The 144179-nt window shown below is 41.3% G+C and overlaps 5 protein-coding genes across 5 annotated transcripts; 2 read left to right on the forward strand and 3 right to left on the reverse strand.

Moving 5' to 3' along the window:
- The first annotated feature begins 1915 nt into the window (after positions 1 to 1915).
- Positions 1916 to 56275, forward strand: LOC124277083 (von Willebrand factor D and EGF domain-containing protein-like). Its single transcript, XM_046712734.1, has 21 exons — positions 1916 to 1999; positions 16646 to 16739; positions 16999 to 17190; positions 21420 to 21563; positions 22410 to 22424; positions 23065 to 23315; positions 24090 to 24176; positions 24522 to 24648; positions 25172 to 25389; positions 27757 to 27842; positions 32332 to 32395; positions 47251 to 47448; positions 47695 to 47942; positions 48319 to 48592; positions 48972 to 49127; positions 50572 to 50755; positions 52289 to 52476; positions 53024 to 53278; positions 53492 to 53606; positions 54223 to 54354; positions 55698 to 56275. Exons 2-21 carry the CDS (start codon positions 16676 to 16678, stop codon positions 55733 to 55735), a joined length of 3036 nt encoding a protein of 1011 aa, XP_046568690.1. The 5' UTR covers positions 1916 to 1999; positions 16646 to 16675; the 3' UTR covers positions 55736 to 56275.
- Positions 56276 to 67873: 11598 nt separating this feature from the next.
- LOC124277074 (ion channel TACAN-like) lies at positions 67874 to 82805 on the forward strand. Its single transcript, XM_046712723.1, is given in 13 exon segments — positions 67874 to 68004; positions 70444 to 70562; positions 71420 to 71504; positions 71506 to 71537; positions 72539 to 72598; positions 73126 to 73221; positions 74346 to 74435; positions 75164 to 75229; positions 75575 to 75636; positions 76118 to 76210; positions 77151 to 77215; positions 78328 to 78396; positions 82403 to 82805. Coding segments are annotated over 13 exon segments (1062 nt in total). The 5' UTR covers positions 67874 to 67932; the 3' UTR covers positions 82556 to 82805.
- Positions 82806 to 90307: 7502 nt separating this feature from the next.
- On the reverse strand, positions 90308 to 103585 carry LOC124277089 (sphingomyelin phosphodiesterase-like). Its single transcript, XM_046712742.1, is given in 13 exon segments — positions 90308 to 90736; positions 91952 to 92046; positions 92810 to 92899; positions 93847 to 94039; positions 94736 to 94809; positions 95532 to 95700; positions 96251 to 96361; positions 96561 to 96639; positions 96642 to 96729; positions 98725 to 98831; positions 99522 to 99645; positions 100398 to 100562; positions 103116 to 103585. Coding segments are annotated over 13 exon segments (1779 nt in total). The 5' UTR covers positions 103470 to 103585; the 3' UTR covers positions 90308 to 90606.
- Positions 103586 to 105606: 2021 nt separating this feature from the next.
- On the reverse strand, positions 105607 to 125516 carry LOC124277088 (sphingomyelin phosphodiesterase-like). Its single transcript, XM_046712741.1, has 13 exons — positions 125042 to 125516; positions 122479 to 122643; positions 121613 to 121736; positions 121334 to 121440; positions 119422 to 119591; positions 117273 to 117383; positions 115367 to 115535; positions 114851 to 114924; positions 110816 to 111008; positions 110194 to 110283; positions 109589 to 109683; positions 106864 to 108375; positions 105607 to 106561 (listed from the first exon to the last, which is right to left on the reverse strand). The coding sequence occupies exons 1-12, from the start codon at positions 125411 to 125413 to the stop codon at positions 108261 to 108263; spliced, it is 1785 nt and encodes a 594-aa protein (XP_046568697.1). The 5' UTR covers positions 125414 to 125516; the 3' UTR covers positions 105607 to 106561; positions 106864 to 108260.
- Positions 125517 to 127250: 1734 nt separating this feature from the next.
- Positions 127251 to 143273, reverse strand: LOC124277090 (sphingomyelin phosphodiesterase-like). Its single transcript, XM_046712743.1, is given in 16 exon segments — positions 127251 to 127502; positions 128236 to 128330; positions 129846 to 129938; positions 133048 to 133240; positions 133980 to 134026; positions 134028 to 134063; positions 135654 to 135800; positions 135802 to 135822; positions 136047 to 136072; positions 136116 to 136201; positions 137141 to 137310; positions 138325 to 138431; positions 138993 to 139116; positions 140196 to 140360; positions 141571 to 141822; positions 143145 to 143273. Coding segments are annotated over 16 exon segments (1752 nt in total). The 5' UTR covers positions 143220 to 143273; the 3' UTR covers positions 127251 to 127387.
- Positions 143274 to 144179: the final 906 nt, after the last annotated feature.

Raw genomic sequence — 144179 nt, forward strand, 5'->3', positions numbered from 1 at the left:
CAACTAGGGTCCATGCAGGTAGCAAAGGTACTGTAAGTCCCCATGGTCCCTAGTATGGTGATCTACCTCAGTTGTTGGCGATCTATAGCCTATTTTTATATTGTGCTGCCCCCTATAAGTGAAATGTTTTAGATTTAATTACCAGTTTTAATTTCGAATCTGTGATAATCTAGTTATTTTACTGTCCTTCGTTGACAGGTTTTTACAGTTTACCATTAGTTACTATGTAAACAAATAATTGTTCTCGTCACGATATGGCTAAAATATTGCCGATGTGACGTTAAATTGTAACTCACTCACTCACTCACTCCAATACATCAGACATCAGTTTTATAATTAAGTATAACACTCAGTGTTTAGATTTTTCATAGTCATGTAACACTATATGCACTGTATACATAAAAGAGGCGTAGCACAAAACAAGGTATACAAGCTTTACGCTAGTGTTCATAATACTTTGTACCAATATTAGAAGTCAGTAAAACCACTATTCATACCCGCAATAAACTCCTACTCATGTTTATCTTTTAATTCTTATTATGACCTTACACATACCTGGGCTTGCTTTATGTAATGAAGCGAAAAGTGGTAAAATCAGAAACAAAGAATAGTATTGACAAGCATAAAGACGATGAACATTTACATAAACATTATCAGTGTTCCTGATAAATTTGCATACGTTTACATAGTCTCATCATAAGCACCTACTTAACGCCGACTTTGCATCGTTTGAAATCTTCCAAAAAGGGTTTAGGTTTGTACATTTTAGCCAGCAGTCAATCAAACGTGCGTTGCAGTAATGCCATTAGACGGTAAACACGAAGTTGAGCGCTCAACATACTAACTTATGCGCCCAAGATACAACTTGTGCGCTCAAGATACTAATTTGTGCGCTCAAGATGTTAACTTGTGCGCTCAAGATGTTAACTTGTGCGCTCGATATTAACTTGTGCGCTCAAGATACTAACTTGTGCGCTCAAGATGTTAACTTGTGCGCTCAAGATATCTAACTTGAGAGCTCAATATATTAACTTGTGCACGCAACATACTAATTAACTAGTGCGCTCAAGATTAATTTTATTTCATCAGGTCCCTTCAGCGATTCCGTAGTAAACAGTACCTTTAAACAATATGAAATATTTTGCCAAATTTAGTTAGAACAGTTGCCTAAAGCAAGTGGCTATATTTACACTAGTGTGTGGTGAGTCTAAACTTACATGTGAATTGCTACTTGTGCTTTGCTCGCTGGTCCGTTTAACATGTTAATATTACCGTGCAGTTCTAGCAACCGTACTGTGGAGTCCCGCCCGAAGGAAAACGTATATTAGCATCATTATTAGTAAACGAGGAGCAAAACAAATGTTGCCAAATCCACTATTCTGACTGACAGAGACGTGTTAAACTCGCTCTCAATGACTCCCCGATTTCTAAGGCTGTGGCCTACATTTTTCGTTATCTGTCAAAAGTATGGTTTTGTTTGTTTGTTGTTTAACGCCGCACTCAGCAATATTCCAGCTATATGGTGGCGGTCTGTAAATAATCGAGTCTGGACCAGACAACCCAGTGATCCACAGCATGAACATGCTTCTTACAAGCATGGTTTGCTGAAGACACATTCTAACCTGGATCTTCATGGATTCTGTAAAAAGTTCATGTTTGAACTTTGAAAGGACTTCGTGGTGTCTAGGACGGACGACGAGCAGCCAATCAGATGAACACTTCATGGTCGCTGTGACATACACAATATCATTTCCTCGCACTTACAGGCAGCAGTTGTGTAAATTAAAGGTCACAGGAAGCGAGATCTTTTAACTATGACTTCCGTACAAAGGTCAGACTCGCTATTAGCTTCAATATGCAAGGCTATACGAACTTCGGGGATTCCCCCTTCTCTGCTTGATGTGTGTGTGTTTGTGTATGACGTAGTTAGGCTGTCCCTATAAAGTGAGACATCGAAGTTGGATTCATATGTGTGGGATGTACAGGCATTTACAGCCAGGTAAGGTATAATCGAGATCTTCTTCCGATCCTACAAGGATTTGAACTTTATGCGTCATTGTTCGTATTCCTGGTGATGTATGGAAGGTTTAGCAGCGTTTTGATACGTCATTCTGATTTGCATATGACTGAAAATGTTACGTCAAAAGGTAGTGTTATTAGCCCCGTGCTTTTCAATATTATGATAAATGACCTCTTTGAGAGGCATTCTAGAAGTTGCAAGTAATAGGAATGACAAGTCTTTATGGATGATCAACTTCTTTATTGCATGATTATTGTTTATTATTTTCAATCATGAAAACGGTATCAGTATCAAAACCGAAACGTCGCTATAATCAATAAAGCAGTTGATTATCTATAACCTCATGCTTGAAAACGGTATCAGTATCTATACCGAAACGTCGCTATAATCAATAAAGCAGTTGATTATCTATAACCTCATGCTTGAAAACGGTATCAGTATCTATACCGAAACGTCGCTATAATCAATAAAGCAGTTGATTATCTATAACCTCATGCTTGAAAACGGTATCAGTATCTATACCGAAACGTCGCTATAATCAATAAAGCAGTTGATCATCCATAACCTCATGCTTGAAAACGGTATCAGTATCTATACCGAAACGTCGCTATCATGCAACAAAGACGTTGATCATCCAAAAAGACTTGTCATTCCCATGATAAATTACATTTCCAAAAATTATCGTAGATCCAATCTTTATTCAATACTCAAAGGCCACAGACCTATAATACAATATATGGTAGTGGTATATAGAAGACATGTATACATGTATACGGTATTATTATGTTTGATACAATTGTGACGTTCAGACGATGCTCGATGGCGATTATTCTTTTGTGAGTTTCATAGCATGATATATAAACATAGCAACATTCTGAATCATACCATGGTTGTTGCAGTTTCATAAGGAGTAAAATTTATGTATGGATGGATGGACATAATAAAAATTTTAAGGTACTTTTACGTAGTTTATCATATAATGGACATACGAGCAAAAAATGATATTCGTTTTCTAAGACATGATAGTGCATGATTTACATAACCTATCTTCTCTTTTTATCTTCATAAATCTACCTTTTTAAATCCACATATCATGTGATGAGCAGCGATGTGTCAATACAGGCACTCTCGTCGTGGTAGTAGCCGTTGGTCTAGTAGGAGTTGTCAACGGTTGCGTACACTGGGCAAAAGGAGCAATCGGTTGTAGATGGCATTGTCATCTTGCACAGAATAATTTGTGTTTAGATTGCTTTTCTTATTAGAAGGGTGCATAAAACTAAAGTACTGTCGGAAATAGAAAAAAACAACTGTTGTTTTGCATTATATCTACAATTTATGTACTTGATATGTGAAAGCGTGAAATATCTGTTAAACTAGGTTCGGCCTAACTACGGTTCCAGTGGTAGGGAGATAGGAAACGTACAAAAGAGACTTTACTGAGGAGAGATTAGTGCAGAAATGAGCAATGAGTCCAAAGCGACTTATTTGGAACAGACCATGGCTTTATGCAAATTAGTGTGCGATGATATTGTATCACAAAGGACACTTTTTAAATGTCCATTTTGAAATTAGACTTAGCTTCATTATAAACGATAACTGACGTAAAACATAATAACATTCATGCTGAAACCATTAAGGATGTAGCTACCATAGAGTCTCACTATCACTATAAAAAGAAACAGGTAGGAAGGGTCGTCTCAAAAGCAAAACCAGGACGGGTGTAGCAGACGATGGTATCCAGTCCTGTCGATCTTCGGGTGGTCAAGTCACCTATATATTTTGAGACATTTAATACGATGCTTTTCTATGGGTATCAGGTATCACACTCTTTCACATATCTCAACATAAACTTTATGAAAGAAAGACACGTCAGATGTTAATCAATAGATGAGACATATTCAACACACACGAAAAAACACAAAATATCTTTGAGATGACCCTTGTGCCAGCGCATGCATTTCATACCAGGTGAGTCGACGGTCCGTCGTCATACCTGGCTGAGCGACCCAACTGCCATCTATAGTCTGATCTGTTGTTTTCAGCAGCTATTCGTATTTTTTCTAAGTTTTGCCCGATTTTACGAATAAACATGCTTTTCTGGATATCCTCTAACGCATCCCACTGAATGTCCAGTTAGGCCAAAATGAGTTATTTCGACATGTCCTATTTGCAGTGGTGTAAATTTTAGGGATATAGATCAACAGCCTAAAACCAGTTTTTTTTCTATTTCCGACAGTACTTTAGATGACATACCGTGGGTTTTGTTTCGTTATTATACCAAGCAGTTTCGAGGAGTCGTCAAACACTTGTCTCGGCGTCCTGGGCATGTACGCCAGGTCATTCACCCCAACGTGGACGATGATGAACTGGAAACAATATTAAATTAAAGCTCACTTCAGAAATGACTCGATTTGGGCAATCAAAACATAAAATACGTTTTTTAGCATGCAATATCCACTATGATGGGTATATTATATTAAGTAAATTATATTGTGTTTGAGTAATCCTCATTCTGTGCAAAATCCTACATTCTTCAACTGTTTCCTACCTTAAAGTTCTCCATGTCCCACAAGAGATCGGGAATGTCAGCCACCTTGGCTCCGAATAGAGACCTTGTCACGATCCCTTCCTTCTGCTTACAACGTCGACATACTTCAACAACGAGTCGCCAACAAGTAATGCAGACATTTTCAGATCAGATACTTTGAAAATAGGCTGCTAATGATGATAATGATTATAAGTTTTACGTCGGCTTCTGGCTGTAGCCAATGTCGCCGATGGGATAGGTGGGAGCTAGTATAATAATTAATATGGTTTTAAAAAGGGATAAACCACCATACTCAAAAAAATGCAAATGATGGGGCGTTAACCTAGATGGAATTTAAAATAGAAAACGTTTAAGAAACATGGAAGGAAAATAAATGAAAAGCCGATGTTATGAAGGGAAAGGAGTAAAGAAACCCAGCAGTATTTGTTAATAAATGAGAGCTAGAGTTAAAACTAAATAATAGATGTAAATCGGGGCCATGAATGGGGTGGGGTGGGGATAGGGGAGGGGAGATTGCTAAGGGGTATAGCATAGTGGGACATATGAATGAGTGCAGGTAAGCTGCATAATTTAAATAAGGGGATTATGAAAGAAAGAAAAAGGGGTTAAATTGGTGGGGTGGGGGTGGGGTGGAGGTAAGGGGAGAGCGAAGAAGGCAATGAGACAGGGGCCGTGTAGGCAGCGTGGGAAATGATTTTTTGCCCTGTAGAATAATGGAACAGCCCAATTATCAATGAAGAAGGGGTGTGTCGTTTGGAGTAAGGTAGTAGTAGTTATTTGCTTTATTTAATGTTGCACGCACAACTAATTAAGGTATTTCGGCGACGGAGTAGTACACTTATTAGGATATGAGGGGAACAAAAAATATAAATTTTGAAACAGTGGTGTTACTACCCCCCAAAAAAACAAAAACTGAGTATTAAGAGAAATTGGAATGGGATGCCGAATTAAAAAGGTAAAAAAATAATATGAAATAGGTAAAGAGTATTAGAGATTTTGAATTTGATATAGATGTGGTGTAGTAAATGGTTATTTACAAAAATTATCAAATACATTTTATCTAGGTCCCGTCACATATCGGAGTCCATGGCAACGAAATGGACATCCTTGTCATTTGTGTGTATTTGTGAAACCAGTAAACGACTGTAAAACGTATCAATGTTTCATGATATATCCATGTCTCCATGTAAAGACGGAGAATTCTCAGAATGAATAAACCAACCAACACTTGTCATTTTTTAAACTTCTGTAGGCAGAGTGGGAAGACACCATAGAACAGGTCTGTTCATTAACCAAGTAACTGGTCAAGTTCATTTTAGCAGGGATAGAACAGGTCAGATCCGTGGATTCGAACTTCACTTCCTGATCACTGGTCCCTATCATGTTGTTTTAACCTGTAGGCAGTTTGGAACTGTAGGCAGTATGGGAATACACCGCCTAAATTGATGTGGCTCTCCCGGCAATAATTACGGTTGCATGAACATGGAATGTGACTCTCCCGGCTTTGCTGTCAAAACATCCTTAGAGGTTCAAACACGTTACCGTATTTAACAAAACAAGATATGTTTCCTCATAATTTCATTCAGATCACAACAGGTTTTGTTTCTATGATTAGCACAATATAATTACTAATAGGTATATCACATATAATGATAATATCACATGATAATAATAAATCTTAATATGTAAAACATAATAATAATAATGGTTTAGTTTGTTGCCATGTGTACAAACAGATAAAATGGCGTAAGATCACAAAACATTCTTTTTACACTCAACCTCTGTGAGAGAAAGCTCACGCTGAAATGGCCTTTGCTATCTCGTAAACGTTAGGGTGGCACTTCTGGACAAGTCTCTTTACCTTATTGTGCCATCCTTCTAGGTTATTGTTAGAATAATCAGTTAGATTAATCTTAATCTGGGATTGTCTTTTACCGGTATTGCGATATTGAACGTGTTCATCTTAAATTCCTTAAATTAGCCACCGGTCTGAGATATAACACCCCGAACTTTATGGTTTATGGAGAACTTGGAAGACAACCTATTCCGCTCCAAATCTCTAAACAATTAATTACTTATTGGTGCAAATTGATATTTTCCCATCCAAACAACAAAATAGCAGCTTTCATTCTAGATTATATAATGGATGATGCTCCCTGGCTAAATCACGTGAAACATATATTTTGTAAATGCGGCTTACCAGATGTATTTCTAAACCCCTTTCATTATACTCAATCCTGGATCATATCAAAATCTGAATCGCAGTTAACTTAAGATGAATTCCATTACATGTTCATATTTTAGACAACAACGCATCACTCACCTAGATGATAGCTCTTCTTCCTTCCCTAATCTCTCTACATATTAAAAAATTGATGTCAAATACTAAAATTTCAACAATCAACCATCTATCTAAATTTATCAAATGTATATGTTCTAGTTTTCAGTAATCATTGGGTCTATTCCCTGTCACGTTCTTACTTTGTATATTCTGCATTCCATTTTATGTACTCATGTACCACCGGAGGTGGTTCCATTTTGAGTAATAAACTCTGAGTGAAGAAGCTAAACACCGCGATTGTGAGGAGAAAAGATTATTAGTTTCTTGTGAAAACAATATTATACAATGTGGTTTAGAATCATAAATAGGGACAGTCTTTTACCGGTATGGCTAAGCACCACGCTTGTGAGTAAGAAAGATTATTCGTTTCTTGTGAAAACAATATTATACATGGGGACGCTCTGTTAGCGGTTACGGTAAACCATTAATTAATTAATCTATTGGAAATGTGGCTTTACCGGCTACAGGCATGTAATTGAAAGGTGGCCTTCCCGGCAATAGTCATTTTTTAAATGTGGCTTTCCCGGCCTGTCACCGCCGTGGCTGTGGGTTGAAGGCTGCGAGTGAGCTGGCTGGGGTGGGTGGCCTTGACCTTGTACTGGAGAGGTTGGACTGCTTTGTTTACAATTTACTGGAGGCTGATTGGCTGAGGGAGGGCACGGACCTCGTAGCAGATATAAAGCGCTATGGATAAATGAAATTGAGTCCCCGGTCTAAAATTCTCTTCCCACAGAGGTTACTTGCCATATCTTCCTACGTAACCTCTGTTCTAATACGGCCATATTTCCCGGTTCTCGTAAAATCCCCTAGCGACAAAGATCGCAACACGAATTATCTCCCTTCTTACTATTCTATCCCTGTTACATCGACTTAGATTCAACTTGACTAACACAAGCAAATGTGGGCGACAAATATCCCCAATCTGCCGGGGACTTGTGTTGACGTTACACACAAGACGTTTAATGGCTAGCTTGTCCGTTGTCGACGAGGGCGATGGAGACGCCACTGATCCGCCATAACATGACTGAGTTCTGTCTAGAAGAAACGTTTGCGCATCGCCCAGGGGAAGAGGTTTAGTTTTCTCGAAGCATACTGAAATTACCGAGGCCTTGCGAATGATCACTTTTGAAACAACGTCGCTGATTGCACAACTAAATCTGATTGCCTCCAATCACGAGTCTTGAACGCTCACACCATGAAAGGGCCGTATTAGAACAGAGGTTACGTAGGAAGATATGACAGGAGTAACCTCTGTGGGAAGAGAATGCAGGTCTAAATGAGTAGGCTTATATTGGTGATAGTATGAGAGTAAGGATAAGTGAAATTTAGAAGCCTGATCTAGATATATGAGCTAGTTGACAGTGGTGTTGTAGAAATATGTTTGGGAAGTTCTAAATTTTATGAAGTAGGTTAGAGTTTTGTAGGAAGGTGGCTTTGGCTTGAAAGATAATGGGCGGATTGTGGGAGTTGAGGAGTACATGTATATTATTGTGGTATTTTGTGGGAATGTTGTTGTGAAGTTGCTTAATATTTGTTTGTTGTAGGTGGCAATGTGTGAATATGTGGTTTATGTCCTCTTGTGTATTGCAGTGTGTGCATAAGCCATCTGGGTATCTAATTTGTTTGTAAAGTGTGTAGTTTAAGTTTGTGATGCCTGTAAATAGTCTGTTTATAGCCGTGTCAATATTTTTGATGTTTGATCGAGTATGTGGGGATTTTTTCTTATTGGAGATTTTAGAATAGATGTGACCCTGGTTGATTTGTTTGTGCTGATGTTGTGTTGAAAGCTTGTATTAAGTATGTTTGTTTTGATGAGTTGTTTGATTTCTGATTTGGATGTGTGAAAGTTGATGTTTGGTGATATGTGGGATGTGGCGAGTTTGGCTGCGATGTCAGCAGTGTCATATCCTGGGATGTTTGAGTGGCTGGGTATCGATATGAATGTGATGTTTTTGTTTAAGCGATTGAGTGAGTCGGTTTGAATTACTATATTGTGGATAAGGTCTGGGCGAGATTTGGAGTGCATGTTGTGTAGTTGTTTGATGGAGTTGAGTGAGTCGGTTAGGATAAGGAAGTTTGTTTGGGGGGAGAGAGGGTACAGAGTACAGAGGATGGCTGTTAGTTCTGCAGTGTTAATTGTGGTGTGGTTGTTGTAGTGGAAGTTGGTTGTAATGGGGGGGGGGGGGTGTTATAGTGTGTTGTATAGTGTTTAGCTGTTGTTCATGTAGCAGACTGTGTAGGTGGATGAGGGATGAAGCTTTAGATGGGTTGGATTTGAACTTTTTGAGTGTTGATTTTTTAATATTGTTGTATTTGTTTGAGATTAGCGTAAATATAGGGTTGTGTTGGGCCCCAGACCAGTAGGTGAGTGTGGTTTAGTTTATTCTTTGTGTGATTGAAGAGCTGCCTGTGAGTAGAAGTAATGTGTTAAGAGAGGTACCACTCCTCACGCCGAGGGCTAATTTGAGGGCTTTAGATTGCACTGAACTGAGTTTTTGTAGGTTACCGGGGCAGAGGTTGTGGAGGACCAGGGCGGCATAGTACAGTCTCGACAGTATAAGAGTTTTTTATATGTTGATAAGTGTATGTTTGTCGGCACCCCAGTTTGTGCCGCTGATGGCTTGCATTAAGTTTAAATCCTTTTGACATGAATTGACCAAGTTATTAATGTGGGGTGTCCATGCCATATGGTGGTCAAAGGTTACTCCTAAGAATTTAGCTTCTTTTTTTAATTCAATTTCTTGGTTATTTAGGTGTAGTTTGGGGGTATAATTTTGCATATACTGTGTTTTGAATAATAATGCCCAGGGTTTTTTTTACATTTATCTGGAACCCCCATTTTTGGGCCCAGTTTGGATGAAATGTATCATTTTTTAAATTTTATTGGATGCTTGTTTAACTGAAGTGGAGGAGGTCCAAAAAGAAATATCATCTGCAAATTTGGCAGTTGTGATTTCTGGCCATTTATCTGGGAAAATGTCATTAATCATAAATTGAATAAAATTGGGGATAATATGCTCCCCTGGGGGGGTTCCATTTTCTAGAGGATAAGGATCCGAAATGGTGTTGTGAGATTTAATTGTTATTTGTCTGTCGTTTAGAAAAGAGTGAATGAAATTTAGAATTTGACCGTGTATGGCATGTTTTTTGAAGTTTTTGTAGTAGGCCGTTGTGCCAAACCATGTCGAAAGCTTTGCTGAAATCGATGAAAATGGCCATGGTGTATTGTTTCTGTGCCTGTGCTACTTTAATATCTTGTTCCAAATGTAAAATGTGGTCTAAAGTTTGTCGGTTTGGAGTAAAGCCGCTCTGGTCCTCTTTAATTAGTTTATTGGTTTGTATGAGGTGTTTGAGCCTGTTATTTATAATAGTTTCGAGAGTTTTGCAGAGTTTGGAGGTGAGAGATACTGGACGGTATGAGTCAGGCTCGCTATTGGGTTTCCCTGGCTTGAGGATTGGTACCACCCTGGCTGTTTTCCATGTGGTGGGTATAGTTCCTAAGCTCCAGATATGGTTGAAGAGAGTACGTGTGAGGTTGTGCATGTTAGGTGGGAGTTTGTTTAGTATAGTGTATGTAATGGTATCTGGACCTGGGGCTGAGGCTGTTTGTTTGTTTTAAGTGCAGATTTGAGTTCATGTATGTTTATGATTTTGTTGTTTATGGATTGTTCTATGTGAGATGTGTGTGTGTGGTGTGTGTGTGTGTGTGGTGTGTGTGTGTGTGTGTGTGTGTGTGTGTGTGTGTGTGTGTGTGTGTGTGTGTGTGTGTGTGTGTGTGTGTGTGTGTGTGTGTGTGTGTGTGTGTGTGTGTGAAGTTGGGGGTGGGGATGTGGTGATGGTGATTTTGATGGGGCAGTGGCCGCTTCCCCAGGTGTCGTTGTGAATCTCTCAGATACAAGCTTGTGTGAGTTTGGGTGTGGTGAGTGTGATGTCACTGGCTGTAAGTGAATGGAGGTGAGAGAGGGGGCAACGGGTGGGTTGGTTGTCATTTAAGGATGTGAGGTTGTGTTGGTCTAGCCAGTCGGCGAGGCGGGTTGCACTGATATCGGTGTAAGGTCTTGTGCCCCACAGTGAGTGGTGTGCAGATATGTGTAAATCATGTCATGAATAGCTTCAGCCTGTCATCTGTATCTGTACTAGTATTCACTGATGTTTATACTTTGGAAAATGTACGGAGAACATCCTGTACGCTGTATAACACGAAGAGGAAATAAATATACGCATTAAAAAATGTCTCATTTTAGCATTTTGTCAGTGATTACGTGCCCATCTGTGAAAAACATTATAAAGAAACGGTGGACTATTCAACAACACTGAAGGCTCCTGACAGGTAATTAAGGGCCCTTTCCCTCATCGGGGTATGTGGATTGATCACAACACCTAGTTGATTGCAATTAGACAAGGGTCAATTAAGCAAGCTGGATACATGTGTAATTAACAGGTGTATTCATTTCATTAGCCCGCGAAGTGCAAGACTGAACACCGGGCTTCACTTTGAGCTACGTGTTTCATTCGAATACTACGTTTTGAGACTCTATAAAGAGGTGTTAGGTTTAAGTTGTATTTGACAGTCCGGACCAAGTCGGACCGATCAGAGGCTAAACACTTTTGCTTGAGGCTATATTGGGAATGGAGAGAGAAAAAAGGGCTTCACTTTAAGGGACCAGTTATCTTTACAAGTGATAGCACTACAATGTGGCATTTAGGTAGATAGAATGCTAATCTATGGATTTCAACACATTTCAAGATACATGTGTGCGGGATACATGTGTTGTTTTCGACAGCCCGGGCCAAGTCGGGCCGAACAGAGACTTAACACTTTTGACAGACAGATTTATTTCTGTAATTGTAGGCCAAAGGCCCATAATACAAAAATGCAGGTACATTGGTACATCATGTTGTACATGCTTAAGTATATTAGTACAGTGTATATAATGGATAAAACGTTGTGATATCGGATTTGCTTCTTACTTTCTTTGTATTACAGAGGAGACGTCCAAGACAAATTAATGTGTTTATGTTGTTGCAGGAAATTAGCCTAGTAAGGTTATCAAAACTGCTGTTAACAAGTGTACATGAAGGAAGGCATTCTTGTTTAATATCTTCATATTTCTCACATATTGAAATATTGATACAAAAAATGCAATCACAATGGTAACATCATATTGTACATGCTTAAGTATTAATACTGTGAATATAATGAAAACAAAACATTGTAATATCAGATTTGCTGCTTACTTTTGATTGAGGCTATGTTGAAAATGGAGAGAAACTGTAGTAGCGTCAGGATGTAGTTATTGCTCTAACAAGAACCACAAAGCCACTGGGGTGTGAATGTAATAAACAAAACCTTGAGCCAGGTTGGTATGACCTGAGCTGCATTCAACGCATAGGTGACACTGCCGGTGTTTACATCATCTTATATACATGGAAAACACTCCAGATCACCATGATCTCGATCCTAGAGAATATGGACAAAACCACAACATGCGCGATGACAACCACAACATGCGCGATGACAACCACATAAGATACTGACTAAGAGACAAGATGAAATTAACCTTTAAATACCGTATACGCTTGGATGGACAGAGAACAATAGAACCTACATACTAGCCTAAGCAAGGAACATGCTTTAGAAGGGTTTGCAGGGAGAAAAGCATGCAGTGCAAATGAGTATTGCTGAAATAGATTACATTAAGATAGATTAGATTGATGTTTAGAAGGGCTAAGGGTATGGTATACAATGTTGAATATAGAATTATTGATAAAATGATTAGACTTACGTTACTTAATGAGATTGTATATCTCATCAAAATATGACACACAACTTTAAAAGATTCACATGTTTATTATATTTACAACTATATACAATGCAAAGTTGAATCTGCAAAAAACGAGGGCTTCATTTTAGCTGGCCAGTTTTCTTTACATGTGGCATTTTGTAACATTACAAAGTGATGTTTAGGTAGATATAACTAAATTCTACAGTTATAAATACAATTCAAGATACATGTGTGAGGTTAAAGTTGTTTTCGACAACCCGGACGGAGTCGGGCCGAACAGACTTAACACTTTTGATTGAGGCTATTTTGAGAATCGAGAGAGAAAAGGGCTTCGCTTTTGAGGTCCAGTTATATTTTCCTGTGGCGTTTTGTAACATCACAAAGGTATATGCAGGTAGATGGAATCCTAATATATGGGTTTAAACACAAATCAGGATACATTGTTTCAGGTGTGTTGCAGTGAGTACATAAGCCATCGGGGTGTCTATTTTGTTTGTATAGGGTGTAGTTGAGGTTGGTGATGCCTGTAAATAATCTCGTAATGTACGTATCAATGTGTTTGATGTTTGAGTATGTAGGAATTGTTCTTATTGGGGATTTTATAATTGAGGTGACCCAGGTTGATTTGTTTGTGCTGATGTTGTGTTGAAAGCTTGTATTCAGTATGTTTGTTTTGATGAGTTGTTTGATTTCTGATTTGGATGTGTGAAAGTTGATGTTTGGTGATATGTGAGAGGTTGCGAGTTTGGCTGCTGTGTCTGCAGTGTCGTTTCCTGGAATGTTTGAGTGGCTGGGTATCCATATGAATGTGATGTTTTTGTTTAAGCGCTTAAGTGAATCGGTTTGAAGTATGATATTGTGGATAAGGTCTGCATGGGCGTGATTTGGAGTGCATGTTGTGGAGTTGTTTGGTGGAGTTGAGTGAGTCGGATAGAATTTGATTGTGAGAGAGAGGGTATTAAGAGAGGAAGAGAGAGTATTAAGTGCAGTGCAGTGAGGATGGCTGTTAGTTCTGCAGTGTTTATTGTGGTGTGGTTGGTGTAGTGAAGGTTGGTAGAAATGGGGGGTTGTTGAACAGGAATGCCTAAGCCATTGGGTTGATTGATGCATCTGTGTAAAAATGGGTGTGGGTTGGGTAGTTTGTGTTTGTGATGTTTGTTATGGTAGCTGTGTGAGCTGTTTTAGGTAGTTGCTGTAAGGTGGTGTCTGTAATGGGTGGGGGTTTGTCGTGAATGTAGCTTGTAATGGGATAATGGGAGGTGTGTGTTGTGTGTTGTTTAGCTGTTGTGCATGTAGCAGATTGTTGAGGTGGGTGGGGCATGAAGCTTTAGATGTGTTAAGTTTGAATTTTTTTAGGGTGGATTTTTTGTGTTGTTATATTTGTGGGTTATGAGTTTGAATATTGGGTTGTGTTGGGCCCCAGCCCAATACGTGAGTGTGGTTTGATTTATTCTTTGTGTGATTGAAGAGGTTCCTGTAAGTAGAAGTAATGTATTGAGGGAGGTACCACTCCTCGTATCTAGGGCGAGTTTGAGGGCTTTGTATTGAACTGAATTGAGTTTTTGTAGATTACAGGGGGAGAGGGAATGGAGGACCGGAGCAGCGTAGTCCAGTCTCGACAGTATAAGAGTTTTATAAATGTTGATTAGTGTGTGTTTGTGCCGCTGATGGTTCTCATTGGGTTTAGATCTTTTAGGCATGAGTCGACCAGATTATGAATGTGGGGTGTCCATGTCATGTGGTGGTCAAAAGTTACTCCTAAGAATTTGGCTTCCTTTTTTAATTCAATTTCTTGCATGGTTATTTAGGTGCAGTTTGGGGGTATAATTTTGCATTCGCTGTGTTTTGAATAGTATGCCCACGTTTTTTTAATGTGGAACCCCCATTTTGGGGCCCAGTTTTGAATATAATTTAGCATTCTTTGGGATTTAGTGGTAGCTTGTTTTACAGAGGATAAGGGTCCGAAATAGTGTTGTGAGATTTGATAGTTATCTGTCTATTATTTAGGAATGAGTGAATGAAAATTAGAACTCTTCCGTGTGTGGCATTTTTTTAAAAGTTTTTGTATGAGGCCGTTGTGCCAGACCATGTCGAAAGCTCTGCTGAAATCAATGAAAATGTTTTCCAAGTGTTAGGTTCCTGAGTTCCTGAGGTCCAGATATGGTTGAAGAGAGTGAGTGTGAGGTTTTGCAGGTTGGGTGTGAGTTTGTCAAGTATGGTGTATGTAATGGTATCTGGACCTTGGGCTGAGGCTGTTTGTTGTTCGTTTGTTTTTTAGTGCTGATTTGAGTTCATGTATGTTGATGATTTTGTTTATTGGTAGTTCTCTCTTTGGTGGAGCTGATAGTGGCCGAAAAGTGGGCAGCAAATACATTAGCTTTCTCTTTGTTTGTTGCGAGGTCCGGAAAGTTGGGTGAGATGGGGGTTTTTTTAAATGCCCTTAATGGCTTTAAATTTATTCCACAGTATTAAGTGTTGCGATGTTTTAGCCTTAGGGTAGAACGGAATATTTTTTTTTATTTTCTCCAATGGTTTATGTTTGCTGCCTTGATAATTTTCTTAGTTTTATTTCTTGTTTTTTTTAACCAAATATAATTTTGAACGGTCCCTTTTTGATTGGTTAAGGGCCTTTTATCTTGCCTTTCTGGCGTTGATGATTTCTGTGCTCCACCATGGGACTTTTTATTGTGCAGGGCTAAACCGAAAAGTTGGAATGCATTTTTCTGTAATGTCTAGAATGGCGTTTGTGAGGTTGCTGTTGAATGTGTCAATGTCTGGTTTATAGATGGTTGAAGTGTCAATTTGTTTCCAGAGGGTGGTGAATTTATGTCAGTCTGCTTTTTAAATGTTATACCTGTTTTCTGTCTCTGTTTTCTCTGTGTGTGTGCGTGCGTGCGTGCGTGCGTGCGTGCGTGTGTGTGTGTGTGTGTTAGGTGAAGTGATGGTGATTTTGATCGGGCGGTGGTCGTTGTGTACCTCCCAGTTTATCGTTGAACTGGCTCTTTTTATGACATTTTCGGTTTGACTATGCCACATACAATCTTTTTGAAGAACTATTCCCAAATGTTTGTGTCGTTTATGTTAACATACATTTTCCATACATAGTTTATAGCACTGCAATATACCGGAAACAAGAATCACGAGCTTATCAACTTCACAGAATAGGACGCACTGTCCAGGTACTGCATCAATGTCAGGTCATTATTTGACAGTTTGAACTTCAAGGTGTTCAATCGTGTCTCCAAATGACTGTACTTCTTCTTTTAGGGGCCTGTCTTTGCCTCGTTCAGTCCTTGTTCATCTGCCAAGAACTTGGCCATCACGAACAGGTTGGGATGCTCCACGAGATCCATTCTCCCCTTTTCCTCTTGTTCACAATGTACAGTTTCAAATAGGTATCTTCCACCACGAGAAGTCGGAAGATGCTTGTAGTCTAATTGTGCTTTTGCCATAACGGACGTTGTGGAAATGATGATGAAAACTGTCATTTCCAACATTCTTGTAGCATGCATGTTTATGTAACAAACTGAATTAAGAGATTCACTCACTATTTGGTACAGATGCAACATTTCGTTTCCTGAGTGAACACATTTCACATTTTGTAGAATACCAGTGTCTTAATCCATAAAAACAACAATGTTGTCACAACATCAAAGGATTTTTACCTCGACCCAAAGGTAGATTTTACGGGACTACGCCACTGGAGTAGTGTTAACACAGGTACTAAAACTACTATTGTCCTCCCTGATATTGGTAAAAATACTATTCAATTTATTGTGATGTTTACAAAGTCCTTGTTGGCAGTATATTCCCATTTCCCAGTGCTACGCAGAGCGGATTATAGAATCGCATGTTATGATTATAGAATCGCAAGTCCGTTTATCACTTGTTTCTCAACTCACACTAACCTATACATTATTGTATTCAAACTCAATCCAGTCCATTTTCAGATCGTTTTTGCTGAAGAGACGAAGACGGGCATGGCGGCTCCAGGCGTATTCGTGTTACTGTACTTGTGCGGAATTGTCGGGTGCTTCGCCCGTGGTAACCTCTATTGTCATTCACACTCGCACGTACGCGCATGCAAACACACACACGCACGGACTGTATGTATATATGCATGTGTATGTTTCAATCAGTATATTTTCTTCTGAATACTCGAACAATGGTTATGAACCCATCACTAGATCTTTTCATCAGCACAATATTTTCGGAGAAACTGCTTCAAGTGAATAAGTTATTCGACTCATTTTATGTTATGTTGACATAATAACAATGATTCGATAACGTGCGATTGCTCCAGATTCCTGCTTAGATTCGATGAAAGTTCCAAACCTTGAGAAGCGAGACCGTGCTTACGTTATAGCAACAGGTGAGAGAGCCCTCAACGACAGGCTGCTTACTGAAGGCTGGTATGACGCTGGAGATAAAGTACTATTGGACTCACCAGCAGGTTTCCAGCACTGCGGTACTCGTTACCCAATATGGAGAAAAAGTATGTATTTTGTCAGTCTACGATTTGTTAAAGAAATTTTTATCAAATAGCACATTTTCAGAAATGTAGAATGCATGTAGTACAACCAGAAATTATTGAGAATTTAAGATTGTAATTTATTTTTTTCACGAATATTAGCAGAACATAACTCCAGATTCTAAGACAAAAGAACCATGGGCAGCAAATTTTTATCAAAACAGGTGAACAGTTAGTATTTTGTCAAGTCACCAGGCAGCAAAGGCTTCAATGCTGCGGGCATACTACTGATCACACCACCTCTTCTTTCATTTCAGCAATAAGATTTTTCTTATTGACACTTTCCTTCATAAGTCCCCAAACATTTTCTATTGGATTTAGGTCAGGGCTATAGCTTGGCCAATCTAATAATGTCATATTTTGGGTCCGAAACCCAGCCTGTGAATACTTTGAACGATGTTTTGGGTCGTTGTCCTGCTGGAAAATCCAAAACTTTCCATAGAACACGTGAGCAAATGGAAGTAAATGTCCCTCGAGAATATCTGTGTACCGCTCACTGAACATATTCCCTTCAAATACACAGAGGGGCGTTGCCCCTAACACAGATATGCCACCTCACACTTTATATTTCGGACTGTACTTTGGGCGCTGATACAAAGGTTTTTCAGTTTGTTTGGTCCAGAATTTCAGTGTATTAGGAAACAGCCACACAGAACTTTCATCTGAGAAAATCACATTGTCTCAGTTAAAATTTCTATGCTGTAAGCACCAGTTCAACCTTCGCTCCTTTTGTTGAGGTTTCATGATCGGTGATGGAATTCCTCGACTTTTCTGCCAACCCATTGCATGCAGCTCAGTTCTAATTGTCTCCTCACAGACAGCCACAGTTCCTCTATCAATCATATCCAGCCTTTAGTTTTCTAAACTCCTTCGTTTGTTTTTATAAACAAGAATACCTAGCCGCCTCCTCTCACCGACAGTCAATTTGTTTGGCCTACCTGAAACTCATGGTGCCCTACAGATTTTAAGGCTCCTATAATAATGTACAGCTAGCTGGTTGTCTGTCTGTCTGGCTACGTTATGTAATGATAGTTTCGGACCAAACTATGACCCTGGGGCTCCGACCGCAGATGAGCTCTATAGATTTATTTGTGTCTGAATCATCCCCTATCGTATGGTAAAATAAAACCCTGGCGTGAAACCCAATGATGAAAATGGAGCCTTGGCGACTGAGATCATTGCTGAATTTTTTTTAGCAAAATGTCCGCTGCTGTTGCAACCCCACAAGGGAGAAATAAATGAGTTTCACAGTTCAGAAATGTCACAGTTTAGAGTTGTTGTTTTCCAAGGTTGAGTGAAAAAAAAGAGCCACGGGAGGGATTCGGACACTAAAAGTCTTAGTCTGAAGTCCCACACGTTCCCTTGACACCAGCAAGTCTCGCTCTACCGGTCACCCTGCATGAAAGCTAAATATAGCTCAGCTTAGGAGAAGGATGCAATCCGTTTTGAAATAAATTGTGGCTTCTAGAGTGTTTTTCAGCGTCCATCGACTCCTTTATCGTGATCAGCGTTGTTAAAACGACCTATATGCATCGTGTTTGTTATTTATGAGACCTTTATTCAAGGCAAAAAGCCTTGTACAAGTACCTAATGCTGACCCAGTCCAGTAATTTTTTCTCCATTTTATCGCGACGTGCCACTGCCGACGACGATTCGACTGATTTCATTTTGATGGCTTCGACGGGTCTCTTGCCCACGAATTCGTTGTTGATGGCATCCACCACTCATGGCAAACGTACGACCCATTCCGTGTTTCTGTTTGTTTTCTGTGAGAAAGCAGGCGTTCAGCTAAGATGCGATTGAATCTCTCGACTATGGCTTGGCTTCGGTGAGCTCCAGCCAAGCCTCGTCTCACCTGGACTTTGTGTTTGGCCAGCAGTTGCGACACGGCTCCCATGAACTCGCGTCCGGGATCGATTTACAATATGGCAGGTCATGTCAAGCGACTGCATTTGTAAATGCGTTCAAAGGCTTTGGAGACTTCTTTCGAATCTTTCGTTGTCAACGATTCGGCTTCTTTGTAGCGACTGGCACCACCGTCGACAACGGTCAGGGCGTACTTGTAGGTTTTGCACCTCACCCTGTCGTGAGGTAGAAACAGGAGGTTGGCTTGGTGAACACAATTCGGCATTGATATGTCGACTTTTCTTCTCAGGATGTACCAAGGCGCCGGCAGGTAGACTTGCCAGATGGCTTGTTTTTTTTAGCCAGGCTTTGGCTTTCTCTTCCGAGACTTGAGCGTCTTTGGCGAGTTTCGGGATGGCATCCGCGCCTTTCCAGTACCCGTGTGGGCTGTAATAAATTTTCTCCATGTATGTATTGCGTGCGTTTTACTATTTAATACGTGCGTGTCCGTACCCGTAAGTGGTGACTCCGTCGATGGCGATCCATCGTTTCATGTCCATGGGAGACAGTGAAGTCTTGTTGATTGTCAGTCCATATATCCTGTGTCCGTCGCTTTTCAGCATGTTCATCTGGTGTCTGAATGTTTTATTCTTGAACAGGGCTTCCTTGAATCTGCTGTGCTTGTTTTTTCACGACATGTTTTTTCACGCCTTTCACATTTCTGATTTCGTCATCGTCTGCTTTCTTGATGGAATACATCTTGGGTCTCAAGCCGACGTACTCGGTGATCGGTGATCCGTCAGTAGTTTCAGTTTCACGCCGGTCTTTTTCAACAAAGCGTCCCAAGAGAGACCAAGGGAGGAGAAATACCATGCGGGGTCTAAGTTTTTCTGAATATCTCAAACACGTCGGCAAGCAGCAGCACGTCCGTTTTCAAGTACAGGTCGTAGTAGTCGCCCAAATTCGTGCAGCCCAGTTTGTTCCACACGTTGAGGGCGTGCTCGTAATCACCCTGGGAGATGACCGAATCGTTCAAGTTGCTGTAAAATCGGTTGATGGGGGTAATCGTGTCTCGTCGAACTTGGACCAATCGTCCATGTATTCGTTGGGGTATACAGTCTTCCTCAGCAGCAGAGGTCGAGTCTCGGCGTCGGTGTATCAATTGGTGATGTCGAAGTCATCTGGGCCGTTGGCGTTCACTAGACTGTCAAGAGACAACAGCAGGAACTGAATGCTGTCAATGAATTTCAGACCGTCTAAGGAGAACGAGATGTATTTTTCCATGTTGTTGGGGATGCGCATTAGGCTGCCGTCAACCTTCACGATGGTCTGCATGATTAAGTGAGAATCGCAACCACGAAGATTATGAAACACGACTGGGATTTTGATAGTCTTGAGATTGATTTTGAGCTTCAAGTTGCACGCGTTGTGAGCAGCACCTCTGTACTTACCAGTGACGTGGCAGTGATCTCTCACGACATCCCTGTTCAGGGGTTCATCGCACACGTGGCAATTCCTAGCCTTCCTATGAGTTCAAGCCGAGCCGAGACAGACGGCAGCTGGGCGACCCGAGGGGACTGCCGAGACCTGCGGTATCATTTAGCTTCAAGAGGCTCTCGCTTCGCTACTTTATAACAAGTACGGCAATACGTTGGATAGTTAGCCTTTCACCGGAGAGACCCCATGCTCACTAAAAAGTGATTATTTCCTAAACTATTTGACTGATTTTCGTGAAAATTTTGCATGCACATCCGCGAGTAGCGGAACGGGATTAGGGACTTAACAAAGGCTTATTCCGATGCTCAGGATGTTGATCACTGGCTTGTCTAGTCCAGACTCGATTATTTACATACCGCCGCCATATAGCTGGAATTATAACTAAACTCACTCACTCACTCATGTGTTTCTGACGTTTGCCTTTAGGCTACCATCTGTAACCATCACCATTTCAGTTTGATTCATAACTGCTTCCGATATAATTGGAATTGATCTTATAATGTTGGAAATAGTGTTGTTGCCTTCATTCAGCTAGTTAAATATGAAAACAAATTGTAGCGGGCACACATTCGAAGCTGCTAAACTCTTGTCATTCACCAGACACCACCCATACATTTATAGGCTGAGAAGCGAATTTCAACTTGGTCCCATTTGATGAATTTAACGAAACACTGAGCTCTGTTCATATCTGACATTCATAGTACAAATATAACAAATCACGACTCAGAACATGATACATGTTCAAGTGAAGGAATTGATACAACATTGCTTGAAAAAACGTTTTCTTTCTGAGAAGAGAGAACATTTTCAGTGCTTTTACTTGGTCATCCCATATATTGTTCATGTTTCAGAAACGAACGGTGACACATCCATTATGTGCGTTCAGACTCACAGTCAAATCTGTTACAACCAGTTCAGCATAACAACTAAAATGTGTGGCACGAAGGAGATATTCTATTTGAAGACAACAATATCCTCAAGTGCATATTGTTTTGGTAAGATTATACTCTCTACGCAGAGACAAAAACTTGCCAAAATAATATAAGAGGTACAAAAGTACCATAACTCATCAAAATGCCATAATACAGATAGTTTCACTTTGTAACTTTATTGTATATAACCGGGATCGGTTACATCTGTATTTCCTCAGTTTGTGTTGAACAAAGGACATGACAGACTATTGAATGCTAACATGTATCGCCAAGCTAAAGTAATACCATTTTCAAAATGACTCTTTTCTTAAAGGTTTAATTCAAGAATTTAGACACTATCATCTGATGATAGGAAGCCAAATGTAGCACACTCATATGAGATAATGTTATCCTAAACGTTTTTCTGTGGTATCATTCATTTGGTTTCAGTTTCCAGGTCGGATATGCACACGAATATTGTGAAAATAGGGTTACACTGTCTCTGAACAGAAATAATGTTTGACGTTATACAGATAGTTCACTTTGTTTCTTTGGTATGTAAAACCCGGATGGGGTACTTCCGTTTTCCCCGAGCTTGGATTGAACAAAGGATATGACATACCATAAATAGGAAACAAATAAGAAAGCCATTTAAAAAATATTCTTTTCTTAATTCAATGACCTGTCCCCTGCGGCATGTATGCATATACATAATTTACTGCTAACAACGATTAGTATCATCCGATTCTGTCGCATACTGTAGCTTGTCTGTCATTATCCTAAACATTTTTAAGTGGTGTGTTACAAATTCATTCGCGCTCAATTTCCCATTTGGATATGCACAAAATACTTTTGAACTAAGAGATAGATCTAAGATTCTTTAAGGTATATAATGGACAGTCAGTAATATTTTTTTTACCTTGCTTGCAGGTAAACCGGGCATCCGTAAGTACCAACGTTTGAAATTCATATTCATGCAATACGTTTCTATTTATTTACAAGCTTAGATATTTAGCCCTGAGAGATTTTGGCAAATACATTAAGGCATAGATAGAATACAATTTGAAAGCCGATTACATGTCAATATTCCATGTTACCATTATAAGTTTAAACTTAAGTAAATTTAACAAAACTGTAAAGGAACTACTTGGAGGTTCTGAATGAGCAATGCAATGACCAGCTCAGACCTATACTGTGTACCTCATGACAATACAGCCAGCATCTCGGACCAATGTAACTAATCTTGGACAATAAGAAAGTAAGAAAGTTTATGGATAACAACTTCTTTATTATATATGATGCGACGTTTTGGTATGGATTCTTATAACGTTGTCAAGCAAGACACTCTTGCTTGACAACGGTATAAGAATCCATACCGAAACGTCGCATCATATATAATAAAGAAGTTGTTATCCATAAACTTTCTTACTTTCTTATTAGTCACCAACTTCTAAATGCCAATTAAACAGATAATCTTGGACATATGACAAAAGAAAAGGTCTGGCGGAAGGGAAAATAATATGTAATAAACACCAATACAATAACATAATATAGATAATTATGTTATATACCCTGATTGTTACAGCTCCAACATTTAACGTGAAACCAACTGTTACTCCGAAACTCCGTAGCTATGACTACACAAGCAAGCTGGAGTTCCGTTGTGAGTTCAGCAAACACACAGATGACGTCTTCTACACAACCAACTGGGTCGTTAACGGAGAGCTTGTCCTCAGTGAAGAACCCTTGAAGTGGGGCGGTGGAGATGTTATAGAAACACATGCTTTGACTGAGGCTAAGCTGACCAATGTAAACATAACACAAGTTGGATTCGAGGTACATATTTCATTATCTTACCTCACACATAAATGTCGCTTTCTGATTGGTTCAGCGTTCTTTTATAATTTCCAATGTACCCTGCTTACAAGCCAGTAACATTTCAATGTACCGCGCTGTCAATGGCAACTCATTTGGTACTTCGTGGTAGTATTTTTTATCTCGAACTACATTGAATCACGTATGATGTACGGAAATTACCGATGTTTTGCGAATGCAAATCGATGGAAGGGAGATAACTCTAATTCTGTTTTTCTTCGGGCTCAGGGAACATAAACAAACATCGAGGGTACATCAACCCATGCCCCCCTCGTGACCAGTGAAGAACTTATACTGTCATATGCACCTAGTAAAATCAAGTTATTATGGTGAAAGTCTTCAATTGGTAAAACAGTCAATGTTGAAGAGGCTGAAGTGATACTGCTGTAACGATACTTCATCCGATTTCAGCATTTTATTGCTGTGCCAGTAACTAAGCTATCAAATATCTGCTTTAAAGTTTGCCGATTTATCAAGGTTATTGTTCTGCCATTAACTCAACTGTTAATTGTACGTTTTATGATTTTTTTAATGATATGGAAAGTAAATTGCTGTGTTAATGACTGAATTGATAAGGGAAGTTTATAGTTTTTCCAGTGACTGAACCATCCAGTATCTGCTTTTATGTGTAACAACAATTGCAAAAGCCACATGTTAGTTTCATGGAATTATACACATTTTACAGCCATTTTTTCACATTTTGAACTGACTTACCATCTCTGGTTTTCTTCTCAGTTGCGGTGTTCAGTCAGAGCTACCACCGGAAAAGACACAGCAGCCAGTGTTCCTGTCTTGTCAGATTCGAAGTTTATTGGAATTAAGGTAAACGGTCTCGTTGGAACTATTTGTCATTGTTTCCTGTCATCCTTTAGTAACCACAACATAAAATAATTGCACGTTTTTCACACAGTCCCATCTGCACAAGATTGTAGTTCGATACAACATGAACGAAAATATTAATATTTTGATGTGCTTCATTTATGTTTTGATCATATAAATTCTGTTTACACTTATTTTGTATTTTTCTTTGGTGAACGTCTCAGTTCGTAAACGATCTTTGATTTTGGCATGTTCCAGATTGTTCTATTAACGTGAGCTCAAGCAACAAATCGTTTTCAAAATGAAAGTTTTTGGAAAGTATTAAAGTTTGTTTACTGTCACCTACAGATATCAAATACATCACTTGAGCTATCAGAAGGAGAGTTCGCTGACATCTCCCTGCAGTTGACGGTACCATTTGGCTGTGGGTCTGAAGGTCTTGCATGTCAACTCCCCATATTATCAGTTCACCTCGGTATGTTGATACTAGTTTATAGCAGAAATGAAATGAGAAGCAAAACAGATTAGAATGGGTCTCCAGTTAGGAATGTAATATATGTTTAGAAGGGCATCATTAGCTTGTCAGCTTGCTAACAGAGTTAACGTCTTTAGTCATGCGGACAAGGTGTCCGACTTCGGATCAGAAGGTCCGTGGTTCGAATTCCAGCACGAGACTCGCACATGTTATGACCATTAAATATGTTTGTAGTAAGACGGGACTAAATGAATCCGGTGACCAGGCGTTGTGACGTTGTCGTCTTACTGAACCGTGCATTCATGTAGATGACGTCAGATACATTTGAGAGATTGTTTATGATTAGAATATAGTGACATTTAACAGCAAACAAACACATGACAGATGGGAAATTATATACATATCCGTAGAGCTATCTTCATAACCGAGATACTGGCAGGAGCTAAATGTTAGAGGGTAGTGGTAGTATGTTTGTATGTATTCGTTTAGTCAACGCTAAGTGATATCAGTATCCATATTTCAGAGACAACCGCTGATTGTAAACAGGCTAGCTTGGTAAGTTCATCTTGTGGAACAGTTTTTACGGATACAGAATGGGATAAAGCTGCCACAATCAGGGTATTTGGTCAAGTGTCTCAAAGCCTTGGATCAACAAGTACTGTCTTGAAACTGAAGCTGGTAACCCCTGATGTGCTACCTGGCAACGAGTTTTGGGTCAAATATACTGTTGGCGTCATAACGGTAAATCTTGGATTTTCTTATGACATACAGTGGGAATAAATTGATTCGTTTATACATGTGTGTGTTGTAAATGATCACTTCTGGTATATAAGTCATACACGTCATTTTTCAGTCGTTTCTTTTATAGTGTCCCAGGCTAGTGATCCAGCTAGCATGAGGTGTCAGGATCGAGCCAACCTGTGACCAGGTGTAAGAACCTTGGAGTCAACTTTGTGTGCAGACTCTTTCAGTGTTGTCACAACCCCTAGTGTACAGTACACAACCCTGTGCACTTAAAAGAACCCACGAATCCGGTGGTATATGACCTGATGGTGGCCACATGAATACGTGCAAACACCTAGTTGATGTTACAGAAACGTGCAGTAAAACTTGGACAAAGTACTGTGACTATGTGTCCCAGTCCACTCAGTTGTATGATCCCCGGGGAGTTGAGATTGATAATACGATGTGCCGTTGAGATTGACATCCAAAGATCGATAGGGGAAAATTCCAGCGCCTTGAGCATGTACTAGTTGCGTGGAAATGTGCGCTATATAAATATCCAATAATAATAATAATAATACGAATTTGCAATGAATTCACGGAGACTGTCCAACACCTTGTCAGTGGATGCCCTTCCTTGGCACAAACAGCATATCTTAAACGACATGATGGCATGGCTCGTTGCCTTTACTACCGTCTCCGACATGCCTGTGGCTTTGACTTCGAGGTTCATCGATGGTACGACCCTGAACATGTCCAGGGCGTCATGGAAAATGATGCTTTCAAACTTCTCTGGAATAGGCCCATATACAGCCTCAGAAGAATTCCTGCCAACAAACCTGATCTTGTCCTTTTTGATAAAGCCAATGAATTTATGTATTTCATTGGATTTTCTGTCCCTTTTGACACCAATGTAATTGGCAAGATTCAGGAAAAGCATGATAAATATGCGGACCTCGCCTTTGAAATGTCTCGCTTGCATCCCAAGTACACTGTCGCCAGGCTCCCCATTCTCGGTGCCCTTGGTTTGGTACCTCCTGATCTCTTGGCGCAGATCAGGAGAGTGCCCGGGTTCTCTACCGGGAGTACAGCCCTTCTGACCCTCTGGGTAATGCAGAAGGCTGCAGTGTTGGGGAGTCTTCATATTCTCCGGAAAGTTCTTGGTGGATTCGCCTGGGCAGCGTTTCCTGGGAGAAGGTCCATTCGCTGTCTGGGCTGCGTGTAGAGGGGGCAAGGGCCCTGAGCTGATGATGAGCCTTACCAGCCTGACTGTGCCAGGATCACCCAAAACCCTCTCTGCTGCATACTATATTTAATCTGTAAAACATAATAATAATAATAATAATAATAATGTAGATATAAATAACATGCACTATTCATTCCAAAAGCTCTTCGATCACTTAGGGTCATCGTTTTTGCTGCAGCCACTGAACCGTCCATGTTAAGGAAGGGCTTCTTTTCCTTGCTCGGTTGTTTTGTGTCCTTGTGTATATAACGCGAGTTATGTATGGATTACTGCTACTACTGCTATTACTGCTCCTGTTGCTGCTACTGCTACTGCTACTACTACTACTTCTACTACTACTACTTCTACTACTACTACTACTACTACCATCGTCAACGTCGTATTAATGTTTGTATCGCCTGAAACCACCGCCTTAACCATCGAAAATGGCACTTTACAAACACGCTATATAAAAGACATTAGATCTCCGGGTCTATTGAATCCATAAATATGTTCTAAATAATTGTACGTATTTCTCCTAGTAACCGACGTGTATGTTCAGGTTCAGCTGATAAAGAACACAGATCCGATTGCGCGAAAGTACTGTTATGCAACCAATGAACCACACATGCTGACATTTGACGGAAGGTAAACCTGTCGAATGGTTCGTGTGTGACTATTTATACCTGAGTGTGTAACTTCAGTAGCTACAGTAATAAACGAATACCAATCAGGTGTGAAAAATGTTTTATACACCTAAAACCTTCTGTGTGTTCAGAACCTTTCTCAGGAGTAGCTTCCGTACCTGAAAGCTTCGTCTCCAAGCTCTAGAATGGTTTGTGTGCTTAGAGTATGTATTGCGAGTGAGGTATCGCGCGTTATATATGAAATTACTACTACTACTACTACTACTACTACTACTACGACTACTACTACTTCTACTACACTAGTAGTAACAGCAGGAGGCGGGGGAGAATACAAGCAGCTGTGTTATGAATTAACATTTGTAAAGCCAAAGAACTGAGAAGCAAAATAGATTCAGCATTTAATTTGTATTTACTAACATGCAATAAAATACATCAGACTTCCAGTGACTAACGGATCCTTAAATATATTCTAAATAGTGGTACATAAATTTTAATTATACTATGTATGTTCAGGTTCAGATGATAAAGAACACAGAGCTTATTGAAGGGAAGCAGTGCTACGCGACCAATGACCCACACATGCAGACATTTGATGGAAGGTAAATCTTTATAACGGCTCGTGTGAGACTGTATATAAACTCTGTCAAAAAAGAAACGCAACCCCTGTATTTTAGAGATTTTGATCTGAAGTTTTAGGACGACACGGCATTTTTATTATTTAAGACAGAAGTCTGAAATTTGGCAGAATAATAACCCAGATGGGCATGTTTAAAATTGTCATTTCAAAAGTCATCTCACAGACACCAGTTTGTCACCAGGGGGGCGTCTGTCTCAGTATCTCGTATGAGCACCACGCGCTGCAATCACTGCACGGCATCTCCTTGGACAAGAACGGATAAGACGCCGGATTCTTTCCTGGGGAATGGCTCTCCACTCCTCCTGCAGTGCAACGGCGAGCTGTTGCAGCGTCTGTGGCGGCGGCTGACGTTGACGTACGCGTCGATCCAGAGTATCCCACAGGTGTTCAATAGGGTTGAGGTCTGGTGATTTAGAGGGTCATGGCAAGACATTGACGTTGGAATTCTGCAGAAAGTTCATTGTTGCACGTGCAGTATGAGGCCGGGCGTTGTCCCGTTGAAAATCTGTGTCTGTTGGTCAATAATCGGGAGAAGGTGAAGCTCTAACACGTGGTTGATGTAACGTTGGGCTGTCAGGTTCCCTGGAACGATCACCAAGTCAGATTTCTGGTTGTATGAGATGGTTCCCCAAACCATGACGCTTTCTCCGCCAAATCTGTCCACCTGTCGGACGCAGATGGGCGCTAAACGTTTATGACGTCTCCTATACAGACGCTGTCTTCCGTCGTGACGTTGCAAAAGAAAACGTGATTCATCAGAAAACCAGATTCGCCTCCAGTTTTGTAAAGTCCGTATCCTTACGTTGTTGCACCACCTGAGTCGTCGGCGTCGATGTAGGGGGCGTAGTACAGGTCCAACAACTGGTCTACAGGCACGTAAACCCGCTTCTTTCAGACGGTTCCTAATCGTTTGAGCTGACACTCTCCTCAAACCTGGTATTTGTGTGGCAGTCACGGTTGGTAGGGCATGCCGATTACGCAGGTGATGGACCCGGATGTACCGATCTTGAAGGGGGGTCGTGATTCTTGGCCTTCCACTTCTCGGGCGATCGTTGGTCAAATTGAAGTTGTTGTAGCGACTCCAAAGTCGGGATATCGTTGTTTTGTGAACATTTAGGTGCCGTGCAACAGTTCCAAAACTTTCTCCGGCTTGAACACGACCAATGGCGATATTTCGGTCGGCAGCACTCAATCGTGGCATTTTTAACACAGCTTTTCGGCGACAAATGAATGAATATAATACGGAAGCACATGGGCTTTTATACACCCCTACATTAACTGCCATTTTCATGATTTGCATGTGTTTTTTTTTGTGCGAAGTCACCATGAGGGTCATTTCATGCGTTGTGACGGAATAAGCAATAAAATACACTTATGCGTACAAATGCAGTTGTTTGGATGGTAATCTTCATTAATTACGTGTATCATTTCAATACATTCGAATAAAATTTAGTTTGGAAGCAATAACTTCATTCAAACGAATTTTTCATATCTGAGGACAGGGGTTGCGTTTCTTTTTTGACAGAGTTTATATGAGTGTGTAATCTGTCCAACAGTTTTAAAAGGATACCAGTTTGATTTGGCAGTATGATTCTGTTTCAATTTTTGTAGGCGTCAGAAACTCTTGAATAGAAGACAATTAGCCATTTATTCTTCATTCATTCTCCTTTTATTTCGGTTTGTAGGCCATCGACCCATGTACAATTCATGCAAAAAAGAGTACATTTTCGTGGAATAGGATTAACTGTACAAAGTAAATCAATTAAATGGCTAATGTTGTAACATTTGTCTATGAGCAAGAGCTTCTTTGATGTAATTAGAACAATTAACAAGGGTATATCTACAATAACTAGCTAATATATTATGATAATTAGCGACTAAATTTAACTGACTATTTACAGGAACATATCTATCTCTAATTACATTGTAACCATTACACTCAAACAGAAAATGTATAACATTTTCATTCACCCCATCTTCACACATTCTACAATACGTATCGACATTCGAACCTCATATATTACCCCGTAAAGGGAGGGAGCTTAATCTGAGAAGGCAAATATTTCTTCTAAAAGTTACTTGGTTCATGAAATTTACATAATATTCAACATTTAAAAGGGACTTAATTTCTTTAAAGTACATCAAATGAGAATATTGATTTATATTACCAGTAATATGATGTTTATCGCAATCGTTTAGTCAATTCTTAAAGCTATATATAAACTGAGAAATATCACCAATATCCTGACTGTACCAAACAAAACAAAACCAATAGGAACTTAACAAATATTTAACAGAAGTAGCCTACATTACTCTACCAGCTAAATCTATATTCCTCATAAGTAAATAAGGCTGTTTTGGATAACGATCCTCGCACATCCTCAATAATATACACCAATAACTTATACATCTGACATGATAATCAACATACAAAATTAATCTTCCGCAATCTGCTTAAACTCCATTACTAGAAACCTGCTTACCTACACCAAGAACATACTTGCAAAAGTTAGTGTGAAAGATTTCAACCGATTTCCTCTCCTCAAACCCCCAGATTTCAGATCCATATAATAACACAGGTTTAAGCTTACTATGAAACAACTTGAACATTAACTTTACAGGTATTCTTGGATAATATATAAACAACGACTTCAAAGCAAAGAGGGTCTAACTAGCTTTACCAACAAGGGTATGAATACACTTTGTCCAAGACAATCTAGTAGAAAATAGAACACGAAGATAACTGTAATATGTTGACGTCTTAACTGGAATACCGTTATAAAACCACTTCTCATGTGAACAAAGAAAACCACCATTACGAAATACTAGCACCTCCATCTTATCCATATTTACCCCTAAACCCTAAGAGCTATAATACTTATGTAATAAATCATCTTCCTCTGCAAACCTATAACAGTGTCATCAAATAAATTAAGATCATCTGCATACAACAATAACAATAAATCCATATAATCTGAACCAATAAAGATACCCCTGAGACCTGAAGTTTGTTACATACCTTGAAATTCCGTTATAACATCGCAAAAAGAAATGGAGTTAGAACACAACCTTGCCGGACACCACTCACTGATTCGAAGTAATCGCTGATCGACGAATGACTGAGACGAACAGAAGCCAAAATCATAGAATACATATTTCTTAAAACTGAATATAATCTACCCCGAATACCTTGTTTAAAAAGCGAATACCACAATAATGGCATTTATGAAGTCTCATACGGTACACTACACTTAACGAACTCAAAGTGAGTGAGTGAGTTTAGTTTTACGCCACACTCAGCAATATTCCAGCTACATGGCGGCGGTCTGTAAATAACCGAGTCTGGACCCTACAATCCAGTGACCAACAGCATGAGCATCCATCTACGCATTTGGGATACGATGATATGCGTCAACCACGTCAGCGAGCCTGACCACCCGATCCCGTTAGTCGCCTCTTCCGACAAGCATGGGTTACTGAAGATCAATTTAACCCGGATCTAACCCAAGGGTGCACCAGTAGTTAGTTATAACCGTATTTCTTTACATGCATCACGACTAAACATACAGTAAATGACCGGGAGAAGGGGAAACACTTCACTGTATCAGTCAGTTCGTTCTACGCGTGGTCGGTATGAACGTAGTTTATTGTATTTTCAAAAGGAAATCTGTTTGATTTGGCAGTATCATTTTGCTAGGTACAAAACCCTCGTTTCCATTTTTTTAAATCCTTTAAGTGTAAGGCATTAGAGCGAGCTATGATCTTTTCTTTGGTGATAACCTGTGCTGACGAACCAAGCGTCATATTGTTTCCTTCCAAGGAAGTTCCGACTTAACATCACTGAAAAAAGTCAAAGAAACAGTCAAAGAAAGATATTTATCCTGCCTCACGTAATCTCTGATTGGTCAACGTGACTTTGAACAAATTACACCGCCCACCTGGTGGATAATTTTGCGAGGGCCAATCAATGCCTTATACCCCGCGTCCACGTCAGTCGGTTCATGTCACGTGATATATTCATAGGTCATTCTTTCTCAATCAATCAGCTGTTTTCTGTCAAACTGTTTTTATTGATGACAGCTTGAAACATTCGGAAAGATAAATGCGTCATCATGTTCGTGGAGGTTAATAATCAGACCCTTGTGATAACTTATAACGTACTCCCTGCGGGTATGAAGGGGCGGTGGGGTAGCCTAGTGGTTAAAGCGTTGACTCGTCACGCCGAAGACTCGGGTTCGAATCCCCACATGGGTACAATGTGTGAAGCCCATTTCTGGTGTCCCCCTCCGTGATATTGCTGGAATATTGCTAAAAGTGGCGTAAAACCAAAATCAGTCAGTCAGTCAGCTGACGCTGACGGAATATGATATGCAGATTCGCCATAAGGCTCATAGTTTTCAAGCATTGGCTGACATCATGTTTACTCTTACATGTTTACTTGTTTACTTCAGGCGATACGAACATCAATACGAAGGTGTCTACACCATGTACAAGCACGAGACCTTTCCAATTGAGGTATGTATATGCGTATTCAACTTGACAGCTATCTCAGAGGTTGAACGTTTTATTTACTATTGTCTCTAAAGTCAAAGCATTATAGAGACAAATCTTTTTCAGGATCCACACGAAATCTCAGCCAAAGTCAGAGTCGACTGATGGTTTCTACTATATCATGTGTTTATGAATAACTATCAAATTGTGATGATACCAGGTCAGGGTTACTCGCCATACCGGTGGCACCTGTAGTAAACACATGCAACGGCTAGTCAATGTTTCTCCTAAAAAACGGGAACGGGATCTCACATGTAAAAATAGGGAATCGCATCGTATATCATGCTTGTAAAAGATGCGTCAAACTTATAAATGTCCTCCACATGTCAACCATAAAACGTTGTGAAAGCTTTACAAAGGCCTTGAATGCTAAAAGTTTCCACGCGCGTAGCAAGCCAATTTTTTTTCGTGTAAGTCCAATAGGTTGCAAAGCTGTATATTTAGATAGTATTGAAGGCTTGCCCACCTTTCATTTTCAAAATCATGTGTAAGCCCGGGCTTTTTTTGTAATGGTAGCTACGCCCCTGGTAGAGTCGTATTAAGCCCTTTGAAATCTTGGTAATAAGAGCATGTTTGATTGAACCTGAAAAGATGTTAAATGTGAACACCACAGAGGGTGGAGTAGTAAGACATGGAGGAAAATCGACCAATGGAAAGTTGAAGTGCCTCTCTTGTCATACTGCCTTGCGAAGATGACCCATAAGAATAACATGTGTAAGGTTGGCGATTAGAAAGTTGAAGATGACCTTAACATTGCTGTCGTCGTAAAAATATAACATGAAATGTCAGAATAATATTAAAATAATAAAACGTGATCCACATCGAAGAAACTGGTAAATGAGTGTAGTTTAGTATTATTACGTCACCATTGCCCTGCTGGTGTGAGAGAAATCTCCATTAACAGCTATAGATCTACGTCTCTCTGTGTTCATATTATGAGTTACCACATCGTGTCGAGGGAAATACGGGGTTTTATCAGTCCCGAGTAAGGTTGTATTCCCCTCGCCTCGCCTCGCAGATCGATGCTCATGCTGTTGATCACTGGACTGTCTGGTCCAGACTCGATTATTTACAGACCGCCGCCATATAGCTGGAATATTGCTGAGTGTGGCGTAAAACTAAACTCACTCACACAGTCAATGGTGTAATCTCAGCAAATATAAGGATGCAGTCAAACGTTCGTCTAATCAAAGCTGAAAATAGTACGCAGTTAAACGCTGGCCTAGCCATATATAGTGAACTTCTTTGAGTGGCATTTAGAAGTTGTTGTGCTGAACAACGGGGAAAGTTATATGGATATACAACTTCTTTATTATAATGTAAGCGAGGTTTTGGTCCGCCAATTTCAAACCCGTTCTGCCATCAAAATATCTATCAAAACCCATCTTTTCCGCCAAGTTTTCTTCTAACAAAAGTTAGATAATAGACAAGTTAACGACTAATTTTCTACAATATATTGTTATACTCCGCCGCCATTTTGACTGTATGTAATAATTGATTTGTATGATATGTACTTGTATACCACCATTGGTGGTCTGTTGAGAATAAAAGTAAAGTAAAGGCTTCAGCAGGACGTGGTCGCATCGGTTTTGATAAGCTGATTGGTGACACGTGTATCCAATTAACTTTTGGTAACATTTTCGTTTCCAGAGGAGGACTTGAAGCTCGTTCAATATATGAAATTATCTACCTGCATTATCATGTTTATAATTTGGTCAACTCATGTTAAAACGATTCAAATCTAATGAGAGCAATAGGTGATATTCACTGGAATGCAGACAAATAAACCCTCCTACACATCTACAAACATTTATCATGTTCACACTGGAGTGAGTCGCTCCCGTCCATCTCTATTCCCTACCAATTATGATAAACTAATCTCCTAAACTCCTCACAAGATAAAGCCCCCAGCGTACCCTGCCTCCCAGCCCTACTTTTGAACATTTAACCCCTTTTCATCTATGTAGTAGACTCCTTATTAGCTTATCAGCAACAGTTTAACTGTTCTGCACAATAAGTCACAATATTCTTTACACCACTTACTTAGTTGAACTTATACGCAATCAACTTCCCAACCTTCTTACGTCCAACTTCTCAACTCCCCATCTAAACTAAATTATTTTCAATATACAGGTGTTTTATGATATAGTGCTTTATTCCCCAAGTAATACTTTTATTACGTTTCTGTTAAACACACCTACCACGTCGGTCGATGACTTGTGGCACTGTCTCAAGTCGATAGTTGGGATATGGGGACAGACAGACATATAAGTATGTAGACAAGCCATGAAACAACAGTGATAAGGTAACAAGGGAAGCCAGTAGTTAATTAATGCTAAATTGGTAAGGTGGGTGGACAAATGGAAACCAGGGATTGTTAATCCAGGCATGAATGATGAGATAACAATGGTGGCATTTAACAAGGGAAATGACAATAAAGAAATGTAAGCCAGAAATTTATCCAGGCCTAATTAGTGATGCAACAATAATGATTATTAAGTAGTATATGCAAGGGGGGTACGAGATCAAGTCTGCACATAAGCTTCTTTTTATTCAGTGAAGCCAAGCTTCTTTTTAACCAGTAAACCCTTTGTAGGACCCTTTCTCCTACTATCCATTTCACCGACCACTTTTCATTTGCGTCCTAAATTTACTGGTCATTATGGTACTACCTGGCTACGTGGCCCTATCGTGTCATGTATGACTTCCTCAGTCACTATGACCGCGAGCCAATACTGGGTGGTCACGTGACACCATCGTGTCGTGGGGCACGATCAATACCTCTGGCTTCCTTGGTCACTGTCACTCGGTTATGTTGATATCAGCGAAGCAGTTTATCGTGAACTTCCTATGAGTTCTCTGGTCTTCGTGATGATTTGTTGTCAGCCTTGTTCTATATACTTTTTTTCTCGTCTTCACTGATGCCAGCGGTCTTCCGAGACTTGGTTCGAATCTCTTGTGTCATTCTGTGATATTTGGCAATTTCTAACATCACCAAACGAAACTCTTCCTCGGAGATTTTGTTATCAGTGAGTGCGGTGGAAATACGTGTTCAACTTTGCATCGGCTAGAACTCTGATCTCGTCATGTTTCAGCGCTTTACGTTGCAGTTTGCGTGACATGTGCTTGAGGGTCAAACCCACCAACCCTATTTCGATACACAGAACCGCAGGCGCGGCCACGATAGTGGTCAACAACCTTAAACTTGTATCCTTGTGTGGAGTTAGTGAGTTGAAAAGCGCACCCTGTGAAATAGATATATCATCAGAATCCGGAAGGTAAGATGCAAGGAAGAGACGTAAGGTACGGTGAGGGTTATGTTGATCAACCATTCGGGCTCCTAAAAGTCTGCGAGCGACACCCACTCGTACACATTGTCTTTCAAGTGTAGGACGTACAAGGTGTCTTCCTCGCCGGGTTGATCGAACCCCTCCATGTCTCCTAGATCGTTAAGCGTGACGTTGGGACGATGACTGGTCATTGCTATATTACTATCACAAGATAGTTGCCAAATGTTTTTCTAATAACTTCTCAGGGGTGCACTTCAACCCTATGATGTATATGTTGTCGGGTAGGAAGATCTTGGTGAGTGATATCGTGTCTTCGTGTTTCCAACTGTTTTTCTGATAACTTCTCAGGGGTGCACTTCAACCCCATGATGTGTATGTTGTCAGGTTGGAAGATCTTGGTGAGTGATATCGTGTCTTCCACGGTCACGGTGACCCCCTGCAGACTGGTGTGGGAGTCGACACCCACCCTCACGTAAACAGTGCAAACGTGATACTGGTGTTGTTTGGTCCACCGGATTTTAATTCCTTTCACGACTTCGACTTTGCGCTGCGATGGCTCACCGAGGTAGGTTTGGATGACCAGCGTGGAATTCGCCGGTAGACTTTCCAGGATGTTGGCCATGCCGTCGTTTTGCACCCCGGGTTTACTCGATAGCATGTGGGCTGCCATACTCGAGAGTTGGCTGATGACTACACTACGCCTCTGCATCGGAACGTAAGCTATGAGCAGGGTTCCGTTGTTCACGACTTTATTGTAGTTGTTTTTGTTCTCCGTGAACACGTAGGGGGAGCCGAGCGTGATGTTGAGAAACAAGTCAACTTGAGAGGGTAAGAACACCCACTTGTCGTCGTCGGTGAAGACGAGGGCATACTGCTTGTTTTGAGCAACAGTCATGCCCTCGACATTTTCTAGGTCTTCAGTTTGCCGCTGAACGATGGGTATACCGACCATCTATTATCACCGATGCGGACTAGGTCGAACCGAGTGTTGAGGGCCGCTCCTGAGGTATCGACGTGGGATTGTACATGGCTCCGAGCGACATGCAACTGAGAGTCAACAAAGTGGTGGGCTACAAAAACAAAATAGTCATCGCCACGGCAGACCAGAATATGGGTATCAACCCGGGTATCAACGTGAGTCACGTCCCACCTCCCATGACCGGTGAAATGGGCATAGTTGTACCACCATCCCCGGAGCCCAGGGTTCGAGCCGCACCCCCACACCCCCTTCCACCACACAAGGTGGCTGAAAACAAGGAACACCTTGATTGTAAAACAGCACTGGTGGTCGGGGGGATCGCGGTCGGCTTGGGTCTCATTTGGTTAAAAATTCCTTAGCAGCTACGTACACCAGCCCGGCCACGGCGACGATGAACGCCCACAGGTTTTGGCCAAGCCACGTGACAGTTTTCGAGAGAGGACTAAGTAACCACGAGACGATGCTACCCAGGATGCCAGGCAGGGCTTCGGAGGCCTTACCCGCGAGTTTAGCTAGGGCTTCCCCGAGTGATTTCAGATGTTTTTTTACCCAGTCTCTGGTGTTGCCACCACTTGGTGGGGTTGGGGGTGTACCTCCACCCCCTCCACCCCCCGTCAGCGATACAACAAGCGTTGATATGATGACTGAGACTGACTGACTGAGTTTTAGTTTTACGCCGCTTTTAGCAATATTCCAGCAATATCACGGTGGGGGACACCAGAAATGGGCTTAACACATTGTGCCCATGTGGGGAATTGAACCCGGGTCTTCGGCGTGACGAGCCAACGCTTTAACCACTAGGCTACCCCACCGCCCCTGGCCGCATGGAACTCTGGGTAGGTTGATATGATGAAGCCCAATGCCACTGAACGCTGGCTATGGTGATCCCTTGCTCTCGGAACAAAATTCGGATCCTGTCAGCCAACGTGGTGTCTTCGTTCAGGACTCAATCAATGGTTTTCCGTACGTTGCTGATCTGCGATCGAAGCTGTTCTCGATTCGAAGAAGCGGATTCCAATCGAGCCCGTCTCTCGTCTTCCAGGTCGCGCAATCGTTTTTCGATGATGTTTTTCATTGTCGTCCACCATCCTGAGTTTTTTTTTTCTCGCAAGCGATGTGGTCGTCGAGTTTGTTCAGTTTCCCCATGTTGTTCACGAGTTCTCCTCGCACGTTTTTCAAGGCTTTGTCTAGACCCCGAAGTTCCCTAACAGGAAATTCGAAGCCCGGCAAGGGTTTGTCCGCATACGTGCCCAACAGTTTTTTTATGCTGTCTGACGTTTGTTTGGCACGTTGGGGCACGTCTCCGGCATTGCTGAGTTCGGCCCTGACGTCTTGCAGATCTTGGACGACCTTTGGGGGAAGCTGTTTGGGATGTGCGCCACAAAAAACTCGAAGGTTTAATTCATCCCGAAGAAAATTAACGCCGTGTTTTCCAACCAGCGTCGACAGAGCGAGCTGTTTTCTTGTGCGCATATTCACGAGATCGATCTTCGGGTCGGCACTCAATCGCAGCGTCCCCCTGTTATCGATAACAAACTTGGAATAGTCTCGGTACGGCAGCTCGACGTAATTTCTATCTCGCCTCAATGCGTCGTAATAATCATTGACGGTTTGTTTGACGAGTTCATCACCCAAGACGTTGCTGGTTAACAAAGTGTCTTCAACGTAATCCCAATCAGCGGGCACACCAGCACCCAAATCATCCATCTGAATGTCATCCGTTACTTTTTTAATAATTATATTAAACTTATATATTTTGTATATATAACAATGTCATACGTGAGGAAGCTAGACCCTTTCTGGAGAGTAAGAGAGCCTCTCGGCATCAGAGCCGTGTGCCAGTTGGTGAGCATCACCAACAATCCTAGCAAGATAGACCAGAACCAAACACTGCTGGTTCGATTCCCCAACCTGGGTGAGAATGACCTCATCGTATGATGAGGCCAGTTAAACCATCGACAACATCTCTCTGGAGTTCGACATGGTTACTAGCCCTGAGCTGGCCTGGCAGGTTCGAAACCAGTACTTCAGGGAAGGTGGCCATCCTGTACGACCGAGTCCTGCGACATCAGACGATAGTACGGGACAAGAGCGACACGGTGTGGAACATCAACCTGAACGTGCCGGCGTGATCGATGAAAGGCATCCTGATCGTCCCCGTGGAGGATTACGAGCCGTTCCGAGGGGACAGCAAAAAGTGTGGAAGTGACCATCGAGATCGGGGTGACCGTGCAGATCGGGGAATACCTAACCACCAAGTACTCGCTGTGGTTGGACATGTGGTCCACGGACGACGACAGGCTACACGGCAGCGGGCGCCGCATCAACAACGGCAGCGAGGGGACAACCATCCAGATCGGCAAGAAGGCTCAACCCGCAGGTAAGTTGAAATTATATCTGTATGTGATTATGAACGTGCAGCTTAATATTGACAATGGGAGATTCGTGCAGGCAATCTATTGATCTACCCTGCGACCCGCACTGTGTCATAGTGTGCGGGCAGATGGGCTGCGGGAAGACCATTTTCGTGCTGAATATGCTTGAGGGGTACTACCGGGATGTGTTCGATAACATCGTTATCATGTGCCCTAAACAGGATGTACACGGAGAGGTCTTGGGTGATGACAGACCCGGACAGACACAAAGTCGACCTGGGAACATGCCTGCAGGACTGGCTGAAGGCTTATCCCAAGAAATTTAGGGGGGAGCCTACGCTGTTCATCCTGGACGACTGCGGCGCTAACAAGGAGATAACAAAAAGAGAGACATGCTATCGTACCTGGCCTTCTCCGGTCCTGAAAGACCTCAGGGAACAGACGCGAAGGGTAGCCTTATTCCACTGCAAGGACAGGGATTCGTTCGAGGAGTGCTTGAGAGAGAATGACGTGATTCCTAGCAAACTAGAACGGGAACGAGTGAAGAGGCAGCTAGCCGAAACGAAGCATGCTAAGCTTGTGCTGAAAACCGACCAACCCGTGGCTTACCAGGTGCTTAGCAGTGCTTAACAATGCTTAACAATGCTTAGCAATGCTTTATTTTTTGGGTGGCAACATGGTGCCGTGAGGTATGATCAGCAACTCCTCCCCGACGAATCCCCTCGACGGCCTATCTTTCAAGTAGTACAAGTTCGGCTCGTCGCTTTGATGTCCACTTTATCTATGCTGTAAGTCTTGACCAACCATGTCGGGTAGGTGGCTCGTTTCCGAGTGTCTCCTTCATGTTCCCCCGGCTGGTAGAGGTACCTCATGAGAGCCCGGTCGGGTATCTGTTTTTCCTTCCAACACAATGGTGCAGCTGACTCAGCCACCACAGATTTCAGTTTGATAGCGTCGGCCGGTTTCTTGTCGGTGAGACGAGTGGTTTCATGGTTGGTAGCCGACGGCACTTGGGGTAGCCGCGCTACCCGTTCCGTCGATCGTTTTTCTGGGTTGACCATCTCTATCACATACTGGTGCCCGAATAAGAGCTCTGCCAAAGTCCGATTGAACCTCTCGACTATGGCTTGTCTGTGATGAGTCCCAGCCACACCACGCCTGACTTGGATGCCGTGCTTGGTTAGCAGTTGTGACATGGCACCCTTGAACTCCCGTCCGGGGTCGACTTGCAGCTCGGTGGGCCATGTCAGCGGACTATGTTTGTATATGCGCTCGAATCCGCGGGCTACCTGGGCCGAATCTTTCACGGTTAAGGGTTCGGCTTCTTTGTAGCGGCTAGCCACGTCAACGACGGTTAGGGCATACTTGTACCTCCTGTCGTGGGGTAGGAACAGGAGGTCGGCCTGGTGGACGCTATTGGGCGTCGACACACCAAACTTTCTTCTAGGTACGTAGCATGGTGCCGGTAGGTAGATCTGCCACAGGGCTTGTTTTCCAGCCACGCTTTGGCCTCGTCCGGTGATACTCTCGCCATTTTGGCAAGCTTATGTATGGTGCTAGCCCCTTTCCAGTACCCACGCGGGCTGTAGTAAATGGTCTCAAGGCGTCGTGACATTGTATACACACATCTATGTTCTTGGTTCAATTTTCTCATGCCCGTATACGCATACGTGTTGATCCCATCGATGGCTATCCAACACTTCATGTTCATCGGCGACAGGGACGTCTTGTTTATCGTCAGTCCATATATCCTGTGTCCGTCGCATCTCAGCGAGTTCACCTGATGCCTGAAGGTGCGGGTCCTGAACAGTGCCTCCTTGAACCTGGCGTGTTTGATGTGTTGTTTCACCACATATTTCTTGACCCCCTTCGCCTTTCGGATCTCACCGTTGTCGGCTTTTAGGATAGAGTACATCTTTGGCCTCAAGCCTATATACTCCGCGATGGGCGTGCCGGCACACTCATCCTTCATCTTACCAAGGACCTTTTTGTTGACTTGGCTGTGCATGGGGTGGTCCTTGGGGTAGTCGCTGGTGTCATACTTGTGCATGTGTTTCTTCATGTCCTTGTACACATCCTCGGTTCGAATCTCCATCAGCAGGGAATCCGTGTCCGTGTACAGCACTTTGCACCTGTCGCCGTACTGCTTCTTCAGCTTGTTGTAGTAAAAGTCGTACATCAGGTGCTTGGAGAGGTCGAGGATGCTCATCCCCACGTAGACAGGCCGGTTGAACTTGATGTGGCTTTTCCTCATGTGCAGGGCCACCAGATCGTCGGTGAATATCTTGCTACGGTTGAATGCCGGGCTGGCTATCAGTTTCCTGAGCCTGTCTTCCTCTTTCAACCAGACTAGTTTCACGGTCACGCGTTTTCGCAAATTCTCCATCGTCTTACCAAACACCGAGTTGTTCATGAGCTTGTATAGGTTCTTCTCGAAGTCACTGGTGGCCAGTTTTCGCAGGTCCGTGTTCATTCTGATGTAGGGCTCCATCCAGGGGCTTTGGTCGAACTTAAGCACTCTGTGAATTATAGCCAGCCTCATGCCCAGCGATAGGTACAGCTGCAGGTTGCGATAGTGAACGATGTCCTTGGTCTTGTTCATCAAGTTCGCGACGAGTTTTTCTACATTGGTCGGCTTATTACCCCCCAGCAAGTTCCGTTGGTAGTCAGACATCCTGTCTCGCTTGACCATTAACCGTTCGGGAGCCAGGGGGTAACCGCTGTGTGCAGCGTGTAATGCTCCTGGATACTCCAAGTCAACTTCGAGTATGTAACCCTTCCCCGAATCTGGTACGATGCTCATGACGTCTATCTCAGGCACCCACTGGAAACCCCCGGTGGGTAGATACTGACTCATGGCCCAGCCATACAGGTTGTTGGCGTCGAGGTAGAGTAGATGATTGGTGGGCTTGCTAGGGTCGTATCCCTTCACATACTCGTTGTTGGCTTTCGCGTAGCGTTTGGAGACCATGGAAATCCCACCTCGTTAGCCTTTCTCGATGAACAGGTGCATGTCGTAATCGGTGAGGAGTTCTAGTTTGACCCGGTCTTCTTCAGCAGCGCATCCCATGATTGACCTGGGCTGGGGTAGTACCACACAGGGTCAAGTTGATACTGCTTGAAACACATCCTCCTGAACGTCTCGAACACGTCAGCCAGCAGGAGTACATCCGGTCTCAAGTACAGGTCGTGGTAGTCACCCAGGTTCCTGCAGCCCAGTTTCTCCCACACGTTCTGGGCATGGTCGTAATCGTCCTGGGTGATGGTCGAGTTGGTCAGGTTGCTGTAAAATCGGTCAATAGGGGGGCAGTCGGGTCTCGTCGAACTTGGCCCAGCTGTCCGTGTACTCGTAGGGGTACACACCCTTCCTCATCAGCAGGGGTCGAGTCTCGGCATCGGTGTATCATTTGGTGATGTGGAAGGTATCGTTGGCCTTTACCAAACTGTCGAGAGCCCACACCACGAACTGAACTGAGTCGATGAACCTCAGGCTGTTCAGGGAGAAGGAGATGTATCTCTCCATGTTGTTGGGGATACACGTCAGGTTGCCGTCGACCCTAGCGATGGCCTGCATGATCAAGTGAGAGTCGTACCCTTTCAAGTTGTGGAAGACCACGGGGATGTTGATTGTTTTGCGGTTGATTCTGAGCTTGAGGATGCATGCGTTGTGGGCTGCGCCTATGTACTCACCGGTGATGTGGCAGTGATCTCTCACCGAATCACCGTTCAGGGGTGAGTCGCACACGTGGCAGTGAGTGCTAATGTCGTGAGCTCGCCGGTCGGCTTGGGCCGCATGGGAGCGGTGGTGTACAGCCTTTGCCTCATGGTTTTCTCTTCCTGTTGCAAACACTTGAGGAACTTTTCAGCCGCGTCGGGGCCTCTGTACACCACGGCAGTGTTCGTTTGCCCATCACATCTGACGACCACGTACCTGAACCCACAGGCCTCGTGCTCCTGCGTTTTATGAGTGTTTTTGTTTGTGGATGGCTTGATAGTGGTGTCAACGTGTTTGACAAGGGCTTCGAAGTCGGCGTAGATGATGTAAGGTACAGGCATTTGGTTCTTGTGGTTGTCGAATTTTAGGGTGTTGTCGCCTTCCTTGGGCATGTCGATTCGTATGGCCGTCTGCCCCACGCCTAGGCAATACTCCCGGTGTGATTCCAGCATGTCGACCCAGGTGAAGCCATGTAGGCACCGTTCACAGAAGTGTTTCTTTTCTCTGTGTGCCAACTGGTCGTACAACAGCCTTTCTGAAGTGTTTTATACACATGTAGTGGTAGTTGTCACCTCACTGGGTCATGAATATATAGATCGCCTTGAGGCCCTCGGTCACCGGGCTGTTCCTGTGCACGATCGGTTTGCTACCTTCATGCCCAAAGACTTTTGATAGCTATGTGGGTTTTCTGTTTTTCGATTTTGGTGATCTGAGATATGGGGGTGGGTTCGTCTATACCGTCCCAGTTGAGTCCGTCATCGGCCGGAAACAATGCGGATCTGATCGCCAACCTCAAACAATTATTCTCCTTGTTTTTGATGTTGACCATAGCTTGTTTTTTCTTGTAGTAGGGGGTAAGTCCAGGTACGTTCCACCTCTGAACGGCATGTACTTAGCTATGTCCAGGTAGACCTTATCGATTTTGTCCACGGCCCACCCGGAACCCCTGTGCGTGTAGCGTTTCAGGTATTCTCGTATTTGCTGAAGCGAGATGTCGATGGACTCATCTACCGTCTCTGATTGAGCCGCGACTCCTTGTTTACCCCTGAAGTAAGGCTTAACGTACTCAGTGGACCCATCCGCCTGTTGTTTATCGAACCACATTTTCACTGTGATTTGGAATTTGAGGCTCCCCAGGTCGGTCAGTTCCTCATTTACTTTGCCAGCAATCAGAGGTTTGACGTCGTCGATGTCTATGTTTTGTCAATCCACCCGAACCGTAGATCGTGCTGATGCAGCAGTTCACCTAGCTCGTCTGCTTGATATTTCACAGTGGGAGGGGGTTGTACGTTGAGTAATCTCAACAGCTGGGGTTTCCTCAATCGAGAGTAACCGACTACACCTCGTTCTCTCATAATCTGTTTAAGCTCTTGAACAGTAGTCATTGCTATACTCAGGTGTATACAATCTCTAAATGGGCCACTGTTTAGGGAAGGGAGGTAACTCCTCCAGCCTTATCTACCAGGTCAAAAAAAATAATAAGGCGCTCATAAATCCTTAGTGGAATTTTGCCTTGAGAAGGTTGAGGGTTGGCACCAGTAGGCCCACTTCAGCGTCGTAATCGGCTATACTTAGGTAGACCATTTTGATTTTGTACCCAACCTGGGGGAAGAGTTCCAGGTGTTCTTGTTTGCTTCGTAATGAGGTGTTGAGGTACTTATCCAGCTCAGGTTGAGTCGTGATTTTTCGCCCACCTGTGAAAGGGGAAGTATATCTGACGTCCCCCCCCCCCCCCCTCAGCCCATACCATTCTCAGTGTGAACCGAAATTGGAAGCGTCCCAGGTCATTCAGTTCCTCTTCGAGTATACCGGTGATCAGAGGTTTGATGCCGGTAATGGGTATGCTTTCAGCTTTGTTCATCCGCCACCTTTTCAGGTAACCTTCCGGGCTTATAGTTGTTCGCACGAACGCAGGCTCTCGGGTGGTACTCATCATTATACCTAGGTGTACACAATTTCTAATTGGGTCTCCATCCTAATGAGGCGCCTACATTCGTTTATATAGTCCTTTTTCTTCTCATAGATAAGCTGGTGCCGGACTACGTTTGCCCCATGGGCTTTACATAAACAGTAGTGACATTTCACTCTGATGCCACATACAGAGCACGTGTAGTTCACGAAACCATTTCTGATGCTCCTCATATGAAAACAGCAGTACCCCTCAGTCCTACATCTCCTACCACAGGTCTCGGTTTTCCCCATAAGCACGTACTGACACCAATACGGGGCTGATCTCATCTTTGGTATACTGATATGGGTACCTAGTTTAATTGTTTTGCGATTAACACAGTCGCTGCTAGGCCCAGCATGATGAAGACCAGTTCCCGGTCCTTTTGCCCTGAGGAGGGTGTGTAGTACTGAGACAGTGTGGGTTTCTCACCGAGGGGTTCAAGCTGTTTGCGGGTCAGCAGGTAGTATTCTTTTGTGGCGTCATCGACGTCATTGAACTTTCGAACGGCATGGTTCTCACGCTTGAGTTGGTCGTTAATGAAATCGAGTCTCTGCATACGTTTCTTCGCATACTCGGTTTGCGCGGACTGCAGTTGCTCCACAGCTATATCGTGTCGTTTTCGTTCCACTTCTACCTCGGCTACGTTCAACTCCCGTAGTTTCGAGAAGAGGTAATTACTACCGGAAAATGCCAGGGCGTTGACTACAGACCCGCCGATCATTATAGCAATCGTAGCCATCCTATATACACCTATATTTACTTCAAAATATTTCCTGGTATGATCCCTTGTATTACAAGGATGTCCTTGGTGGCCATCACCATACCCAGGTTCATGATGAGCATGCCCATTTCTTGCAGGTCGAAATCGAGCTTGATAGTCGGTTGTTTGAGGACCATCTTGGTCAGACGAGCGTATGCTATGGCTAGGCCGGCAACCACGGTGGCGTGGTATGCTTCGTTAACGAACGTTTTCCCCTCAGACATATCCCCTCGGATATCAGTTGTTCAAGCAGTTCGTTGCACTCCATCTTATAATATAGCAAACTATTTTTAATTTTAATGATGTAATACCTGATACACACGAAACACAGTGAGATGAAGGTTAGGTTGCACACGATGAGGATCTCAGAAGTCGACATTACATATACTTCACTGAGATTAACATAACTGAGTAACCGAGGAAGCCATACCCCACGACACGATGGTGTCACGTGACCACCCAGTATTGGCTCGCGGTCATAGTGACCAAGGAAGTCATACATGACACGATAGGGCCACGTAGCCAGGTAGTACCATAATGACCAGTAAATTTAGGACACAAATGAAAAGTGGTCGGTGAAATGGATGGTAGAAGAAAGGGTCCTACAAAGGGTTTACTGGTTAAAAAGAAGCTTGGCTTCACTGAATAAAAAGAAGCTTATGTGCAGACTTGATCTCGTACCCCCATTGCATATACTACTTTATTATCCTTTTTGACAGAGTTTTTAAAAGCACTCATTTATTTCAACGAAAACAAACTCCGTTTCTGGAGTTATTGCTGGATTATTGTTTGGACAATTTAAAGGATTCATTAAATTTGAAAGCATGTGCATTTTGTTTCTATACGACTAAAACAAATGGCGCTAAAGCCATACGCAGGCAAGACGGACTAAGTCATACGCAGGCAAGAAGTCATGTGCAGACAGGGCAGAAATATGAGAAATATCGCTTTCTCGCTCTTTCGCTTTCTCACTTTATCGCTTTCTCGCTTTCTTGCCTTCTCGCTCAAATGCTTTCTCGCTCAAATGCTTTGTCACTCTATCACTTTCTCTCTATCGCTTTCTCGCCCTCTTACATCGCTTTCTCGCCTTCTTATATTGCTTTCTCGCTCTATCGCTTTCTTGCTTAATTGCTTTCTTGCTCTATCGCTTTCTCGTGTGATGATATCGCTTTCTCGTCTCATGCTATCGCTTTCTCATCTCGCGTTATTGCTTTCTCGTCTCGCGTTGTCGCTTTCTCGTCTCATGCTATCGCTTTCTCGTCTTGTGTTATCGCTTTCTCGTCACGTAATATCACTTTCTCGTCTCGTGATATCGCTCTCTCGCTTTCTCGCCCCAGAATTTTAAGGCTAGAAAGCGATGGCCCTAATCAGCCACTATAGGAAAGAGGGTGAAATACGATTCTGTAATATATCAATCACCCGTTTGGCCCTACCGCACATGTACAATGCCTCATATCATTAATAGGTATATGCTAAAAAACAATCATCTGTTCTCCTCATAGTGTATTGTTTGCTGTTGTAATAAAAAAAGAAGATCTAAACCACAAAAAAAACCTTTTTATAATTTTAAATTAAATTATATGTTCTCCATTTAAAGCTTTCAGCAGATATGATTTATGACTGTTCACAGGGCTTCCTCGCTTCTTCTGCATATTATCTACCTATGAAATACGTATCTACCTACGTATTTAACATTATGTTTATAAGGGATGATGTACTCATTAGTCTGTGTTGACTGTGTCGCAATAGGTTCAAATAAAGACAGCAAATTGCGGATACGGTTCCAACAATGCGTGGTGTAATTGTGGAGTTGCTGTACGAGCTGGCAGGACAGTGTTTGAGTTCAACAGGTGCAAGGGACAGTCCAGTATCTGGACAATAGAATACACACTTTGTGAAGACAACGGAGATGTACTTCAGGTCAAGAAGAAGGGAAGCAATTATGAGGTAATTAATGCTTGTTTATTTGTATCTTATGCTATGTCCTTTGTGTCACCTGATGTCATATCCACAGTCGATGACCAGTATGTCATCATGGGCAATTCGTACCAAAAGAATTATATTAATAAAATTCATATTACCCCCTACTTACAACAACCAAAACGCTCAAATACATCCCCTTCCCTCATCCATAAAAACGCCCAATGAATTACTGTCAATTAGAGGCGATGCCACCATCTTTCTCTTCCACAGGTGTATTTGCCGACTGGAGGGAGAGTAAACGTTAATGTGTACAAAATCCACCTCAATGTTTACATCTACCCGTCAGTCCAAGACGAGAATCACAGTCGTGGTCTGTGTGGGACACTGACTGGAAACTGCAAGGACGACTTTGTCCTCAGGAACGGCGCCTACTCCACAGATGACACGGCAACGGGTGACTGCGACACTGCATACAACAACTGGAAGAATCTTCTTACTACATTCTCGAAGTCATGGAAGTGAGACTTTTATTCGATGTATCTGGTGATTATTGTTGTAAGCCACGGTTGGCATTATCTGAGTTGCATCACGGCCACTGTACACAGTTGAATCTGGAACTATACTCCAAGCTTAACAACATGACCATCAAACAACTGCGTCAGGGAACGAATGCACAGTATATTTATCATGTAACACATTGTACTTTATCAAGTATCAATCATCCTGATCATTTTCCTTACAAACATAAGACTCTTGGTGTACTTCACATGAAACCAACTATAGTTATTTGTATACAATAATACACAGTTGATTTTATTGATATATCATGACATTACTGCAAATTGAATATTTCTCCGGAATTCTGTCAACGTTTATGTACATCTTGTGCTGCAGGGTTGATGATAGAGATGACCTGTTTGATCCGGACGTTCATGCGTCGCTGTCAGCCTGGCCCCAGACAAACCTCTATTGTTCCTGTTCCCAGGATCCTAACTCTCAGAGTAGTAGAAGATTAACTGAGGCAGTAAATTGCACAGCAGCCATTCATAAGGTGTGTAACATTCTCCCGGGCTTCAAAGACGTGTATCCGACTTCGTGCACAATTACCAAAAGACGGAGGAGAAGATCTGCAGGTGTCCGTTTGGACTCACCCAAGAGACTACGACGGGTAGGAAAAACATATTTAAACATATGTTTCTTCTATTTGTTATATTATTGTAACTGTAACGAAACAGTCGTTGTCATGACATTTATGGTATTCTTATTATGACTGCGTTGGAAGCCCTGGACCTCGTGCGTTTTGTCTTTGAATATATTTTGGCTACGTTCGATAGTTTTGACACACTTTTGTTATTACTCAAGTCATAAAATTCCAACTGAAAACGTTGTATGTTACATGTTCTCTGCAAAACAACAAATGTTATTGGCAGAGTTTGTAAAATGACCCAAATAAAAGTATTTAAAAATTAGAAATTAGGAAACAAAACGACATCAGAATCAAATTTTGAATTATATTACCAAATCTTGCGACTATATGTTTTGCGCAGCAGGCTGCGAATGTGTGGACAGACGGGTGGACAGAGGTAAAAGCCAGGACATTCTGTGAGAACATATTCCAGGATTCACGATCAGTGCAAACGTGCAAGAACGTAAGTGGCGTTGGCATCGGCGGAAGCATCGACAACTGTGTCCTGGACATTCAGGTACATGTATTACATATAGAAGTACATTATAAGCTTTTCACTGGTCACCAGATGTTCCCTGAGGCCGAAGGTCGAGTGGAACATAATCAAACATCGAGGGTACATCAACCCTTGGGCCCAGAGGGACCAGTGAACAACGTGTTTATCTTACCAAACACCTCAATGTTAATTTTGAATTGTTTGAGGCACGGGTACAAAACTTTTTGTAGCCATCGCTAGATTTTGCAGACGACAAGAAAAACAGATTTAGAGTTACCTCCCTTCCATCGATTTGCATTCGCAAAACATCGGTAATTTCCGTACATCATAGGTGATTCAATGTTATTCGAGTTAAAGAATTACTACCACGAAGTACCACATTTCCATCGTGGTGCATACAAATGCTTGTAAGCGGGGTACATTGAAAATAATAGAAGAGCGCATAGCCAATCAGAAAACGACATTTATGTGTGAGGTAAGATAAATTCGTTATTGCCCAAAGAAGTAGACATTCGTGTGTTGCACATAGGGTTAGGCATCCGCGTGTTGCACATAGAGGTGGGCATTCGTGTGTTGTACATAGAGGTGGGCATTCGCGTGTTGCACATAGAGGTGGACATTCGTGTGTTGCACATAGAGGTGGGCATTCGCGTGTTGCACATAGAGAAGGGCATTCGTGTGTTGCACAGATAGATGGGCATTCGTGTATTGCACATAGAGATGGGCATTCGTGTATTGCACATAGAGGTGGGCATTCGTGTGTTGAGCATAGAGGTGGGCATTCGTGTGTTGCACATAGAGGTGGGCATTCGTGTGTTGCACATAGAGGTGGGCATTCGTGTGTTGCACATAGAGGTGGGCATTCGTGTGTTGCACATAGAGGTTGGCATTCGTGTGTTGCACATAGAGGTTGGCATTCGTGTGTTGCACAGAGAGATGGGCATTCGTGTATTGCACATAGAGAAGGGCATTCGTGTGTTGCACATAGAGGTGGGCATCCATGTGTTGCACATAGAGATGCAAAGGCTGAGGCTGGTTATCGAGGGTAAGAATGATCTCCGCACAGTTGTATTTTTGCAACTTGAGATGTAATGTTATATGAGAGGCGAGACTTAGCTCCCCTTGTATACCTGAGGAAAAGACACCAGAAGATTTTCCAGCTCCCTTGGTGATAATAGAGATCATCTTTATTTCCTCCAAAATTGAAGATACATATGCATGAGTTAGCAGATATTACATTATACAAAGTACAACTGTATGAAAGTTATACAATACAAAAACATTTGAAGATATGTATATATAGGGGATGTGAATCTAGTAACGTGTAGAAAAACCGTTTCCATTCATGAATAGCTTTACTTGTGATTTTCATACATTGAATCCGTAGATCAGTATCAAGATCTCTACGGGGGCTCGTCCAAGAGAAGAGATTAACATTGATATCATGTTTGATTTTCTTTCGAAGTTGACAGGCACCTCGGATTTTTTTCGTTTTTCTATCGACACGGTGAGAGACAAATGTCTGCACGAGGTGTTGGTTGATCCTGAACTCCAGGTAAAGAATGGGACGATGAACGTGTCTGTCTATGATAATGTTGTGGCTGAGGCTTGTCTGAACGACTGCAGTGGCAAAGGAACATGTACAAATGGTAAGCACCTAGAATTATAAATAACATATTTGGAAAATAATTATTGTTTCTTTTGAAATTTCGAAAAATGAAATATTTGGTGTAGTGTTCACAATTTCAGTAACTGAATATTTAACATCAGCAATTCTAGAAAGGACATAATGCTCATGAACATGAATAACTCATCTTTGTTTCACATCCCCATGGTCCCTAGTATGGTGATCTACCTTCAGTTGTTGGCAATCTATAGTCTGTTTTTATCTTGTGTCGTCTTGTATAGTTAAAATGTTTTAAATTTAATGACTAGTTTTTAACTTTACATCTGTGATAAACTAGTTGTTTTACTGTCCTTCGTCGACAGGTTTTCATAATTTACTTATGATTATTATAAATATATAACTTGATATAGTCACGATATGGTTGAAATACTGCCGATGTGACTTAAAATTTTAACTCACTCACTCACTTTGTTTCACAACAGAGATCACACGAAGCTCTTCAATCACTTGATCGATCTTACAAATAATTATTTTCAAGAAACAAAACAAAACCCTAGTAAACCAAACTTCTGGAGAAACATGTCACTGTTCGGGTCACTGAGAGAGAATATAGATTCTTATTCTGAAAAACATGTCTTTGTGCATCTCAGCCATTGTCATTTGCCAGCTAACGTCATGACACAACGTTGTCACAACGTTAGTATTACGTCGTTTTATAACGTTATGTCAGAACGTATAGCTTGTTCAGCTTGAGCTACTCTACATATGCATGACCCGGGAGGTCAAATGGCACAATCGGTAGGTCGAGTTAACTTCATTAAATAGGGGAGTAGGGAATGTTATTAATGTTGCGTTCGTGCGAAACATGCATACATTAAACCACCTGTAGCTTCTTTTTTAACGAAAGGTAGGACATTGCGGACGATTTCTCGACACTGTGATGTCAAACGGCAACGTTGTCTCGGCTGTTCGGACACGTTGACAGTCAAGTGACAAAGGTGCACCCCTTCACAATAATAGACCAAACCAGTTGTGACACGGTCACGCAATGCATTAGTATTCACTTGATCAGGTCAAGCTGAACAAGCTGTAATAACAACGTTGCAAATTTACGTTGAGGAAACGTTAAGCTTTGGGCTCCTCACAACGTTACGACAACATTTCTTATAACTTGGTGTCAAAGTGTTTTCTGTGAAACGTTTCACTTTGAGATTCTTTCTTCACTATTCAGGAACAGCTTCAGAAAACACCCGACCAAAACAACATGCAAATTGACGAATAAACATTGAAGTGAATTTCTGCTTTGTTTCATATGTACTGTTCACTATTGGGAAAACTATTCCCTAGTTAAATAGAATGTTAAGTCAACGTAAACTGCGTTAGCATTAAATGGTATATCCTTGTGGCGACGTAGAAATGACGTATCACAACGTCAGGCCACAACGTTGTGACAAGGTAAATGGGAGTCCACAGAATAACATTGTAACAACGAAAGCATCATGTCGTGACAACGTGAAATTGTTTGCTGAATTTACGTCCACTACAATGTTAACAGGTGACTGTGTATGCCAAACCAACTATGGCGGCTCAGACTGTTCTGTTGACCTTACAACACCCCCACGGCTATCTGAAACAGAAACTGTTGTCGAATGTGACACATCACGTGATGCATGTGACGTTGTGTCCGTGAGAGGCGAGACGTTTGTGGATGGTGTATCAACATGTTTGGTTGACGAGATCAGGGTAAATATGTTCGTATGATAGGTTTATACACGGCATTCGTTTTTAATCTTCTTGAAGGTACTCCAAGCGCTGACGATACACCCTCACCATGAAAAATATACTGTGGCTTTTTAAAAGTTGTGAGTGGTGATTACAAGTTACGATTTCACTGTGACAAAAATTTGTTTTGGAAGTATGTTTAATTCTGTAACTCTATAAGTATATTACTTGCTATAGTCCGTTTGGCTCAAAAGAGGACCGATGAATTGCCAGCTGACTCGAAAACTAATAAACATAAAATACTCAATAAAACGCTGATCATTATCAAAACATCATACCAACTCTGTGATTTTTTTGCAGAATTTTTGTCCTAAAAATATAAAAGTTGTTTAACAATCTATCATTAAAATATTGACACAGTTCACTCTTTGTTACGAGGGAGGAGTGCAGAGACAGGGACAGCCAGGTGTACGAGAAAGGATGGAAACGGCATAGGACATGTTAATGAATGAATAACTTTGTCCGCACTTTTGCTTGTGCTTCTTTAATAACACAACAATCTCTTCAGGCTAGAAAATCAGGACAAGAAAGCGTTGTATCGGCAGTTCGCATGGCAACCGTGGTCAGTATCAGCCATGTTCAGTGCAAAGTCGTTGCCAGTGACAGCACCGGAAGTGAGGACATGGACTATGTGCGTGCCTACCGGATTTCGATTGCCAACAGTGCTGGTAACTATGGTGACAGTGTTGGCCTGATTGTGTTTAATAGTACGTGTATCCGAGCGGATGGTGGCCTGGAAGCAAAGTTCAACTGGACAGTGAAGGTATATCAAAATGAATTAGAATTTAATATAGTTAAGTCAACAAACAAGTAACACTTTGGATGATTAATGAAGGATACCTTTAAACACAGAGAACCTTTTAAAAAAACATTTTAAAAAACACACAGTTAATCTTTTACTCCAGTTATGCATAGCCTGATTTGATTATTTCTGGATTTGAGTAGTATAGTCATGTAGCTTCCTGTTCCACTCCAGGGTCCCTACTGTCTGGACAATGGGGTCTGTGTGCCTCACGGAGCGACACAACCTGGAAACAACTGTCTGGTGTGTGACGTGTCCGGCAACAAGCGCACATGGAAAACAGGATCAGGTAAAATGATGTACCCAGTCACATTAGATGTAAACTGGAGTGAAAACGTCATATATGGTTGATATCTTCATCTCTTTAAAACGGTTAACCCCCGACAAAAAAATCTCATAAGACTTTTTTTTCTAGAAATATGACTGTCCTTCACGTGTCGTCCATGAATGAATGAATGAATGAATGAATGAATGAATGTCTTTATTTCCTCCAGAGTTGAATCCGAAGATCATACAAAGGCAATACCTTATTTACAATAATCTCTTGCATTAAACAAAATGAAACAACATTTGCAGCAAAATGGAAGCACATATTGGACTGCTCATTAATAGATAATTTACAATGTACAATTTGTGTGCAGTAGGGAGATTCTGTTTAGTAAATGTACATCAGATGTTTCTTCAGATTCCATACAAAGTGAGAATTTTAAAGCTTTGCAAAGACATTGGATATTGTAATTGCAATCAATCAACTTTTTAGCAACTGTTTTACAATCTTCGTAGCTTTTGCTCGATCTTACCGCACACTGTAATGGTGGTTATTGAATGGGTATTGTTATTATGGTTACCTGGTGGGAATACTTACTCATCCATTCTGCGAATATGTGTGGCAATGTATGTTTCAGAGTCGAGATGCCAGGGTGAGAAGGGACAGCTTCTTCTTATAACTGTAGCTGCGTCTGTCGGGGGAGTCGTCCTCCTCATCATCATCATCGTTGTTGCTGCAGTCTGTGCATGCAAACGGAGCAAAAGGGAGGGTAAGTGAAAGACTATACCACATAAACCTCTGTAGTGCATGGGATGAAGGAAGTAACAATTTACCTTTTGCTCTCACAATATCAGGTTTACTATGGACTACATAACGTTAAAAACTACTTAAATGAGAAATAGAATCCCATACTCGTGTTTCTTGACACAAGTTTCAAAGGTTGAAACGTTTAGCAATAAATTGACATCAAAAGTCACCCAGGAGAGATTTTCGACCTGCTCGCAAACAGAGAAACCCGTTTTGCTTTCATAATACCAGCCACGCCATGAACTACTGTTAAGCTGCATTAAACTTATCGAAAGACACTGTGTGTTAACCCCAACGTCAGTTAGCTCATATCAGCTGTATGAGTGGGTGTATCCCATCATAGGTCTGTTCATCAGCCCAGGCAAGGTCTGGGTTAGAATTGATCTTCAGTAACCCATGCTTAGTAGAGACTAACGGGATCGGGTGGTCAGGCTCGCTGGCTTGGTTGACACATGTCATCGTATCCCAGTTGCGTAGATCGATGCTCATGCTGTTGGTCACTGGATTGTCTGGTTCAGACTCGATTGTTGACAGACTGCCGCCATATAGCTGTGATATTGCTGAATGCGGAGTACAGCTAAACTCACTTACTTTCTCATCAGCCAAAAAACTTCTTCGTTACCTAGGAGACCAACAAATCAGAAACAGCTTTGTCTTCATGATACAAGCAAAACACTAACAGGAACTCACAAAGTCCGACCGAATTCTGAAATGCATTCAAAGTAGTGGCATGGCTGTGCTGGCACCCGTGAAGAGACACCTCCTCGTGGTGGGTGCTGGGTAACGCTAAGCGCTCTGCAACTCCCCGTTGTGGACCCGGGGGTATATTTGGTCCACCAACCCGTTTGCCGTGGGTGGAGGATGGGAGTCTGGTGGTTGAGGGCACTGGTTCCAGGAACAGTGTTCCTCTGTCCAACACACCACTTCGCCCCTTACTTCACCTAGACGGGTGGTAGAACTGGCCTTGTTATATCAATCGGCTGGTCACGCCATGCCCTGTGCTACGTCTATGTACTATTGTAGTGGCATGGCTGTGCTACCTTTACGTAGTACAGAGCTGTAGCATTACCATATACGAATGTACTACACCTGTGAATGTATGCTGTGTTTGACATAACACATGACGTCTCTGAATTCTTCACAACTTGTATTTTTTCACTATGTTTGCCCTTATAGTAGGACGTTATATATATCATTGAGAAATCAGGTGCTCTTTTCTGAGAATAAGATTGTATTCATAGTGACAACTGAAATAACATCACATTTTACAGTAATTATGTCGACCACCATTTCCTTCTGTTGCAGGGAAGAATTTCTTTCCAATGAGTAAAGTCTCCTCATAAAAATCACAACGAACGAACTACAATGCAACCTGAACTCGACCAATCAGAAATGCCATTCAAGGTTTGGTTTTATGATGGTGTCAGTAATAAACATGCCTTTTGTACATCATTTCACAGAAAGTCAGTAGAGCGTTGTACTTGAAAGCAGATCAATGCTGAGATATTTAAATCTTGAATTGTATTTAAATGTTACAGCATGAAAATATGTTTGCATTATATATTCAAGGTTCCTTCTTGAGTATCTCAAATAATATTTAACATGGAACAACTGTGTGTCTTATCTGTCAAACTTCAATGGAGGGTGAACTTTATATTCTGCTTGTTTATACTGATATGCGTGTAGCACATAACCCATATCTAGAGATCATCTCTGTTAACCTCAAAGGTTAACTATTCTTAGATCAGCGGTGTTAGTTCACCATGCGATTTGTGGCGCGACAATATGTGTAATCTCACCACCACAGACGTCTTGTATGCAACACACCTTTTGTACTTTTGCCCTTTTTATGTTTTATAATAAATAAAAAACTTTGACCGTGATCTTGAAATCTATTGTGCTTGAAAGTGAGACTATCCAGTAGTGGATGGTTTGTTAACGTGTATCTGTCAAAGGTGTTCATTAAGTTTATATGCCTGTTTATAAAACAAGGGCGACTCCCAAATGCCTGAAAACTGCAGACCAATCACTCTTCTGAGCTGTCTAGTCTATCTGTTTACTTCTATTCTAAATATTCGTTTATAAAAATTCGTCGCATAAAATTTCTTGCTTACGCATTTCAGGGAGGATTTAGAAAAGCATATTCCACTTACGATCATAGTTTCATGTTACATGGATAAGCAGAGCTTTTAAAAGCAAAGAGACAGACTTTGTTGATTTTCCAAAAAACTTTTGATACGGTCTGGCGTTTAGAACTTTGACGGAAGCTATTACAATATGATGTAACTGGAAAATGTTTGACGGTCATTTATATAACATGAACACAATAGAAACAGAAAATCAGGTGTTTCAAGGTATAGTATTCACACAAGTTTTCCCCATGTAAAACTGGTGTTAGACTAGGAGAACATTTGTCTCCCCTGCTGTTTGCCATGTTCTTAAATAATTTAGAAAATACCCTTTTGTATGATATTATGTATTTGCGTTCAACTAAAGACAAGTGAATTTTATGATAAACTTATCATTACGTTATTTTTGCTATCGTATGCAGGCTATGCAGTCCTCTTGGCTACAAATATGCAGCATTTGTAAAATATGTTAGTAGTTACTTTTGAAAATGAATCTGCCAGCAAATGTTTCGCGTTTATTGCTAAAATTCATAACCACCAACCATAATCTGGCCAGTGGAAAAAAAATACCAATAACTGAAAGAAATTGCCCACTTTCCAAATCAACTGATTTTGGTGATGAACTTCATTGCTTATTTACCTGTCCAGTTTTGGTAAATGAAAACAGCAGCTAATTCACAAACGTATTGACACTACATCAAACTTCTTTAAAGGTCACATAAACCCTAGGGGGTACAAATACATAAATCACTAACTGGCATCGTTATAAATGAAACCCCGTCATTAAAACTACTCATTTCGACCTTTAATTGACTTAAATCGACCTTTTTGACAACAGTGCACAATTCTCACCCGCGAACGAAATTTCAACCAATCAGAGCGGCGCGTCTCTGTGACGTCATATGAGGAATAGCTTTGAGGGCCGATGCAGAATTCATCTACATTTTAGGGGGTAAATTATCTTGTTTACAGGCTTGTATAAACCTGAAATCGTGATATTTGTTGTGGAAAATGAAAGCTATATGTTCTCACAATCTACTGTCATTTAATTTTGTCTCCTGCTTTGCCTAGTTTCCGAGTTACAACTTGTTTTCATAGACGATTCTGTCAAAATCGCTTGGTGTCGTTAGGCCCTATTTGTATAATGACTGATCTAAATTGATCCCATTTCTGTGTTTTTTTACCTCGATATTTAATCATGTCATGTAAAAGTCTGCTTGTATTCTCAAAACAGTGTCGGCCCATAAGTTTTCACATGCAATACAGCAATTAATACTCCCTTGTTGTAACCCGTGTTAGGTGGTATAAACCTACACATGTTATTTGTCATCATTCACTTGATGGTCAGTTAATGAATTTATAACAGGTATAATTAGTGGTAACACACTTAGATTACCCGACAAAGGTTCCCATTTGGCATTTCTTGTGTCTGGAGTAAATATTCAACATTATAAACATCGATCAAAGGATTAACCGATAACACGCTGATTGATTAATTACTTTTATCTTACACAGCGGAATTGTCAAAAGGTAGTGTTTATGTATGTAGATTTACTAATCTATACTGAATACACTCTGTCGTGTCGGTGTCTGCGTAAAAACAACGTGCTCCGTTCAAAGGATTAACCGGCAATACATTGATTGATTGCCCATTATTGGCTAAGTAAATTACTGTTTTTAAAGAAAGGCGGACATTATGCAATTAGTTGCCAGGTGTGCTATCTTGGGTGACCAATGAGACTATACACCAATACCTGAAAAGATTGATCACTTTTTCGTATATTTTAAACTGTTAAAAGACACATCATTTGGAACAGTTTTGTGGATATTGATGGATACATTCCTCGAACAAAGTAATGGCCTGATATTGTTCCTATAACTTTAATCTGTTTTAATTTTAATATTTGCATTTTGTTTTTATTCATTTATCGTAGCATTCAACAGAATCATTGTTTTCGCCGTGAAGTGTAAAGAGACAGACAACATTCACTAGGGTGTGTGTGCGAATTATGATTCACATTGGCAAACTATAAAATGTCTAGCTATTACAGTTCTGTTATAAATTCACTATAAGTATCAGCAGATCATCTGCTTTTTATTTAGTTTCAAATTGCATACGAGTATGATCACAAACTAATTAGGATTATAAGACCAAATATAAAGACGCACATTGACTAGTATCTACATACTGGTGAGTGGACATTAACCATGTGAATGTAGCAAGAAATTTATCGCGCAGTATTGTAACTTCGACCCCCACCTCGCTTCCGTTATGTTATTTATAAGTTGTGTCATGCAAAATCCGTTTGGTTATGATTCCAATACATATTTAACTACGAGTAGAAAGTAGTTTTGATTTTCTAACTTGATGAAAACAAACTATAATCTCATTAATTCTAACAGACTTTACGATTTTCAAAATTGGCGGCTCCCTGTCGGGAACATCCGCCAGTCTGAGGATAAATGCTATTTAGATTTGTTTTCACCGAGTTACAAAATCAAAACTACTTTCTACTGGTAGTAAAATATTTATTTTATTGATGGCCAATAGGATTTTGCATGACATAGCGTATACCATAACAATTTCTCTCCTGGCAGCGAGGTGGGTGTCAATATAATACTACTTACAATATTATTGTTACTTCGACCACAACCTCACTTCCGAGGAAGAAATCGTTATGTTACAAGTTGTGTCGTGGAAAATCTTTATGGTCATCAATCATATACATATTTTACTACAACTAGTAAGTAGTTTTGATTCTTTAACTTCCGTGAAGCGATCTGAACACAAGTAAGATATCGTTTCAGGCTTCCACAACGCTCACTTCGCACTCACAAACATAACCCATTTAGCACGAACTGCGGGGTCCTGTGGAAATCTGTGCATGGTGACACCGTCGCCCGACCCCTAGGAGCAATTGACGACAAAGCAACGATTCGACATGTCGTCGTTGATGTCGAGAAATCATCAAAATGATGAGCATGCTACACACTTTCTATACAACTAACTGAAAATCGTTCCTCATATGACGTCACTGCAGTGCTCTGGCGACAGAGTAACGTAACCTGTCTGTGGTTTCGTTGGCGGGCGAGAGAGAAGCAGGCGACTTTTTGGCCACTTTTAATCGCTCGGTATTAATTAACCACAAGTTTTTAAAGAATAAATTTGGTGTTCCGCATAAGACTAACCACAAATCTTTCATATGTAATGGTTAAAAGAGTAACAAAAAACAAAGTTTAGTGGTTCTTTAAAATTAACTTACTTTTTAATAGTCGAAAACTATGAACTCTACGAAACATTTCCAAAATGTGAAAAGCTATTATGGTACAGTCGAACACAAACAACATGTTTCATAATATAATATTGTACTCTGATATCTGGTATCTCTGCTCGGAGACGTTTTTAATGCGTACTGCATACCGAAAGAAGGGGGAGATCTGCAGGTGTCTGTTCGTATCACCCAAGAGGTTTCGTCGGGTGATACCCCCTACATAATCAAGTGGTCATTTTACTTTCGATGTATTTTTAACTTAAACAATATTTTGTTGTCATGATATCTATGTTTTTGTCTGTATGACTACTTTTGCAGCTCTGGACTTTATGTTTCTACTCTTTAAATATATTTCAGCTAGAAATAAATCACGAAAACGTTTAGCAGTAATTCACACTTTTGTTATAACTCAAACACGACCCGTGAAGATCCGGGTTAGAATTGATCTTCAGTAACCCATGCTTGTCGTAAGCGGCGACTAACAGCATCGGGCGGTCAGGCTCGCTGACATGGTTGACACATGTCATCGTATTCCAATTGAGTAGATCGATGCTCATGCTGTTGATCACTGGATTGTCTGGTCCAGACTCGATTATTTACAGACCGCCGCCATATAGCTATAATATTGCCTCCTCACTCACTCACTACTCAAACAGAAAAAAGCTCTAACAAGAACGCTGCACATTACAGTTCTATTAGCAAAACCATCAAATGATATTTGGTCAGTTTGTATTATGGCATTGATTCCACTTGGAACTTAGAAGATTAAGCAATATGATAAAATATATGTGTAAAACATTATTGTATTACCAAATCGTGTTACTACATGTTCTGCGCAGGAAGCTGTGAATGTGTGGACAAACGGATGGACAGAAGTAGAAACCAAGACATTCTATAAGAAGTTATTCCAGGAATCGCAATCAGGACAAGCGTGCAAGAACGTAACTGGCGTTGGCGTTAGTGTTGGCGTTGGCGTTGGCAACTGTGTTGGACATTCAGGAATAGCACAGAGAAAGAGACATCCGTCTTATGCACAAAAAGTAGTCATTACGGCATTGAACATTCATGTATTGCACGGAGAAGCAGGCATCCGTCTATTGCGCAGATATTGTAAACGTTAGGGCATTGAACACACAAGTAGACATTCAGGTATGGCACTTAGAAGTTGACATTAGGGCATTGAACATATATACATAGACATTAGGGAACTTAGAACTCGACATGCATGTATTGACCACATAATTATCAGATATTACACATTAAATAGGCACAGGTATTTCACATAGCAGTACACGTTCAGGCGTTGAAATTGAGGTTGTGCAATGAGATATTGCACATAGAATTTGACATTCGTGTATTGCACGCATAGTAAGGCAATGAGGTATTTCAAATACATGTATAAGTAGGCATTCGGGTATTTAACATAGATTTCGACATTATATCAGTGTTGTAACTTTATAAGAAATCAAAGTATGTGAGTTTAAGCAAATCAACTAATTATTGGTTTGTGTGAATATGAACACATTTCCGTCTATATACCGTCAGGGATTCCACCTGTAACATATGGGTGAGTGAGGGTCGTTAGCATTTAACGTCACATAGGCATTATTTCAGCTATATCGTGACTACAAAAGCGAAAACCGTGAACATAAATAAACGCCAACTGCAACAAATACATGTCAGTAAAAAAACAGTATAATGACTAGACTATCACAGAATTTGTCTTAACACTAGTACGTAAGTATAAAAATATATTTCTCTAAACAACAATACAATATAAAAACGGGCTACAGGCTGCCAGCAACTGAAGGCAGATCACCATGTATGGGGACTTACTGTACGCTTCCGACCTGCATGGATCCAAGCTACATCCACATCACCCTGTCAGTCACTGGCGATAGTTGGTGAGTTTAGCCAGAAATTAAAAAGGCGAATATACCACGTTTAAAAGGGCGGTGTGCGTAAACATACTTCGAATGATGTGGAACTTACGTACCTTCTTAGGGGAACACTTATTTTACGTTACTTCAATCACCTGACCGCCTCCATGCTGTAGTGGTTAGAGCGTCCACCCGGAGTGCGGAAGGTCGCGGGTTCGATATTCTCAAGCTCGACGTTAAACCCAATTCCACCACCACCACTTCAATCACCTCGAGGGTAAAGCCACTAACAATCAGGAGGACAAAGTTATCAATATTTCCTGCAATGGCAAAATACTCTTCATGAATATGTCTATTAGTTATGATTATGTCAAATGTTTGGTGTGTATATGGCAAAGTGGAAGGAGAGAATTGAACGGTTTTTAAGTTCTGCTCCGGAAAAAAGCACAACCACCATATTCAATCGACGTCAAACTTGTTGGCAGGGAAACACACAAAAATGTATTTTATTCCGAATTTCAAAACTACCAAAAGTCACCAGTACACCACCAGACCAATCTATGTGCCAAGTTTGGTGAAGAAATATTGAACGGTTTTCAAGTTCTGCTCCGGAAAAGAGCACTACCACCAATTTCAGTCAAAGTCAAACTTGTTGCCATGGAAACGCAAAAATTATTTTATTCAGAAATCCAACACTAACAAGAGGCACCTTTACACCACCAGATCTATCTATGTGCCAAGTTTGGTAAAGAAATAGTGAATGGTTTTGCTCCGAAAAAGCTGAATGTGCAGATGAACGGACGGAGCGCATTTTAATAGCCTGCGCAAAACGCGTTTCGGGGGATAATTATTAATTATGGCACTACATTGCGGATATCATATGAGTGCCCATGTCATACTATGTTTACGACACAAGTGCCTCAATGTTGGTATTTCCCGAGCGGGAACGAGGGATATACCGATACTTAGGCACGAGTGTCGTAAACATAACTTTACTTTTATGACATGGGCACGAATATAATATTCTGTTTATACCGAAGTTGTCAAATTGAGGAAAATATACCCCAGTCTACTTTCAGACATAAGCTGGGCCCCTTTTCTTGAAAGGATCCCAGCCCTAGGATATCCTAACTTTGATCCTTGGTGTGAAGTAGTTGTAACGACTGTTGAGTGATAAGGCTGTCGGAGTGATCTCCCTTGAATGTATGCCGCGTCTCTCACTGAATAAATAGTCATCGCCCACTTGAGCCTCGTCCATCACATGCCGTCAGAAGAAATTAAAGTTGGAAAGATTAAACCCACCTCTGACATTGAAATTCACAATACTTTCACGTGGACTGGAGCAGACGATGCGACAAAGGTAGCAAAGATTTATGAGAAGTTTGAATGTTATTGTAATCCAAGATCGAATGTTACATATGAAAGACATTTATTCAACACCAGAAACCAAGCGCTGGGTGAGAGTATTGACAATAAGAGTGGATTGGGATTTGAAGTCATACTGGAATTACAGAGAACAGATCACTTTTCAAGATGGACTGTTGTTGAAAGGTGATAGCATCATTGTGCTGGAGAACATGAGGAGAGAAATGCTTAGACACTGTCACAGATTCATCAGAGTCACTTGGGAATGGCGAAATGTTTGAGTAGGGCAAGAGAGGTGTTATACTGGGCAAGTATGAGTGCACAGATTAGGGACATGGTTTCACAGTGTGGTATCTGTTGTCGCTACAGAAAGCAGCAACCGAGAGAGCCGATACTACAACATGAAGTTCCTCCGAGACCTTGGCAGAAACTAGGAACAGACATATTTGAACACAACCAGGAACACTACATTGTGTTGGTAGACTACTACAATGTATTCACAATTCTTTGAATTGCAAAAGTTAGCAGACATGAAAGGTTCTACCACCATAAATGTCATGAAGGAACAGTTTGCACGACATAGGATACCTGACACAGGTATCTCAGATAATGGACCACAGTATGCAAACCATGAATTCAAGAGGTTCACAAAAAACCGTGGATTCGAACACAAGACCTCGTCGCCACAGTACCCACAGAGCAATGGGGTTATCAGAAAGAACAGTGCAGACTGTGAAGAAACTGTTCAAGAAAGCAAAACTGGATGGAAGAGATCCATATCTAGCCTTGCTAGATCTTCAGAATACTCCAGTAGATAATGTTGGAACACCAACACAACTACTTATGGGAAGACGCACAAAGACAACACTACCCATTAAGCCATCACTTCTCAACCCAGGGTTCAACCATAAAGGAGTGAGAGAAGAACTAGGACGGAGACAGACAGAACAAAAGAAGTAATCTGACAGAGGTACAAAGCTGCTGTCAGAACTACAGGAAGGAGAGACAGTAAGAATTAGAGAAGGGTGAGGTGAAATTGGGTTTTACGTCGTGCTTGAGAATATTTCGCTCATATGACGACGTGTATGCGTGTGTATGTGTATGTGCGGCTGCTTGTACTAGCCCAGACTGAAGCTGGTTTTATAGTGCTAGCCCACTGAGATACCATGTCGTAGTGAAGCATGAATACCCCACTCAGACACATTATACTGACTCCAAGCCGACCAGTCGTTGTTGTACCCATTAATGCCGAGCGCCAGGCAGGGACCAACAAGTACCATATTTTAAGGTCTTTTGGTATGACGCGGTCGGGGATCGAACCTGCGACCTTCCGCTCTCCGGGCGGACGCTCTCACCACTACAGAGGCTCGAACAACAGACACAGCCCAACCAAACTGCATCAGGCAAGCGACCATCGTCTTCAACCGGTGAGTGCTCGAGTCATCAAGAAACCTGCCAGATATTCAGACTAACTGTAACATGTATCTAACCATTGTGTTACAGTACTGAACAGTGAGAGTTGAATGATAGGTTCAACCAGTGTATTTTTAAGTGACTTTATCATTTGTCTGTGGGACTTTAACAGACAGTGTGATTTTATAGTTTCAGGATTTTATAACATTTAGTGTTGTGTGAAAGAGAACTTTAAGTTTATTAATTGTTGTTATTTGAAATAGCATCTGATAATATTCACATTAACCTGTCTGATATTTTATTCATTGAAATATTTTGAAATTAAGTAATGATAATTCAGAAAGAAATGTTTTCGACTGGAATTAATAGACAGTTTATTATGTATATAAACTTAAGGGTGAAGTAGTTGTAATGACAGTATCATGAGCCAGGTCGTGTTGACCTAGATAAGGCTGTCGGAGTGATCTCCCTTTAATGTATGCCGCGTCTCTCACTGAATAAATAGTCATCGCCCACGTGAGCCTTATCCATCACACTAGGGTCTAGGATAGGTGTCCTACCTTATTCTCGAAAAGTATCCTAGCGCTAGGATATCCTAACTTAGGGCAAATACTAGGATAGGTTCTGACTTGTCCTAAGTCTATCTTAGTGGAAGTCAATATAGTGTGGTTCTTGTTTGTTCACCAATTCTGACGTTGTCAAACAAAATAACTCGCCTAAATTACATTTGAATTTACAACAGCACACAGTTTTGATGTGTTACGAAGAGTTTTTTGAGTTTATATTAAATAATATAATGAATAGACACACTTGTTGCGATGCACATTTTCTTTAGATCTACAAATGAGATTTGTTTAATTCTTACCTATTCCCCGCCTTTTTAGTCACAACATTGCTCTTTCCAGTCGGGGCGGTGGGGTAGCCTAATGGTTAAAGCGTTGGCTCGTCACGCCGAAGACCCGGGTTCGAATCCCCACATGGGCACAATGTGTGAAGCCCATTTCTGGTGTCCCCCGCCGTGATGTTACTGGAATATTGCTAAAAGCGGCGTAAAACCAAACTGAGTCAGTCAGTCTTTCCAGTCACACTGCCGTGAAATGTCAATGTCCAGGCCAACTTGATAAGGGGAAGTAACTCCTGTTTATTTCCCAGGTGAATTTTTCAGATTGTGAGATGATGCATAATATGAGAGAGTTCAAATGATGATTTTCATTAAAAAAACAAATACAATGAAAATATTGTTTGCACATATCTTTAATATCCTTATTGTTTTTTGGCAGACTTTCTGAAACTCTGAAGTAAAAAAGTTTCGAAACTCTGAAGTAAAAAATGTTATCGCCTTGTCAAAATATGAATTTTCAAAAACTTCAAAACTACTATATAATGTGATGAAATATCGAATAATTTCTTCTAGATCTACAAAGTCCATCAAATGCTGAATATTTTTAAAGGTCTCTGTTACACACGCGCAGAAATGTTTGATTATAGACACGAGATCCACGGAGAAAACTGTAAGATGTCTCACCAAGGTTGTCGCAAACGGCGCAACGTTAATTTGGAATGTTTGTTTTTTACCTAGTCTGTCGTACAGACCCTGAAGCAAATATATCCAAGAAAGTCCACGCAAGTTTAGAAAATGTGGCAAGTCTAGATTTCCTCAGCTCAGGGCTCCTTTTCATTATATATTTTTTTTTACTATGAACTTTTTTTCAATAAAATATGTTCATTTCAGAGACTAGTTGTTAGTCTATTTTTTACCCTGTGAAGAAACATGGTAATTTAAATACTCATAGTATGATGAACATTACCTATCCACAAACGTATCACTGAATTCGTTTTAGAAACGTAGTATATCAGCTGGGTTCTTCGCTGACTGATGCCATGGGGTAGCCTAGTGGTTTAAGCGTTCGCTCGCTCGGGTTCGATTCCCCGCATGGGTACTATGTGTGAATATTGTTGGAATATTGCTAAAACTAACCTCACTCACACTTTACACTCAAAGGGGCGGTGGGGTAGTCTAGTGGTTTAAGCGTTCGCTCGTCACGCCGAAGATCCGGGTTCGATTCTCCACATGGGCACAATGTGTGAAGCCCATTTCTGGTGTCCCCCGCCGTGATATTGCTGGAATATTTCTTTGATGGGCATTTTAGAAGTTGAGTTGATGAAGAATAATGACAATTATTATGGATATACAACTTCTTTTATTCTGTGGAGGCGACGTTTCGACATAGATTCTAATGACACAACGACATTAGAATCTATGTCGAAAAACGTCGCCTCCACAGAATAAAAGAAGTTGTATATCCAAAATAATTGTCATTACACTCACACTTCGTTGGAATATTGCCAAAAGCGCGGCGTCACGCCGAAACCCAACTCACTAAAACTCAACTCAAACTCACACCCACACTTCTGGAATATTGACACGGCAACCAAACAGTTTTCTACACCAATAGCATTTCTAATATGCAGTTACCCAGTGGACGGCACACCATATACTGCCTGGGTTCGCATGTGTCGACAATGTTTTTAAAACATTATGATAAGGTTCACACAAAAAAATGTGTTGTCATATCATGTCCGCAACGTGATATGAAAACGTCATGACATGTGAAATATTTTTCGCCATGTTACAGCATGATATGTTTTTCAGTTACATTTTGAAAGTACTACAACAATAGTTTCAGTAGTTCTGAGACATTTACACTTTATTTCTATGATTTGGCACTTGTTTCCAGAATGTTTGGAAAACATGGTGACAATGTTAAATTAGAAACGTTCTTGCAAAACATTTTTGTAACTTTTTAAAAACAAAATTACACGTTATGAAATAGTTTCACCTGTGTGTTCATGAATAAAATTTCAAAACATTTCAACAGTTGGAAACATTTTTAAAACGCTACTAAAACTTTTAGACGATTTTCAAGCACTATTATGAAATCTTATGAACATTTTTTGAAAATGTATCAATTTCTTTGAAACATTTGAGGACCTAAAATTTCTACAGACATTAACAGCTGCATATTCCAAAGCAAAGTGTTTTAACCTTTATCAAACTATGCGTGCTAAGAAACATTCACACGAAGTACGTGTATTAATTCCACAAGTCACATTCCATTATTCAAGTGTGTCGCGTTAATGCTGCATTAAGAGAGCTCCGCGCAAAATCTATCGCTGTGAGGAGCCTTTCTCGTCACCTACTTGATAATGTTTGTGTAACAACTTATATCCTTCTTACCAATAATACGTGACAAACTAGCTACAATTGTGTTCTAAACCTTCTGTACCATATAAAGTATACTACATTCTTTATAGAATAATTTTTATTCTGTGAATGGTATGGTTATATTTGAATTGTCTCAGCTACAAAGAGGTTTTGTTCCCTGATTCTGTATACAGTTGTGAGCAAAATGTGAGGTGGATAAACCTAAGTGCACATTGACGTTTGAGATCAAGTGTTTATTATTCACAGAGAAGTAAGATGTCGAACGCGGCGTTGATGAGCTGCCTCGAAGATTGGAATGACCTCGAGAAAGAATATGAACAGTTAGAGGTATACTGTCGCAGTGATATCTTTCTCATATTAGCTGAAGTTCGAGGCTGGAGAACGTCGTTTAGAACGTACACTTGGCATTCTTGGATTTTGGACATTGTGCATGCTTGAGGAATAACACTTTCTCAGAATATTTATGTATTGGCCATGCACGTTCACAGTGGTTAGATGCCTCACTAAGCAACAGATACACGTAAGAGCACCAGTTATTTACTCACAGTTTGTTTCTAAGTATAAAACTAGAACCGGTGAAATTCTGTCCCCAATATGAATATGGACTTAGGACCCTTCCAGCCGAGCCTATCCTCTTGCCCAACAAATATTTTGACGAACTTTGTGACGATCTGTTGGGTCAGGGATTTTGCCGGATACAGATGGCATTAGGACACTTGCATGTGTGAAACCAACTTTTTGATTGGACATGTAGCATAACCAAGTTTGAATATTCAATATTCTAACTGCTCGTGGACAACACCATGTTTTACCACATTAAGCCAGTATAGCAATAAGTAGCAAATATTACATGGGAATTAAACCATTGATCTTCTGCGAGCAGACCTCTATTCACTAGACCACAGAGACAATCTGAATTTATCTGAAGCACTAAAAGGGCAGACACAAGACACAAAAATAGGGACTCTGAATCATGTCATAGTTATTCCCCTTTTCTCAAATCTGGTCATCTCCCTGCTTTATGTGAATGATCAGACTTATCCATAACCTGTTTTGTGATGCCATCAGTTTTTTATAAGACATTTATCTGTACCTTACAAATTTATACTATGGGACTTTCATGATGACAATGTGGGACTGATCTGAAACCATGATTTGATGTACCAATAAGAATATGTCCTAAACAGGAAAACTGACAGTTGAAAACCATGATTGATCACAAAAGCCAGTGGTTAAATAAGTTACATCAATGTTTGCTAATTCAAGGAAAAATGATCATGACAGTTAAGAAATGTAGTTCTTAATTCCTCTGATTGTTACATTCCATTAATTTCTGGTGATGTGAAATATTTTTTTCAGATTTTTTAAACATTTTGTTCAAAGTTACTTCTCAAATTTGTTGAGAATCGTTCGATATTCATTTAACAATTGTCAGTCTCTGATTTATATCAGTAGCCTTTCCTAATATTATCGTTGCACCAATACAATTGATGTACCTGTATTTTCAAAAGTATGTCTAGTGTTATTGATGAATAATCGATTGTAATCATAAAACCCACCACAAACTCATGTCGGAAATAAGATAACAATCATAGCAATTTGCAAATGAAACAGGCACTGACAAATACAACCATCCAGATGATCGAGGATACTTTCTGTGGAGACGAGCACACAAGCGTGTTGATTACATTGCAGTTTTAAAAGTCAGGAAACTGCATCAGTTGTGATTGTCTTGATTTAACAAACATAACAATAAGAAACATATTTTCTAAACATATGTTATATTTGGGATTACACTTTCTTAGTGAAGTACAGATTCTAGTAGTGAAGTACAGATTCGAAGTACTTTTGTCAAGGTTGAGTCCCAGCCACCGCGGCTTCCAAAATGGAAGTCGGACAACTGGTAGTCTAGAGTCAGGCACCTAATCCCTCTGATAAGTGTTAAGAGTAATTCCCTAGAAAACATGAAATACACAATACCATTTAGAAAGTGGTCAAATGTAACATATGTTAAATTTGGGATTACACTTTCTTAGTAAAGTACAGATGGAAGCCGCGGTGGCTGAGCGGTCTAGGCGTCTGACTTTGTGTGCTGGCGTTAGGTGCCTGACTCTGAGGGTGTGTGTTCAAATCCGGATGGGACTCAACCCAACAAAAGTACTAGAATCTGTACTTTACTAAGAAAGTGTAATCCCAAATATAACATATGTTACATTTGACCACTTTCTCCATGGCATTGTGTATTTCATACTTTCTAAAGCATAATTGTATGTTTATTATGAATATCAATGAGTCTCCAAGTCCATTGATAATTTCTGACACAAGCGAGATCAATCAATTGACCGATTATTTAATCTATCACTCCAGCACTAAGTATAACAATAGTATTTTAAAACTATTTCAACTAGAGCTGTGACAATATATCGTAGTATCGATAATCGTGATATTTTTTCTGACAATAAATATATCAATACTTTTTTTCGTATCGTGATATGTATCATTGACCTTAAAATTGTGAATTTTCACAAGAAATTGACGGGTATGTCAAAATTTACACTGTTACGTGTTATCAAAATACACTTTTTAAAAGAAAATAACTAAAGATAGCATATCGTGATACACATCGTATCGTTCCAAAATATCGCGATTTGCATCGTACCGTGAAATTTCTGTATCATCACACCTCTAATTTCAACACTGTTTTAGTAGTGTAGATGCCCCAGTGGTCATCCCTGTAAATGACCCGCCATGTATCGTGTGTTGCAGACTGACCACAAGACCTATGTGAGGCAGCTGGAGGAGATGACTGCCACACAGAAGAAATGTCTAGCCAGCATTGCTCATCACAGGTACCGCATGAAGCGCATTCAGGAGTCCATGAAGAGGTGAGGTCACAATGTTCGGTCCATGGTAGGCTGCAATGAACATATCAGCTTATGACCACCTCCGTGGTGTAGTGGTTAGAGCATCCGCCGGAGAGCGGAAGGTCGCGGGTTCGATCCCCGACCGCGTCATACCAAATGACGTTAAAATATGGTACTTGTTGGTCCCTGCCTACCGCTCGGCATTAATGGGTACAACAAGGACTGGTCGGCTCGGTGTCAGTATCGTGTGTTGCAGACTGACGTGTCAGTATAATGTGTCTGAGTAGGGTTTTCATGCTTTACTGCGGCACGGTATCTCAGTGGGCTAGCACAATATAACCAGCTTAAGTCTGGGCTAGTACAAGCAGCCGCACTTACACAAACACACGTCGTCGTATGAGCAAAATATTCTCAAGTACGACGTAAAACCCAATTTCACCTCACCTCACATATCAGCTTATAGGCTAATGTCAGTGCCATTAGGGCTTTAGCAAACTGTCACCAATTACCCACAGCATGACTGGGATATGTTCAGTATTCTGTGAGTGAGTGAGTGAATTGGGTTTTACACAACTTTTTTGCAATATGTATCCAATATGTATCAAACATTGTAGCCATGGGAATCAAACCCAGGCCTTTGATGTGACAAGCGAACACTTTAACCACTGATCTACCCTGCCGTATTCTGTGTAATGATAATGTGTAAGTAATGTGAAAGAAATTATTGCAATTTTCTTGCAAATGTCAGTTTTGTCAGATACATTTAGTTGATTCCCTTGAAAAAAAATTCTTATTAAATCTTATATCATAAAAGATGTGTATTGGTACAGCACTGTAATATCATATTTAACTGTTAGGATGGTTACATTTCTTCCTAGAGCTGGGAAAGACTTGTCAGCAGAGGAAATGGAGTCCATGCAGAAGGTCCAAGCATCGGTGCTAGAGAGGAAGAATACCTTCCGGGGAGATGGAGGAAGTACTTCCCCACAAAAACGGGTAAACCGTCAGCAGTACACATTACTGTATGCAGCAGATAATCAAAAGTGCCACAGCTAGTTGTTACTTTTCTTACAGGAGATGTAGGGTTAAGATTGGTCCCCAGCAAACTTTGATTGCGTCAGAGGCTTTTAAATAGAATGGAAGTCAGCCCCAGTTAGTTATTAGATGTTATTTAATGAGTATCAACCTTGTTAACTCAGGAGTTCCAGGTTAAAATCGGTCTTCAGCAATCAGGTGGTCAGGTTTGTTGACCAAATTGATGCATGTCATCTTACTCCAGCTGTACAGATTGATGGTCATGATGTCAATCACTGGTCCAGACACTGTTATGTTCAGGTTATTGTGAGTCATGCACCAAAAAGATGCCACATAACACCCGTATTTGATGTCCCTACACTGGCTACCAATAGAAGTCCGGATCAGCTTGAAGATCTTGTGTTTTGCCTACCACTGTTTGAATGGTACAGCACCGAGCTATCAATCAGAACTGATCTCTCCATACCAGCCATTACGACGTCTAAGGTCTGAAAACCAACACCAACTTTCAGTATCAAACTCAAGACTAAAATCCTATGGCAACCGATCGTTTTAAGTAGCAGCACCTCAGTAATGGAACTCCTTACGTCAGAACATTAAAGAATCCCCCACCCTTGAGACATTCAAAACCAGCCTAAAAACCTTTCTCTTCAGAAAGCTCTATTCCCAGGAACTATTTCCTCTCGTGAACTTCTCATCTGTGACTATTGTATCACCTTCAGCATGCACCTTTGTGGATGGAACCCAGCGTAATATATACGAATATATATATAAATTCATTGGCTTTATAAAAAAGGACAAGATCGGGTTTGTTGGCTGGAATTCTCCTCAGGCTGTATATGGGCCTATTCCAGATTATATTATTATTATTATTATTATCATTACTGTCATATAGTGGGAATATTGCTAACATTTGACTCTGCACATTGATATTGATGCTCATCAGTTTTCTTTGATTCCAGGTTGTATTTGAGCATCATCCTCGGTCAGGTGAATGTGTCACTGCTCAACAAGAATGACAAGTAAGAAACAGGATTTCATATAGAATTTTACCAGTTTTGAAACAGTTCGTGATAGAAAGATGAGGTACTTTTGCACTGTGAGTAACATGGATAAACAGTATTGTATTGTAATGCACAACTCATGATATGATAAATCTATTATATTATATATCAACTCCTTATCGCAATACATACATTGCAGTTTTATGGATGTAAAACCCCCACCCTTCCCCCGAAAGAATTTTCACTGAGAGGCATTTCCCACCGTAACCTTTCGAGTTCATGGTTTATGTGCACAGCCCCTTCTCCAAAGTCCAGGATCCGTCCCTGGATAGCATGGCATTCATAGTGCCTTCTTTTATGTTTCCACATTTACCGTGTTTTCGTTACAGATATATATTTCCTAAATCTCCTCCTTATTGTCCAAAAGAGTACTGAATAACCAAAATGGAAAACTACGTGTACACACCTGTTGCTACAAGTTTACTCTTTCAGTTGTCATTGGCTTGGTTTTCTTCTTGTCTAATATTAATCCTCTTGTGCTACAGATACGAATACAAGCATGAATATGAGAGGTTCAAACTCACCGTCAGCTACGTGATAATGATCCTCGCACTGGTCATGACGTTTGTCACAGAATACAGGTATAGTGTTATGTTCAGTTACCTCCCTTGATTGTAGTGTTATATTGAATTACCTCCCTTGATTGTAGATTATGTGTTCAGTTACCTCCCTTGTTTGTAGTGTTGTGTTGAATTACCTCCCTTGATTGTAGTGTTGTGTTGAATTACCTCCCTTGATTGCCCTTGCACATTCAAAGCCTCTAAGCCTAAAGCTTATGTTTACCACAAAAATGATGTTACAGCCTATGCAAAAAGCTTTCGGTTTACTTGAGCTTAGCATAATTATTTTCACATTAGAATTTGTTCATTTGGAGTATTATTTCTAAGCTTTCTAGTCCAAACAGAATTTTACTAGACACAGACTTCTGACTAGTGGCTGAAGTCACAGACGGCAAATAAGCTTGCTTTTTAGAAATCTAAGCACAGATTTGGAAATAATACCCTGAAGCTTGCATAGTTTAGGTTAGGCTGTAATTTTACCTGAGAGATAAACTTTAACTTGAAGTGGCTAAAGTGACCTTTTGGGCGATTAATGAAGTAAGAGTAGATATATCAGAGTGATGTGCTATTGCTGCTGGTGGATGGTAGCACAACACCCTTTGTTAAATTGCATCTACATTGTGGTTTAACTTTCTGTTATCTGGTCTAACCCATGCTTGTTGTAAGAGGCGACTGTCATCGGTTCCCAATTGCACAGATCCATGCTGATGCTGTTGATCACTGGATTGTCTGGTCCAGACTCGATAACTTACAGACCACCTCCACATAGTTGGAATATTGCTGAGTGCGGCGAAAAACTAAACTCACTCACTCACTCACTGTTATCCGGTCCTTGTGGATAGTTGACTGACAGTTTATGGGATTAATGGACAAAGAGTAGATGTATCTGAGTGACGAGTTGTAGCTGCTGGTGTTTAGTACAGCAACATCTACGTTGTGACTAAACTTGCTGTTGTATGGTCATTGTCAACAGTTGAGTGACAATTTTGGGGATTAATAGGGAAGGAGTAGCTGTATCTGAGTGATGTTTTGATGCTGGTTTCGGATAATACATCAACATTTTGGCTAAGGTGGTGTTCGTTCGGTCTTTGTAGACGTCTTAACTGACATTTTGTCACATGTCTGAGGTGTTGTTGCTGCTGCAGGTGGATAGACGCAGTCCTCAACTTCCTGTTGGTGTGGTACTACTGTACGTTGACCATCAGGGAGAGCATCCTGGTTGTCAACGGATCAAGGTAGGTTGTGAAGTCTGTCATTCATCTTCCTATTTAAAGGGCATGACCTGGGCATGACCTAGCCTCTGCTGTTCCCTCTACAGAAACGTCCGCATTGGTTGTGTTGTCATTGAAGTTCTGTCCTTATAGATGTCAGTACAGTACACTAGCTAGCGGGTGTCATCATGGTGGTAGTTGTCAAATAGTCCTGTTACGATTCACTCGCATATTCGGTGAACCGAACCGTATCCCTTCATGAATTCCATTCATTATTCACGGTCACAACAATCGAATCTACGAATACTTTTAAGAGAGTGTTTTTACTTGGACCTAGTCTGTAGTTTATCTATTTGAGATCCGCAAAATGTAATATATCAAAGCCATTTGGAGTATTTCTGTTGTAACTAGTGTTATTTTGCCAAAGCCCTTTACGGCATTAGGCTATAAAATATTGCTATATTTGCTTTATAGAAAATATCATTTCAGTGTTTCAACTTAAGCAATTACATTGCATGCTCGTTATTTGAATTTCATGATATGAACTATAAAGCATTCATGAATAGAATATTTGTACTCATTACTATATATTCGCCACAAATTGTTGCTATTCCAAGGTTGCAGTTTAATTTTGTCAATGTGCCTTTGTTTGAAATTTGGATGTTATTGAAATGATGAAATCATTATGTTCTATTTTTGAATAAGTGGTAAATGTTAATCCTTGATCCTGATTCATGTTCCTGTTGTTTTAGAATAAAAGGCTGGTGGCTCACTCATCATTTTGTGTCAACTGTCTGTGCAGGAATAAGTTTAATTTGGTAAGAATTTGACAACCTTTGTTATATACTACAACCTCAAAATCCTTTGTAGTGTGCTGCTTCATCACTATACTACACTTACTGTGTTTACAAACAACAATTGGGACGGTGTTGTAGCCTAGTGGTTAAAGCGTTCATTTCCCCACAAGACCCGGGTTTGATTCCCCACATGGGTACAATGTGTGAAGCCCATTACTGGTTTCACCCACCGTGATATTGCTGGAATATTGCTGAAAGCGGCGTAAAAACTCACTCACAATAAAATCACTTTTCTGCCTTTTTCTCAGAAAATAAGGTTCTGCGATTAATCTGCCACTTATGTAATCCCATCAATATTTGTTACAGGCCGACAGGATGGACATATCAACAGTTTAGACGACAGTATATATTTTTCACCTTGTATATAAGTAAGTTTATTTATTATCTGTTTTGATTTTTCAAAATTGACAAATTGTTCACGTGGTTGTCATCGTAGCGCTTACTATTTCCACAAAGATCCGGGTTAGAATTGGTCTTCAGCAACCCATGATTGTCGTAAGAGGTGACTAACGGGATTGGGTGGTCAGACTCGCTAACTTGGTTGACACATGTCATCGTACCCTGAAGACATGGAGACGTGAATATAATTTCAAATGCAAAGGGGTGGTAGGTTAACCTAATGGTTAAAGCGATCGCCCATCCCTCTGAAGAGCCGGTTTTGATTCCCCATATGGGTACAATGTTTGAAGCCAATTTCTAGTGTTCCCCGCCATGATATTGCTGGAATATTGCTAAAAGCGGCGTAAAACTAAACTCACCCACTTAATTGCATTGACCTATAGTAAAAACGTAACACATGAGCGTTATCTGCCTGACCTGTGTGTAACTGACTGCTGGCTTTCTCCCCAGGTTTTGTATATGTGATGCAGTATTACTACCAGAGTGGGAGTTTGTACCGTATGCGTTCACTGGGACAGAGGCACGACATGGACATCACTGTCGGTGAGTACACACGACACAGGGAACTGCAACATCATCAACTACTTTCTCTACGGCTGGTCAATCATACAGACCCTGAAACAAATATATTCAAGAGAGCCCATGCAAGTCTAGATTACTTCATTACTGTAGTTTCAGCTTCTGAAAATTGCTGAGGCCTCTGACACACTGAAGACCCTTGTTCGATTTCCCACATGGGTACAATGTGTGAAGCTCATTTCTGGTGTCCTCTGCTATGATGCTGCTGGAATAATGCTAAAGGCTGCAAAAAAACCAAAACCTCACTCACTCACTTATGACCGTACCCTAACATAAGGAACACCCAGGCGGTCCAGTGGATCAAATCTACTGGGAGAGTAGAAGGTCGGTGGTTCAAACCACTGACCGAGTCATATCAAAAGACTCAAAATGTCTGTACTTTATGGTCGACCTGCCTGATGCTCAGCATTAAAATGATAAAAGAGTCTTTGCTTATGAGTGGGATGTCTATGTTATGGTGTCTTCCTGGGCTAGCGACCCGTGAATATCTGGGGTAGAATAGGTCTCCAGCAACCCATGCTTGCCACAAATGGCGACTATGCTTGTCGTAAGAGGCGACTAACGGAATCGGCTGCTCAGACTCGCTGACTTGGTTGACACATGTCATTGGTTCATTGATGCTCATGCTGTTGATCTCTGGATTGTCTGGTCCAGGCTCGATTATTTACATACCGCCACCATATAGCTGGAATATTGCTGAGTGCGGCGTAAAACTAAACTCACTCACTCACTCCTGGGCTAGCACAATTAAACCTGCAGAAGTCAGAACACAGAACAGCCACACAGACACATGTACATGCACATTGTTATGGTACAGTGATCTTGACTGAGATGTAAAACCCCATTTCAATTCACCTCACGCTGTTTTCCAGAGCTTGATGTAAGCTGTATTTGTGTGTTACAGAGGGTTTCATGTCCTGGATGTGGAAGGGCATGACGTTCCTTCTTCCCTTCCTTTTTGGTGGCTATGTAAGTATTACGAGGAACTAAAGTATCTGTACATGTGTCTACTTTGGTGGTTATGTAAGTATTACAGGGAACTAAAGTATCTGTACATGTGTCTACTTTGGTGGTTATGTAAGTATTACAGGGAACTAAAGTATCTGTACATGTGTCTACTTTGGTGGTTATGTAAGTATTACAGGGAACTAAAGTATCTGTACATGTGTCTACTTTGGTGGCTATGTAAGTATTACAGGGAACTAAAGTATCTGTACATGTGTCTACTTTGGTGGCTATGTAAGTATAACGAGGAACTAAAGTATCTGTACATGTGTCTACTCTGGTGGTTATGGCAAAGGGTCATTAACTAAGCTAGATATAATGTGCAATACTTGTGTCTGCAACATTTATCTGCACAATATCTTTATGTGTTTTTGGTAAGATATCAAGTTAATATGCATGAGAGCCAGTAGGATTTGTGAAGGTCCAACACAAGACCAAGCCCTTCACAGATTCACTTTGACTGCTGGTGCTTTGATTTTGTCATAGTTGATCTACTTTGTCATTGTATTAGTTCATGATTTGCTTCAATGTAGAATTAGCTGTACAGAAAATAGATCAACTTGATTTGTCCGAAATATTCAGCTTGTGGTGTTTTAGCATTAATTTTGGTTAGCTGGGTATCACTGAGTACCAGAATCGTCAGTTAGGACAATATTTTGGTGTTACTTTAATACTGATCATGTCCATCACACCCGCTGTGACATGCATGTTGTGTTCTGTTTCAAATGCATGTTGTGTTCTGTTTGTTTAAAATGTTCCAGCTGTATAGTGCTGTTGTTCTGTTTCAGATCTTCCAGCTGTACAATGCTGTTGTTCTGTTTCAGATCTTCCAGCTGTACAATTCTGTTGTTCTGTTTCAGATCTTCCAGCTGTACAATGCTGTTGTTCTGTTTCAGATCTTCCAGCTGTACAATGCTGTTGTTCTGTTTCAGATCTACCAGCTGTACAATGCTGTTGTTCTGTTTCAGATCTTCCAGCTGTACAATGCTGGTGTTCTGTTTCAGATCTTTCAAATGTACAATGCTGTTGTTCTGTTTCAGATCTTCCAGCTGTACAATGCTGTTGTTCTGTTTCAGATCTTCCAGCTGTACAATTCTGTTGTCTTGTTTATGCTGTCAAGAGATCCTCAGTGCAAGGAGTGGCAGGTACTGACAATTATTGTGCATCCACAGTTCATGATCCATCTTTGTCATCCCTTTAGTCTTTAGTGTTTTGTCCGTCCAAATCCCCCCTTTAGTTCTTTGTCAATCCTATTTAGGGCTTCAACGAGTCCATTTTCTTGGACTCGAGTACTCGAGGGGTGAGACTCGACTCGGACCCGAGTACTCGAAATTCATACCTTTCAAGCAAACAATAGCGTAACTTGCATGACATGTGTTCCGATCACACAAGTGAACACTTACTTCATTCCGACTTCATATCGTTATGTGACTAACATTTCCCACTGGTCAGAATCAGTATTTGGATGTTTACTTGACACTTGTTTTCATCGTACTTCTTGTACTGCCAGAGGCGGTGGGGGTAACCTAATGGTTAAAGCGTCCCGCCGACAGCTGAAGACCGGGTTCGATTCCCCACATGGGTGCAATGTGTGAAGCCCATTTCTGGTGTCCCCCCCGTGATGTTGCTGGAATATTGCTAAAAGCGTAAAACCAAGCTCAGTCACTCACTCTTGTACTGCCTGCAAAACACAGTGATATACGCACAGGCGGCATTTGGTTATTTTTCTCTTTTCTCAATCCAGATCAAGATACGCTCATACATTTGATTTTTTTATCTTTCTCCATGTCTATCAATTGTCAAGATAGTTACCTTATCATTTTAAGAAGTGAAATTTCAAACGATGTATAATATTTACTCTCATCTGCAGAGAATTGTAACAACTAATACCATACAGCCACACCTTATGAGGAGTAAACTATTTAATATAGGTCTTAATAAAAACATTATCAGATGGGTTACAGAATTCAGGGTACATAGAACTCAGTATGTCAGTGTAAATGGCTATCAATCTTCTTTTCTCTCAACCTCTACTGCAAAACCAAATGGCTGTGTTCCTTCATCCGTACTCTTCGTTTTGTATACCAATGACTGTTACTTGTCAATATATGATGTGTTTACTGTGAAATTCGCAGATGACGCCATTGGCGGGGGCAGTGGGGTAGCCTAATGGTTAAAGCGTTGGCTCGTCACGCCGAAGACCCGGGTTCGAATCCCCACATGGGCACAATGTGTGAAGCCCATTTCTGGTGTCCCCCGCCGTGATGTTGCTGGAATATTGCTAAAAGCGGCGTAAAACAAAACTCAGTCAGTCAGTCACTGTTACTGGCATAATTACCGATTCTGAACATTATTATTGTCAAGGCATTGACAAAACCGTAATGACAGTTTTTTATCAAACCTTTATTCAAAGTGTGTTGACCTACAATTTTCTATGTTGGTATGGGGGTCTGTCTCATTGCAACAAAAACAACCTTTTCAAAATTGTTAATACTGCTTGCAAAATTTCTGGGGTGTCTTTCAAGTATATTCCCTTTATCTATGAGAGCCAGATTGTCACAAAGGCAACTAAAATTAGATTTGATAGTTGACAAATTTGATCTCACCATTTTGAACTACTTCCTTCTGGACTCTGCGATTCGATTACCTTCCCTTAAAACAGAGTTCGACAGTCTTTCATACCATCAAGTATTCGTGAATGCAACAAATATTTTGAATCACCATCACATGATTACAACTAGAATTATACAGCCTCTTTACCTATGTGGTTAATTGAATTATATCATGTCAGTTTTATTGTGTAAATAGCATTCGTTTTCTGCATGTAATTATTGTGTATATTTTTGTGAACTGCGTATATATTCATTTTGAGACAGTTGGATGTATAAGAATTTCCTCCGGGATAACAAAGTTATATCTTATCTTAATATTAGATGTTAACGGCCGCTCATGCTTAGCACATGGCAGACAGTCTGTCAACGTCAATAATTCGAGTTATCTCCCCTTTTCGAGTCCTCGAGTCCTTGAAAATGACTCGTCCTCAGTACTTCAGTACCGATGGAAGCCCTAATCCTGTTCACCTCGTGGAAGCTTTGTAATCCTGTTCACCTCCTTTGTGCTTTGTCCATCCTGTACACCTCTTTTGTCCTTTGTCCATACTGTTCACCTCTTTTGTCCTTTGTCCATACTGTTCACCTCTTTAGTCCTTTGTCCCATCATGTTCACCTCTTTAGTCCTTTGTCCCATCCTGTTCACCTCTTTAGTCCTTTGTCCCATCATGTTCACCTCTTTAGTCATTTGTCCATCCTGTTCACCTCTTTTGTCCTTTGTCCCATCCTGTTCACCTGTTTTGTCCTTTGTCCATCCTATTCACCTGTTTTGTCCTTTGTCCATCTCTTTAGTCCTTTGTCCCATCCTGTTCACCTCTTTTGTCCTTTGTCCATCCTATTCACCTCTTTTGTCCTTTGTCCCATCCTATTCACCACTTTAGTCTTATGTCCATCTCTTTAGTCCTTTGTCCATCTCTTTAGTCCTTTGTCCATCCTATTCACCTCTTGAGTCCTTTGTCCATCCTATTCACCTCTTTTGTCCTTTGCTCATCCTGTATACCTGTTTAGTCCTTTGTCCCATCCTATTCACCTCTTTAGTCCTTTGTCCATCCTGTTCACCTCTTTAGCCCTTTGTCCATCCTATTCACCTCTTTAGTCCTTTGTCCATCCTATTCACCTCTTTTGTCCTTTGTCCCATCCTATTCACCTCTTTAGTCCTTTGTCCATTCTATTCACCTCTTTAGTCTATTGTCCATCTTTGTCAGGCTCCACAGTCTTTTGTCCATCCTATTCACCTCCTCGTCATGCCCTTTGTCATTTCTCAATACTCATTACCTCGTTTGTCTGTCTTCACCTCATTCCCTATGTTGACTTTGCCTTTTCTATTAAGTTCCTGGGCCTAGATTTTCGAAGCTCTCCTAGCGCTACGATAGTCGTAAGTGCCATACATTAACATTAACTTACGACTGTCTTAGCGCTAAGTGAGCTTCGGAAATCTAGGCCCAGGTTAGATCTGGTCCACAGCAATCAATGCTTGTTATAAAAGGCAATGTTTTACATCAAAAGTGAGTGAGTTTAGTTTTACGCTACACTCAGCAATATGGCAGTGATCTGTAAATAATCGAGTCAGGACCAGACAATCCAGTGATCAGCAGCATGAGCATCGATCTACGCAGCCGATCCCGTTAGTTGCCTCTAAAGACAAGCATGGGTTATTGAAGACCAATTCTAACCCAAATCTTAACGGGTTTAAATCAAAAGAGCAGACTCAATGCTCATAATATCAGTCACTAGTTGTCACATTCACACTTGAATATTTAAGGCCAGCATCATATGACTGGCACACTACTGATTATGACGTTAGACAATTGTTGACCTTTCACCAGTCTAATTATTGCTTACCTGCTAACGTGGCAGTGGGAATGTGTTTTCAAAACAAAAACAAAACATGCAGAAAAGGTTAACACTGTGCAATTGATTCTGTCAAAAGCTTCACTGGTATAAACATTTGAGCAGAAAAGACTTTATATGGCAACAAGAAGTACTGCCATACAGTGTCGGCCATCAACTACACATTCCAGAATGTTTTAATGCTCAAACTTCAAATTTTTAATCTAGAACCTTGTCAAAATTTGCCTTAAGTGAGTGAGTGAGTTTACTTTTACGCTGCACTCAGCAATATTCCAGCTATGTGGCGACAGCCTGAAATAATTGAGTCTGGACTAGATAATCCAGTGATCAACAACATCGATCTACGCATTTGGTATAGGATGACATGCTGGTCAGCAAGCCTGACCACCCCATCCCATAAGTCGCCTCTTACGACAAGAATGGGTTACTGAAAATCACTTCTAACCTGGATCTTCATGGGTCTGTTCCTTAAGTGTACCATAGAACAAAAGTCACCAGCTGGAAAGTACTGCTGTATAGTTACAGAAATCAGCCTTCTGATTGGCCATTGTTGACTTCTTGACAGTCACTAGGTGTGTGCAAGGTGATATGTAATGAGTGGGATGTCGTCGCAACGTTGTTTAGCAAGCAAATGGAGATTGGGATAGAAGGAGATTTGATGTTTTTGCACTGCACTGTGTTTCTACTTCAGGTGATAGTCCTGTCATGCATCCACTTCTTCCTGTTTGCCGGCAACACAGTCACAACACTGATGGTCATGCGGCAGAAAGTGAAGAAAGATGGGTTGAATCTCACATTCTTACAGAACAAGTACCGCTTCACATCTCACCTAAAGAGCAACTGAACATCCCAGACAAGGAATCAGTGAACTGATTGTTTCCAATATATTCTGATTGTATGTGTGTCTCAGTTTCTGTGACTGAAACTGATTATAGGTTTCTTGAGGCCATATTGAAGTGACGAAGAGCCCAGAAGTCTGTATGATGGGTTGTCATTGAATGGTGGATTATTTCTCATACGGTATTATAGACCATGTTATAGAATATATATCCTTGTCGTTGTGATTGGATACATGTGCTTACCAGTGTCGTGGGATATATATGTCTATCAGAGGCCCAGATAAGCTGCGTATCCGGGTAAAATATGCATAGAAATTTTCCAATTACGCATTGAAAAATAATTGTTGCGTACCAATTACGCATTTAAAATGTTAGATACACAAAAAGTTTAAAACAAATGCGTACGGAATATATATTTATAAAATCGCTTGCGTAATGAAAAAGACATCGATTGCTATCAAGTTGTACTGTTAGTATAGGACAAGTGTTGTACTGTCAGTATAGGATGAGTGATTTTTTTATGAAATCATTTCCATTATATTTAAGTTGGTTTTGATTAAGTATGACATAAGGCAGGACATACCTGCTTAGTAAACTTACTCAATGACATAATACTTAGGTGAGTAAAATGACTGAAATACGCACATATTTGAAAGCAGTGGGTAACGGAAAATGAAATACCCACTCAACATTCATAATACCCACTCCAAAACAATACAGTGGGTACAGTACCCACATGAGCTAAATCTTATCTGGAGCTCTGTCTATAACACTGGTACGGGATATATGTCCTTACAACTGTTAAAGGATATATGTCCTTACCTGTGTTGTATTATATATGTCCTAACTAGTATCATAGGTTATTATGTCCTTGCAACTGATAGAGGATTACATCCTTGCCAGTGTTGTAGGGTAATATCAGCCCAAGTAAACCTGGGCTCATTATTATTCGTTACACTGCTATACTGAGTCTAACAAACCGTAGTAGATAGGTCGCATCAGCTAACCTTTGAGCAACCTATGACCGTCCAATCAAACACGAGACGGCCAAATGGATTTAACCAATCAGACAGCGGGACTTACAAAATAGTTTTTGGATTTTCTCTTCCTTGTCGCTAACACTGATCTCCCAACAAACAAAAATCTGCATAAAACACAGATATTTGACCTGCAGTGTATATATACGCTTAGGGGTTTCTAATGACAAATTGACATGGTTACAATTAGCTTATATGTCCGCAAGATGACATCCTGGAATATTGACAAATATGCTATATACAGCGATTGTTTACTCGCTGTTGTGAATAATGTGTCCTCCATGTGTAACACTTGGAAGTGATCGCTTCGGAAAATAGCATTCAGAATCATTCAAGTTTTTGAGGTAAAGGTTCAAAAGGTATGTGCGAATGTTAACTTTCGCGATTTGGTAAGCTGTGTTCTGATTGGTCAATTCAAAAGGATAGCTAACATGACCTTCTACTAGGGTTTGTTAGACTCAGTATAGCAGTGTAAGGATTAATAGTGAGCCTAAGTTTACTTAGACTGAGGATAATATATCCTTAACAAAATATTTGGATGTCCTGTTATAGATACACTATCCATACCAGTGTTACCAGACACACTATCCATACTAGTTGTATTGGACAGAAGTGTTACCAGACACACTATCCATACTAGTTGTATTGGACAGAAGTGTTACCGAACATACTATCCATACCAGTTGTATTGGACAGAAGTGTTACCAGACACACTACCCTTACCAGTTGTATTGGACAGAAGTGTTACCAGACACACTATCCATACTAGTTGTATTGGACAGAAGTGTTACCGAACACACTATCCATTCCAGTTGTATTGGACAGAAGTGTTACAAGACACACTGTCCATTCCAGTTTTATTGCAGGGGTGGAAATAACTTTAAAATTGCTAATGTACTCCGGTACAGTGGCACATGTAAAATCACTTGCACTGATAATTTTTCAACTATACTGGCCGATTTCCTTGTTGATTTTTTAAATAAACAACATAATTAACATTGGAAAGTCAACTGGACACGGGTACAGCGTGACATCCAAATTTGCTTGCCCGACAGAAACAAACACTGGACTGGGGCATCGGGCAATGGGTTATTTCCACCCCTGTATTGGATACACTGTTTATACCAATGTTACTGGCTATACTACTGTTACTGGCTATACTAATGTTACTGGCTTCAAGGGATACTCAGTAATCATATATTCGTAAGTAGAGGTGCGCATGCAAACAGCATGGATACGAAAAAGATTACTTGCCATGCAAAGTTAGCCATCAGTCACCACTGCCTCTCTATTATCTATTTTTAAAAGAATTATTCATTTGTGTCCTACTCTTGTCCTGTATTATTTACAGCTTTCTTAGCTGTAACCCCAAATCTATGATATTCCAAAAACATCTGACAGTCAGAAACTTGCTAGTCAAAGTAATTGTACATGATATCACAATTGGCAAATATATTCAAGTGGAACCAGTTTTATGGATTGACAACTTTTTTGTTGCAATAGATGTGATGTCTCGATGTGATGCAAGTGATTACAAGTCTGTTAGCTTCTATATCAGAATGTCACATCTATTGCAATAATGAAGTTGTCAATACATAAAATATGTTCCACTTCGTCATACCAGCTTCTAAATGTCACTTAAGGAAGTGGTAAAAATAGTGTATGATTCCACTGACGAGAGCAGAAACATGTAAGGCAAACCTGTCTGTATGGTCCATCTGTAAATGTCTGTAATTGTTATTGTGAATATGTTGCGGGACCTGTGTTGGGTATGGTCGATGCTTAAGGCATTAAAGAAATGGGCATTTTTTCAGGATTGTTTAGAGCATTTGTTGCCATGGTAACAGTGTACAAATCACATGCAATATTCCTATTTGTTCTGTTGACATTTTGTAAACATACATTTTGATTTTTGTTGCTTGATTGTTGTTAGAAGACTACAGGGTAATTGCCATTCAACTGATGTGAGAAGATTGCATGTAACATAGACACAGGCATTGCATTACACACTGTTCAGTTTCACTGCCGATCGTATGATGGGCATTAGAACGTCAAGACTAGCATATGTGAAGGGAGATTACTCTGAGCGAAGTGTGTAATCATTGCCATATATGGTATGGGGTGTGGAAACTTTAAGATGAGATTCTGACAATGGGGGTGAAATATTGATAAATGTTGATTCATTTTGTTGGTTTGGGATCATATGTGAAAAGAAGATGATATTTTCATGAGCATAAACATTCTTTTCATTGCTTTCCAGGACATCTGTAGTTGCATGATATTTTAAGAGTAACATGCTCACAGTAATGATTGTGCTTTGGCATAGGCGGATCCAGAAGTGGGGTGCCTTTTGTCCTGAAAGTTTCTTAAATGACCATTGAAACTCTTGTGAAAATGAAGTGTGCAGCCACCCATTTCTCACCCCCCCTTTCTCACCTTTCGTAAAAATCCATGATAGATTCCAGACAGATTTGTCTGAAATTCCTTTCCGCTACAATCCAAATTTCTGTTTCCATCTAAGTGAGAAAGTAATTTTCGAGACAAATAATTGAAATTATGTTGTGAAATAAAACTGAATCACATTTCCTGACTACCATTGAAACTGATAACTCTTTGGTTTATGAGTGTGGAAAGAGTTGTGTGAATTTTATCTTGCAGTCTTGAAACTTTATCAATCTCCACAAAAAGTATTAAAATATAACAGTTGGAGCCCAGATTGTGATGATAGCCAATCTGTAAACAGAATGTTTTGTCTGGGTGGTAGGATAGCCCAGTGGTTAAAGCGTTTGCTCATCGTGCTAAAGTCCCTGGTTCAATTCGCCACATACAATGTGTGAAGCCCTTTTCTGCTGTCCCCACCTTGATATTGCTGGAATATTGCTAAAAGCCACATAAAACTGAACTCACTCACTTAAATCCAGGGTTTGTTGGTTGATGTTCAAGTGCTCCAAGATGATCGACACGTTACTTTTACCAATATCAAAGGTTTACAACAATGCTCTGTGGCATTTATGTATCCAATGATCTACAAGTACCGTGGACTTCAGTGTCTGACTCGGTCATTTCAGCGAAGGCAAGTAAATGTGTCATGGTATCATCAGGTGTGCCGGGTTGTGGTTATGAATAGCTTTATTTTTTCACTTGGTATTTTCGTACTTGTAGTACAATTATTAGCCAGTTCCTATGTACATATGGGCATACCTCAGCTGTTGATGGACTGGTCAGGTATTATAAAGAGTGAGTAGTGTCCTTGTATTGAAATGATAGACCCTCTATGGATGCCACATACATATTGTGACGATATTCTTATGACTGATTCTCCTGGGGTACTTGTGATAGTTATCAAAAGCGTCATTATTTACACTATATGGTATATACAATCATCATACCTTTGAGTGCTTTGTCTTCCCTCCTTGACGCCCTGTGATGTATTGGAAAGATTGTTCATTGGGTTGTCTCCCCTCCTTGACACCATGGGATGTATTGGGAATGGTGTTCGTTGGGTTATCTCACCTCTTTGACACCATGGGATGTATTGGAAATATTGTTCATTGGGTTGTCTCCCCTCCTTGTCACCCTGTGATGTATTGGAAATATTGTTCATTGGGTTGTCTCCCCTCCTTGACACCATGGGATGTATTGGAATTATTGTTTATTGGGTTGTCTCCCCTCCTTGACACCCTGTGATGTATTGGAAATATTGTTGATTGGGTTGTCTCCCCTCCTTGACACCATGGGATGTATTGGAAATATTGTTCATTGGGTTGTCTCCCCTCCTTGACACCATGAGATGTATTGGAAATATTGTTCATTGGGTTGTCTCCCCTCCTTGACACCATGGGATGTATTGGAAATATTGTTCATTGGGTTGTCTCCCCTCCTTGCACTCATGGGATGATTTGGAAAACGTGTTCACAGCGACCAAAACCAAACGCACTCCACCACATCATGTATTGTCAAAGTTGTTTAACGAAAATCCATCAAAACATCAACATTGTAGTGATAACAGATGGCAGGTTTTCCAGTACCTTCCAAGTGACCATAGCGTTCAAAGAATTTAATAGTTCATATTTTGTAGTTAATCTCATGCCAAACTAATTTTAATAATATTTTTACATGAGGTAAAACACATCTCGGATGAAGCCTTTGTAATACAGGACCAGTCCAGCAAACGCTGATTGTAAATAATAGAAATATCCTTTAGAAATTTGTTATCAAAATATGACGATATGTATTTTATAGAAAAATTATTGATCTCAATATGTTGATATGCAGGTACTGGATATTAAGCTCAAAATATTGTGATGGGCAGCTTTGCCTTTCTGTATATGAAACGTGTATGAGATACCTCTGTGATAAATTACATGGATTAATTGCAATAGAGGATTTTGATCCCGATGACAGAAGAAGAGCAACGACAAGAAAAATAATGTTTGTGTGTATAAATATATGTATTCCATAGTATACGTCATGGCTATTGTAGTCCATCGTGGACGCTGTAATCTTCAGATCGTGGGTTCAAAGATAGGTTTGCCCTGAATGTGAATCAAGGTTCTCAGCACCATATCCATTAGGGCTGGCTATCGATATGGATCAGAGAGATCGATACTTGTTAACCAAATATTGATTGATTGTCGATAAATATTGGAGGCGCAACTGAGCAAAACTGCCAAAAATGTCTGAGAAATACATATATTTCACATCACTGGTAAGTGGTGACATGATTCAGGATGGAGTCAGACCATGAATAAGTCCTTAATTTGTATATTGTGTGAGAAATCCTTTTCAATCACTAAAGTTTATGTACGATATTATCGATAGCACAAGTTTCATATTGATAATCATTAATAACCTCCCCCCTCGCCGTGATATTGCTGGAATATTGCTAAAACGGCGTAAAACCATACTCAGTCAGTCAGTCATATATAATCCTTCCTATCCACCATATTTCTAATTATCGATCATTTTAGTCCGCTCTTGTACTCATGCTCATGTCTCACCATTGTGGTAAACGTCAGGGGTAGCCTAGTGGTTAAAGTGTTCGCTCGTCACGCCGAAGGCCCGAATTCGGGGTAGAATAGGTCTTCAGCAACCCATGCTTGCCACAAAAGGCGACTATGCTTGTCGTAAGAGGCGACTAACGGGATCGGGTGGTCAGGCTCGCTGACTTGGTTGACACATGTCATCGGTTCCCAGTTGCGCAGATCGATGCTCATGCTGTTGATCACTGGATTGTCTGGTCCAGACTCGATTATTTACAGACCGCCGCCATGTAGCTGGAATATTGCTGAGTGCGGCGTAAAACTCAACTCACTCACTCACCGAAGGCCCGGCTTTGATTCGCCACATGGGTACAATGTGTGAAGCCCATTGCTGGTGTCCCCGCCGTTATATTGCTGGAATATTGCTAAAAGTGACTTAAAACCAACCTCACTCACTCCTCCCACATCGAGCTCACATGCCAAGGCATAACTGGCGTAATGTCCAGTCAGGGTTAGACCCACTTCAGTCACTCAAATCTGTTGCTGCACATGTACAAAGATGCACTGTATAACTGTATGTCAGTCAGAATGAATATTTTTCAGCATGGTCATCGTTTGGGTGTTTCCTTTGTAAATGAAAACGTCCAGTTTTACTTTCTTTGCCAGTTATTTCCAAACTATGACAAAATCAAAAATGCTCATTTCAAATCAAGGATGTATGTTTTCAGCAGAAGGATGAAATATTCCGTATCTGAAAAGTTACGTTGCTCACCGCTAGGGACCAGAAATGACCTTGCGCTCAACAGCAAAGTGCAGAGTTGAGTCCCTTGTCGTGCCATGATCCTCTGATCATTTTGCGAAGCGCTGATTCGCCTTTATTATGATACGTAGCTGTGTATGTGCTGTTCTACCCATACTAAGCTGACATGGCGTGCTACGAAGGGAGGTAATACTACAATTACTGAAATACAGTTCCAAGCAGGCAGTTCTCCCATGCAGCCCATTCCTTCACGAAACCCAATGAGTTAACCTCATACAGAGGACTGCCAGGATGGCTCTTGTATATTAGACGCTACTTACATTGGCTAGTGCCGATTATGTCTCGTGCACTCTCAATCTTATGAGAATTACATGTCCAAGTTTGTGTTTTACATTATGTTACAGCTAATTATTGTTGAAGACACATGGAAATAAATTATATATTCATCACTTGCGTTGCTTTCTGGTGATGTTTTGCTTAATGTCGCGATTGTGTAGTGTGACTTCGGTATGGTTCATATCTGATGGGGGGGCGGTGGGGTAGCCTAGTGGTTAAAGCGTTGGCTCGTCACGCCGAAGACCCGGGTTCGAATCCCCACATGGGTACAATGTGTGAAGCCCATTTCTGGTGTCCCCCGCCGTGATTTTGCTGGAATATTGCTAAAAGCGGCGTAAAACCAAACTCAGTCAGTCAGTCAGTCATATCTGATTGGGTAGCCTAGTACATAAAGCGTTCGCTCGGCATGCTGAAGACCTGGGTTCAATTCCCCTGCATACAATGTGTGAAACCCATTTCTGGTGTCCCCGTCGTGATATTGCCGGAATATTGCTAAAGCGGCGTCAAACCGTACTCACTCAATCAATCACTCTCACTAAAACCAAGTCACAATGTAGCAGCTCCCAGCCTCTTTCCAAGAGTAGGCAAACAATGACTTGGTCCGAGAACACTGACATAGTGAAGAAATACAGAGACTATAAATATTGGTGACACAATGCCATTTATGCATTTTTCCAAATCATTGTTTTCGGCCATATTTAGCAAACTGGCATGATCCCCGTGAAGATCCTACTCCGGAAAAGCTGACAAAGGGGATGGATTGTAAGATTCGCATACATTGTTGACACATGTCATTGAATCCAAACTGCACCGATCGATGTTCTTGATGGAGGCACGAGTATCGCCATACGCCTAAAACATTGCTCAGTGCGACGTTACAAACACACAAAAAGAAAACAATTCAGACGTTGGATCTTCCGGTTCTGGAAAGGAATAACACACTACTCATCCTTATCCAGTATGTCCTTACACAACTCCGGGTCATCAGAACGGGCTGATTTGAGATGACACAACATGTCTGTTTTACAGCCTCGAGTGCATGGCGTCAAATCTCCTCCTCTGGATTTGTGGCTGAAAGAAATATATTGTGTATATATACGTGCACAGAGTTGGTCCGTCGATTTCATGTGACTGCCAAATTTGGTTTTGTTGCAATTATTAGATTTTGTGTCAGTGAGCAATTCATCGGTCTCAAATGAAATCAAACGGACTGTACATGAAATTGATATTCTGCTTCGGCAGGAAAAAGCATGACCAACACGTTCTATGTTGCCAAACATCGTTATAATGATGGATATATGGAGAATACTACACGAGGTCTCATTAAATACGAATTATACGAAACGAGTGTCCTTCCTATGGTATCTGACCGAGCGAAAGCTAAATCAGGTATTTTAATACCCACGTCTTACATGCATTAAATTGACAAAATAGCGTATTTTTGTTATTGTTATGGTTTCAAACCGAAACCGGTTTCATGCCCAGAGTTCTATGCGGCCAGCCAGCATAGTACCTCTGCCACAGGCCAGAACACCCCCCGGCGCAGTGATGACTTAGCATAACATCACTGCCACAGGCTAATATGCATATCACGTGACCGGACTTTTCTCTTGTTTGTAAACAAACGCGCATATTCATAATAAGAAGATACTGGCCCAACGTAAGCGATTCGGCGCGGTCTTGATAATGTTTTACATTGTTACATAAATAATCTTCTACAACTGCGACAGTAAGGTTTATGACAATACATATTGACATATCCAAAGACGTTATATATACGTCTTTGACATATCGAAGGGGCTGGATCGTTTGCTCTCAATAAGGCTTCGATGACAGCACGTGGAGCCGTACAACCCATGTAAACAAAGGATCGCTACGCAAATCGAAATAGTGTTACATGTTTTAGGATATTTTCTCAGTGAAACTAAACCATTCTATCAAAGATGTTTAATTAGACGTGTAGACTCGTCAAAAATAAAAGAGTTAAGAAATATGTACATTATATTGAATATGGGCTGTGTAAGATGTGACGAATTGTCACAGTGAATTGAGAGGTCATCGGTTATCCAATCAAATCGCTAGGACCTCAGGTCAAGTCGTTACGACAATGCGATACGACACCCATGTGACGTACGAGATTAGTATGCAACTACCCCATAAGTTGACCACGTGGGTAATAATGATGTATATTACCATTTGCCAAAGGTGGCACTATTACCAAGTTGTTCTGTAATCAACAGCTCATGTAAACATGCCTATCAAAATTATTTGGTATACTCTACTGACGTGATGAATTTGTTGAAGAGAGCGTCGTCGTCTTTCATCCTGTAGATGAGGTTGTTCCAGTCGCTGGGGTAACTGCCCTCCATACCATACTCAGTCTGAAGAGAGACATGCTATGCGATCAGAAAAACAACATCAAACACGTACCACAAAAGAGTTCATTACGTCAAAGGACCATTCTCAGCAGGTACAATTACAAAGTTGTGTCAAGGAAGTTACTGTATTTTAAGGTATATAAACAAACGATTATTTTCTTATGAAAAATTCATCAGAACATCTGCTCTACTATGGCAAAAATCCAGGTTAGAATTGACGCCATGCTTGTCGTAAGAGGCGACTAACGGGATCGGGTGGTCTGGCTCGCTGACTTTGTTGACACATGTCATCGGTTCCCAATTGCGCAGATCGATGCTCATGCTGTTGATCACTGGATTGTCTGATCCAGACTCGATTATTTACAGACCGCCGTCATATAGCTGGAATATTGCTGAGTGCGGCGTAAAACTAAACTCACCCACTCACTACAACGGTACAAGCAGTTTTTTACGTTAAAGCTATGTACGGCTCTAAAGATTCGAATCCCCAGACGTGACTTGATAATATCGTAAGTTCGTACCCCAGAATCCCTTCTATTATAATCAACCTTCCAGTCCCATACCATGGTTCATGGTTTACACAAAGGAACTATCTGTGTCGCGCCTATATAATGTTGGGTGTTGCTCCTTTGCTCCCAATTTTTGTTCCCAATCTGAAATAACTGAAATATTGTTCAAAGCTTGAAGTTCACTCACTCACTAACTGTTCAAAGCGATTTTAAACTCTCACTCATTTACTCACTCACTCACCCACTCACTCACTCACCAATGGACTGTACTCCAGATCCCAAGAGGCACTGCTGCCGTTGTTGTTTTTCCTCAAATCAAACATATAGTCCTCGTAGTCCAGAACTGCCTGTAAAACAATGAAACAGACGGCTAATGTTGTTTCTACTATTGCAGCTTGGCCTGACAGATAACACTGACTGATCAAACCAGTGAACGATATCATGACCAACGAACCATTGGTGCACGATGATACGAAGGTGTTCACAGAGCCTGGCCACCTGACCTGATTAATTGTGAGAGACAGTGTGCTCTCACCCATTCAAACACAGATCTGTGATTGAATTTAGTTTTACGCCGTTTTAGCAACATTCCAGCAATATCACATCGGGAAACACCAGAAATGGATTTCACGCCTTGTACCCATGTGGAGAATCGAACCTGGGTCTTCGGTGTGACGAGCGAACGCTTTAACCACAAGGCTACACCTTCGCCACCAGGAAGAACTTAGGAGCTGTATAGAAACCACACATTATGTCACAAATACTTCTTGACCACACCTGTGGTCGATTGGACTGGATGTCTTATTAAGGGTATACATGTTACAATAACAAAGCGCATCGTATCTCAGAGGGCTAACGATAAAGCTGGACATCAGTCTAGACTAGAACAACCAGCTATACAAACACACACATACATGCAGCCACGTGGTTATATGAATGCAATAATCATGGACGTCACAATAAACAGCTTCAAGATGTCGGGCGTGGATTCATCCCACAGATGACGTCCTTATCTCGTTAACCTCGTTCATGGTCAACCGCTTTGGTCAAGAGTACAAGGCGTCCGTCTGAAGATGAGGCGGTCCTGGTTCGAATCCTATAACTTTGGACATTCAATGGCCTACACATTCACAGTTATGTTAATTATCCATCCTATTAAGAAAGCATGTTACCATGTGAATATCAAAGTCAACTAAAATATTAACACTGTATGCGCTGAAAGTTTCCATGTATCATTAATTGAAGGTGAGCTCCTGTACCTATCGTACGCTCATAACTTGAGTGAATGACTTACGAAGGAGGAATTGGCGTAGAAGCCGTCCATGGTATAGATCCTGTAGTTGGGGTTCTTGTTTGAGTAGGGCGTCACGGACCCACCCACGTAGGCCACGTTGACAGGGCGGGTGAGGTTTGCGACGTCGTAGTACACGCGGAATTCGTCTGTGTGGGTGTGGCCGTTAAACTGTCCTACGATGGTGCTTTCGTACCTGGAACATGTCGTGTAAAAGTCTAAAGCTTTGATTTGCTTAATGGGTTACTGAAGACCGTGTCCAACTCGGATCATTAAGTGAACAAGCGTGGGTTTTGAAGACGAACTCTAACCCGGATCTTTTCTGTAGAAAGTCTAACCGGTAATATTGCTGGCTCACAGGTCAGAGGCCCCTTAATCTGTAATGGTCTGCTTGCCGTATGTTCGAATCCCAGACTCCTCCTCACTTGGATCTGTAAATAATCTGGACCAGACAATCCAGTGATCGACATTATGAGCATCGATCTACGCAATTGTGACACACTGATATGCATCAACCAGGTCTGCGAATCTCACCACCCGATCACGTTAGTGGCCAGTTATGACAAGCGTCGGTTGCTGAAGACCAATTCTAACCCGCATCTTAATGGAGGACACAGGCCCTTATACCTTACACAACTGCAAAAAAGGATACTAGAATGCCTTTGACAAATAATAAGACACGTGCCTGATTCCACAGAAGATAAATTCCATCAGTATGTTTAATTAACCCTTTGTGGAACGGACCTCAGCCTTTTCAAAAGAAAATTGATTAAACTGATTTAGTGAAATTATTTCCGATAATTAGAACCCTCTGGCTCAGTTCTTACTTCGTGATTGTCGACTGAGTTTGACATATCCGTACAACACGACATTCAACAGGACAGCTACTCACCGGCTGACGATGTTGTAGTAGTTCCAGCTCCAAGACTTCATGCAGTCTGTTGGTATGTGTGTTAGAATGAATACCTGGGAAAACATATCTGTGTTTATCACCTTCTGCTAATGGGTCGTGGGAAGAAAAGGAAGAAAAGGCAAAGCAAACGTAGCGCTAAGATAAAACCGTACACATAGACTTACGATAGTCGTAGCGCTAGATGTCGTAACTTCATCTTTAACATAGATTGTTCATTTTCCATCTCTGAGGAACGGTGGAAAATGGTAGGGTTCCTTTTTTGCAGTGGCATGGGGTTCCTTTTGCCCTAGACGCCGCTATTCGTTAAACAGAGTTATGCCCCTTTGTCGTAACAGGATCAACACTATTTTGTTTTTTTCGCCGTAATACAACTGAATAGGGTTCAAAGCCAACCTTACCCTCTCGTTCAAAGATATATCCCCACCCCTTACACACAATCTTGTCTGACCTTATTTCGCGAGTTTTCCACCATATGTGGCTAGTATACTGCTCTCATGACACCCCCACCCTCGCTCTTCCCTTAACGCCCACACCAACCCACACCTCAGCGGCACCCAACACAACCCTTCATCCTACCCAACCCCTCCCCTCCCCCAAATACACACACAGAAACCAAAACCTGAAGTGAAAAGAAAAACATCAGTCATTATGTCCTGTAGCGTGTCCGTGGATGGTTAGTTGATGGATCAATCCAGACACTGTTCTCTCCCGTACGACTCTCCCACAACCACCCCTCACACACACGCACGCACGCACGCACACATTCCTCTCTAACCTTCTCCCCAGCGTCCTCTGCCTTCTGTAGAGTCTCCGCCAGCCACTGCAACTGGCCGTTCGGGTCTGTGTTGTTGATCATGAGCCACCAGTTGCCGGTGTAGCAGAAGATGTTGTTGACGGAGATAATGCGGAACCCTTGAAATGGGGACATGGTGTAGAATCCCCCTCTGGTGGAAAAATAAGATACATATGAAATCATTTTGATATCGGTATGACGGGGGAAGTTATCTAAGCATACGTGAGAGCAGTTCCTGTACAAATAATCTCCTGAGTGTCATCAGAACGCTTCCGTTGTCTGGTGTACCCGAGAAGATCCGGGTTAGAATTGATCTTCAGGAACCCATGCTTATCGTAAGAGATGAATATAATAGGATCGGGTGGTCAGGCTCGCTGACTTGGTTGACACATGTCATCGTATCCCAATTGCGTAGATCGATGATCATGCTGTTGATCGCTGGGTTGTCTGGTCCAGAGTAGATTATTTACAGACCGCCGCCATATAGCTGGAATATTGCTAAGTGCAACGTTAAAACAACAACCTCACCAAACCAAACCGTCTTCTAGTGGACAGGGTGTCTGCCTGGACAGTCGGCGATTCGATCCCTTGGAGGCGTCATACCAAAGACGTTAACATGTGATACTTGATGTTTCCCTGCCTTAGGCTCAGTAAAAGTACATAATACAACCAGTGGTGGAATCGGTGTCAGTTCACCTCACCTCATGATTGTCTCCCTTGTGTCTGGAGGCAGCCAACGCCCCCAGTTGTCGGCCATTGCGGAGTACATCCACTCTATAGAGTTATTCCCCGTGATGAAATTTGGCGGGAAACTGTTTAAAACGAAATCAATATTCTTAAATGTTCACATTTTTTCCATAAACAGACAGTCGTTTCTGTTCCAATCGAAGTGGCAAAATGAAACCGTACCAACTTACACGAAATGTTTGCAGAAACAATTCCTTCTCTTGTTTGCAAAATAAAATAAGTGTGCGAAAAATTGTCCAACTGACCAATGGAAAGATCTCCTACCTGTCACATGGGGCGCTGTCATGGTTACCGGCACAGAAGTACACCTGTTTCCCGGGGAGGTACTTATCGAAGTAGGACACCAGTCTCTCAGAGCCGACAGCTGGTCACTCCTAGACTGGTTCCACACGTCATGTGCGGTGATGTCTCCCGTGAATATCACGAAGTCAATCTGAAACACATAGGCAGCAGTACGTTATTATCTACCACTATAATCCATTCCGATAGTTCACGCCGAAGACCCGGGTTCGAATCCCCACATGGGTACAATGTGTGAAGCCCTTGTATAGTGTCCCCCGCCGTGATATTGCTGGAATATTGCTAAAAGCGGCGTAAAACCACACTCACTCACTCACTCACTCACTCATTCCGATAGTAGTGGTTGATAGCATGAACACCGATCAGCGCAGCCGGACTAGGTTATGACACACAAGATGTCAGCTGTTGGTCACGCATTATAACCTCCCGAGCATGCATTTGTAAAGATTTGGGGGACCTACGAGGGCGTTCAAAACGTAGTCGGCCTAGCTATATTCTCGATGTCCATTGTTTGAAAAGTTTCCATTTTATTTTGAAGGAATCATTAGCAAAGCCATATCCAAAATTTTACAAATGTGGGTAATGTGGTTAACGAGATTTTAAGTCATCACAACACATTGGAGTATATTTCTTAAAACGTTGCAGAAAATGAAAAACGATCTGTCATTTGGTACCTCTTGGATAATGGTATGCCTATTATAATATCATATAAAATATGCTCAGTATAGTATTGGATGACTACCCGTCATAATCAACATTCAAAGATTTGGATTGCTTGATTTATATTTAGACGGGGACTGTTTTTTAAGGACACCTCCATTTTAATCTTTCAAAAACATTGTGTGCCGATATTAAAGCTTACACTTGTGTGACCATTCAGTACTTAGTTTGAACCCATAGCATCATGTATGAATAAGTGAAAACAATTGAACAAGAATAATGACAATTATTATGGATATACAACTTCTTTTATTCTGTGGAGGTGACGTTTCGACATAGGTTCAAATGTCGTTGTCAAGCAAGTGATGTCACTTGCTTGACAACGACATTAGAACAGAATAAAAGAAGTTGTATATCCATAATAATTGTCATTATTCTTCATCAACTCAACTTCTAAAATGCCAATCAAAGAAGACAATTGAACAAGTTATGTCCTCATGATTACATCATCTGTCTCCAAAACAAGCTCTTTCAGTAAATATGAAGGGGAAGTCACTTTAACAAGATATTGTAGTTTCAAATTGCATTTGTATGCACTTTAATATCTAAGCTTGATTCTAGAGGACTTCTGCCTATCTCAAACACACAAAATGTTTCTTGCATATTTTGTTTCCTGAAGTTTGTGACCTCTATTTCAGATTGTGCGGGGTTGTTTTTAGGGTACCAAGATAAAAAGTCGAACAAAATGGGGATCTTTAGGCTTGAACATAGCAAAACCAAATTACTAGAGGTTGATAGATAATATGTGGAAATATCAAACATAAAACCAGCTCCATTTGTATCATTTTCTAGGTGAGGCCGACTACTATGAAAGACCATCGTATCCGAACCCAACAGACTGGATAGACAGAACACAGTCCCTAAGGAAGGCACATATGAAGTTCTTGGGACCACTTCGGCTCTGGAATCCCCACAGGTATACAACACAGGCCCTCGTGTCTTTGCGAGGATTAAAGATTCTGAAAACATATATAAAATTTGAGATGACCCCCGACTCGAAATGCTTCACAGTAGAATACATTATGATGTACTGTACTGTGAAGCATTTCGAGTCGGGGATCATCTCAAACATTTATTTTTCTTAATCTTTAATCTTGGCAAAGACACGAGGGTCTGTGGTATACAAAGCATTGAATCTTGGGGATCTATTTTGCTTTTAAATCCCAGATAGGTACGACAAACATTAAATACTGTGGATCTGTTCTGTCCTAGAATCCCACCTGTAGAAACGTATGAGATACTCGTCATCCATTCTGCCTTAAAATCAACACAGGAGGAGACACACGGCTTCATGACCCTGTATATTCTGCCCTGAAAACCCCACCATTGATAATCGGGACTTATCCTACCCCATGTTACCGGCAAGATATTGTAACGGCCACTACCGAAACAGCAGCAGCTGACGCACCTGATCGGCTTTAGAGGCAAGGTCTTGGAACAGGTTGTCCACAAGGGAGAGGGGCGCGTCACAGCCCCGGTAGTCACCCCACCGACCAGCCCCCGTCTCACCTTCACCTGGGGGAGAAACAATGTTTGTAGCTCTTAGTCATGAAGAATGCAATAAGTTATTGTTTACACATGTCTCTGTTGACATTATTTTGGTGATATTTGTTGTCGTTTAACTTGTAGTTTTAACATTTTGTATTTCTTGTTTGTATGGGGCTCTCTGGTTTAGTATTTCTTATCGTTTAATTTTGCTGTTTGCTTTGATTTGGTTTGCTCTGGTTTTTGTTTTTGTATTGTGTATGTTTGTACATGTGATTTATTATTATTGCTATTAATTTTTGTAATTATTATCAGTTTTTTTTTAGTATTTTTTATTTTTTTTTTTTTATTTTTTTTATTTATTTGGGGGTTATTGGGGTATTTTGTTTTGTTGTTGTTTTGGGTTTGTTTTTGTTTTTGTTTGTTTTGTTGTTGTTTGTTGGTGGTCTTTTGGGGGTTTCATTTTGAAAAGTTCAGGTCAACAGTATAGCAACAGAAATTGCTTACAGAAACGACACATGCTTATAGCTCCACGTTGATTTTAACATGCAGCAAGGACAATGTTTGCGTTTATTCTAATTTCGAATGTCATTTCACAGACATGTGAAGACCTTTTCAATTTTTCTACTTCGATGAATGTAAATTTGCTTTTGATAATCGCCATGTGCAATAAGACATATCCGTGTGGAAGTGTGAAACATCTGCATGAGCAAATCTTACCTGGCTTGGCGTCGTTGCTACGACAACACACAGGTTCGTTACAGTCGGCGCTCCTGCCGGGTTGGTACATCATGTCGATGTGTATGTCGGTCAGCTGCAAGAACCGGACCTTCGGGGAGCCAGGCTACAGACAGGAGAAACACCACAGTGACCCACAGCCAGGGACCTATAGCCAGGCTACAGACAGGAGAAACACCACAGTGACCTATAGCCAGGGACCTATAGCCAGGCTACAGACAGGAGAAACACCACAGTGACCCATAGCCAGGGACCTTGAGGCGAGGTTCAAGGTCAAGGGTGTTCGGAAACACTGACTGAGGTTGGTTTTACGCCGCTTTTAGCAATATTCCAGCAACATCACGGCGGGGAACACCAGAAATGGGCTTCACACATTGTCCCCATGTGGGGATTCGAACCCGGGTCTTCGGCGTGACGAGCCAACGCTTTAACCACTAGGCTACCCCACCCCCCTGTTCGGAAACAACCTTCATAGGATGATGTATCTTTGGGACATTCTTGTATATAATCAGACCGACAAAAAGAAGTATACATTTGAAAATTGAATATGACAAAAATGTCAAACGTTTTTTAAACGTTCAAACACGACTACCTGAAAGAAGTACATGACCATTGAATGACCAGTTTTGTTTGTTTCACTTAGAGATACCATCACGCATGAGGGAATAATTATATTTAGAAAAACATTTTAAAATAGTTTCAGTATCAATCCTGAAATACGACTGATTGCAGATGTAGGAAGAAATGTGTTTGCTGAAATATTTGTACCGAGAATTAAAACATGTCACATGTCAAAGATGCAAAATAGTCCTTCGCGTGACGATAAGATTTAGATACGGCATACAGTCATGGCCTCACCGCCGGGGGTTGAGGGGGTTTAACAGGGGGTTTCGGCGTGTTCGGGAGGGAGATGTTCCACATGTCCAAGGGGTCGTAAGGCGTGGCACAGGACGGTCCCAGAATGGTGCCACAGATCTGGTCAGGGGTCAGCACCGCTTGCTGGACCACAGTGATCGCCATATCCTGCAAGGAAACAACGGGGGGTTGTAGTGACGTCAGACTAGTATCAGCCATAGCTTGATATGTATCAGCAGTGAGCTTATTATTTGTTTGTTAATTTGTTGTTTAACGCCGCACTCAGAACTATTCCAGCTATAAAGGCGGCCTGTAAATAATGGAGTTGGAACCAGTCAATCCAGTGATCAACAGCATGAGCAGCGATCTACGCAACTGGGGTACGACGACATGTGGCAACCAAGTCAACGAGCCTGAAACATGAGTGAGTACTAGAATGAGGTTCAACGTAACTTTGTGCGATTTTAATGTGTCAGCTCCGCGTGGGAGAATTGAAGTGAAACCACAGAAATGATGTCTGAAATGGTGTCCAAACAAGGTAACTAGAACGTTCACTCAAACGGATGACGTCAACATATGCGTTCTATTTGTAGTGTCGCTTCATTTACATAGTTAGTGAATTTAGTTTGACTCCGCTTTTAGCAATATTCCTGCAATATCATGGCTGGGAGCACCCAAAATAGGCTTCAAACATTGTACCCATGTTGAGAATCGAACCCGGGTCTTCGGCGTGACGAGTGAACTCTTTAACCACTAGGCTACCCGCTGCCCCTTAGATTAACATACACATACGTCTGAATTTGTATACAGTGGTCAATGGTGTCGTGTGCAGACCTGGAAGTCCACTATTACGCATCAGAAAAGTGAATCTGTTTGAAATGTTTCATCCAGCAGTAAATGGGTACCCGGTAGTATGCGATGGTTATGTGGTTATTAACATTTTAGCTCCATGGGGCTGACAATAACATTCGATTAGACACTGATCAGGGCAATAAAAACGTTGACCTCACTATTCACCCGGTAAATGAAATGTGGCGTAAACTTGTATTCACTCATCATGGTATCTAGTTCACGGGTTACAATAGGTCAAGTGGTGATAACGACAGTGCACGTACGTCACTACATGATCTGGATGTGTATCTGTATCGGTCTGTAAGAAATCTGTCACATATATCAACCTTATCTCATTGGGTACATACCAGGACAGTAGACCGACAAGATAGGACTACTGTCAGTCATGTTAGCACTAATGATATGACTATGGTTTATAGTTTAAGTGAGTGAGTTTAGTATAGTTTTACGCTGCTTTTAGCGGTATTCAAGCCATATAATCTTTTCAATAATGCTAGACCACCGCCCGAGCACTTATTGTACAATCAGACCACAAACACTCACAGAAGCCTTCTTTATAATAACCATCGGTGGTTTAACCCCTAATCGCTCATGCCCGTTGTCTGAAACAGTTGATGGAGTGAATGAGTGAGTTTAGTTTACGCTGCTTTAACCTTTGTTTTTTGAGCATTCAGCAATATCGGGGAACACCAGGAATGGGCTTCACACATTGTACCCATGTGGGGAATCGAATCCGGGTCTTCGGCGTGACGAGCCCCCATTAAACTATGAACCCGGGTTCGATTCCCCACATGGGTACAATGTGTGAAGCCCATTTCTGGTGTCCCTCGCCGTTATATTGCTGGAATATTGTTAAACGTGGCGTAAAACTAAACTCACTCACTCATAGTTTATTGTTGAATGAGTAGAGTTTACTACGCTTATAACCATACACCAGCTATTCCAGCTATATCCTAGCTGTGTTTTTATTTTTTTATTTTTTCAATTTTAAGCCGCATTTAGTAATGTCAGTTGGAGAACACCATGGATAGACCCCGCACTTTGTACCTAAGTGGAATTTGAACCTGCGTTTCCTGCTGAACGAGCCAGTGATTAACCATGAGGCTGCCCAACTTCCCGTTTTAGTCAAGCAGGATTTTTTTTGGTCTCCCTGCAACCACTTTATCACGCCGTTTATACACTTATAGTATCATGATAGCTCATTTTTTAATTTGCTTATTTATCTGACATCAATAAACCCATAAACATGCTTTATCACTAATTAAGTGGTTCAATATAGATTTTTTGTTGTTGATAACAACTTCTTTATTTAGTGCGACGTTTCGATACAGATTCTTGTACCGTTGTCAAGCAAGAGTGATCGTTATCCATAAACAATTGTTCTATATTGTACGTCTCAACTTCTAAAATGCAACTCAAACAAATTAAGTAGTTGTTTGTTTGTTTGTTGTTTTACGCCGCACTCAGCAACATTCCACTTATATGGCGGCGATCTGTAAATAATAGTCTACCAATCTTGTGAACACGCCGTTACATAACTAGAATAGAGTTTAAAAACGGCATTAAACCCTGCTAACTCACTCATCCTAATTACTCAAACGCAATGTCATCGTTCCTCAAATTGCATCATTTCATTGTTTTGTTTGTTGGTTGTTAAGCAACGCACTTAGCAATATTCCAGCTGTATGGCGGCGATCTGGACCAGACAATCTAGTGATCAGCAGCACGAACATCCATCTACGCAATTGGGATACATGTGTCAACCAAGTCAGCGAGTCTGACCACCCTATCCCGTTAGTCGCCTCTTACGACACGCATGGGTTGCTGAAGACCAATTCTAACCAAAACTGATTAAGTGCTTGAACATACCTTATACTCTCTGGTAATATACCGACACACCCTTTCGTCTTCAATCTTCCCCTTTATGCAAATATCCGTACATATCTCGACAATATCATGTTCCGGGCGTTTCTGCACCACCAGCGTGTACAATGTCTCTGCCAGAAATTTACAAGCCCAGCACTTCCCGCTTTCGGTAAGTTCACCTCCATGTCGAGTCTCTTCAAGAAAGAGGTACTTCTTCGCCAAGTCCACCTTCTCTTGGATGAAGTCCGTGTCGGATTCAGAGAGCTGAAACTGTTCCACGTACCTATCAGTGCCTTGTACTGCAACAACAACTGCACACAGTGCTACGGTGCAGCTAATCTTTGCATACGAAAACATCACGGATAGTTAGTTGTGTCAGTTCTCGAAGGACGGCGACAACGACGGCGCGTTAACAGATCATACCCATGGCAGGCAGTTGGATATTACAGTGACATGACATTGTGCCATATAGATAGTTGTATCGCTGTTCGGTGTACAAAGTACATGGATCAGATGTGATGCTGGACACAGGTGTGACAGTTTAGAGAGGTTTATCAGTGTTCATAATATCCAGGTGTGTTCCATTAACTGTTTCGGGCCTTTGGGATACGCCAGCCATAGTTGCATCAGCAGCAGCAGCAGCAGTTTGCTGAGTTTTGATAACATTAAAAACAAATATAGATTGAAATATCTCGGTACACAGTGATTCGGTAGACGTTATTGGATCACAGTTTATTGATGAACTGAGAGAGGAATGCAGATATGTGCAAAAGGTGCTTGAAAACGTGTTTGGATACATCGCTGCACATCATCATCACAGAGCACAGCGGCATGAGCTCTGAGGATTGCTACAACTGAATCCACTTCTACCCGAATATGCTTAACGAATTATTCAGATACAAAAGGCATGCATTTGGTAATCAGCCATGCATGGAGTCAGATGTGTGGGTCACCTGTGTGGGTCACCTGTAGGCAACATGCAGGTGGTCGACGGCGTTCCATTACACAATGGTAGGATTGGTTTCTCCTGACTGTCGCCAGACTCAAAAATGACCTGCAGAACGCCAGTGATGTTAACGTTTTTCTCATATAGTACGTAGTCGTCTACGTTAGACTGATCTACGGTCACCGAGGGCAAGCTGGGCGGTGGGGTAGCCTAGTGGTTAAAGCGTTCGCTCGTCACGCCGAAGACCCGGGTTCGATTCCCCACATGGGTACAATGTGTGAATCCCATTCCTGATGTCCCCCGCTGGATATTGCTGGAATATTGCTAAAAATAAAGCTAAAGCGGCGTAAAAGTAAAGTCACTCATTCACTCCATCAACTGCTTCAGTCAACACGGGCGTGAGCGATTACGGGTTAAACCATCGATGGTTATTATAATGAAGGATTCTGTGACAGTTTGTGAGATCTGAATGTACAATAAGTGCTCGTGCGGTGGTCTAGCATGATTGAAAAGAGCGTCGTCACGTCGACGGTCTGGGTTTGATTCCCACATGGGCGTAATGTGTGTATCCAATGTATGCTGTCCTCCTTTGTGATTTGTGACTATTGCTAAAAGCTGTGTAAAACACAACCCACCAAACTAAATGCAGTAACACCTCCATAAAGTGTTCATGTTGGCGAGACAAGTGTATGTTACGTAGACTTGCAAAGTCTCTGTGGTAATAATTAATAGTTTAAATGATAATTTCTAAAAAATATAAATATCCCTCTAACAGACTGGCTTCCTTAGACTGTCCGCTTATCTGGACTTGTCTCTTTCAAGGATACGTTTACTATACATCCACTGGCCTTCAGGGCCTACGATCGCTTAGAGGAACGGGGCCCAGTACAACCTTGGAGCAAGGCTATATGTTACCCTTCATGCGAGATCTTTTAATGTTTTCTGTGGCACAGGGTCACTCCCAGATCATCTCAAATCTAAAATAGACAAAATTGTTAACACTGCAAGTAAAATCGCTGGAGTCAGATTTGAATGTTTATCATCAATATATGAGCGGCAAATCGTGAATCAAGCTGTCAAAATATATCTGACCGTACTCACTACTTAAATTCGGAATACAACCTCCTCCCTTCAGGCCGCCGCTACAAAGTTCCAATTGTGAAAACTAAGAGAGCCCGTACATCCTTTATTCCAAGTACCATATCTCTCTTAAACAAATGTGAAGATACCTAAATCAATGAATTTATGTAAATATGTTTTGTATCTCTCTGATGTGTCAGTAGTAGTAGTCTCTGATGTGTCTGATGTAACACAAATTCCTGAAAAGGCATTACAGTATTATTCTATTATTCTATTCTATTCTATAGCAGAAATGTGTATCTGGAAGGATAAAATGAACATATGATTGTTAATATCAAGGCGAATCACAAACGGCTTTGGTCTATTCTCCCAGGGAGTTGAGAACGAAATTCGAGTGCAATCAGATGCAATAATGTAACGCTTTGAACATCCGGTTGGACAGGGACATGGTGAAAAGAAAAGCAAATGTTGTTTTCAGACGTATACTTTATGCATTTTATTAATGATCAACAGAATATTTAAAACGCTCACATTTGGCACAAGTGATTGTCAATGACCGATATTTTAATTTCACGCATGAAGCAATCGATTGTCATAATACATAATAAAGTGTTAAAATTTGGCAAAGGTGATTGCCACTGACAGCGGTTCATCACTACACACATGAAACATCCGAAAGTCAAGGTGGAGGTCATCTGTTCTCAATATCACATATGAGAGTCCAGAACTGCTTGGCATCGTGGCACCATGGAATCAACCAGATTACGAATTGTTGCCAAGGGAATAATACCCCACTCTTCCTGTAGTTCTTGTGCCAACTGTTGGTGTTTCTGTGACTGGTGATACTGTTGATGGAGCGATTGCAGACTTTGATCACGAGCATCCCGTATAGGATCGACAGAGTTTAGACCTGAAGACGTTGAGGGCTATGGCAGTAGTTGGATGTTGTGGTTCCTGTAAAAGGCCGCTGTCAGACTAGTGCGGTCGGACGTTGGCGTGTTTAAAAATAACGTTTGCTTGTTGTGACCAAATAATTCCTCTGTGAATTTCCTCCAGTGTCTCCTCTACACCCACCCCTGACAGCGAATGGGACTTGTCCCTGAAAGTACCGCCTAGTCCAACTCACCAAGAACTATTCGGAGGATGTGATGACTCCCCAACACTTGCAGCTTTCGGCATTACTCAGTGTGTCAGAGTTCCTGGCAGCAAACCCGGGTCCTCTCCCAGTGGAAGTCAAGAGATTGGGAGGCACCAAAATTAAGGCAACAAGAATATCGGTGTGTCGGACAACGTGGTACTTGGGATGTAAGTGTGACATTTCGTAAGCGAAGTCAACATATTTAATTTTCTGTAACGGGTCAATCACATTTGTATCAAAAGTGACAGAGAATTAAATGATACCAAAAATATCATTACTTTAAACCTAGAGGTGTGACGATACGGAAATGTCACGATACGATACGTATCGCGATATCTTGGAACGGTACGATTCGATTCGATGCATATCAGGATATGCTATCTTAGATATTTTCTTTTAAAAAAAGTATATTTTGATAGCAAGTAACAGTGTAATTTTTTACACAACCGTCAATTTCTAGTGAACATTAACAATTTTAAGGTCAACGATACATATCACGGTACAAACAAAAGTATCGATATATTTATCGTCAGATAAAGTGTCACGATTATCGATACTACGATGTATCGTCACAGCTCTATTTAAACCAAAAAGGACAGGGTAGGTTTGGTTAGTTTGAATGTGTCTGAAGCTGCTAACGGGCCTATTCTCAAAGGGCTGTTGTAGGGTACGTTATATATTCTGGGTCGTACATAGATGGACCTCTAGTGTCAAAACCACAAGCAAGGCGATGACGGTAGTACCAAGATCAAGTCATGTCATCTTGTTCCTTAAGATACTTTGTTTGTGCAAAAGCTGGACATCCAGTGACAAAGTGGGAAGTGAATATATGTACACACATTCTTTTATCACAATTGGTGGTTTTGGGAGACATAAACCGAACTGAACTGTACTATGCTGCCCTACACAATTCTTGCTTGACTCTAAGGGTAAAGTGATCGAAACCAAAACGTGGTTACATAAAAATAAATTACTTGTCATCGAAAACATAGTTTGCCTTTATTGTTACTTAACAATTACTAAAAACAAAATATGTCTATACTAGTATCAACCTGTGGTGATGGGTCGAGACTGATATTGCCAATATCTGTTAATTTCAGAAAAAAAAACAGTAATCTTTGGAAGAGGTGGATCTGTCGCCTCTAAAGAAAAATATTTTTGAATGACAAACAATTATCTGTTGTTAGTCACTACACCTAGCTCGGACTAGTGTTTTCCCATACTATGAACTTTAAAAAGAGTGTTATAGATCTGAAATCACGTGCTAAGAAGGCTCTTATTCATGTTATGTCAGTTTCACAGAAATTTGGAATTTTAACCCCGAAAATATATTTCAAATTGTTTGATTCACAAATCCAACCGATTATGCTTTATGGGTCTGAAATTTGGGGATTTCAACGTCAACAATGTCACCTTTAGCATGCAAAAGATTTTTAAATGTAGCGGAAGCAACATCAAATTGTGTGGTTTATGGAGAATACAGTAAATCATTACTGTTGGTGAGGTTCGAATGATAAGATGCTGCTCTCATAGTATACACGATTAGATTCAAGTGGTATTTGCACACATGATTCATCATATGTCATCATTACTACCGATGAGGTTCTTACGATAAGATGCTGCTCTCGTAGTGTACACGATTAGATTCAAGTGGTATTTGCATACATGATTCAAAATATGTCATCATTACGGCTGATGAGGTTCTTACGATAAGATGCTGCTCTCATAGTTTACACGATCCTGTTGAACAGGTATTTGCACACATGATTGAAATCAGGCGCCATTACTGTTGATGAGGTTATAACGATAAGATGCTTCTCTCATAGTGTGCAGGATCCCGTTGAACAGGTATTTGTACATGTGATCTAAATCTGTTATTTACGCTGCTAAATTTCTGATGACAGGACGCTTCTCTGACAGTTTACATTATTTGATTGTAGAAGTTTTGCACGCAAAGTTGAATCTGGCTACAAGGGTGTTCCCCTCACAGATCTTCACACAGCCGTGGGTCCTCCGATCTTCCAGACTTCAGCAGACAGAGCACTTCGAACTTACAGTCGTGGGTGCAAGGAGTGAGGTCAGCCCCCTTGGATCTGTGACTGCAACCAGATTGTAAATACCCCTTAGTGGGATGGGTCCGGTAGAGTTGTGGATGTTGCTGGGTATGCCAACTTAACTATGATGAGAGAGGGTGAGTGGTGGGGAGATGAGAAAGAGAGAGGGAGTGAGAAAGAAAAGAGAGAGACAGAAAAATAGGAGTGAGAAAAGAGTGAGAGAGAGAAATAGGAGTGAGAAAGAAAGAGAGAGAAGAGATAGGGAGTGAGAAAGAAAGAGAGAAGAGATAGGGAGTGAGAAAGAAAGAGACAGAGAAGAGATAGGGAGGAGAAAGAAAGAGAGAAATAGAGTGAGAAAGAAAGAGAGAGAGAAATAGGAGTGAGAAAGAAAGAGAGAGAAACAGGAGTGAGAAAAAGAGAGAAAGAAATAGGAGTGAGAAAGAAAGAGAGAGAGAAATAGGAGTGAGAAGAGAGAGAGAGAAGAAAAAATTGGGAATGAGAAAGAGAGAGAAGAGATAGGGAGTGAGAAAGAAAGAGAGAGAGAATTGGGAGTGAGAAAGAAAGAGAGAGAGAAGAGATAGGGAGTGAGAAAGAAAGAGAGAGAGAAGAGATAGGGAGTGAGAAAGAAAGAGAGAGAAACAGGAGTGAGAAAAAGAGAGAAAGAAATAGGAGTGAGAAAGAAAGAGAGAGAGAAATAGGAGTGAGAAAGAAAGAAAGAGAGAGAGAAATAGGAGTGAGAAAGAAAGAGAGAGAAGAGATAGGGAGTGAGAAAGAAAGAGAGAGAGAAATAGGAGTGAGAAAGAAAGAGAGAGAGAGAAATTGGAATGACAAAAAAGAGAGAGAGAGAAAAAGGACACATGTCTACGCATCCCAAAGGCGTAGATCGATGCTCATGCTGTTGATCACTGGATTGTCTGGTCCAGACTGGATTATTTACAGACCGTCGCCATATAGCTGGAATATTGCTGAGTGCGGCGTTTAACAACAAGCCAAACAAACCAACAGTCAGATTTAGATTCTTGATTCACCCTAACGTTGGTGCCACCCTGCCACTATGCTGGGTGGCTCGGTCATATCAACTCGCATGTTTGCACGTATTTTTGCTGTAGTAGTCTCTCACGGTTATTGTGATTTATAAACAACCGATTTGGATAATGGCAAGTAAGGTGTAATTGACAGGGACAACTGAATACTAGCCAGTATTCCACTATGTACGCTTGTGTGATAATCTACAGAGCTGTTCGAGTGACATGCTTACCGAAGAAATTTGTTGAAGAGTCCGTCGTCGTCTCTCATCCTGTAAACGAGGTCGCTCCAGTCGGCGGGGGTGCTGCCGTTCATGCCGTAGGCAGTCTAAGAGAATAGAACAAACGAAATGCAGGAAAGATAATGTACCACCCTCAAACAAATAATAGTTACTATACTTCAGATTTCAGTAATCGATACTACTGGAAGGAAAACTGATCGTTATGTTTATAAATTAAAAACGCAAAAACGCAACAAAATTTGTCAGTTAATACACAAGCAATAATAATTTTACAGACTTATTTAATACAAATGACAAATGACTGAAGGTAATCAAATCCGTGACGTTGTTCAGGACAGTAATGCCCCTGCTATTATTTACCAACAGCGTCGTAAGAGGAGACTGACGGAATCGGGTGGTCAGACTCGCTGACTTGGTTAACACATGTCATCGTATCCCAAATGTCGTAGTATCGATGCTTATGCTGTTGATCACTGGATTGTCTCGTCCAGTTTCGATTATTTACAGACCGCCACCATATAGCTGGAATATTGCTGAGTGCGTCGTAAAACTAAACTCACTCACTCACTACAATGTGGCAAGATGACGTCACTTACCAATGGGCTGTATTCAAACTTCCAAGAAGGATCTGTGCTGGCGTTATTAGCAACGATATCGAAGTTATAATCTTCGTAATCCAGCACGGCCTACAAAATAGAAATAGAAATACAAAATCTCTTTCCACTATACCGAAGAATCGCAACTAATAGCAGTCCATTGCACGTAAACACGTTATGAATTGCTCTGAAATACTGCTGACATAGGATGGCACTCGTCTAAAATATATGCAAAGGCTTGTTAATAGTGCACGGGAACATATGACACACGCCACATTAGGGAATTGCACATCGGACATCATTCCTGTCACTGATGCGGATATATGTGGAAATGTGTTTTACAGCTATGTCAACCAACTTTCTTGAACTTTTGCTGAGGCCTTAATTGCTGCGACCTTGAAGGAACAACATGATCAAGACTAAAGTATGATCTTTCATATCCAGTCACTGATATGGAGAATTTTGTATCCTATTTTATTATTTGGTTAGGGGATATTTTGTCGCCAAAACCAAAGTCGGTTGTCGAAGAGAAACAATATTGATAGCATGTTGCATTAAAAGTAATATTTTACAATACGGTCGGAATTTAAGATGTTTGCAAGCAACAGTTATAACCACTTACGAAGGAGGAGTTGGTGTAGAAGCCGTCCATGGTGTAGATCCTATAGTTGGGGTTGTTGTTCGACATGGTCGTGACAGACCCACCCACGTAGGCCACGTTGACAGGACGGGTGAGGTTGGCGACGTCGTAGTACACGCGGAATTCGTCGCTGTGGGTGTGGCCGTTAAACTGGCCTACGATGGTGCTTTCGTACCTTTGATTATAAATATAAAAATATTATATTATAATATTAAAAGTCCTCGTCACCTGACTCGATTATCTGGTTCATGCTTTTCATTGTTTACCCATTACGTGAAGAATCGATGACCATGGTATCAGTCACTGGAATTTCTGCTCTCGATTCTCTTATTAACAGTTGTGTGTGTGTGTGTGTGTGTGTGTGTGTGTGTGTGCGTGTGTGTGTGTGGTGTGTGTGTGTGTGGTGTGTGGTGTGTGTTGTGTGTGTGTGTTGTGGTGTGTGTGTGTGTTGTGTGGTGTGTGTTGTGTGTGTGTGTGTGTGGTGTGGTGTGTGTGTGTGTTGTGTCGTGTGTGTGTTGTGTTGTGTGTGTGTGTGTTGTGTTGTGTTGTGTTTGCTTTTAGGCCTTTTTATCAACGCCGCACTCAGAAATATCCAGCTAGATGGCGACGAAGTGTAAATAATCGAGTAGGGACCAGAAAGTCCAGTCACCAGCATCATAACCATCTACGTAACTGGGATAAGGTGACTTGTGTCAACCAAGTCAGCGAGCCCGAACACCCGATCCCTTTAGTCGCCTCTTACGTCGAACACCGGTTGCTAAGGACCAATTCTAACCCGGATCGTATTCACAGACCTATTTCGTGTTAGTTATAATGTTTGTAATTTCTTAGAAATGGACACATATGCGGCCGAAAAGAACTTATTTTCATGCTGTAAAAGTGACGTTTCGACTGAATTCCTTGTCAAGCAACACTGACTGCTCTGTACATGGAACGGAATATATATGGCAGTTGGAGGGGAACTGGAACAACAGTTTATTGTATGAGAGAGTGGGTGAGATAAGAACAGCAGAATGGTGTAAATGTAACAAATGGATGGATAGAGAAGACCTGATGTCTCTATTACAGTATACATGTTAAGTATATTATTTTGTTGTTGCACCCTCTTTGGAATATACATAGTATAACAACAAACAGGATGTCTCTATGTAAAGCACCAAGTCTGAAGGTGTGATACATAGAGAATCTCACCCAAGTGTCTTCTGATATCAATTATATCAACACGAGTTGATAAAGTTACAAATATCCGAGGCTTGCCGAGGATATTTTTACTTTATCAACGAGTGTTGATATATTTGATATCAGAAGACACGAGGGTGAGATTCTATTTATCATCCAAAATCACTCTTCATTAATTTTCAATGAAAAATTTACATCTCTGAACAGAACATAGTTTTGATGATAAAAACACCTAATCTGTGTACTGTCAAGTAATATATACAGAGTGTTGCTATTCCAATCACGGATATATATATAGACAGATAGATTGTCTTAAAACCAAGTTAGTGATATCCTGAAATCATTTAGAGATTTCTAAAAATCAAATTAGCGACATCAACAAACCCTTCACATATACATGAATTACTGAGATCATAAAGTACCGGGATTTCACTCGAAATTACGCACATGGGCTTAAAAACGGGATATTTTCCCTTTATTAAGCCCATGGGCCTAAATTAAGATTTCAAATTTTATTGTTTAGAGTGACGTCCCTTTGCAAAAGCACATGGCGAACGTCAGCATATATATAACGTTTGTAGTGCAGTTAGATGTGTTCACGTGTATAGAACGTTTCAGACAGACAGACAGACAGACAGAAGTTTATTCGTAATATCGGCCTCATGGCCTATAATACAGTCACAAACATTGGCAGTTTCGTGAAACAGTGGTCATAATTAGTATTGGGATCTTACTTTAAAAACATAATGTAAAAATAGTGCTGTGCAGTATATAACTTGGGGGTTTTTGGATTGCAACATTGACTGCAGAGTGAGTGGGCCTTTGTAGACATTTTGTAATTGTTTGAAGTAACTGTCTCTGTACCGCTGATATTTGACACATCGGAAGAATACGTGATTCTCAGTTTCTGTTTCTACGGCATCACAGAATGAACACAAATAGTTCGTACGTGGGGCATCCTCATTAAGTCTGTACATGTTCACTTTAAAGTTGTTATTCGAAATACGAAACTTGATAAGTGCACGGATCAGATGTTTATATTTTAGTTCTGTTATGTAGGACTCCAGGCAAAGTTCATGTTTAAACTATGAATAATGACTGAAAAAAGTGGAGCTGTTGATTTCGTTGTGCCAAGTTTGGTAGGCGATATCCTTCAATCGTTGTTTGAAAGTATACATGAATAACTGAACGTTAGCAACGCCCTGGTTTAACCAGACATGAAAAAACCCGTTTCTGAATAATAAGTTTCTAACATTGGATGCCCAGTTTGTTCTGCCATATCATCAAATGTTTTTAGCATTCTGTAGCACTGCAGTGGATAACACTGTTCATTCATACTGAGTATCTTGAACCAAAACTTGATTACTCGAATCTGTGTTAATACGTAGATGGGGTGACGTCCAAGCTCCCCAAGTGCTTTGTTTGAACCACATTTTCCAATTTTCAGAAATCGTTTGAAATACATAGTATGGACCCTCTCGATTACATCAGAATATTTATGTCCCCATATTTCCGAGCCGTATAGTAGTATAGGTGCCACTTTTCGATCAAATATAGTTCTTGCACTTGAATAGGTTAGTTCTTGATACTTGTTAAAAAGTCTGAAAACAGAGAGGCAGGCTTTACTTGCTTGTTGAGCAAGTGTTTCACAGGTTTTTGTCCACACGAGCCTAGATGAAAATGTTATGCCGAGATATTTATAGTATGTAACCACCTTAAGAGGATTTTTACAAAAAGTCCATTTTTCGGAATGTCTCAGAATTCCTCCGTTGCGAAACACTATGGTATGTGTTTTGTTAAGATTCAGCTGTAATCCCCATTTGATACAGAATGATTCCAGGATATTAAGCTGGCGCTGTAGACCTATTACACTGGTAGCAAAAAGGACGATGTCATCAGCAAACATTAGCAGTAATAGATCTTGTATATCTTGCGTAACAAAAATTCCATTGTTGCCTGATTGGTAGAGCTCTGTTGCAAATTCATTAATAAAGAGAAGGAAGAGGAGGGGGCTGAGAATACACCCTTGTCTCACTCCACGGGAAGTATCAAAAGTTTCAGTTCTTGAATCAGTATTCACTCTTACACTGGCTTTCACCGATGTGTACATACTTTTAAGCAACATCTTTATCTTTCCGTGACAGCCGCGTTGAATCAAAATATATAGCAGTTTACCTCCGTCCACAAAGTCAAATGCCTTTTTAAAGTCAACGAAACCACAGTAGAAACGCCCTTTGGGTTTGCACAAATATTTCGAACACAAAGCCTGAAGAGTAAAAATATGGTGAGTAGTTGAATATTGAGGGCGGAAACCAGCTTGACTCTCGGATAATATTCCGTTTAACTCAACCCACGTTGAACGTTTCGGAGTCCCATGAGAGGTCAGGTACTCTATACTCAAATAGACAATCTCAATCCATATGACTCAAACGCAGTCGCAATAAAATATGATAATATCATTATTAAAGTTCATTCTATTTTACTGTGTTAGAATCATACACACAAACATTTCTCGAATTTAAATCCTTGGCTTAATTATTGGGTTTATATTTTGTAATGAGATGGGTCATTTTCCGTTATTAAGCCCAGGGCTTAAATACGGGAAATTCCGGTACTGACTTAATAGTATAACGATGCCATTGACAGAGATAGTTGTCATTTCTCACCTGCTGGGTGCGCTAGGGTAGCCTAGTGGTTAAAGCGTTCGTTCATCAAGCTGAAGACCCGGGTTCGATTCCCCACATGGGTACAATGTGTAACGCCCCCAGTCTGTGTCCCCAGCCGCGATATTGCTGTAATATTGATTAACGCGGCGTAAAACTAAACTCACTCACTCACCTGCTGACGATGTTGTAGTAGTTCCAGCTCCAGGCCTTCAAGCAGTTGGTGGGCATATGGCCGAGGATGAACACCTGCAAGGTTTGGGACAACATTGTCCAATTAGGGTTAGCCATTAGAGTTTCTAGGACTTCTATCTTTCCCCACAACGACACATGTGGTTTCACCTTAGGCAACTGAGTTTGTACAAAATTGCCTCTGTACACCCTGCAGAAAATGGGTACCCGTGGGATAAGTTATATGATTACAAACTTTCCAGCGCCATATCGGTTGGGTTTTCCGGGGTAATATTGTTCATTAGATCATGCCCGTGTGGCGTGGGGTTCAGCGCTATGTAGTAGTAGTAGTAGTAGTAGTAGTAGTAGTAGTAGTAGTAGTAGTAGTAGTAGTAGTAGTAGTATAACACGTGATGAACAGTTAGCTGTTTGACACATCCAGACACTGTTTTCTCCCCTACGACTCTCCCTCCACCACCCCTCACACACGCACGCACGCGCACACACACTCCTCTCTGACCTTCTCCCCAACGTCCTCCGCCTTCTGTAACGTCTCCGCCAGCCACTGCAACTCGCCGTTCGGATCGGTAGTGTTGATGAAGAGCCACCAGTTGTTGATGTAGCAGAAGATGTTGTTGACGGAGATGATGCGGAACCCGGGAAATGGGGAGAAAGTGTAGAAGCCCCCTCTGTAACAAAATACTCAAATTTAACGTATGTTATATTTGGGATTATACTTTCTAAATAAAGTATTGGTTTTCGTACCTCTTTTTATTGAGTTCACCTTAAGCCTTTAATCAGTTCGGCGAAGATCGATGCTCATGCTGTTTCTCACTTGATTGTCGGTCCAGACTCGATTATTTACAGCCGCTGCCTTATAGTTGGAATATTGCTGAATTCGGCGTTAAACAACAAACCAACCAACCAACTTTATTCAGTTCTTGCATTCATTCCAGTTTCTCACAAGCTGGTCTAAAGACAATCTCACTTAGTGCTCAATGTGTCTAAAACTAAAGAGATAATTATTGATTTCAGAACACGTAAGCCTGTGCATTTACCAGTCACTGTCCATGGTTCAGATGTTGAAATTGTCAAGAACTACACATATCTTGGAACAATAATTGATGGCAAATTGAACTGGAATAATAATACAGGTGCTTTATGCAAAATGGTCAACAACGTTTATATTTCTTGCGGAAACTTCGCTCTTTTAATGTTGACAAAACTATTCTTTCACTGTTTTATCGTAGTTTTATTCAAAGCGTCTTAACCTTCTCAATCCAGCGCTGGTATGGATCCCTATCAATTCAAAACCGAAACAAACTTTAAGAAAGCAGTCGCAAATGTGCATTTCGACCCTTTGGCTTACGTGTATGAGGAAAGAGTGTTAACTCTGGCAAGTAAACTTTTACATGACTCCTCACACATTTTAAACACTGAATATAAACTTTTACATGACCCCTCACACATTTTAAACACTGAATATAAACTTTTGCCTGACTCCTCACACATTTTAAACACTGAATATAAACTTTTACATGACTCCTCACACATTTTAAACACTGAATATATCTTTTACATGACTTCTCGCACATTTTAAACACTGAATATAAACTTTTACATGACGCCTCACAAATTTAAACACTGAATATAAACTTTTACATGACTCCTCACACATTTTAAGCACTGAATATAAACTTTTACATGACTCCTCACACATTTTAAACACTGAATATAAACTTTTACCTTCTGGCAGACGTTTCCAAATTCCAAAATTTAAATCAAACAGAGCCCTGAAATCGTTCATCCCGTCCAGCATCGGCTTTTTAAACAATAAATGATATATCTTTACATACAAATCTTATCCGTACTTGTATATGTACACTGTTGTTGTTGTATTAATCATAACTGTTTTACCCGCATATTTTTAACCTGTGTTCAATAATGTATTTTACAGTACATTTACCTGTGAGTAACGCTCTTATATTTACCTTATTTACCCTATATTCATATGTGCGCTATGTGCTGATGTACAGCAAATTCCTATTCAGGGTGCTAAAGTTTTTTCTTCTATTAATTATTATCTAACCTCTGTCATTATAAAAATGTTTAATGCAGCACTCCAGCAATATTCCAGCGTAATAACGATGGTCTGTAAATATCCAATTCTGGACCAGACAATCCAGTGATTGAGATTATGTGCTTCGATCTATGCAGTTGGGGTAGGGTCACAGCATGAACCAAGTCAACGAACCTGATCCCGTTAGCTGCCTGTCTCCATGGGTTGCTGAATGGAGACCCATTCTAACCCAGATTGTCGGCGAGTACTATGTGCAAGAAATGCGCACATATCTCTCGCATTAAGTCGACGTTAAAACAGCAAGCCAGTCATAAAGCCTCATGACGGTGCATCTTTGTTAACCCACCTCATGATAGTTTCCTTGGTGTCATCAGGAAGCCACCGAGTCCAATGTGTTGCCATAGCAGTATACATCCATTCCTGGGACAGGTTACCCTTGATGTAATCCGGAGGAAAACTGTTAAAATAATAATAGTGAATATGAAATATTAACATTGATATCTTATTGACATGAGTGTTTAACTTAAGAAATGAGTTTTGGAAAAAATCCGTGTAGATCTCATCAGAAATATATTTTAAAAAATTGTTTGTTTTGTTGTTGTTGTTGTTGCTGTGGGTTTTTTATTACTCATAGAACAAAAAACTTCTACCATAAAGGTCGTTACATAATGACACATACAAATACATGTTTATAATCAGATATCCCACACAACAGGATGTAAGACAGTTAAACCTCCGAAATACCAAGGTGTATACTGTGTTGTACGTAGTTCCACATCCCACATATCATGCTGTATATAGCGCAACATCCAGCATACCATGTTGTATATAGCGTCATATCCAACATATCATATTGTATATTGGGCCACATTACATCATGATGTTGTATACATCCAGCATCATATACGACGTCATATCATATCAAAGTATATATTATTACATCCGATGTTGTATATAGCATCATATCCAGCATATCATAAAGTATATGGTCATACATCCGATGTTGTATATAGCGTCATATATAGCATCACATAACATATAAAGTATATGGCATTACATCTGATGTTGTATATAGCATCATATCCAACATATAAAGTATATGGCATTACATCTGATGTTGTATATAGCGTCATATCCAACATATAAAGTATATGGCATTACATCTGATGTTGTATATAGCGTCATATCCAACATATAAAGTATATGGCATTACATCTGATGTTGTATATAGCGTCATATCCAACATATAAAGTATATGGCATTACATCTGATGTTGTATATAGCGTCATATCCAACATATAAAGTATATGGCATTACATCTGATGTTGTATATAGCATCATATCCAACATATAAAGTATATGGCATTACATCTGATGTTGTATATAGCATCATATACGACATATCAGATTATTTATGGTGTCACGTCTGACATGTCATGGTGTATATTAAGTAACATCCAGCATATCATATTGTATATTGTGCCACATCTGACATATCATGTTATACATGGCGTGATAAGGTTTAATAACTATAAAGTGACACATAGATTACACATATACGAATAAACAAAATGCAGTCTCCCAGGTATTGATCAAATGATTCCATTTTCAGACCCACAAATTATATTCCGGAGTTCACACGGTTTTCAGTTAAGAAACGGCGCTTGTTCATGGCATGAAGTTTTTAATATCTTGAATTCACTGAAAACATAAATATGAAATCATTTGTATGTATACATATGCTGAAACGTAGGTGTAAGGGATCAAGTATGGAGATCATTGTAAAAGCATATTTCGTTTTGCCGATACCACAAACATCATATATGATCACCTACAATCCGGGTTAGAGGTCAGGTGACCAGATACGGTTATATTAGCAGAATGTGCTCTTTGAATCAGGTCGGGCTTTCAATACTACATTCGCACGTTTTGTTTATTCCAGTTCCCGCCTGTTGGTCGTTTGCATGCCGTCTATATTTACTAAATCATTTTTTCACTTCACAAAATCAAAATTCACTATTGATGTTTAGCGCCAGCAAACGGGTATTTGTAGATATTGGTCATTACTTTTGGTAAAGATCCTCATTGCCGGAATGGCTTGGTTTCACTACATAAGTCATCATTCATACAGCTAACTTCGTTTAGTAGTAAGGGCGGGGTGGTAGCCCAGTGTTTAAAGCGTTCGCTCGAAGACCCAGGTTCGATTCCAAACATGGGTACAATGTATGAAGCCCATTCCTGTGTCCCCTGCTGTGATATTGCTGGAATATGGCTAAAAGCGGCGTAAAACAATACTCACCCACTCGTTTAGTAGTAACTACTAACCACAGCTTTTTGTGATTCTGTTCAAGAGGCACTCCGCCGAGTGCAAAGTCTACTGTACTTAAAGCCCTCGTAAAATTATTATAGGATATTTATATAGCACACATTTCCAAGCAACTAGTGCATGCTCAAGGCTCATGTCAATTCCTTCTATGGCAAAAGCCGAGAATTACCTGTTACACGGGGCTGTGTCATGGTTACCGGCACAGAAGTACACCTGTTTTCCCGGCAGGTACTTGTCGAAGTAGGACACCAGACGGTCCAGGGCTGCAAGCTGTTCGGTCCGGGTTTGATTCCACACGTCATGCGCGGCGATGTCTCCCGTGAATATAATGAAGTCAAACTGAAGATCACCAACAATAGTCGTTCAAGTTGTAATCAAGAATGCTCATATTTCATTATAGAAAACACCTGTTTATCCGGAAACCGCTGTTACAGGGTGCTTACTGTCAGGAACATCTGTAAAATTAACTGACTGACTGACTGACTGACTGACTGACTGAGTTTTGGTTTTACGCCTCTTTTAGCAATATTCCAGCAACATCACGGCGGGGGACACCAGAAATGGGCTTCACACATTGTACCCATGTGGGGATTCGAACCCGGGTTTTCGGCGTGACGAGCCAACGATTTAACCACTAGGCTAGCCCACCGCCCCGTAAAATTAACATGGACAATAGTTATAACCATAACGAATGGGTATGACTACGTACTGAGCGAGATTTAGCTGAAGCTATTTAAGGTTGCCATGCCAATGGTACATACAAATGATTCAACAACAAGTGAAAAATCATATATTTGTTAATCAAATGGCATCTTCACGATAACTAAGCAATTAAAGTCAAATAAACTGACATCGTTAACCAGAACGTATAATTTGTCTGTCTTATCGTTGAGAGGATCTTTTGTAACTTCAGACTTTCATAACTGTAACGTTAATATGTGGTATGTATATCAATAATGAGTGAGTATGGTTTTACGCCGCTTTTAGCAATATTCCAGCAATATCACGGCAGGGGACACCAGAAATGGGCTTCACACATTGTACCCATGTGGGGAATGGAACCCGGGTCTTCGGCGTGACGAGCAAACGCTTTAACCACTGGGCTATACCAATAATGACAGGTGAAATTGATGAATGCCACCTCTTATTTAAGTGTAACAGGTTTTCCAGACCATGATCTACATGTCTTCCTTTCATGAATTATAATCAAGGGTTGTGTGGTAGCCACATGGTTTAAGCGTCAAGCCGAAGCCAGGTTCGGTTCTCAACATGGGTATAATGTCTGAAGCCCATTTACTATGTCCGCCGCATTACTATTCCTTAAATATTGCTGAATGCGGCGTTAAACCATACTCACTCACTCATTATAAATCTGACAAAGGTTGTGATCGGTGTTGTCATACAAAGTGGATGCTATCCTTTCATTGGGCCCTAATGGTCAAAGTTTCTATGCTGCCTTTAGCAATGAAACACACAATGCCATTTTAGAAAGTGGTCAAATGTAAAGTATGTCAGACGCCTAGACCGCTCAGCCACCGCGGCTTCCACAAAAATGGAAGTCGGACAACTGGTAGTCTAGACTACGGACTTTGTGTACCCCTCTGATAAGTGTTAATTGGCACGGCTGCCACGACCGAAAGCTATTAAATACACAATGCCATTTTAGAAAGTGGTCAAATGTAACGTATGTCTAGACTACGGATTGTGTCTAGGCGTCTGACTTTGCGTGACTCTGAGGGTGTGGGTTCGAATCCCGGATGGGACTCAACCCCAAAAGTACGAGAATCTGTACTTTACTAAGAAAGTGTAATCCCAAATAGAACATACGTTGCCTTTAGCAATATATCACGGCGGGGACACCAGAAATGGGCTTCACACAATGTACCCATGTGGGGAATGGAACCAGAGTCTTCGGTGTGACGAGCGAACGCTTTAACCACTAGGCTACCCCACCACTCGTTTTTGGTATCAGATTCGAGGAGATGTACACGTATTGTTTGTATTTTGTATAGTCTGTTTTTTGGTGTGTTTGAGATCCTGTCTGTCTGTATGGTCAACTATATGTCTCCAGTATATCTCACCTCGTCTGTCTTGGTGGCAAGGTGCTGAAACAGGTTGTCCACGATGATGAGAGGGGAGTCACACGTGCGATAGTCCCCCCATTTGCCTGCACCTGGGACACCTGCATCTGCATCCGGGAATGAGAAAACAGGTAGATCAGCTCCCTTTGTAACCATGACAACTTAACCCAGTCACAGAAATACAGATTGATTGAATTGTTATATCACACGTTAATTTACCTCAAAGAAATATTATGATGGAGTACGTGATAAATTGTTCACGTGACGCTGATGACGTACCTGGTTTACCGTCGTTGCTACGGCAACACAGAGGCTCGTGGCAGATGGCGTTAGCCCCCTCTTGGTACATCAGGTCAATGTGAATGTCTGTCAGCTGGAGGAACCTGACCTTGGGGGACCCGGGCTGCAGGAGAATTGAGATATGTGAGGGAGCGGTCTGGCCTTGGGGGGACACGGGGCCATCAACTGTCATCTGCACAGCTGAGGCAGAATACCACACATTGTGACCGCTTGGTTTTCGTATTCGTCATCTCTTGCAATAAACATAGCCACCACAAAGGACTGACTGACTGAGTTTAGTTTTACGCCGCTTTCAGCAATATTCCAGCAATATCACGGCGGGGGACACCAGAAATGGGCTTAACACATTGTGCTCATGTGGGGCCACCACAAAGGAGATCTCAGATGGATGAAAGGTACGACGCAGACAGATCAACAGTGAATGAATCTAGGTTTCAATGAATCCGTGGGCCACGAGGTCACATAAGTTAGTTGCGATATCATGATGCGAATTGCAAAACATAAAAGAATAATGGATAACTATTGTTCTATGCATTATTTGTGTGCTTGTTGTTGTATGCCTCACTCAGCAATATTCCAGCTATATGACGGCGGTCTGTAAATAATCAAGTCTGGACCAGACAATCCAGTGATCAACAGCATGAGCATCGATCTACGCAATTGGTATACGATGACATGTGTCAGCCAGGTCAGCCAGTCTGACCACTCGATCCCGTTAGTCGACAAGCTTGTGTTGCTGAAGACCAATTCTAACACAGATCTTCACCGATCAATAGATGCATTAAACAGACAGACATTTCAATTAAACATTAGATATTGACAAATGCACGGAATCCTCAACTCACCGCCGGGGGTCGGGGAGGTTTGACCGGTGGTTTGGGTGTGTCGGGGAGGGTGATGTTCCACATGTCCGTGGGGAAATAGGGTGTGGCGCAGTCCGGTCCCACCAGTATGCCGCAGATGTCGTTGGGGCTGAGGGCAGTCTGCTGAACCACCGCCATCACCATGTCCTGAAAAGACATGTTTGTTTGTTTGTTTTACATCGTGTTCAACAATATTCCAGCTTTAACACAGCGGTTTGTAAGTAATATAATCTGGAACAGACAATCCAGTGATGGGCATTAAGAGCGTCGATCTACGCAACTGCCAGACAATCACATACATCAGCGATTATATATATATATCAGAGAGTTGGTGAAGACAAAGTTTTTAAGTCGTATCTTCATGGTACTGAAGAGAAAGCATGAAGAGAAATAGATTGTCCAAAGCATGAAGAGAAATAGACTGTCCAAAGCATGACGAGAAATAGACTGACCAAAGCATGGAGAGAAATAGACTGTCCAAAGCATTAGGAGAAATAGACTGTCCAAAGCATGAAGAGAAATAGACTGTCCAAAGCACAGGGGCGTGTCACGCTTAGAAACAGCGTTAGAAAGACATATAGGTATATAGACCCAACCCTAGTACTATCTAAAAGGAAAGGGATGTAACGACGGAACCACCCCCTCCTCAAATCAAAGTCAGATTTCACCACGTAAACTATTTTTAAAGCCCCGTCGAGCCCTACGGATCGAAAGCCAGATGATTTCCCTACGAAATGAGCTATAAATGGTCAGAATCGGATCATTATTTCAAAAGTTATACGCCACGACTCACCGATAACAGCTACCTCCGCAATTCCAAGCCAAAATCATGGATCAGCCAAGACAGCGAAAACTCACCTTTTAAATTCGTTTATTAATTCCAGCCACGTTGACAGAACCTATGAAGGGCTAGATTCGATCGGCAGCGGCATTCCACGGATCTAAAAACTTATTGCAACATCTACAAATCATTTCCTCGACAGTAAGCAGGCATTTTCTCAAAAACCATCGGCAATCATATTCACTTGTCGGCCATAGATGGCCTTGACATTTAAGTGACCTGAGCAGTAAATTGGTAAGAATAATTTTAGAGGTTAAACATTTATAAATATAATTTCCTAAAAATGAATCAATATCGAATGCAGTTTTACAACCTCTAAAATTATTCTTAACAATTTACTGTTCCGTACATCATCCAAAATAGAAGGAACATTGCAAAGTTCATATTTCGGGCCCATTAGCAGACAGGCAAAATCTTACAGTATATTATATTTTCCACCAATCGGATGGCCAAATTCAGTTTCTGCGGATCTGCTAAGATCACTTGAATGTCAAGGCCATTTATGGCCGACAAGTGAGTGTGATTGCCGATGGTTTTGGAGAAAATGCCTGCTTACTGTCGAGGAAATGATTTGTAGATGTTGCAATACAGTAGTACTAGGGTTGGGTCTATATACCTATATGTCTTTCTAACGCTGTTTCTAAGCGTGACACGCCCATGTGGTCCAAAGCATGGAGAGAAATAGACTGTCTAAAGCATGGAGAGAAATAGATTGTCCAAAGCATGATGAGAAATAGACTGTCTAAAGCATGGAGAGAAATAGATTGTCCAAAGCATGAAGAGAAATAGACTGTCCAAAGCGGGAAGTGAAATAGATTGTCCAAAGCATGGAAGAAATAGACTGTCTAAGGCATGAAGAGAAATAGACTGTCCAAAGCATGGAGAGAAATAGTTTGTCCAAAGCATGAAGAGAAATAGACTGTCCAAAGCATGAACAGAAATAGATTGTCCAAAGCATGGAGAGAAATAGACAGTCCAAAGCGGGAAGTGAAATAGGCTGTCCAAAGCATGAAGAGAAATAGATTGTCCAAAGCATGAACAGAAATAGACTGTCCAAAGCATGAAAAGAAATAGATTGTCCAAAGCATGGAGAGTAATAGACTGTGCAAAGCACGAAGAGAAATAGGCTGTCCAAAGCATGACGAGAAACAGGCTGTCCAAAGCACGAAGAGAAATAGGCTGTCCGAAGCAGGAAGAGAAAGACTGTCCAAAGCATTGCCGTTGTGAGTTGTGAGGCATTTGGTATAATATGACGATCTTAACTCGCCTTATACTTAGAAGTAGCTGATGCGTTGAACTCATCTTATACATGGGTATGACTCTCTGAACTAAACGTACACACAGGTATGACTCTCTGAACTAAACGTACACACAGGTATGACTCTGAACTAAACGTACACACAGGTGTGACTCTCTGAACTAAACGTACACACAGGTATGACTCTCTGAACTAAACGTACACACAGGTATGACTCTGAACTAAACGTACACACAGGTATGACTCTGAACTAAACGTACACACAGGTATGACTCTGAACTAAACGTACACACAGGTATGACTCTGAACTAAACGTACACACAGGTATGACTCTCTGAACTAAACGTACACACAGGTATGACTATCTGAACTAAACGTACACACAGGTATGACTCTCTGAACTAAACTTACCCACAGGTATGACTGAGGTTAAACGTTCAACTCACCTTATATTCAGGTACGATGTAGGTACACACTCTATCAGTTTCAAAGTGGAAATGTTTACATATGTGGATCACCGCTCTCGCAATATCTGCTTCTGGTCGTTTGTCCACCACCATACTCCGTATAGTGTTCACAAGCAGCTTACACGCGAAACACCGGTCACTTTCACCGATGTTCGTTCCAAGTTGCCCCAGCGCATGATGACCGGCCATAGAAAATACATACTCTTTTGCCGCATTTCTCGTATTCGTTTCAAAATGTTCATCAAACTTTGTCTTCGTTCTTGTGGCGTCCGTTACCTGGGCAACAGTACACAGTACCGTTAAACACAAAACCACCCTTAATGACATTGTAGATCTAGTTAGAATCACCATAAGGTAAAAATGATTCTAATTGTTATTCGGCCGACATATTGTGGGCGATGCCTGAAGTCTATATTATCAGATACATGTGGTCTGTGGTTTGTAGGTAGATGCATCACACATTGGTATGTCGTGCTGATTGATGTTATCGCCAATGTGACGCCAGTGTAGATGTGAACGGGTTAATATCAGACCTTATTTGGTACATATGTACGTAGATACATGTGTGTCATATCTATACTAGCATACAGTGTATCGTACACTTTTAATCTCAGGTCACATGTCGATCACGTATTTTTCTGCACTGACATTGTACATGATGTTTGTTGTTTTATGCCGCAGACAGCAATATAATAGAAGTATTTGGATAAGACAAATGCATTGCTACAATCATAAACTGTTAATAAAGCACATGCGATACATGCGGTATCACCATGGGCACGTGAGTTTGCTCAAAATTGTCCCAGCAGAAAATGGGTACCCGATGGGATAAGTCATGTGACTATTAACCTTCCAGCGCCACACAGGCACCTTGTGTTATCGGGGTAATAATAATCAGATTGTGTGTTAGCGCTTTGAGCATGTGCCTTGTACATGGAAAAGCGCATTAGAAATTCACATGTATTATTATATTATTAATCTAATCTGGATCAAACAAACACGTGATTGATATTATGACAACTAAGTGACCGAGCCTGACCACCTGATCCACTTAGTCGCTCCTTTCGAAAAACATAGACTGCTGTAAAACATTAGTACATAGGATACGTTACGGAGTAATCTGTAGTGGGTGTTGAATATACTGAAGAATGGACATGTGAAGATCCGGGTTAGATTTGGTCTTCAGCAACCCATGCTTGTCGTAAGAGGGATCGGAATGTCAGCCTCGCTGATTTGGTTGACACATGTATTCGTATCCCAGTTGCGTAGATCGATGCTCATGCTGTTGATCACTGGATTGTCTGGTCCAGATACGATTATTTACAGACCGCCTCCATATAGGTGGAATAGTTCGGCGTAAAGCTAAACCCACTCACTCAGTGAAGAAAGGCCCAAAACACCATTAGTAAGCATTGGCAATGGGATACAAACAAATAGTCTCAACAACACGTGTGTTATAGTACAGTTAGAGTAGACATGGTTCAGATCCGGACAGTCCTGGATTTCCCTTAGCGCCAGGGTATCTATCAACATCATTTGGACCCGGTGGGGAAACCGAACCGTTGACCTACTCCCCGACTAGACACTCTATCCTCTCCTCTGAACTGAAGGTGAGGTGAAATTGGGTTTAACGTCGTGCTTGAGAATATTTCGCTCATATGACGACGTGCATGCGTATGTGTATGCACGTGCTTGTACTAACCCAGACTTAAGCTGGTTTTATAGCGCTAGCTCACTGAGATACCATCCCGCAGTGAAGCATGAATACCCCACTAAGACACAGTATACTGACTCCGAGGCGACCAGTCCTTGTTGTACCCATTAATGCCGAGCGCCAGGCAGGGACCAACAAGTACCATATTTTAACGTCTTTTGGTTTGATGCGGTCGGGGATCGAACCCGCGACCTTCCGCTCTCCTCTGAACTGAAGGGGCGGTGGGGTGGCCTAGTGGTTAAAGCGTTCGCTCGTCACGCTGACGACCCAGGTTCGATTCCTCACATGGGCACAATGTGTGAAGCCCATTTCTGGTGTCCCCCGCCGTGATATTGCTCGAATATTGCTAAAAGCGGTGTAAACGTACCATACTCACTCACTCACTCTGAACTGAAATTATGCAGTGATGCGCTTTTAATTTTACTATGGAACAGAAGAGTCCGAAATCCATTAATCTGTTGGACGCTCCAAACATTATTTTCATTGTTTATTCAATTCAGTTTACACGAAACTTCAGTTTACACGAAAAGGTCTCGGGAATATTGTATAACAACAAACACCACATAGAAAATCTCGTCGACCATTGCTGGCATTAGTATCGACAACCGGTGTCAAAGGTCACTGCAGAGCGCTGGATCATGTGACCTCCCCGTTTTCAGCTCGCAAAGCATCTTGGTTTTGCAGTCGTCAGTACAGGGTCCGTTGTCTCGTAGTTTGTAAAACAGTCTAAAACACAAACAGATTATTAATTTCCATTCTCCAGGGCATGTTTCACACGCAAGACAAGACATTGAACCCCCTATTGGCTCCGCCAACGCAAAAAAAATCTTCAGTGTGGTCTCAAGTCATTTTCAACCCTCCCCCCCCCCCCCCTCTGGATCCGCCAATGAACCTGAAACCAAAGCATTACTTCTATCTTCGGTTCATCCTGTTTCTTAAATGTAGTCATATATTTATTAAAGCTACATAAAAGTGGAATATCTTAAATTATTTTACTAATGTCAGGATTCGAATCAAGTTTGATCTTCTGGGCTCGCTATCACTATGGCCGACAGTGTTTTCATCACCAATAACTGAAAGTATTATTTCCAAATTAAAATATAGGGCCTACACATTCTGATCCGAACCCACAACTTTTTATGGTTTTGTGTCCTTAGGGCCTGCAGCTTTCCAGGGTTAATGACAAACACTGCTTACAGGGCGGTCGGGTAGCCTAGTGATCAAAGCGTTCGCTCGTCACGCCGACGACCTGGGTTCGATTCTTCACATGGGTACAATGTGTAAAGCCCATTTCCAGTGTCCTCCGCCGTGATATTGCAGGAATACTGCTAAAAGCGGGGTAAAACTAAACTCACTCATTGTACCACGAACACTGTGTTTCAGCTCATGTGAACATACATATGACTGGAATGAATGTTCACTGCTGTAATTTCAGACGAAACGAAAACGAAGTCCTTACTTGTAAAACTGCTGGAACACCGTGTCGTCATCCTTCATCCTGTAGATGAGGTCGCTCCAGTCTCGGGGGTACAGTCCGGTCATGTTGTACTCGCTCTGAAGGAGATGGAGGACTAGATGTAGTAGATTTTGGTGAGTCTAAGTAAACTTAGGCTCATTATTATTCGTTACACTGCTACTGAGTCTAACAAAACCTAGTAGAAGGTCGCGTCAGCTAACATTTTGGAATGACCAATCAGAACACAGCTTACAATACCGCAAAAGTTAACATTCGCACATACCGTTTGAACAATTACCTAAAAAACTCGAACGATTCCAAATACTATTTTCCGCACGATCGCTTCCGAGTGATACACGCAATGAGTAAACAGTCGCTGAAAATAGCTTTGTGTCAATATTCAAGGATGTCATCTTGCGAAAATATAAGCAAATAGTAACCATGTCATTAGAAACCCCTAAGCGTATATACTGCAGGTCAAATATCCGTGTTTTATGCGGATTTTGTTTGTAGATAGATCAGTGTCAGCGACCAGGGAAGAGAAAATCCAAAAACCGTTCTGTAAGTCCCGCCGAACTCTAACAAGTAGTCGTTGTCTGTCATTGGTTGGAAATCGCCAAAGGTTTGCTGACCTTCTCGCGTTTGATTGACGGTCATAGGTCGCTCTAAACTTAGGTTAGCTGACGCGACCTTCTGCAATATATTGGAATTTTGTTAACAAAGACTATTTATAATCAGATTATAGCAAAGTGTAACAAAATCACAATGACTGATTAACCTAAAAAGTTTGAAACAGGGAAAAGAACTTCAAAACGGAAATATCCGAGATAGTGTTGTTTGTTTGGTCAAAATACCGGTTTTCGATTACCGCGTATCGTTTTCATGTCTGAACCGGTAAAAATATTCCATCTATTTACTGAGACGATATTTGTTTGTTTAGTTGTTGATTAAAAAAGTTGGGGAACTGCCATCTATGTACATGTATGTAATTTAACAAAGAGTTGGGGAACTTCATTTTAATTTACGATTGATAACAATTGAAAGATATATCGGAGTCAATCAATGTTGATATGATAATAATGAATGTTTTGAGAGTGCATCACCACTTGCACTTCCTTATGACCATAATTGTTTGTACGTTAATCCCTCTTGAAAGATGATTGGTGTATGACGTGAAATCTGCTGGAAACACAACACACAACTGTGTTCTTCAAGAATTAAAGAATTACACCTGCAGTGGTTTATGTACTTCTTGAAGACCGTAAAAATAAAGAATGACACCCCATGCACGTGTATGGGGCTACTGCGTTGTGCACGTGCATCCCATTCGTTGTGTTTAAAGAGATTAAAGTGTGATAAAGAGAAAAGGTGGTGCGTTCATAAGGTGTCTGTCATTGAAAAGTTTTTTAACGCTTTTACTTCATATCCAAATTGAAAGTCCAAGTTCCCCTATTTTGTTAAAGAGAATATATTTAAATAATCGAGTCTGGACCAGACAATCCACTGATCAACACCATGAGCATCGATATGCGCTATTGCATCACAACCATTTTAAAATCCATTGTTAGAAATCCCACAATTGTCTGGAGAACGGGGACAAATTTTTAGCTCACCTTAGCTGTGTACTCGAGCTGCCACACTGGCGCGGCCTGGCCTTTGTTGGCGGTTGCAATGTCAGTATAGTAAGTCTCAAAGTCCAGCACAGCCTTTGTTGAAAACAAGATAAAAGACGTATCAACAAATTACAGTCACAATTTTAGGGGTAGCGGTGGGGTAGCCTAGTGGTTAAGCGTTCGCTCATCACAACGAGAACCCGGGTTCGATTCCCCGTATGGATACAATGTATGAAGACCATTTCTGGTGTCCCCCGCCGTGATGTTGCTGCAATATTGCTAAAAGCGGCGTAAAACTAAACCCACACACTTACATTTATTTAGTTATTTGTTACTTTGTCGATTGACGGTATACTAGATTATTCATGTTTCCTTAGGCCTTTAAAATGCATTTACTTTTTTTGTCGGAAACAAAGCGTAACACATAAGTAACGCGTTTCAAACGAGGAAGACGTTGGCATAAGGCACCTGAAGGTGTGCCAAGGGAGGCCAAGAGTGTTGGCTAACACAAGATGGTCTACATAATCGGGATTCGAACTCACATACATAGCGTTTTGGCACGTATAATGGACACAGGATGTTAAAACTTTTATCTATTATACTGAGTCAAAAAAGAAACTTCACATTCTTTCTTCAGGGCACTATAAAAGAACAAGAGATGGTAAGATGGTTAAATTGTTATTATTTCATTGCTGAGATCTGTGTGATGTACTCGATACACTGACAGTGCCATAATCAGTTCCATTAGACTACAGCGCCGTTCCAAAATATGGGTATACAGAATGTCAAGTCAATAGAAGAAAAATGCGAAATTTCTCAGTTCAATATCGTGTATGGCCGCACCGCGCATTCACCACTGCCAAACACCGTCTCCTCATCGACTGCCTGATGCTTGTGAACACGTGGTTGGGGATTCCGCGCCATTGCTCTTGCAAGGCAGCGCCAAGTTCCTGCAAATTCTGAGGTTGGTTCCTAAGACCACGAAGCCTTCTCCCAAGTGCATCCCAAACGTGCTCTATTGGATTAAGGTCAGGGGACCTCGATGGCCAGTCCATGACGTTGATTCCAGCGTTTTGAAGGAAATTTCGTGTCAACATCGCGGTATGCGGCCGAGCATTATCATGCTGGAACTGTAGACCTGGGCCATGAGCCGCCATGAAAGGAACGAGTTCATGGGTGAGCACCTGGTCGCGGTAAGCAGCAGCTGTGAGGTTTCCACGGATGACCAGAAGTCGGGAACGGTTGTTCCCACAGAAAGCATCCCACACCATGCAACTTCCGCCCCCGAATCTGTCGACTTCCTGTACACAACATTGAGCATACCGTTCACGACGTCGTCCCCAGACTCTATGCCTGCCGTCCGCGAATCTGAGGGTAAACCTGGATTCATCGGTAAAGACGACTCGATTCCAGTCTCTCTGGGTCCATCGGAGGTGACGTTGGGCCCACAACAGACATTGACGTTGATGAAACGGCGTCAATATTGGCCCACGATATGGACGTCGAGAATGGAGATTGGCAGCCGGCAACAAATTTCGAATGGTCTGTGAGGACAGTCGACCTCTAAACATCTCAGCCCTGGTTCGTGTAGCTGGCAGAATTCTGTCACGGAGGTGACGTAGGATGATTTGACGGTCTTCTGCTCGTGACGTCACACGTGGACGACCCGACCTTGGGCGATCAGAAGTGGTGCCAGTTTGTTGTAGACGACCTTGCAAGTCATACACAGTTCGACGGCTGCATCCCATTGCTCTTGCGACGTCACTAACTGATCTTCCCGCTTGCAACATGCCAACGGCACGTTCACATTGCACATTTGACAATCGTGGCATTTCAAGTACCGTTAGAACTGTGGTTTAAAAGTGTTTTTTTCAATTCTTGAGGCCAATGCAAACACGTGCATATGAAGAAAACTTCGACGCGAAGATCACGTGATCGACTGCACGTGCAAAACCTGATTGCAAAAACGTCATTTGCACGACGACTGGATGGGTTTGAGTGGGTTTTGCTAACGTTTTTCTAGAGTCGAAAGATAGGGATCCCATTTCGGATACATAGATGTATCATCAGAGAAAAATTATTCATTCTTTTTCAAATTAGATTTTGTGAAGTTTCTTTTTTGACTCAGTATATTTTACAAAATATGAGAAACACATTCAAGTCTAGATCAAATGCAAATAGCGTTATGTCTTTCTTTTTTGTCACTGACAAAAGTCAGCTGGTTTTCTGACCAGCAGTAACAGTGAAAGTTGGATGAAGCGACTGTTTAAGTTAATTTTCAAGAGAAAGTGAACCTTTATTTGAATTTATAATGCTTCAAAGCATGTACTTCTGTTATAAAGGATAACATTGTTTTGTTGTAGTTTGGTTATGGGTATTGTTTGAAATGTCAATTCAAAGTTGGAAATATGATACAGTTTAAACTTGTTGTCCAGATCATTAATAATTATTAGTCGTGCGGTATACCCGGCCGGGTGTAACCCTGACATTGTGACGAGTGACCAGTAAACTGTCGTCCGGATCAGCTGTGTTTTGGTTGTCTCTAGTCATTGCAGCTATGGAGTTAGTGAGTCAATTATAATTTTACGTCAGACCAGCAATTTTGCAATCATACAGAGACAACGTGTACAAAAGAAACTTTTAATGTATAGTGGCTTCGGTACTACCAAGTTACAGAGATCACTGCGTCTGTGATACAGACAATTAAACAATTATATCTAATATAGCCAATGCAAGTCTATAATATTTGGCAAGTCTAGAAGTCCCTTGGCCCCTTTTCATTATATTTGTTTATAATTTAAAAATATATTTCATTTCAGAGACTTCATGTTAGCCAAAGAGTTTGCCGATTGTTTTAAGGTGAAACAAGTGCAATGTTAAGATATGTGTTAAAACTGTTTAGTTAGCAAATACCGGACGTGTTTTGATATAGATATGCTTAGAAAAGTCGTTAAAATCTGAAGGGAATATACATTGGGCTGATGATCTATCTTCACACGTTTTGATTTATATTAAATTTGTTATCGTTACATTGCCTACATAAATCTAAATACAACATATCCTTAATGTTAATTCGTCTAGTCCCTTAAGAATAGTTGTACGAGCTACTGAGCAATAATTTTGATATGTCTAGACCCTCAAAAATAGTTGTAGCGGCTATTGATCATTGTATTAATTATGTCATCATTGACGTGAATCTCACCCAGGAGCTGGAGCTGTAGTTTCCGTCCATAGTATAAATCCTGTAACTAGGGTTCATGTCACCGCGAGTGGTGATGCCCCCCATGACGTAGCCGATGTTGGTTGGTCGAGTGAAGTTGACGTCATCATAGAACACTTCAAACTGGTCCTTGTGGGTGTGTCCATAGAACTGAGCCATTATGGTGCTCTCGTACCTGTATGGACATAAACGGTCACTAAATGCGTCACTGTGTCCATAGAAGTGAGTGAGTAAGTGAGTGAGTTTAGTTTTGCGTCGCACTCAGCAATATTCCAGTTACATTGTCATCTAGCAACCTTCGTTTAGTTCTTAGTGCTCATTGGGTATTGAGGCATGTTTGCCCTCCGAATTCAGACCGATGTTATGAAAATCAGATCTATTTCCTCGCTACCGCTTCACAAAGGTCTGAGGACCTCACATCACGACCTTTCGTCTTTTGCCCACCAATGCAAAGACAGACAGGAATTGACATGAGCCAATCAGAAAGCGGCTTTATCGAGTTTAACAGCATTGGGTTTAAAATGTCACTGAGACTCAGCTTGAGAAACATTTTGAGTTGGTTCTTGATTCCAAATCTGAAAACTGAACCAGCAAATTACCGAGACTGTGTGCCTGGCCTTCTCATGGGCTGTGGAACATCTCTTCCGTTTCAATGTTTATAATACTTGAAGCGACAGACGAGCAGTGGATGTGTTTAATAGAATTGGCCGTTCGTCCCGTGAACTGTCATTCGGAAGACCTCGTGTAAACCTGTTCGAGATTGCCTGATCAGAAAATGTTTTTTGGACTTTAACTATTTGTGTCGTAAGCAGCGCTCTGATGGGTTGGATGAAATATCGTAATGGGCGTTCCACAGAATATGTGTAGTGGTAGCGAGAACTAAGATCTGATTAATGCATGTGTGAATCACTCGCCTGTTGACAATTCTGTAGTAGTTCCAGCTCCACGGCTTCAGACAATTGTCCTTCCCCGGGGGGTATGTGGGTTAGAATGAACACCTGAAACAGGAGACCGGCATGTCTAAAATGTAGTTGAAACCTCTATAATCCATATTCCTAAATAGTATACCCTTCATCTGTACAGCTTTCGAACCACCAGCTAACTAATGTCATTGACCTTAATTAAGTGTTCAAAATATGTCAAAGAAGCTTTATCTATACGTTCCTCACTATTACGATATACACAAAGAACTTAGTTAAGCACCCCTTGACATATCTCACCATTGAATGAACCCCGATCTTAACCCTTTGGACTGACTGACTGACTGAGTTTGGTATTCCAGCAATATCACGGCGGGGGACACCAGAAATAGGCTTCACACATTGTACCCATGTGGGGATTCGAACCCGGGTCTTCGGCGTGACGAGCCAACGCTTTAACCACTAGACTACCCCACCGCCCCTAACCCTTTGGAGCATATCTGGGACATGGTTGGTCGCCGTGTGCAACAAAGGGGTCCTCCTGTACAGAACCTGGCCCAGTTGGAAGCTGCTTTACACGAGGAACGGTGAAGACTGGCCGTTCAGAGGATCAGGAGGAGAGTGCTGGCCGTCATACAGTCACATGGAGATTACACTCGGTAATGAATCGTGTAAGACACGCAAAATGACATTTTGAATGTGCACATTTACCAATAAATTCAACATTAAACATTCCAGAACCATTCTTGTGCAGACACTTTTTTGTATGAAAATTACTGTGTGTTGATTGTTTTTTTTAAAATGAGCAATTATCATCATAAAATCCGTGACATGATTTTGTCGGTCAAAAAAAGGGTCATACGAGTCAGGAAAACTCATGTTTTTCCATTGTGGTCACCACGAGAAACTTTATGTATGTGTTGAATACCTATCATTGCCAGAATACAGAGGGTGCTTTATTACGTTCGTTGTGTATAGTATGCCCTTCATCTGTACAGTTTTCGAACCACCACCACGCTGTATGTATGTGTTGCATGTTATGTAATGTACATGGGCCTGTGGGCTTTATACTGAAGAAACTTCTTCATATCCCCCAAAATAAGGCATTTTTTGTCAGAATTACAATAGGTTTCTTAGCAAAATTCGTTTTGGTCAAGTATCTTGTAGGTCACACCCTATTTTGCGTGAAGGTTAAATATTGAAACAACGTGCAACACTTGCTAAACTAATTTAATTTATAAACAGGAATCTCACGACTGATGACACTAAGATGATTCAGGGGTGTCTCAGTATATGCATTGGTTTCACATAACACCTACGAAATACTTATACCTGCCAACAATTCACATACTTTGGAAATACATGTATTGCCTGCCAAAATATAAAGTTGATGAAATTTAAGGTAATTATCATTTGATACTATTTTTTCATAGTTAAAATTAACTGTGAAAATTTATTTATAAGTGACCCGTTAAAAATCCACAAACACGAAAACAATTATCTGGTTAAGTGAGTGAGTGAGTTAAGAGTTTTAGTCACATCGGCATCATTTCGGACATATCGTGACTGTGGCCAAGAAACTGTTAAAAAATACGTGTGTGGTTCCAAGAGCCAGGGCGCTGTTTAGTTAGCATGTGGGTTGTTTAGTTATCATGTGAGGTGTCCAACCTTTTCCCTGGCGTCCTCCGCCGCCTGCAGCACGTGGGTAAGCCACTGCAGCTGATCTGCCGGGTCCGTCCTGTTGAGAAGGAGCCACCAGTTGGCTTTGTTGCAGTAGTTGGTGTTGATGGAGACGATGCGGAAACCGGGGTAGGGGGAGACGGTGAAATAGGCGCCCCTAAAAAGCACGTGGTAAATCAAATATTCTGTCAACTGAACCCCTAGTCAATCGATCTAGGCAATTGGGATATGATTGCCTGTGTCAAGGAGGGCCTCCTTTCACAAAGCAACCTTCACTGAGGTTAACCTTATCTCTAAGGTTGGCATTTAAGGTAACCTTATAAAAAGTTATGGCCGTTTCCGGAAGCAACTTTATCTCTGGCGCATTATACGGAGACTCACTTCAGTATTGTCTGTTTGGCATCTTCCTTGCATGAGTTGCTGAAGATCAATTCTATACTGGATTTTCACGGGGAGCCAATATGCCCCACGACTCGGCCAACACCGTGTACAACCAGGAGATAGAGTTGTTGCCCGTCACTTCCGGTGGTGGGAAACTGAAAGTATCAGGTTGATTGTTTGTTTGTTTGTTTGTTTGTTTGTTTGTTGGTTGGTTGGTTAATGTCGCACGAGGCAATATTCCAGCTATCAGTCAGCGGCCTGTAAATAATCCACTCTGAACAAGACAATCCAGTGATCACCGATCTATTGTGATACGATGACATGTGTCAACCAAGTCAACAAGCCTGACCACCCGATCCTGTTAGTCGCCTCTGGGTTGCTGAAGACCAATTTTAACCGGATATTCACGGGTATCAGGTTGATGAAGAATAATTATTGTGGAATTGATATAGACGAATAAGTCAGTTGGCTTTGAGGCGCCTTTGAAATTGGTTTCACATATATCACGATTTTTCAGGTTGAAGTAAATCACAAAGTCAATCTGGTCTTAGATGTTCAATACTTTTTGGAAACACTAGCATGGGTATAGATCTGGAGAAACCAAAGATAACAATCAGAATCAAACCCGCGCCTCAAAGGTAAATACTGCAATATTGAGACGACAGGACCACCCAGGTCCCAGATATGGATATGAAAACAGTTGTGCGCTTTCATCTTCCTCAGTGCTACAATAACTTTATGAAATTCTTTTCATACAGCATCCACAACACATTCAAGTGGTCCGTTTCCCTGCCACTGGGCCAAATACAAAGCTGAGTGAAATGTGAGAGAGTTTAGTTTTACGCCGCTTTTAGCAATATTCCAGCAATATCAAGGCTTCACACATTGTGCCTATGTGGGGAATCAAACCCGGGTCTTCGACGTGACGAGCGAACGCTTTAACCACTAGGCTACCCCACCGCCCCGAGTCAAGAGCGAAATGAACTTCTTGTGATTATCGTCTTTATTATGGTTTACTTAATATGAAGGTATTTTAACACATTCGTACTAGCCTAGTAAGTATTACGCATCTGTGGGTGCAGGCGCTACTGTACCTGTCGACAGGTGCGCTCTCGTGGTTGCCGACACAGAAGTATACCTGTTTACCCGGCAGGTGCTGGTGGAAGAGATTCGTCAGTCTCTGTGTTGCGGCGATCTGCTGACTGCGGGTCTGGTTCCACACATCGTGTGCCGGGATATCCCCAGTGAAGATCACAAAGTCAAACTGGAATGAGAGCATTGTCGAACTGGAATGTCATAAACTGAAACTGGAATGATACCATGTTTGATTCAGAATGGTCAAGAACGGAATGAGAGCGAAGCAGAACTGGAATGTGATAAATATAACTGGAATAACGGCATGTCAAACTAGGTCTGGAATGGTGGTATAGTCAAAACGGAATGACAGCGGGGCAGAACTAGAACGGTCACACAGTCAAACTGGAATGAGTGCAAAGTCGAACTGGATGTCATACAATAAAACTGGAATGATAGCATTGTCAACCTGTCATGTCACATAGGTAAACTGGAATGAGAGTCAAGTCCATCACAAATGACAGCAGTGGAACTGGAACAGTGACAGAATCTGGAATGAGAGCGTAATCGAACAAGAAAGGCCCTAAAATCGAACTGGAATTGGTGCAGTGGAACCGGAATGGACACATATTCCACCCAAACTGTTAACTGGAATGAGTGCAAAGTGGAACTATGAGAGATGTGAATTGTAACGTCATATATAAGGAATGGACGAAACATAAAACCAAACCACAATGTTCTAGAAATAAAGCTGGAATATTAGTTTAATATACGAGTGACGAGGAACCGCAATTATACCACCTTTCAAACAGCACGACTTAGGCTTTACACTACGTTATACATTCCAGCAATACGAAGACAGACGACACTAATATTGGGCTGCAAACATTGCACGTATGTCGCGCATAGAACCGACCGTAGCGTGACTAGGCTACCTCTCTGCCCCCTATTGAGTGTAAACCAGTGAGTGAGTGTGGTTTTACGCCGCTTTTGGCAATATTTCAGCAACATCATGGCGGGGGACACCAGAAATGGGCTTTACACATTGTACCCATGTGGAAATCGAACCCAGGTCATGAGCGTGACGAGCGAACGCTTTAACCTCTAGGCTAACCACAGCCCCTTTTGGACATGAAACGTAATCATGTTCAGGGCTGATGCTACACACATTAATACCCTGATCGAGTATAACGACCACATATACCTGGTCCTTTATGGTGGCGAGATGTTCGAAGAGGGTGTTGACGAGGCTCATGGAGATGTCACACAGTCTGTAGTCACCCCACCTGCCGGCGCCCGACACCCCCGGGGCTGTAAAGAAACAAGTGAGAGTGGCGCTGCTTTAACAGTGTCTCGGATATGTCAGATGAGTGAGGGGAAAACGCAGAGTGGAGTTGGTCTTAATATTATATTCATCGTGCACTTTGATATTTGAGATGAGATGAAACGCGATGATTATTGCACTTGTGCAGTATCGTATTTTCGTGCGTGTATATGCGTGCGTGCGTGCGTGCGTGTCTATGCATGCACTTGTATTTGTCCGAACTAAAGCCTGTTCTCAGTCTACAGCACTTAGACAAAGTATATTGACTCCGAACCGACCAGAGCTTCCTTATCGCCTAAATGCCATAAACCAGACAGGGCAACAATAAGTACCATATTTTAACTGACGCAGCCGGGGATAGAATAACCGGCCATCCACCCTCCGCGCAGTCCCCCTATCCATGGAGCTGGTCTCCTTGGATAGTGTGTTAACAGACAAATGGTCACACTCGTGACGGATAGTCGCTTTCAGACAAAAGGTATGAATCCAAATGGGACCGTGGTACTCAGCATGACAGAAAAAAGAGTAATCGGCATTGGAGGATGTACCTGGTTTGCCGTCGTTGGATCGGCAGCAGACGGGTTCGCCGCAGTCGGTGTTGGAGCCCACCTCGTACATGAGGTCGATGTGGATGTCGGTCAGGTGGAGCACCCTCAGCTTGGGGGAAGATGGCTGGGGAAGAATTGCTTTCACATTACACGTGGGGAAGATGGCTGAGGAAGAATTACTTTGACATTACACGTGGGGAAGATGGCTGAGAAAGGATTACTTTGACATTACACGTGGGGAAGATGGCTGAGGAAGCATTACTTTGACTTTACACGTGGGGAAGATGGCTGGGAAAGAATTACTTTGACATTACACGTGGGGAAGATGGCTGAGGAAGAATTACTTTGACATTACACGTTGGGGAAGATGGCTGAGGAGGAAACCCATTACAAGTGGGGAAGATGGCTGAGAAGGAAACCCATTACAAGTGGGGAAGATGGTTGAGGAAGAATGACTTTGACATTACACGTTGGGGAAGATGGCTGAGGAGGAAACCCATTACAAGTGGGGAAGATGGCTGAGGAGGAAACCCATTACAAGTGGGGAAGATGGCTGAGAAGGAAACCCATTACAAGTGGGGAAGATGGCTGAGGAGGAAACCCATTACAAGTTGGGAAGATGGGTGAGGAAGAACTACTTTGACATTACACGTTGGGGAAGATGGCTGAGGAAGAATTACTTTGACATTACACGTTGGGGAAGATGGCTAAGGAAGAATCACTTTGACATTAAACGTTGGGGAAGATGGCTTGAGATGAAACACATTACAAGTGGGGAAGATGGCTGGTGAAATACCCCGATAGCACACGTGTCTCAGGAGTAGTGAGTGAGTTAGTATGGTTTTGCGCCGCTTTTAGGAATATTCCAGCAACATCACAACGGGTGACACAAGAACTGAGCTTCACACATTGTACCCATGTGGGGAATCGAACCCGGGCCTTGTTAGGAGTATAATCGAGAGTTCGAAACATAGGAATGAATTGTTTGACAGCATAAAGGAAGGGTAACCAGACAGAGTGCATGGTACGAATTTCATTTATTTTATCATCTTCATTTAAAACACTCTCTTTATCTCTAACATCTTATCATAATCACAGTCGTAGTAGTACTATAACCTCTCTGTGAACAGATCTGATAAACGATTTATGGAAGTGACTCGACGGGTGTAAAGGTCACACTGTACTTAGATTGCTGTGACTTACTCCGGGTGGCCGTGGAGGTAGTACGGGGGGTTTGGGTGTTGAGGGCAGGGAGACGTTCCACCACTGGTCAGGGTTGTAGGGGATGTCGCACGAGGACCCCATGATGATGCCGCACACCTCGGTCGGCGACAGGGCAAGCTGGCCCACCACACCCAACACCTCATCCTGAATAGATGCATGGTACGCATGGAGTTTTATGTGTATCATCTTAATGGTGGTGGTAGAAGTAGTAAGTAGTAGTAGTAGTAGTAGTAGTAATAGTAGGAGTAGTAGTAGTAGTAACAGTAGTAATAGTAGTAGTTGCAATAATAGTAGTAGTAGTTGCAATTGTAGTAGTAGTTGCAATAGTAGTAGTTGCAAAAATAATAATAGTTTAGTAGTAGTTGCAATTATAGTAGTAGTAGTTGCAGTAATAGTAGTAGTAGTTGCAATAATAGTAGTAGTAGTAGTAGTAATTGCAATGGTAGTAGTAATAGTAGTAATTGCAATAGAAGTAGTAGTAGTACTACTACTACTACCAGCAGCAGCAGCAGCAGTAGTAGTGGTAGTGGTAGTGGTAGCGGTGGTAGTGGTTGTTGTAGAAGTAGGAGTAATACGAATAAGACGTAATAGTGGGCTGTTGCAGTAGTAGTGAGTGAGAATGGTTTTACGCCGCTTTTAGCAATATTCGAGCTTCATCAAGACGAGGGATATAGTGGCAGTAGTAGCAGGGGGTGTTGCTGTTGTTGTAGGAGTAGGAGTTATACGAATAACGAGAGAGTAATAGAGGTCTATTGCAGTAGTACTGAGTGCGTGAAAATGGCCCTCAGCGTGACGATGGGCGCTTTAACCACTGGGATACCCCACTGCCCCAGTAGTAGTAGTAGTAGTAGTAGTAGTAGTAGTAGTAGTAGTAGTAGTATAAGTTTAGTTTCCAGCAGTTTTCCAGCTATATGATGGTGAATTGTAGAGTATAGAGCCTGGGCTACATAACCCAGCGATTGACATCATGAGCACCGATCTACGTACTTGGCATACGATGGCTTGTTTTAACCAAGTCAGACAGTAGTAACGTCTTTCCTGGTTCGTGTACGGCTCTACAGTTTTGTAGTATTGCACTTCAGACACACGTTTGTAAAACTGTTTGATCCAGAGCCCCAAAGCGAGTGAGTGAGTGGGTTGGGTTTTACGCCGCTTTTAGCAATATTCCAGCAATATCACGACGAGGGACACCAGAAATGGGCTTCACACATTGTACCCATATGGGAATCGAACCCGTGTCTTCGGCATGACGAGCGAACGCTTTAACCACTAGGCTACCCCACCGCCCCTAAGTCCTAAAGAAAACGAAGTGTTGACAGAAGTCCCTGTCATGTGTCACTGCGCAACGCATTACCTTGTACTCCCGAGTGATGAGTCTGCAGATTCTGTCTGAGGCTGACTTCATATCGATGCAGACATCAGTGGCGAGCTTCACGATTTCATCCTCGGTCTTGCCCTTCTGGAACCAGAGCTGTATGAAGGTCACGTATACCTCGCACATGTCGCACACGATGTTCTTGTGGATGCCATGGCTGTCTTCATCAAAGGGATGAACGCCCGGTGTCACCTTTGACGCTAGCTTGTCGAGGAGCTCCCTGGGTGGGTACTGGGTAGACACAGAGAGAGGTGGCTCGTAGGTGAGGGTAACGTAGTCTGGGTGTAACATTTTGGGTGAGTGAGTGAAGTTTAGGGCCGCGTATAACAGAATTCCAGTTTCACGGCGTGTCTGGTCAAGAATTGATTATTTACAGACGGCCGCTACATAGCTGGAATATTGCTGAGAACGGCGTTATATAACAAAACACACGTTTGGGTAACGGTTTTGGATTTTTTTTCATTTTATGGTCAAATCCAATTTTCAAGTTTATACTAAAATTCTTCAGATTGCTCTTGTAACGGTTTGGATTTTTTTCATTTTATGGTCAAATCCAATTTTCAAGTTTATACTAAATTTCTTCAGATTGCTCTTGTAACGGTTTGGATTTTTTTCATTTTATGGTCAAATCGAATTTTCTAGTTTATACTAAAATTCTTCAGATTGCTCTTGTAACGGTTTGGATTTTTTTCATTTTATGGTCAAATCAATTTTCAAGTTTATACTAAAATTCTTCAGCTTGCTGCGCACAACATAATTCACTCACTGACATGTATACAAGGTCAAACTTCCTGGCACACAAACAAGTGGTCGATAAAGTGAGCACGGATGTGCCACCCGATTGAGATGCCGCGGCTAGATCAGCTGTCATCCCATTTAAGGAAGTGAACATTCAAGTCCATGTCCATCATCTGCTACTTATCAAAAAGCTGAAGTAAACCATTCAGATGCTCATGGCACAATACACTGATCCGTTTACCACATGTGTCATAGCTCATGTTATAGCTTCCTGGTGTCCCCCGCCGTGATATAGCTAGAATATTGTTAAAAGCGGGGTAAAACTGAACTCACTCACTCATAGCTCATGGCAATGGTAGCCTCGCCAGTTTACACTTGTCACAGGCATACAAAAAATACGTGATCTGGACTACCAGCTGTCTGTCTTCCATTGTTGAGGAAGCAGCGGGGGCTGAGTGGGTTAGACGGCTGACTTTGTGTTCTGACTATTAGATGCCTGTGGGTTCGAAAATCGGATAAAGTCTTACTTTACTGAGAACGTGTAATCCCTAATATAATATCATAATGTGATATTTTTCCATCTGATCTGAAAATGCTGCAAGGTTTGCGAGAACTTTAACCGTGAAAGCGTATTTGATCACCGCCTGAGACTTGCGTCACTTCGGACTTCATTCCCACATGAAACAGACACGCTGATGTAACAGATGCACTGTTAGATGAGGCTTTTAATCAAGCTCACCTACTTCATGTCGTGTCATAAAATTAATCTGTTACCTCCTTCCGAGGCTTATAGCAACATTCACTCACTCACTCACCTCGTTCGACGGCTCCCCCCAACTCAGACAGACACAGAGAGCAGCCCCGACACACAGCAGACTCTGATACCACATCGTGATCCTGATGAAGTCTGAGAGTTCTACATTATCAGTGATACACTATCTATCTGACCTGTCAGGGAAATCAGCGATCACTTTATCACTGTATCAAACACCTATTAATACTCAAGCGATTAAACAGAAGAAACGCCCATATGATAGTATGATAATATATGACAATACACTATGTATGAATATTACTGTGGTGCGGTTTTACAAATCTGGGGCGGAGAAATATTTGAGATACCCATCATCCTTCGATCCAACCTTCTTCACATGCACCGACGCAGTTCAATGGTTAAAAAGGTGGCTTCGTTGAACCCTAACAATACAATAAAATTCTTCAGATCCTGGCACAAGGAAGGGGCAGAACTCTGCACATTCAGTTGAAACACCTGAGGGACCGGGCCGCCTATATATGTATTCACCCATATATTGCTGAAGAAACATTAATACATTATTTTCTAAAAGTATTGTTTTGTGACATCAAAACTTAATATTTAGGCATAAATTGTACTAGCAAACCTCACACCAAGGCATTGACTATTAAGGAAATCCACTGTTACCGTATAGGCAATGAACTTTTGAAATGCGGTGAGGTGAGGTGAAATTGGGTTTAACGTCGTGCTTGAGAATATTTCGCTCATATGACGACGTGCATGCGTGTGTATGTGTATGTGCGGCTGCTTGTACTACTTCTTGTACCCATTAATGCCGAGCGCCAGGCAGGGACCAACAAGTACCATATTTTAACGTCTTTTTGGTATGACGCGGTCGGGGATCGAACCCGCGACCTTCCGCTCTCCGGGCGGACGCTCTAACCACTACACCACGGAGGCGGTCTTTTGAAATGCAGAGCAATGTTTAATAAATTGCTCTATATAATGACAGAATGTTGTTTTGTGCCATTTTGCGCAATATATTTGTTACAGAGTTTGGACGGGCAGACCAAGCATGATCCGTAAGTCAATCCAA

The sequence above is a fragment of the Haliotis rubra genome, unplaced genomic scaffold (genome assembly GCF_003918875.1).
Source record: "Haliotis rubra isolate DU_JTF1 unplaced genomic scaffold, ASM391887v1 Scf218, whole genome shotgun sequence".
Lineage (NCBI taxonomy): Eukaryota > Metazoa > Mollusca > Gastropoda > Lepetellida > Haliotidae > Haliotis > Haliotis rubra.

Bases quoted from the DNA above. Each gene is read 5' to 3' on its own strand.
- LOC124277083 (XM_046712734.1), top strand. From the start codon at position 16,676: ATGGCGGCTCCAGGCGTATTCGTGTTACTGTACTTGTGCGGAATTGTC. The intron at 47,449-47,694 runs GTAATTAATGCT...TCTCTTCCACAG, and splicing joins AGAAGGGAAGCAATTATGAG to GTGTATTTGCCGACTGGAGG. The intron at 53,607-54,222 runs GTAAAATGATGT...TGTATGTTTCAG, and splicing joins CACATGGAAAACAGGATCAG to AGTCGAGATGCCAGGGTGAG.
- LOC124277088 (XM_046712741.1), bottom strand. From the start codon at position 125,413: ATGGTGATTCTAACTAGATCTACAATGTCATTAAGGGTGGTTTTGTGT. The intron at 111,009-114,850 runs GTGAGTGAGTGA...TTATAATCAAAG, and splicing joins TACTACAACATCGTCAGCAG to GTACGAAAGCACCATCGTAG. The intron at 108,376-109,588 runs GTAAGCATGTCA...ATCTGGTTGCAG, and splicing joins CTCTTCAACAAATTTCTTCG to TCACAGATCCAAGGGGGCTG.